At 47.6% G+C, this 112,608-nt stretch overlaps 7 protein-coding genes and 1 non-coding gene across 14 annotated transcripts; 6 read left to right on the forward strand and 2 right to left on the reverse strand.

Annotated features, from left to right (window-relative positions):
* The first annotated feature begins 10,028 nt into the window (after positions 1-10,028).
* On the forward strand, positions 10,029-31,578 carry GRIPAP1 (GRIP1 associated protein 1). 2 transcript variants are annotated; one of them, XM_053917291.2, is made up of 26 exons: positions 10,029-10,136; positions 12,627-12,693; positions 12,834-12,895; positions 13,814-13,840; positions 14,687-14,794; positions 17,520-17,670; positions 18,490-18,674; positions 18,871-18,918; positions 19,806-19,837; positions 19,940-19,987; positions 20,127-20,226; positions 21,703-21,780; positions 21,972-22,064; positions 22,798-22,932; positions 23,698-23,793; positions 24,061-24,273; positions 24,406-24,519; positions 25,329-25,406; positions 25,505-25,600; positions 25,726-25,782; positions 25,890-25,989; positions 27,542-27,672; positions 28,773-28,895; positions 29,019-29,112; positions 29,993-30,147; positions 31,030-31,578. In XM_053917291.2, exons 1-26 carry the CDS (start codon positions 10,068-10,070, stop codon positions 31,120-31,122), a joined length of 2,553 nt encoding a protein of 850 aa, XP_053773266.1. In that variant the 5' UTR covers positions 10,029-10,067; the 3' UTR covers positions 31,123-31,578. The 2 variants fall into 2 exon arrangements, with proteins under 2 accessions (XP_053773266.1, XP_053773267.1); XM_053917292.2 differs by lacking the exon at positions 10,029-10,136 and adding an exon at positions 10,309-10,393.
* Positions 31,579-33,282: 1,704 nt separating this feature from the next.
* On the forward strand, positions 33,283-41,875 carry KCND1 (potassium voltage-gated channel subfamily D member 1). Its single transcript, XM_071220305.1, has 7 exons — positions 33,283-33,306; positions 34,618-35,894; positions 37,626-37,788; positions 37,891-37,974; positions 38,062-38,160; positions 38,432-38,682; positions 40,461-41,875. The coding sequence occupies exons 2-7, from the start codon at positions 34,774-34,776 to the stop codon at positions 40,690-40,692; spliced, it is 1,950 nt and encodes a 649-aa protein (XP_071076406.1). The 5' UTR covers positions 33,283-33,306; positions 34,618-34,773; the 3' UTR covers positions 40,693-41,875.
* A 2,585-nt stretch (positions 41,876-44,460) lies between these two features.
* OTUD5 (OTU deubiquitinase 5) lies at positions 44,461-71,538 on the forward strand. Its single transcript, XM_053917123.1, has 9 exons — positions 44,461-45,803; positions 55,683-55,776; positions 63,751-63,815; positions 63,906-64,062; positions 64,160-64,308; positions 68,111-68,314; positions 69,781-69,970; positions 70,059-70,172; positions 70,473-71,538. The coding sequence occupies exons 1-9, from the start codon at positions 45,216-45,218 to the stop codon at positions 70,592-70,594; spliced, it is 1,683 nt and encodes a 560-aa protein (XP_053773098.1). The 5' UTR covers positions 44,461-45,215; the 3' UTR covers positions 70,595-71,538.
* Positions 71,539-74,397: 2,859 nt separating this feature from the next.
* PIM2 (Pim-2 proto-oncogene, serine/threonine kinase) lies at positions 74,398-79,183 on the forward strand. Its single transcript, XM_053917614.1, has 6 exons — positions 74,398-74,657; positions 74,789-74,898; positions 75,597-75,647; positions 77,113-77,485; positions 77,827-78,003; positions 78,102-79,183. Exons 1-6 carry the CDS (start codon positions 74,597-74,599, stop codon positions 78,263-78,265), a joined length of 936 nt encoding a protein of 311 aa, XP_053773589.1. The 5' UTR covers positions 74,398-74,596; the 3' UTR covers positions 78,266-79,183.
* A 1,198-nt stretch (positions 79,184-80,381) lies between these two features.
* On the forward strand, positions 80,382-89,131 carry SLC35A2 (solute carrier family 35 member A2). 4 transcript variants are annotated; one of them, XM_024580038.3, is made up of 5 exons: positions 80,382-80,509; positions 82,057-82,239; positions 85,778-85,929; positions 87,432-87,578; positions 88,885-89,131. In XM_024580038.3, exons 1-5 carry the CDS (start codon positions 80,419-80,421, stop codon positions 88,993-88,995), a joined length of 684 nt encoding a protein of 227 aa, XP_024435806.1. In that variant the 5' UTR covers positions 80,382-80,418; the 3' UTR covers positions 88,996-89,131. The 4 variants fall into 4 exon arrangements, with proteins under 4 accessions (XP_024435806.1, XP_024435805.1, XP_024435803.1 ...); XM_024580037.2 differs by lacking the exon at positions 88,885-89,131 and adding an exon at positions 88,657-88,732 and having other exon boundaries at positions 86,842-87,578; XM_024580035.3 differs by lacking the exon at positions 88,885-89,131 and having other exon boundaries at positions 86,842-88,716.
* Positions 89,132-89,221: 90 nt separating this feature from the next.
* Positions 89,222-93,170, reverse strand: PQBP1 (polyglutamine binding protein 1). Of its 3 annotated transcripts, none has more exons than XM_053917187.1 (7): positions 93,021-93,170; positions 92,513-92,597; positions 90,691-90,802; positions 90,355-90,467; positions 89,877-90,161; positions 89,588-89,651; positions 89,222-89,433 (listed from the first exon to the last, which is right to left on the reverse strand). In XM_053917187.1, the coding sequence occupies exons 2-7, from the start codon at positions 92,577-92,579 to the stop codon at positions 89,277-89,279; spliced, it is 798 nt and encodes a 265-aa protein (XP_053773162.1). In that variant the 5' UTR covers positions 92,580-92,597; positions 93,021-93,170; the 3' UTR covers positions 89,222-89,276. The 3 variants fall into 3 exon arrangements, with proteins under 3 accessions (XP_053773162.1, XP_053773163.1, XP_053773164.1); XM_053917188.2 differs by lacking the exon at positions 93,021-93,170 and adding an exon at positions 92,802-92,943; XM_053917189.2 differs by lacking the exon at positions 93,021-93,170 and adding an exon at positions 92,798-92,942.
* A 71-nt stretch (positions 93,171-93,241) lies between these two features.
* TIMM17B (translocase of inner mitochondrial membrane 17B) lies at positions 93,242-97,888 on the forward strand. The gene is made up of 6 exons (XM_024580025.3): positions 93,242-93,382; positions 94,243-94,342; positions 96,014-96,077; positions 97,096-97,224; positions 97,311-97,421; positions 97,512-97,888. The coding sequence occupies exons 1-6, from the start codon at positions 93,357-93,359 to the stop codon at positions 97,598-97,600; spliced, it is 519 nt and encodes a 172-aa protein (XP_024435793.1). The 5' UTR covers positions 93,242-93,356; the 3' UTR covers positions 97,601-97,888.
* On the reverse strand, positions 95,042-95,162 carry LOC112322542 (small nucleolar RNA SNORA26). Its single transcript, XR_002976654.1, has one exon. It is a non-coding gene; the product is annotated as a small nucleolar RNA SNORA26 (small nucleolar RNA).
* Positions 97,889-112,608: the final 14,720 nt, after the last annotated feature.

The following is a 112,608-nucleotide window of genomic DNA, read 5'->3' on the forward strand; positions in this document are numbered from 1 at the left end:
ACAGCATTACTCACAATAGCTAAAAGGTGGAAACAACCCAAGTGTCCATCAACAGATTAATATACAAACAAAATGTGGTATACAAAGGGGAACTCCCAAAAACCCTGGAATTATCATCTGGAGGGCGGGCCCCTTGTAGTACAGGCTTCCCTCGCTGGGTGCATCTTCTGGGAACCCATCTGTATCAGTGTACTGGCTGGTGTTGTTGTGAGAGGCTGCATTTAGCTTCAGTGAATTTTTTTTAAGACAACACATTTGCCCATTTCATGATGGGTGATTAATGGGCACACCTGCCCACACCATGCTGAGCCTTCAGCAGTGTTTGACCCAAAACGTCCTGACGCCTGTGCCCCACCCTCCATATTCACCCAATCTTGCCCCAAGCAACATTTTTTGGTTGTTTCCACAGATGAAAAAATTCCTCAAAGTGAAAATTTTGCCGATGTGAAAGAGGTGAAACAAAAAAAAAAAATGGCAGAAGCAGTAAAAGGCATCAAAATTGGTGACTTCAAAACTGTGTTAAGCAGTGAAAAAAATATCTCAATAGGTATATTGCATCAAATGGAGAGTACTTTGAAGGTGACTGGAAGTTTATACATGTAAGAATGAATGCACAATTTTTAATAAATAAATTCCAGTTTGGGGGGGGGTCTCCTCTTGTATACATATAATGGAATACTATTCAGCCACAAAAAGGAATGAAATTGTGACACATGCTACAACATAAATAAACCTTGAGGACGTTATACAAAATAAAAATGCCAAACACAAAAGGATAAATATTGTATGATTCCACTTTTACAAGCTATCTATCTATAATAAGCAAATTCTCAGAGGCAGAAAGCTCAATAGAAGTTACCAGGGGTTGGGGGCTAGGGAGAATGGGGAGGAACAGAGTTTCTGTTTGTTTTGATGAAAAAGTTCTGGAAATACACACTACTGATGGTTACACAATGTTTAGTGCTAGTGAATTGTACACTTAAAAATGGTTAGAGCTTATTTTGTGATATTTTGCCACAATTTAGAAAAAGAATAATAGGGGAATATTATGAACATTTTTATGACAATAATTCTGGCAACAATATCCTTGAAAGACACAAAATACCAATCAACACCCACTTAGAAAGAAATAACTTGAATAATCCTGTATCTATTAAACAATTTGAATTTGTAATAAAACATCTTCCCACAAAGCAAATTCCAGACCCAGATGGCTTCCTTGGGGAATTTAATTAAATATTTAAGGAAGAAATACTAACAGTTCTATAGAAAACCTTTCAAAAGATTCAAAAGGAGTAATACTTCCCAACTCATTCTGTGAGACCAACATTACTCCGATACTAAACCAGAGAATGTCATTATAAGAAAACTATACGCAACTATCCTTCATGAACAAAGATGAAAAAGTTCTTAACAATATTTTATTAAATCAAATCCAATTATATATACAAAAAACAATACATTAAGATATAGATTAATTTACTCCAGGAATACAAGAAAAAACATATGATCATCTCAACAGATGCAGAAAAATCACTTGACAAAGTCTACCATGCAATCCTGATTTTTTTAAAAACCCACGGAAAACTAGAAATACAAGGTGGTATCCCTTCAACATGATAAAGAGCAATTACAAAAAAAAAAAAACCCTATAGAAACATCAAACTTAATGTTGAAAGACTTGAATGCCTTTCCCCCTAAGATCAGGAAAGCAAGAATGTCCATTCTTATCACTTCAATTCGACATTGTGCAGGAGGTTATAGCCAGTGCAAAAAAGCAAGAAAGAAATAAAAGACCTACAGATTGGGAAGGAAGAAAAGAAGTCTTTTTTAAAAATGTTTGTATTGTTTTTCATTTATATTTGTCCCCATTTCCCCCCATTACTCTCCTCTGCCCTACCCACCCCCCAAAGAATTTGTCTTTATTGATTGGGAGATATGATCACCTATGTGTAAAACATACAGAATCTACCAAAAAGCTACTAGAACTAATGAGTGACATTAGCAAGATTGCAGGATATAATATCAAAATACTACACTTAGTTGCATTTCTATATACTAATAATAACCCATAGAAAATTGAAATTTTAGTTTGCAAGCCAGGGCTCAATCCACTGACCTACACCAGAAAATTGAAATTTTAAAATACCATTAATAATTGCATCAAAAATATGAAAGTACATCTCCAAGACCCGTGCACTGAGTATAAAACTTTGCTGAGAGAAATTAAAGATCTAAACAAATGGAGAAATACACCATGTTCATGCATCAGAAGCCTCATTAAGATGCCAATTCTCCCAAGATTGATCTATAGATTCGACAATCCCAGCAGGTTTGTGTGCTTTGTTTGTTTGTTTGTTTAAGATTTTGTTTATTTTATTTTTAGAGAGAAGGGAAGGGAGGTAGAAAGAGAGGGAGAGAAACTTCAGTGTGTGGTTGCCTCTCCCGTGCCCCCTACTGGGAACCTGGCCTGCAACCCAGGCATGTGCCCTGATTGGGAAAGTTGGTTTTGTTTTTGTTTTTGTAGAATTCACAAGCAGATTCTAAAATTCATATTGAAACGCAAATGATCAAAACAGCTTTGAAAAGCAAGAATAAATTTGGAGGGCTTGCACTTTCTGACTTTAAGACTTATTGTAAAGCTGTAATAATACGACATTGTGATATTGATGCCAAGACAGCCAAATAACGGGGTGGAAGAATTGGATGAAGGTGGCCAAAAGGTACAAACTCTCACTTTAAGTAAGTTTTAGTGATTTAATGCATGGCACGATGACTATAGTTAACACTGCTGTATGGTATATTTGAAAGTTCTTAGGAGAGTAGATCCTAAGTTCTCATCATAAGGAAAAAAACATCTCTCTCTCTCTCTCTCTCTCTCTCTCTCTCTCTCTCTCTCTCTCTCTTTAGTATCTATGTGAGATGATGGATGTTAACTAAACCTTGGTAATCATTTCACAATATATGTAAGTCAAGTCATTATACTGTACACCTTATACAGTGGTGTGTGTCAATCTTATATAAGTAAACTGGGAAAAAATAGGACAGACAAATCCATCAATGAAAGAAAACAGAAACTCCCTAAGTGCCCATCAGCAAATGAGTGGATCCAAAAACTATGGTACATTTACACAATGGAATTCTACACAGCAGAGAGAAAGAAGGAGCTTATACCCTTTGCAACAGCATGGATGGAACTGAAAAGCATTATGCTCAGTGAAATAAGCCAGGCGGTGAGGGACAAATACCATATGATCTCACCTTTAACTGGAACATAATCAACAAAAGAAAAAAAACAAACAAAATATAATCAGAGACATTGAAATTAAGAACAATGTAACAATAGCCAGAGGGGAGTGGGGAGGGGATAGTGGGGAGAGGGGTCTATAGGAGCTACTATAAAGGACACAAGGACAAAATCAAGGGGGAGGATAGAGGTGGGGGAGGGAGGTGGGACTGGCTGGGGTGGGGTGGAGGGATGGGGAGAAAATGCAGACAATTGTAACTGAATAAAAATAAATACATTAAATAAATAAATAAATAAATAAATAAATAAATTTTTAAAGAAAAGGGAAAAAAAAAAACTCCAGAACTGGACCCCCACAAAAATGGTCGATTGATTATTTTTTAATATTTTATTTTTTTTGCCCTGGCTGGTGTGGCTCAATGGATTGAGTGGCCGGCCTGAAGACCAAAGGGTCCTGAGTTCGATTCCCAGTCAAGGCACATGTCTGGGTTGCCGGCCTGGTCAGGTGCCCAGTCGGGGGTTGGGGGGTGCGGGGAGGGGGAGGGATGGGGAGCGCCAGAGGCAACCACACATTGGTGTTTCTTTCCCTCTCTCCCTCCCTTCCCCTCTGTCTAAAATACATACATACATACATACAAAGTGTTTTATTTATTTTCTTTTTAGAGGGGAAGGGAGGAAGAAAGAGAGGGAGAAACGGTAAGTTGCCTCTCATATGCCCCTAACCGGGGACCTGGCCCGCAACCCAGGGAGGTGCTCTGATTGGAAATCAACCGGGAACCTTTTGGTTTGCGGCAGCAGTCCCAACTTTTTCGGCACCACGGAGGGCATTCGGGGAAGACAAGGGGGGGGGGCGGGCAGGGCAGAAGGCGGAGCTCAGGCGAGCTTTGCCGCGGTCCGCTTTGTAAGAGGCCCTGGACCTATTACCAGTTGGGGATCCCTGGTTTGCAAGACGACTCCCAACCCCCTGAAGGATGCCAGTCAGGGCGGTCAGTTGATATTTTGACAAAGGTGCAAATGCGGTGCAGAATGGATAATATTTTCATCAAACAATTATTAAAACAGATATCCACATGCCTTAAAAAATCAGAACAGTGATTGCCCCATGGGGGAGGGGATTGACTGGGAATGAGGAAGAGTGACGCTTCTTGGGATTGATGTAAATACTCTACTTCTTGACAGGGAAATGGGCTACTTGAGTATATTCATAATTTATCAGAATACTATGAATTTTGTGAATTTTATTCTGTGTAAATTTTGCCTTTAAAATGCCTGTAAACAAATACTGAACTCTAGTAAATAGATTTGCTTTTGCAGAGGCATAGGTTAACAATTCTGAAATTCCCTAATCTAGGCTTGAGGAAACAAGTAAATGTATTAGGAATTACTGAAGCCATTTACTTACTAAAGGGGTTATAAATACAAGAAGGAAGTTACAAATATGAGTGGAGGAACACAAGAATGTACCCCTGCAGTCTTGAATCAAAATTGGAGGTATCAGGATGATCTCATGATTTTAGATAAGACATAGAAAGAGAACAATGGCCCTGGCTGGTGTGATTCAGTGGATTGAGTGCTGGCCTGTGAACTGAAAGGTCACTGGTTTGATTCCTGGTCAGGGCACATGCCTGGGTTGTGGGCCAGGTCCCCAGTTGGGGGCATGTGAGAGGCAATGGATCTGTGTATCTCTTGCACAGATGTTTCTCTCCCTCTCTTTCTCCTTTCCTTCCCTTCTCTCTAAAATAAATAAATCAAATCTTAAAAAAAAAAAAAGAAAGAGAACTCTGTGTGTGAATGTGTGCATGTATTTCCCATGTCTGTTCATTGACAAGGTCCCTCTCTCTCTCTCTCTCTCAGCATGCCTGGGTTTGGCGATTCAGTAGTAGGACTCACAACATTCAGCATATAGTTGTATTCAGCTAAAATTTCTCAGCGAAAGGATATATACATGATAGGATCAACAAGGGGGAAAAAGGACACAGGTGGAATCTGGAGAAATCCATGCACATACTCCTTATTCTGTCCATCTCCCTTGAGCAAAGGGAACAGGCACAAGGGACATAATCTGGAGGGAAGCAGACACAAGCTTCCAAGAGTCTTCTCCCAGTGGAGTCACACAAGATGCATTTAATTCCTCCAGCAAAGAGTTGTGACAACACATGTGATGTGCTGTCGGTCAGGGAAGCTCATTAGAGACTCAGTGCCCGATGTTTTCACTGGGACCTGGTCATGAGTCACCTTCTATCTAGCGTATACCAAAATTCCAGACTCTCTGAAGGAATGCAGGTGCTCAGCATAAGTTACATTGTTTGTACAAACAGGTTAGCCCCAGTGAACCATTCTTATAATTTAGAAAAGGTTTTATATCAATGTAGGGAATTGTTTACCAGCCAAGTTTCCAAATGCTAGTCAAGGGCCAACCTTACAATCAAGCCTCTCTAAGGCAAGGCAATCTCAGGCCTAATATGTAAACTCTTTTCTGTACAAAAACCTACAAGAGAAAGGCATTCTCCTATATAATGACAGTATCATTATCAAAATCAGGAAATTAATACTAATACAATACTATTATCCCTTTTACACACATTATTCAAAGTTTAATTGTCCCACCGACATCCTTTATAATAAAATAAAAAAACTTTTTCTCTGGTACAGGATTAAATCCAGAAAAACATGTTGCATTTAGCTGTCATGTTCCTTCAATGTTTTTGAAACTGGATCACTTCCATACTTTTTCTTTCATTGTTGTTGTTGTCATTGTTGACCTTTAAGTTTCTGAAGAGCACAAACCTTTTTTATTTTGTAAACTGTCCCTCACCTTGGATTTGGCTGATATTTTCTGATAATTAGACTCAGGTTATGAATTTTTGGAAGAAACACCACAGAAGTGATGTGTCTTTGTCAGTACATCACATCAAGAAGCTGGAAATACTGGTTTGTTCCCATATTGTTGATGTTAATGCTGTCCACTTGGTTAAGGTGGTGTCCACTGGGTTTTTGTTGGGGACCACTTTGTGTGGCTTCAGAGACTGTAGCCCCACCCGACCAAGACCTTGAAAGAGGCCCGTAAGTCTTGTCCGGAATGCCGGGAATGCAGGAAGCAGGCATGACTTGATACTAGCACTAAGGGTTCCCATCGGAAATCAGGCCTGAAGAATGCATTGTACCCTTTGAAGCTTGCTTTGCCTTGTATAACCCTGTTGATACAAACCAGATGTTTAAGTTCAAAGCATAAGGAATGAACTCCTTATCTCATGAAACTCAACCATCTGGCGTCAGCATGTCTAACAGATCCTGACCTGAGGCAGATTTCTGTGTTTCTTCAACTGTTATCTATAGATAATAACTGGTTTTGTATGACTATAGCCTTTTGACATTGATTGATAAGCTATGCATGCATGCTGCATACCCTCATACATACCTATCCCAACAAAAGCCATTTCGGAGAAGGGCTCTGGGCATTTTCCACTAGAGGGAATTGTCACCTCCTTTCCCCCCAGATGGATTGTGTCTGGGCCAACTCATTTCATCTGTGACCGGGAGAACTCTGAGGGATGGGGTTCCCCTCAGGTTTTTCCAGTGTAGTCACACTTGTCCCATTATAACTAAGAGGTAATTTGCGAGGTGACCCTTTGATACTCTGTAAATGTAGTGTTCTTCATCACACTTTTACCCACTAGTATTAGCACCCATTGATGATTCTTCTTTGAAATAATTATTGTAGAGGTGGTTGCTAAACAGTGATTTTCTAATTCCATCATTCCTTCTATATTTATTAGTTGGTGTTCTTCTGTAAGGAATAGCTTCCTTTCATCCTCCATTTATTTATTTTGATCAGGTTAGACCTCTGGATTTTTTAAAAATTCAAATTCATTCAATGGATGGTAAAACAAGATGCCTCAAGCTCATCTTGTACGTTCCCTACCCCAGCCCTGGAATCAGATTTCAGCAAGAAGCCCTAGTTTCTGTTAGTGAAAAGTGGTAACTAGACAGGAGAAATCATTAGAGGCACATGAATTAGAAAAGAATAAAGATATCTTTATTTTCAAATGATATGATTTTGTACCTGGCAAACCCTAGAGAATCAATGATAAAACTAACTCTAATAAGGAAAGTATTCAGAAAAGTGGAAACATAAAATTAACATAGAGAAATCAACAGCCTTCATATATACAAGTAAAAACCAGTTATAGGATATAATAGAGAAACTCCCATTTACAATAGCAACGAAGAAGAGAGTATACTTTAATAAGAAACCTAACAGAAAATGTGAAAAAAAGTCTACGTGAGGAAAAAATTTTTAAAGATTTTACTTATTTATTTTTAGAAAGAGGGGAAGGGAGAGAGAAAGAGAGGGAGAGAAACATCAATGTGTGGTTGCCTCTCATGTGGCCCCCAACTGGGCACCTGGCCCACAACCCAGGCATGTGCCCTGACTCAGAATTGAACCGGCGACCCTTTGGTTTGCAGGTCAGCACTCCATTCACTGAGTCACACCAGCCAGGGCTATGTGAGGAAAAAAATTTAAAAGATTTTATTTATCTATCCTTAGAGAGAAAGAAGGCAGGGAGAAAGAAAGGGACAGAAAACCAATGTGCATGAGAAACATAGATATGCTGCCTCCCACACCCCCCTAACTGGGACTGGCCCCACAACCGAGGCATCAACGCCTCGGTTGTGGGGCAACCCCAACCCACTGAATCACACCAGCCAAGGCTGGAGCATCTTATAGTGACAGAAAAAAAAATAATAGGAGCAAGTCAAAGGGACACAAAACTCAATTTGAAGGAGCTCCCACTGGCCAAATCTGGGACAATTTGAGCATCAAAGGAAATGATGTTGATTGATTATAATTCATTGAGTAAAATAAGAATATTAGTGCACAGATATAAATACTTACATAAATGAGGGAGAAAACTCTTCCTTACAGTAGAGTAGCAGCTAATAAATATCAAAGGAATATTGGTGTTAGGAAATCATCAACGGATGCTGAAGTCGATGTTTGAAAAAATTTTTTTAATTGAAAAAATAATTTTTTTTTATTTTTTAAAAAATTTTTATTGTTATTCAATTACAGTTGTATGTCTTTTCTCCCCATCCCTCCACCCCACCCCAGGTGAACCCACCTCTCTCCCCCACCTCCACCCTCCCCCTTGGTTTTGTCCATGTGTCCTTTATAGTAGTTCCTGTAATCCCCTCTTCCCACTGTCCCCGCCCCCACCCCCCCCTCCCCCCGCCCTGGCTATTGGAAAAATTTTATATATATGGAGAGAATGGCAGCAAAGTTGGCAAAATGTAAACAATGGACAAATCTGGGTAAAGGGTACATAGAATTTCCTTGTATTGTTCTTGCTTTTCTGTACTTTTAAAATTATACCAAAATTAAGTCTCCTCCACAAAAAATAAAAGAAAATAGGAAGTGTTCTAGTACTGATATGTTGTCATTAACCATGCTAATTTTTTAAATTATTTATTTATTTATTTTTAGAGAGGGGAAAGGAGGGAAGAGAGGGAAACATCAATGCATGGTTGCCTCTCATGCACCCCCTACTGGGGACCTGGGACCGCAACTCCAGGCATGTGCCCCGACTAGAAACCAAACCCGCGACCCTTTGGTTAGCAGGCTGGCGCTCAATCCAATGAGCCACACCAACAATGGCTAATTGTTTTATCTCCCAAATAAAAACTATTGTTTGGCTAGCAGGGGTTTGCAAAGAGGGGCCGGAAAGCACAAGAAGCTAATAATGCACCTTAATACTTAAAGTGGAATGTTCCTGGTGTTTTGCCACCCTGTTTTTGTTTTGTTTTGTAAGTCCATGAAATATCTATTTTATTATGGTTTTATATAACACTAGTTGAAATGTTTTTTAAAAGATTTTACTTATTGGGAGGGAGGTGGGTTCAGCTGGGGTGGGTGGAGGGATGGGGAGAAAAGGCATACAACTGTAATTGAATAACAATAATTTTTTTTTAATTTTACTTATTTATTTTTAGAGAAGGGAAGGGAGGGAAAGGGAAACATCAGTGTGGTTGCCTCTCGCGCGCCCTCTACTGGGGACCAGGCCCGCAGCTGAGGCTTGTGCTCGGACTGGAAATCAAACTGGCGACCCTTTGATTCGCAGGCAGGCGCTCAATCCACTGAGGCACACCAGCCAGGGCGAAATGCTTTTTTTTTTTTTTTTAATGAAGATTTTTCATTATATTTACTGTCACTCTTTCTTCTCAGGTATTTTATTTTATTTTATTAAATCATCACCCGATGATATTGTTATTGATTTTTGAGAGAGAGAGAGAGAGAGAGAGAGGAAGGGAGGAGGGAGGGAGAGAGAACCTTCAATCGGTTGCCTTCCGAATGTGCCCCGAGGACCCCGCAACTTGTTGATGTATAGGACGACGCTCCAACCAAACGAGCCACCCGGCCAGGGCTCCTCGCAGGTATTTAAATTTATTGGTGGCGAGGTCCTTTACCTAACATGATGTATGTCATCATATTAAGAAAATCAACATCAAATCTTAAAAAAGAAGAGGAAGAAGGAGAAGGGAAAAGAAAAGTGAGAGAAGAAAGAGAAGGGGAGGGAAGGGAAGGGAAGGGAAGGGAAGGGAAGGGAAGGGAAGGGAAGGGAAGGGAAGAAGAGAAGAGAAGGGAAGAGAAGGCCAAAGGCTTCATAGGAGGTGGGATTCCCATTTGGAGTTACACGAGGGAAGGCGAGAACAAGACCAACACAGAGCTTCCGCTTTCATTTCTATGGTTATTAAGTCAACCATTCTCTTTAAAGGAGAACCATGGAAGGATGATTTTCTGTCGGCAAACACTTCCTTCCCGATGAGTCCACCTCCGACACAGGGATGCTATAGTGTGACATCACAATGGATACTCTATAAGAGCTCAAAGGTCAGACCAGATGACCTACATTCTTGTAAAATATTAAATTCAAATTCATCTGACCTGTCAGTTTCATTCTTTTCTCTCTGTCTCCGAAACGTTGAACTTCCGGAATAGATTCCTCCCCCTGTATTCCTGGCCAGTGGTTTGGTCCGACCCTCACAATGACAGAAGAACTCGCTGCGTCTGCGCAGAAAACTGTCGGGGGGTGGGGGGGGAGGAACATGGCGCAAGCTCTGTCTCAGGAGGAGTTTCAGCGGATGCAGGTGCAGCTCGTCGGGGAAAAGACCACCGGGATGGACTACTAGGGGCGGGTTAGAGAGAGATCATGCCACCGGCACTGAGACGGGGTTGGTTGGGATGGACCTTGAGTCTAGGGGGTTGATCCGGAGAAGGGAAACTGAGGTTCTGAGTGTTGAGACTATTGAATTGCAAGATACTATTGGACTCTAAGGGGCTGAGTTCTTTGAGCCTTGTGGGCAGAGGAGAGAGTCCTAGAGTGAGGGATAACTTATTCAGACCTGAAGGGGTTGAGACTTGGGCCTGTGCCGGGGACACCATGGGTAGATGATGATAACGTTAGGCTTTGAAGGAAGGAGATCTAGAGAGGGAGAATCCATTTTGTTTGCAGAGGAAGGAAGTGGGCGTTGGGTCATTTACGTCATGGGGGGGGGCTCGAGAAGGCAATACCATAACTCGTTGGGAGGTGGAAATTTTTGTGGGAGATACCATTGTGCCAGGGAATGGGACAAGTCCCTACATGTTGTCATTGTTCCTGGGAGAGGGAGATCCTATGGGAGTGGTGGCAGTGGATTCCAAGAGGGGACAGTACCATTGGATGGTTAGGGGTGATTAAGCCTGGTGAAAGGAGTCCCTGAATAAGAGAGGACCAGAGGACTGATACCTTGGACCTCATGGAGTGGAGACCACTGGGCTTTGGGGAAGTACCTTAACTGGGTACTCTGACCACTTGATTTTTTTTTTTTGAGGGGGGACTCTGAGATGGGATGAAAGGTCAGAAATGGGCCCTTGTTGACAGAATTCCCTACTGGGAAAGACCATTGGATTTTGTGTATGGGGAGACTCTGAAAAGGGAAAGCCCTGAGTAGGGTCCTATGGGAAGAGAGGAGGAACTCTGAGTGAGGACAGGTAATCCATTGGTCTTTGAATGAGAGAAACTAGTTGTCTGTGTGTGAGGGACCCTGAGGGTGGAAGGTTGAGATCATGAAAGGGGAGGACTCCTGTAACTTGTGCAGGGGGTTCTGCGTGAGTAAGAGTAATTCAACTGGCCCACCGAAAGCCTTGTGGAAGAAAGACTCTGAAGGATGTAGGGTCATCCCATTCGATCATGACTGGGGAGATCTTGAGGGGGGTGGGGACCTCTGAGTGAAGAAGATTGATTTCATTGGGCCATGAATGGGGGAAAACATTAGACTTTGATGGATGGGAACTCTAGGTGGGTGCCAAGGGTGTACCAATTGGATTAGGACTGTGGGAGACAGACCAATGGGTCCAGGAGAGGAAAGATGCAGGAAAGATTCTGTAGAGGCCAGACCTCTGACCTTTAGCACAGCACCAGTGGGATGGTGGCTGGTGCCATGCGAGGGAAAGGTCCTGGTGGTGTAAGGGACAGTGGTTCCAGGAAGAACTGGCATCAGTGCTCTCTACAAGGCTGGTAGGTAGGTGTATGCTGTTTGACAAGGTCCATACTTCACTTTCCCTCAATTCTCGAAAGGGAACTGGACATATTTTGAAGCCTTGAGGGTGGGGACCCTAGGCAGCCCCCTTTTACTCAGTGAAATTGGCCAGAAGACTACCAGACCCTCTTCCATTGGGAAAGAAGGAAGGCAAGCCCTTACACCCTGCTCTGGCCAAGAGGATAGATAACACCCCTGACAGAAAGATAATCAGAACAGTGTTTAGTTTGTGACAAGGTCAGCCAGGATGAGGAGGAGGAACTTTTTAGAGAGAGGGAAGGGAGGGAGAAAGGGAGAGAAACATCAATGTGATAGAGAAACATTGTTCCATTACCTCTCATACTCGCCCTCACCGGGAACCAAATCCACAACCTAGGCATATGCCCTAACCGGGAATCCAATCAGTGACCTTTCACTTTGCTGGACAATGCCCAACCAACTGAGCCACACCAGTCAGGGAAGGAGGAGGAACTTTACCCTGTGGGCATGGAGAGCCATAGAACACACATAAGCAAGAGCCTGACTAGGTCAGTGCATAGTGGATTGGAAGAGGAGCAATGGGGGCAGCAGGGAGATGAAGAGGTTTGGCTGGCTGTGATTATAAGTAGCACTGCAGAAGGTGGGGTTGGGGCTGAGAGTCTGGAAGCTCATTCAGGATGCACTATGTACAGTTCTTAAGGAGTGACTAAAGAGGCACATGGAGGGCAGCAGGGTCTGTGGGACTCAGGGGATTGGTACCTTCATGGTAAGGATAAGGGCACATTCCTGACCAAATTATTTTCTTTCCCTGTTTCCCCCAAAGGCTCAGCTCCTGGAACTGCGGACAAACAATTACCAGCTTTCAGATGAATTACGCAAGAATGGTGTTGGTGAGCCAAGAGGGTCTCATTAAATGGGGATGGCTTTGGGGGGCAAAGGCCAAGGGAAAACACCTCAGAGGCCTGGTTGGAAGACCAATCACCTCCTAGCCACCGACTGAGGCTGAGACTGTATGCTTTCCCCACACCAGAACTCACCAGTCTTCGACAGAAGGTCGCTTACCTGGATAAGGAGTTCAACAAAGCTCAGAAGGTAGTTCCCTCCACCACTCACTCACCCATGCTTCCCTGTAGTCATTTGACTCATTCATTGGTCCAATGAGTACCTACTGTGAACCAGACCTAATGTTACATTCTGTCGTTCAAGAAATTTTCATGGAAGTCTCTTTAGTTTCCTAATTTTATCTAATTCTGCTTAACTTATGAATTAATTTTAACTTACTCAATTCATTTTTAATTTCAATAACTTATACTCATTCATTAACATCTAACTAAAGAATCAGATCTAGTGGTAAATCTGCCTTGACTCTGCCTCCTCTTCACTCACTCTCCTGCCTTGTGCTCCTGTTTCCCATCCCTGTCCTGGTCCTGTTGGTAAAGTGAGACTGAACCTACCTCTCCAGTCCTCTGAAGATGAGAAACGAGCTATTGTGGCCCCTCAAGACATTCAAGGCCCTCCTTTGTCTCTTTCTTTACTCCTCTGGCCCTGTGTATAGCACAATTTTATATATAATGTATGCTCCGTAAATATTTGTTAGATGAAGGAATACAGAATGCAGAAAGTCTGGCGGTCGGGAAACTGGACTTCTCTTTGGTAAGGTGCTGATTTTCCCACCTGACAATGCCCTCAGCTGCTCAGCAGAGGAACAGCAGTTTCTGTGATGTGTGGCAGAGATCCATGTAAATGTGTTTGGACAGATGTAGCAGTACAACCAAATGCCTGAGCCTGGGTTAAATACTAAGACCCATGAATAGCCTCAAGAGGTTAGAGGAAAGAATGTAAGCAGGATGCCACTCACTCATTGCATCATTCCTGTGGGCTACAAATTGTCATGCAAGTTCTGTGGTTAAAGATGTTCCCATCCCCCACCCCCTGTTATCATTGCCCCCCCCCCCCCCGACACTTGTTCCTCTCTGTTCACCTTTTCTCTTTCTCCCCTCTCACCTTTAGGCACTGAGCAAGAGCAAGAAAGCTCAGGTAAGGGAACCTGTGGTGGGCGAATGTGTCTCGGAGATTGTCTTAGTGGGGATATTTCTGTATGCTGGGATCTCCTAGTACTGGCCTTTCTCTGCGTGTGCACTTGCAACCGTGACTGTCTACTCACTGCCATGTTTCTGTGTCTGTCCTTGTTTTTCTGTGGTCATTTATCTCTCACTCTGTGCCTCTCTTTGTGTGTCTTTCCTTCTCCCTTTCTCTTCATCCTTCCGACTCCCTGTCTCTATCTTCCTGTTCTTCTCTCTGAATCTTGTTTCACTCCCCAGCCTTCTCTTTGTCTCTCCCCAACCTGTATTTAACTCTGCCATCATTTCTTTTTTTATCTTTCTGACTCCATGTTTCTCTCTCCCTCTATCTCTCCCTCACTCATTTCTTTCCCTAACCCCCTCTCTCCTCTCTCCATTCTTTCTCCATCTATTGGTCTCTCTGATCCAATCTCTCTGTCTTCCTACCTTTCCTTTTTTCCTCTCTTCCTCTTCATCCTTTTCTTCTTCTCTGCCTATCCCTTTTCCCCATTTCTCTCTACCTCCAATCTTCTCTATTTCTATCTACCCCTCTCTTTCCTCCCATTCTTTCCCCCTCATGTCCTTCTCTCCCTCCCCATCTTACCTTCTCTGTAACCCCTCATGTCTGTCTCTCTCCCTCCCTGTCATCTCTTTTATCCCTCCTGGTATCTCTCTCTCCTTGTATCTCCTGGTTTTACTTGTCTCATTCTCTGTACTCTATTTTCTCCCCACCCATGTCATTTTCTCCCTCTCTCTGTTCATTTGCCCTATCTCACATCCTTTCTGCTCCCGTTGGAGACCTGGCCCATGTCTTCCACTGCAGGAAGTCGAGGGGCTGCTGAGTGAAAATGAGATGCTGCAGGCAAAGCTGCACAGCCAGGAGGAGGACTTCCGCTTGCAGAATAGCACTCTTATGGCTGAGTTCAGCAAGGTGCTGGTGCCTGGGATAGCCAAGGGGCAATTTAGGGGTAGAGGGTTACTGGGGCTGAAGATGGAGGGCAGCTGAGGGTGGTTGAACAGAGGCTGGCCCTGGATCACTGTCCATGGTGCTGAAAAGGGTCCTGGATGTCTGCTGGGGGGCAGTGGTTTGACAGATGGGGCTACCCTACTGTGCTGGGATTAGAAGGCTCCAAGCCCTGAGGTCCTCTGGTTCCTGACCAAGTCATTCCTTTTCTCTGAGCTTTAATCTCCTTGTACATATTTTGGGGCTGATGTTATGGAGCCCCAGGATATTGGTGGGTTTTAGGTAAAGTTCTTATGTTTAACATGGGATGGACAAATGTTCGAGCTGCTTCCCTTTTCTCTTTCTTCCTGAGATGAGCTTGGGGTTCTAGTTCTACATAATTCATCCTGGGTTGGATAATTCTATCTCCTCACTGCTTTAAGTGTCCTGGCTATATCTGAATCTACTGGGCAGTTGGAGACATTGTCTTCTGTTCCCGGCTTCTATTCTGTATTCATGCTCAATGATTTCCTAAGTTTTTAGTATGTCTTAAGGAAAAAAGTCTCATGGCAACAAAATGGTGTTTCCAAGTCTCCACATGGAAATGTAGTGGTTAAGACCTAAAAAAACAAAACAAAACAAAACAACCTTTAAGCAGGTACAATACCAGGAGAGGTTATTTAGCAAGTAATAGTTAAGAGCCGGGAGGACTAGATTAAACTCTTGGCTCTTTTACTAACTGCAACCTTGAGCATGTCACTTGACCTGCCTGTTTCTTGGTTCCCAAGATGTTTAAAATGGAAATGGTGATAATGACAGTACATACCTTGCAGGGCTTTTGTGAGGATTGAATGGGTAAATGTCTGTAAACCACTAAGAACACAGTCTTGCACATAGTGTCAGCTATGTAGATGCTAGCTACTACTAGTATCCTTTCATTATTTTCCCTCTAAAATGTTTCTTGACTATTTAAAAGTTTTATATCCATCCTGTGGCCCTGCTCTACCTTTTCCACCTCTAACCTGCTCTATTCCTACAGCTTCCTCACCAGTCTCCTCACTTTTAGCTGCTTCTACTAGACCAAGCCCTAAAGGGTGTCCTGACCAGCAGCTCTTACCACATCACTCCTTTAAACAACACCTCCCTGTGGGTCCTTGTCCCCTATAGTTTGGAGTCCCTGATGCTCACATACAGCCGACATCATCACCTCCCTTCTCACCACTTCCTGCCTTTAGGCTCAGTGGTATCATGGTTCTTACAGGGTGAGGCAGGGGCAGGTGTTCTCCCATAAATCTAGTTCATATTCCCCAGCACCTGCCCTAGGCTAGGCCCTGGGCCAGGTATAGAACCTCCTTTACACTTTCCTCCTCCTCCTTCTGGGAACTGGAAGTGCTCACAGAGAGACCTGAGTTCAAGGCTTGCCTCCCTTCACCACTTATTTGCTAAGATATTTCAGCTCACTCGTTCCTTCAACAACTAGTTATTGAGCACCTGCTGTGTGCTCTGTGTTATGGAAATACTTGGGAGAAGCACAAAACGGTCCTCACTCTTGGAGAGCTTACGTAGTAAACTAATTGTAGTACTGATAGCTGACAGTTACATAGTGTTAACTGTGTGTCAGGTCCTGTTTGATATGCTTTACATTATACAATCATTTCATTCTTGCAAGTTGATGAAATATTGTTAGTGTCCCTGTTTAACAGATAACAAAAACTGAACCCCCGAGAGATAAAGTAGTCTGTCCCAAGGTCACACAGCTAATAAATCGCAGAGTAGAAATTCACATCCAAGCAGTCTGATTTCAGATTCTGTGCTTCAGACCCCTATGTTACAAAATAAAATGTAATTGTCCATCAGAATTTATGATCCAGAATGTTTTTAGAGCTTTAAGAAGTCAAAAACACACTAGTTAAATTTAATTGTGATTAGTGCTAGGTAAGAAAGAAATGAACAGAGTACTATGCTAGAGAGTATTAGAATTTCTGTGTTGGGGAATACTACTTGAAAGATGACATTTGAGCAAAGCACTGAAGGGTGCAACCAGTCATGTGAAGAACTGGATTAAAGCAATAATGTTCTGGGTAGAAAATAACCCAGGCAATAAAATAAAAATTCTCTGTGGGTCTTAGTCTCATCTGAAAATGGAGCACAGGACCTTGTCAGGTATGCTGTGAGAACTGTATTTTTGTGTAGAGTTGATAAAGGGGAGGACTTAGTTTTACTTGCATTGTACACCTCTCCACAGCCAAGGGTTGACAATATGGGGCTGTGGGCAGTACTGGCCCTGGAAATGCCCTGAAAGCTGTCTGTGGTGCCTAGGCTCCCAGACACAGAGCTCTCCACAGAAGAGGGATGGAGGTGGGGCTCTCTGTGATGCTGACATCTTGGACCAGCAACTTCCAGTGGAACCTGAGGTCTTGGATTGCAACAGTGAGGTTGGAGTGGGCAAGCAGAAAATTGTTCTCAGTATGCTCAAACTTCTGTGATTGCCACTTAACAGATGTGTGAATTTGAAGTCACATTTGAATTTAACATCTGTGCCTCAGTGTTCTTATCTGTGAAGTGGGGATAATGAGTATGAGGGCATCTACGTCACAGGAGTGTTATGGGAATTAAGTGAATTGTGAAGTGCATGGGCCAAGTGCTTTATACATTTCAGCAAGTTTTGCTCTGATTCTCTGCCATTCTGCTACCTTGTTCTTCCCCTGCTCAGCTCTGCAGCCAGATGGAACAGCTGGAACTGGAGAACCAGCAATTGAAGGATGGGGCTTCCAGGGCAGGGGCTGCCCAAGCCGGGAGCGTTGTGGATGGAGAGCTGCTGAGACTGCAGGCGGAAAACACAGCCTTGCAGAAGAATGTGGCAGGTACGTGGAGGCCCTCCTGGGAATGTGTGGGGCCTCGTGGCTTGAGTAGGGTGTTTTCCTTCTGGGGAAAGGTGGAAAGGCTTCAGAATCCAGTTTGGTCCTGCCATGAACCCTAGTGTGTGACTTTGGACAAGCCATTTCACCTCTCTGCGCCTAAGCTTCCTCAATTACAAAGTGCATGTAGTGATGCCCACCACCTGGAAGGCTAGTAGAGATAAGAAGTGGTATCTTTGTGAGTTTAGTTCATTGCTTGGTACCTAGCAGATTTTACAGATTAGCAGATTGAACGTCAGAAAGATGTTTCCTAAATGGAGAAGGGAAATGAAGGAGTGTTGGGAAGATTCTGAGCCTAGATTGTCAGTGGGGTCTGAAATGAAAGCTGAGAGAAAACATGGAAGAACATGGGAAGATCCTGATGTGTGGACTTTTGGAGAACAACTGGGGCTTGTGAGGAAGTGGGTGGTAGTTCGGTGTAAAGAGGGAGAGTATAGAATGTGGCTGGGGAACAGGATGTTATAGGAAGAATTCTGCTGTAAGTAGGCAGTGGAGAATGGTGGACATGACCTTGGAGAGTTGTTGGCAGAGCTTGGGAAACCAGTTTGGTCTAATTTTGATGGTAGATAGGATTTCAGTGGTTGGTGGAGCCCAAAAGATTTGTGATTTGTGTTGATGGGGCTGAACCTTTGCTTTATAGGCTTGTGGTCATTTGTGGCAGGGTCTCTGCTGAGGAGTTGAAGATCAATTCTCTCTCTATTTGACACATAGCAAGGGTCTTCAGCGATCACCTTATCCATCACATATCTCTGTTCTACCCACTAGCCCTGCAGGAACGCTATGAAAAAGAAGCCAGGAAGTCTCCAACTGCCAGTGAAGGCCACGGGGACCATGTGGAGGGCCAAGCGCTCACTGCCTTGTCCCCTATGCCATTGGCAGAGGTGGAGCTGAAGTGGGAAATGGAGAAGGAGGAAAAGAAATTGCTCTGGGAGCAACTACAAGGCTTGGAGGTGAATCTGGGTTTCTTGGAGCTGGGGTGCTAGGTGGCAGGCAGATGTCCTACCTCTGCCTTTGATCCCATGGAGTTGTTTGTGACATCACCATCTCGTGGGGTGATAGATTAAGGAGGCAGGAGAGTAGGGGAAGGCACAGGCCTTAACCTCTCTCCTTGCTTATGATAACCCCCTTCCTTTTCCTTCCCTGCAGAGCTTGAAGCAAGCTGAAACATCCAGGCTACAGGAAGAACTTGCTAAGGTGGGACTGCCAAGCTTTTTCTGGCCTTTGCCTTACCCACCTGCTATGCTTCCCCTAGCAAGGCCAAAGCTGGCTGAGCACCCTCTCATAGCCTCAGTTTCGTCATTCGTGAAATGGAGATACTGACACTTGTTTCTCAGAGTTGCTTTCCTTTTTAAAAAAAAATTTTAAAATTTATCGATTGATTTTAGAGAGAGGGGGAGGCATTGATTTGTTGTTCTACTTATTTATGCATTCATTGGTTGATTCTTGTGTGCGCCATGACTGGGGATCAAACATGCAACCTTGGTGTATGGGGACGATGCTCTAACCAACTGAGCTACCCTGTCAGGGCTCAGAGTTGCTTTCATTATGGAATTGGCTAATGTGGTTTCACTATGTCTTGTAACCTGGTAGGCTCCATTCCTTTCTTCTTTGTCCTCCAAGCTCTACTTGTTATCCATTTATCTATCCATCCATCCATCCATCCATCCATCCATCCAAGAATTTATAGACTGCAGGCTCATATCTTAGGAACTGGAGACCCAGTGTTGTGGATGGCAGTTGTGATCCTGCTTTCCAGGCCTCTCAGCCTCACCATTCTGTCATGTAGTCATTGATTGATATGTTGGGGACATAAGTGCTGGGCTTTGAAGCCTGAGGGAACTGGATGGAGATCATGTTGTTGCTGCTGATCAGCTGGGCAGCCAAAGACCCTTTTGAGACTCAGTTTCCCCATTTGTCAGACCAGTAATACTTCTCAGGATTGTTTTGAGGATTACACAAGACCACATAAGTACATTCAGTTTCCAAAAAAGACTTAATAAGAATGTCTATAAATATTAAGTTTATTTTTGTCTTTACTAATATGATCATTATCATTTGTTTGTACCCCCCCCCCCCCGCAGCTCTCTGAGAAACTGAAAAAGAAACAAGAAAGGTAAATTTGTTTTTTCCAGAAGTAGGGGAAGGGATCTGGTGGAACTAGGGAGAGAATTGACTTATGGAATTGACTCATCCATGTCTGTCTTTCTTTGGCCAGTTTTTGCCGTCTGCAGACAGAAAAGGAGACACTATTCAATGACAGCCGGTAACTACCAGGGTTGGGAGTATTAGTGGACTCCAGGGACAATGTCCAACAGAATTAACTGAAGACCTCAGGAGCAGGGCTGGGAGATTGTGCCTTAGGCCATGGTCAATGTACCCCTGCTGCCCCACATCACCCTTAGGAACAAGATTGAGGAGTTACAACAGCGGAAGGAAGCTGATCTCAAAGCCCAGTTGGCTAGAACTCAGAAGCTGCAGCAGGAACTTGAGGCTGCCAATCAGGTGAGAGGCTGAATTCTGAGATCATTGGGCTAGGGACCAGGGCTGGGAATTCAAATCACTCTGAGGACAATGGAGACTAGTCTTAGATTTCTTGTGTTGGAAATACAGTGACTGGATGGGTCCTGGGGCTCCCAAGAGCTAAGAAAATGGGAACTGGGGAGCCCCAAGAGCCCTTGGAGTTGGGTTAGGAATCTACATGAATCAGAGATCCCAAGGGACTGAGGACTTGAGGGCTGTGTGCCACAAGTTTTGATGAATCTGCAACTCTGGGGGATTGTAGACAGGAGTCTGGAGAAATCTGTGGTCACTAGAGGCTGAGACCAGGAAATGGAGTGAGTCTGAAACTCCCTGGAGGTTGGGTGACTTTTGAAAATTTTTATTTATTTTTTAGAGAGGGGGAAGGGAGGGAGAAGGAAAGAGAGAGAAACATCTGTGTGCAAGAGGAACATTGATCAGCTGCCTCTCGAATGTGCCCAACCAGGGTGCTCAACCCATTGAACCACACCAGCCAGGGCGGTTGGGTGACATTGAGACCTATGGGGGTTGGGCAGATGCAAGTCTTCCACAGATGAGACAGTTGGGCCTGGAGGCTGAGTGCATTTGAGACCCTCAGGGTATTGGTCTGAGACACCTAGGAAGCTAGATCACATGTGCTGGGTGGTCATGAGACCCCTGGGGCCTATGAATACAAAACTGGTGAGTGTGAGATGTCCAGAGACTGGAGCAAAAGTCTAGTTGGGTCTGAGACTCCTGAGGGTTGGGGATTGGGTGACTTTAGAGCCTCCAGGCTTCCCCCTAAAGTAGGTGAGTCTGAAGTCCTGTGGATTGGGGAATATGGTGGCTTGCGGGTCTAAGGCTCCTAGGAGCTATGGAGAGAAGTCTGGGCAAAGCTGGATCTTCATTTAGCTAGGTCTAAAGATCTCAGAGACTGGGGACAGGAATGGAAGATGTTGGAGGGATTGTTAATCTTGAGACCTCGCCTTAAGCTGGAAATTAGGAGACTGTATGAGTTAGAGACTTCTAGAGTCTGGGGCTATGAGTTTGGATGGGTCTGAGACTCTTGGCAGCTAGGAATATGGGGACTGAGTATGTCTGAAACCCCATGAGGTTGGGGTCTGGAGTCTGGGTGAAGCTGAAGTCCCTGGGAACTAACTGTGCTTGAGAATCCTAGGGCCTCTAAACTGGAGTCTGGGTGAGCATGAGGTCTGTTATGGATGGGGGCTAAGTGAGTTTGAAGTCACCAGGAACATGGGTGTTTTCTGAGATGCTTGGGACTGGGATATAGGGGTGCCTGAGGCCCCTGGGGGAAACGACTAGAGTCTGGGTGAACCTGAGATCTCTGCTGGCTGGGTATCTCAAGACCCCCAAGTGCTAGGCACATGCTGTCAGGTAGTCAAAAGATGGAGTTTGTATAGTTCTATGTACCCTAGGGGAAGCTGAGATCTTGAATGGCTTCCCCTGACCTTGTCCCCACAGAGCTTGGCAGAACTGAGGGATCAGCGACAGGGGGAGCGCCTGGAACACGCAGCAGCTCTGCGAGCCCTGCAAGATCAGGTACATCATACTGGTGGGCTCAGGAATATGGGGGTCGAGGGTGGGGGCAGTTCCAGTGGGTATTGTATAGGCAGGCCAGGCCCCAGGGGTCCTGCTTTCCCTTGTTGTGGTTTCTGTGTATGAGTGTGTGTCCTCTCTTGGCTGTCCCCCTGTTCTGGACCCACTCTCACCTGTTATGGGTGTGGGGCCAGGTGTCCATCCAGAGTGCGGATGCACAGGAACAAGTAGAAGGACTTTTGGCTGAGAACAATGCCTTGAGGACTAGCCTGGCTGCCCTGGAGCAGGTACAGGACACTTTGGGAGCCCTAGGTGATCCCTCCCCAGGTCCCCATCTCTCTCTGCTTCTGATCCATATTGAGACAGTGTATTCTTGACCTCATGCTGTTCTCCCACCTCTGTTTCTGTTTTATTCTCAGCTGCTTTCTGTTGGCTTCCACCCTTCTTCTCTTGGCCATCCATCTCTGCTTCTCTTGCATTCATCCCTGCTTCTCCTGTAAAGTGCAAGAAGTAGACTAGTCTTAAGTGTACACTCAGTGAAGCATGTCTGTCTGTCTGTCTGTCTCTCTCCATGTAGCCACCACCCAGATCAAGACACAGTGTTTTCTGTACCCCAGAGGTCCCTTCTACCTCTTCCCAATTCATACTTCCCCCAAAATAACCACCCCTCTGACCTCTAGCAACAGATTAATTTTGTTTGTCCTTTACCTTCATGTAAATGGAATCTGGCTTCCTTTTTGTGTCTGGCTTCCTTCCTGTAGCATTATATCTATGATGTTTATTTATATGTAGCACTGGTTTGTTCTTTTATCTCTGTGTAGTATCCCTATGTGAATATACCATGTTTATCCATTCCCCTGTTGATCTTTCTCCCACTGTTCTCTTTGAAATGCTTCCTCTGTCTTCCTGGCTCTCTTTCTACTTCTGTCCCTGTCTCCCTGGAACTGGGAGGCTCACACCTTGTGACTGGCCCCCAGGGGCCTCTCTCACTCCACCTCCCATCACCACTACTTTCTCTAGATCCAAACAGCCAAGACCCAAGAGCTGAATATGCTCCGGGAACAGACTGCTGAGCTGACAGCTGAGTTGCAGCAGCGGCAGACTGAGTATGAGGACCTCATGGGACAGAAAGATGACCTCAACTCCCAGCTTCAGGTGACACTTATGGTTGTGACCTGTCTTCTAATTCCTAGTGCTGGCGCAGTGGAGTTTTCGATGAGGTGCAGTGGGAAGACTGTGCAGTCAGGAAGACCTGGTGTCCAGTGTGGCTCCCTAATGTATTAACACGTGTGTGTCCTAGTCCAAGTTATTTCACTTCTAAGACTAAGCATCTTCAGTTAGTGGGGAGAGCCATTTTGAGTCCATAACAGACAGTAGAATAATAGTGGTTTCTACTGAATAAAAGCTTAGTTCTCTCTCATGTAAGAGTTGAGCTAGGTAGCCCAGGTATGGGACGCTGGTTTCTGATCCATTGACAGGGACCCAGGTTCTTTCTACATTGCTATTCTGTCACCTTTGATACAAGACTATCTTGGCATCCAAGATGCTTGGTCAAGCTCCCCTACCATCATGTTTTTATTTCATTGGAAAGGAAGGAGGAAAGGCCCAGCATGTCCTTTTCCTTTACAGTGTATACTATGCTCACCACTTTTAATTCCATGGCTACACCTAACTGTGAGGGAGGCAGGGAAACATCAGCTGGACCACTATGTGCCCAACCACAAAGTTTATTGCTAGGGAATGAAGGGAGAATGAATACTGAAAAGCAGCTAGTGGTCTCCGCCATGGTTCTCATGTAGAAATGGAGAGGGCAATACCCACTTTACAGAGTTTAGGGAGATGGTCTACCAGAAGTGTCCTGGGTGGCCAGCATCTCTTGGGGGCTTTTTATCAAACTCACCCCCTTTGTCCCCACATTAGGAGTCATTACGAGCCAATAGTCGGCTGCTGGAACAACTTCAAGAAATCGGGCAAGAGAAGGAACAATTGACCCAGGAACTACAGGAGGCTCGGAAGGTGGGCAGCACTGGGAAGGTTGCAAGGGGAAGGATTGGCCTGGTTCACAGGGATGGGGCAAGTGATGTGGCCCAACCCACGGGAAAGGGAAGGGACACAAAGTGACCAGTTCCATGAGGATGGGTGACTAACAGCCAGTTCTGTGGGGATGGAGAGAAGGTGGATTTTGGCTCATTCCTTGGACCTGGGGAGAGGGTTGTAGGCCTTCTTTGGCATTCAGGGAGGACATTGACTGACATCCTTCTGCTCCACCTTCCTGGCCCCCAGAGTGCTGAGAAGCGGAAGGCCATGCTGGATGAGCTAGCAATGGAGACGTTGCAGGAGAAGTCCCAGCACAAGGAGGAGCTAGGAGCTATCCGACTTCGGCATGAAAAAGAGGTGCTGGGGGTGCGTGCCCGCTATGAGCGGGAACTCCGTGAGCTGCATGAAGACAAGAAGCGACAGGAGGAGGAGCTCCGTGCCCAGATCCGCGAGGAGAAGGTGGGTGGGTAGATGATGATGCACCTCAACCTCTAAAACAAGAGGACAGCACTGCTGATGGGCTAGGGCCTGGCATGGGTGAGGTGCCTGCTTCTCCACCTCTCTGGTCCATGACAGTCTGTCCTCTCTCAGGCCCGAACACGGGAACTGGAGAATCTGCAGCAGACAGTGGAAGAACTTCAAGCTCAGGTACACTCTATGGATGGAGCCAAGGGCTGGTTTGAACGGCGCTTGAAGGAGGCTGAGGTGAGTTGGTGCCTGGTGAGTCTCAGAGGCTGATCGGGGGGCATGCCAAACCAGGAAACAAGGAGTGGTTAGGCCCTGGAACTTTCTGAGATGCCCTGGACTTGGGTATCCCCACAGCCTCCCTGGCTCAATAGCAGCCCTGTGGAAGGAACTAGGGGATGGCCATCAATAAGGCAGAATGTCAGATCTGCAAATTTGAAAAGGCACCTCTTCTTTCTAAAATTATACTTCTGTCAGGAAATTATTGTAATACCCTAATTTTGTTTGAACAAAAACTTTTATTGCCGCTCTCTGGAAAACTCATGATATAGTTTATGTACTCATGCAGTACATGAGAGGTGGTGTCACAGAGCCATGAGGAGCACAGATGCTAGATCCAGTCATGTTCCTGGGTGTGAGTCCTGGCTGGGCCACTTTCTAGCTGTGTGACCTTAGCCAAGTTTCCTGACCTCTATGCAGCCTGTTGTCATCATCGGTAAAAAAAGGAATAACAATAATACCTATTGTCTAGGTATTGTGGAGGGGTATGTAAAAGGAGTTAATATATTTAAAAGCCTTACAACATTCCTCACCTGCAATAAACACTCTATTATGTTTATTAAATAAAATGTAAATGCAAATGTCAGTCTTGGATGTGACAACACAGCCCCAGATGTGACACTTCTGTGTACTGCCTAAAGACATGCAATGTTCCCTACAGGAGTGTCTTTTCTACATACCTGGGGACCCTGTGCTTCAGTCCCTCACACATCTCACTGGGTGTGATGTCCTCTGGGGGGCTGTGGTGAGACCCGGGACTTGTCTTGTAGGAATCTTTGCAGCAACAACAGCAGGAACAAGAGGAAGCCCTGAAGCAGTGTCGGGAGCAGCACACTAACGAGCTGAAGGTGCCTGTTGCATGGTGTCATCCATCTCCGGGGAGGGAGAGGCTCTGGTTGAAGGACTGTCTCTGGAGTTGAGGCCTGAGATGCCTTCTGCTTTGCAGAGCAAGGAGGAGGAGCTACAGTGTGTTTTGGATCAGCTCCAGCAGGCCCGGGAGGAGCGTGACTGCCACCTGAAGACCATCAGCAGCCTGAAGCAGGTTACTGCTTGCCCCATGGTCCTCAGACACACCCCAGGCCTCGGCTTGCAGTAATGGGTCAGGGAGGGAGCACAGTGCATGCAGCCGTTCTAGCACCCACTAGCGATGCTTTCTCTTTCACACAGGAAGTGAAGGACACAGTGGATGGGCAGCGCATCCTGGAGAAAAAAGGCAGTGCCGCGGTACGAGGGGGAGGTGATGTCCCAGCACAGCCCTGTCCTGCCCTGCATCCTCCCACTTGTGGCTCCACTGGGCCTCAGCCCCTACCTTTCCCTCTGTGCCCCCAAAGCTCAAGGATCTCAAGCGGCAGCTGCACCTTGAGAGGAAACGGGCGGATAAGCTGCAGGAGCGGCTGCAGGACATCCTAACCAACAGCAAGAGCCGCTCCGGTGAGGGACCCAGACCTCAAGGGAGGCTGAGACCCAGGGAGGCAGGGCTTGCGCCTGAAGGCCAGAGCTGCTTCCTGTTCCTCACTCCACCAGCTCTCCTGTGTCTTCTGTCCCTCTTGAACTTGATCTGTCTTTTCCCTTTTCTCTGCATCTGTCTCTCTCCTCTGTTTTTATCTTTCTCTGCATTATCTCTTACTGTGTCTCTTTCTCCTTTTTGCTATGTCTCTTCTGTTTCTGTCTCTCTGCCTGCTCATGTCATCTCTCTTTGTATCTGCCTTTCTCTCCATGCTTTTTTTTCTAGTTCCCTCCTCTTTTCCTCCCACCTTTCTTTTTCTTTTCTCTCTTCCTTTATCTTTCTCTATCTCTGTCTCTCTTCTGTCTTTTTCTGTCTATGCTTCTGGCCGTTACCCCACAACCACCACATGCACACTCCTGCACCTCACCTAGTGTCTCTAAATGTCTTCTATCCATTCTCTCATCTATAAATACGGACTGAGGCCCCCGGCTCCAGGGTCCCTGATGGGAAAGCCTCCATGTCTTGGTCCTCTAAGAAGTCCAAGGTAAGCTAGAGAGGCAGACTTACAATCAGGCAGCAACACTGTGGTATGATCATTATGCAGCTAAAGTCCATGTTATTTCTGCCATTTATGCCAGGCGATGCAACAACAACAACAAAAGTTGAGGTGCTTTGGACTTTTTTTTTGTCAAGAAAGAAATGGCCTATCAATATGTTTAAATAAATGAAGGTGACGCAGTAATGACTCTGGTGCATATCCTATATCGCAGGCTCAGAGAAAACTTGTTCCCTGTGTCTCTGCAACTAATCTGCTCTTGCAGGAGATCCTGAGGATATGGCATCAGCCCCCCAGTCCTGATACCCCAAAGCACCTGCAGGAGCAGAGGCCTAAGCACAGTGGCCATGTTTTAAGTGACGTGGCAAAAATGAATATATGTCTCACTAAATCAATGTCTCTCCAAGGCAGTCTGTCTCTGAAGTAACCCATTTTTATAAAAGAAGAGTTTGATTTCTGTTTTGCTACAGGTTAAAGTATGAATCAACAAACATATTCAAATTGTATGCTGTATATTCTCTTTGTTAGATGAAATTCAGATTTAGGTGCCTGACTACGAGAGTGAGCTTCATCTTTTCCTCTGTCTCTGCCCTGACTCGTGTCCTTATCCAGGGTCTCTTCCTCTCTCATCTGCTCCAGCTTGCTGTCTCTGGGATTTTATCTCTGCATGCGCATATTCCCCTGTGCCCTCTCCAGCCGTTTGTACTCTGATGAGTGTGTATGCCACTTTCATGTCTGTGTGTGTCCACTTCATGGAATTTCCCCCATTTCTTCACCTTTGTTTCTTTTCTGGTGTGTGTGGGTTTGCCTAGAGAGGCAGCTTCTTTTTCTGATTCTGCCTCTCCCTATCCTCCTGTGTGCCCAAGTGCCTTTTTTGCCTCTTTCCATCTCTGTCAAATCTATTTCTGCCTCTTCCTGCCAGTCACTGCCCTGGGACCCTGGGGAATTGGAGCTCAGGTTTCTCTTCTCTCTCTGCCCAGGCCTTGAGGAGCTGGTTCTCTCAGAGATGAACTCACCAAGCCGGACCCAGACTGGGGACAGTAGTAGTGTCTCCTCCTTCAGCTATCGGGAAATATTGCGGGAGAAGGAGAGCTCAACCATTCCAGCCAGGGTAAGGGGCAAGGAAAAGCCGACAGCTCCAGTCTCTCCTACTCAAATTCTGGTGCCTTCATTTTTCCTTCTGGACCCAGCACACACATTTCCTTGCCAACTTTTCCCCAAGCTCACCAGCTTAGTTTTAGATTGCTAAATAGGGGATGGACAAATTATTCCCTTTAACCCTGCTTTTCATTATCTGTGGGTTAATTCTGCTTTTCCTGGTGCCATAAAATAAGTGGTTCTTAGTAGGTGCATCATCCCTGTAGGAAGTCCTTTTTTCTAGCTCATGACTATCACTTGCTATTGTTGTCTATTATATCAGCTTCCTTGCCGGCTACGTTTGTTTGGATATTTTTTTATTACTCCATGTGTGTGCATCAGAAAAATTTTAAAAACACACGATTTTTAAAAAAAGAATCTGAAGCATTCACATTTTCACCTGAAGATTACCACTATATATTCTTAGTTCATACCCTTCCAGGCCTGTTTCTCTTTTTGTAATCCTAAATGAGATTATAAGTAACCTGTTTTTGTTCAGCTGATCGCTACCCTCCCAATTTGTTAATTTTCATCTCATCTAATACTTTGACCTTAATCAGATTTCTCCAGTTAGCCCCAAAATGTCATTTATTGCTAGTTTTCTATGAATCAGCATTCAGTTTCAGAACACATGTTGAGTCTGGTTGCTTTACGTCCCTTAAGTCTCTGGAATCTAGTGTGGTCCCTTTTTTTCACAACACCAACCTGTAGAAGAGACCAGCCCAGTTGACCTGCAGAAAGTGTTCTGCCTTTTGAATATTCCTGCTGGCTTTCTAGTGGTATCATTTAGCTGGTTCCTCTCTCCCATAATTTTCCTGTCAACTGGAATTTAGGTCACGGGTGCTATGGCTTCTCCATCCTCTCCATAAGGCTATACGTGGTTGTTCCTGTCTCCCCCTTTAGGCAAAGGGGGATCAAGCCTGAGGGTGCCAAGATTTGACTACAGCCCTAGGTGCAGAGCCCACCCTCCCCCCAACACCCTGAAAGAGAAAGTCATTGTCTTTCTTAACCCTGACCGTGTCTGGGTCGGAGGCACTGAGTCAGTGGTGGCCTCTCCCTTCCTCTTCCCTGCAGTCCTTATCTAGCAGCCCTCAGGCACAGCCTCCGAGGCCGGCAGAGCTGTCAGATGAAGAAGTGGCTGAGCTCTTTCAGCGCCTGGCAGAGACACAGCAGGAGAAATGGATGCTGGAGGAGAAGGTGCTGTTTGCCTGCTCATCCCTACATGGCCAGGAGGCCGGGGTGGGGTGGTTGTTTGGCTGGCCCCTCCTCATGTAAACATATGCAGTCATGGGGTCTGAGGTGGGCTCGGCCACCCCACAGGTGAAGCACCTGGAAGTGAGCAGCGCCTCCATGGCAGAGGATCTCTGCCGAAAGAGCGCCATCATTGAGACCTACGTCATGGACAGCCGGATCGGTCAGTGCCCTGTCCCCGGCCCTCACTACTCATCCAACCTCTCCCCTGCTCCCTCCTTCCCCACTGTCCAGTGCCAAGGCTTTTCTCCTCTCTCTTGGAACTCAGCAAAGCTACTGACAAGACCACAGCTGACGGAAGGGATACCAGGGCAGGCCCACACTTGTGTGTCTTTCTATTCTGTCTCTTATCTCGGCTCCTCCCTCTTCTCTGGATCTCTGTCATCGTTCCACTCTGTTTTCTCTAGTGTGTCTCTCTGCCTTCTTCCTCCTTTCTTCTCCCTTTGTTACTTCCTTGTCTTTCTCCCCCTTATCTCTTCTCCTTATCTCTTTTTGTGTCCCATTTTCCCTTCATATTGTCACAGTGTTCCTGTCTGTAATGTTCTATCTCAAGAAATCTTCTTTTTTAAAAAATTTTTTTCAGAAATTTTCTTTCTCTGTATGTGTATACTTTTGGGGTCCTTATCTTTTCCTCACTTTTCTCCTTCCTCTCCCCTCTTACTCTCCTCTCTCCTCTTTCTTCTCCCCTCCCCATCTTTGTTTCTTTTTCTCCTTTCTTTCAAACCTTCTTCTCTCCCTTTTTTTCCCCTATAAATCAGAATAATACCAACTGACATGTGCTGAGACCTAACTGTGCTCTGTTCTTCACATGCTGTCATACACATTTCCCAGCTCCATGACTTACTTATTATCCCCATTTCTCAGGGCTGCACAGCTACCAAGTGACAACCGGGGTTCACATGGCTAAGCCTCTACCCCTTACATGAAATGGCCCATCCCCCACTTTTCTCCTCCACTCTCTGTTTCCTTCTTTTCTGCTCTGTCTCTGGCTATTTCTCCTCTGGCTCTGCTGAGGGGGTAGCTCTCAGCCTGGGCCCTTGCAGATGTGTCCGTGGCAGCAGGCCACACAGACCGCAGTGGGCTGGGCAGTGTCCTGAGAGACCTAGTGAAGCCAGGAGATGAGAACCTTCGGGAGATGAACAAGAAGCTACAAAACATGCTGGAGGAGCAGCTCACCAAGAATATGCACCTGCATAAGGCGAGTAGCCTACCAGTGTGCCCATCTGTCCAAGCACCCACCCAACTCCCCAGTTGCCACACAGGCCCTAGGTCATCTGCCAGTCTCCCCCATCTACCCACCCCATTCTCCAGCCATTCCTTCATCCTTATCTTCCCATCCTCCAGTCAAGTTACTATTGTCACTTTGGTTCACTTTTCCCTCTTTCCTTGCATCCATCCACTCATCCATTCATACACACAGTCACCCAGCTCTTACATTGACCCACTGTACTATTTGTCCATCTGCCCCGTACCCATAATCATCTGCCCCCTGTCCTTCCACCCATTTCCTGACCTACTGCTCTCTTTCTTAAAACCTACTCATCAATCACACTCCTTGTCCTAGCTTTTACCTACCCACCCAGCAACCTGCCTGCCTACCTGTTGCCCTTCATCTGTCCTCTGAACAGTTCATTTGTCCACCTTTTTGCCTACTATGGATCCCCCATGTGTCTACCCACATGTCCACTTGTCCATCCTGGCACTGAACTATTTCCCCCATTTCTGGAGGAGTCAGAAGGAATGCATACCCGGCACCTGCTTCTGAGAAGCAAACTCACCATTTACTAAAGAGAAGGTGGCCAGGGTGGTAGGGGGTCATATCCTCCAGTGTACCACACATAGCAGGCGATCCACTCCCATATCCATATCCCTAGCTCCAGAGGCTCCCACACCCTCATACATACACCTTTGCTGAGCCCAGCCCACTGCTGGGGGCTCTGTGAACTTCTCCAAACACCTTCCTGTCCCAGGCTACACTTAGTTGAGTATTGATTAATATAGTAAGAAGGACACCGCAGGCTTGGTGAGGGAGCTTCCCCTGCTGCCTTCCCTGGCTCCTGATGGTTTATTTGTTTCTTAGGACATGGAAGTTCTGTCCCAGGAAATTGTGCGGCTCAGCAAGGAGTGCGTGGGGTCCTCTGACCCAGACCCACAACCAGAAGAAGCCAGCTAAAGACCTGCAGGCTGCCCCCCACTTCCTCCTTAACCCACCCCTAGAACACCATTCCCTTGGGCTGAAGTGGGGAAATGGGGGCCAGCACCAAAATCAAATAAGTTGGGAGACTGGACATTAAAGGGGTTGGAAGCCTGATGGCTGGTTGTTAGTGACCCTATCTTAGGGCAGTGGTCCCTGGGGAGTGAGGACCCTGAGGGGAAGCGGGGATTTCTGGTCCTGCTTGGCCCTGATTCCCAGGGGCAGTTGCCTCCATCTCTGCATGAGCTCTCCTTCCCAGAGACCAACTCTTTTTTATTTTATTTTATTTTTAATTTATGTCTGGAAGCCTGGCTACTCTGCATTTGGGGTTGGGGATATTGGGTGGGGTGCGGTCCACGTTCAGCATTCTAGCAATGTGTGTGTGTGTAAAGGCTGTGCAGCCAAAATATCATCTGGCCAGGTGGGCCCACCCACTGACTGTCTGCCCTCATTCTTTCCAACCAGTAGGGATGTACTGGGCGTGGTGAGGTCACACCATTGGAATGGGAAGGGAGGCCTGTGGCCGCAGCTTTACTCTCCTTCACCCAGCCTCACCCAGCCTGTCTTCAGTGGCTGTTGACTAGCCCCTCCAACTGAGTGGAGCAGAAATATCTGCAGATATATGTGTGGGTCAATGTGTATGGGGTGTGGGTATGGATGAGTGGACAGATGGAAGGATGGGTAAGTGTTTGGATGGACTAATGGATAAATAAATAGAAGGTTGCATGGATCAATGATGGATAGATTAGGAAATAAATGGACAGATGGATGGATAGGTGATGGGATGAATAAATGGATAGATGGATTGGTAGGTGGATAGGTAGAGAGGATTGACAGGTGGGAATGTAAGTGGATAGATGGATGGCTAGGGGAATTTGGATGGATGAGTGGGCAGATGGATGAGCTAATGAATGAGAAGAAGAGGAGTAGGTGAATAAATGATGGGCAGGGCTGTGGATGGATGGACAAGGGGAGTTACATATGGATCGGCTGGTGAATAGTTTGGTGGATGGGGTAAATATACAAATGGATGAATGAGTGGGTGGGTAAAGGGATGGAGAAATGGACAAATCAGGAGTGTGATGAGTTTGCAAATGGAGGGTTTCATGGAGATAAATTGATTGAAAGGCTATAATCGCTCCTGCGTTCTTGCTCTCCAGCGCCACACAGCTTTAATTACCAAAAGTGAGTCCTCTGCGCCATGCCCTGTGCATCCCCTTTCACATCACTCCATGTAATGCTCCCAGTGACACCATCAAGTTGGGGTAACTCTTCATCTGACAAATGAGGAAACAATGCAAGTCACTTGCTCAAGGACACAGCAAGTCAGCAAAGCTGGGGTTTGAACCCATCCATGCCAGAGGCACTTGGTACCTAGTGCTCTTGCCACAGGAGCAGAGCCCTCTAGGGGAGGAAATGATCTGAGGCTCCAGGATGTGAACATATGAAGGAGACTGCCCCTCAGAGTGGGGCTTGCCTGGGAAAGAACCCAGTATGGGGGTAGGATCTCGCTTGTCCCTGTCTGCCCTCTCACCCCCTCATTTCACATTTGAAAACAGGAATAACATACTTCAGTCCTAGCAGTCTTGGTTAGAGCTGGGCTTTAATCTGTGCCCCCCAGTAGCTTTGGGGGCCTGGCCATCTATAGAAATGCTCCCACCAGTACCCCTTCTCCAGCCTTGGGGGGCAGGGAGGGGACACAGCGCTGCATCATTCCCTGTGGCACTCCGCTCTAGGGCCATTAAATAGACGCCTCCCCATCGATCGCATCTGCTAAGTGCTGCTGATTCAGAGGGTGGGGGTGGGGGACCCAAGGGGCATGGGGGTAGGAGCTGGGCAGGAAGAGGGGTGAGTCCAGGAAGGAGGTGGGAAGAACTGGCAAAGCTCCCCACCACCCCCATTTTCCAGATGACGCGACTGAGGCCCAACCAGGTTTGTAGGAGGCGGAGTCTCCCCAGGGTCCCTCTCAGGCAGTCCTAGGGGAAGGGGCTCTGGGAGCCAAGAGGCCCCTCCCTGCCTCTCCATCTTCCGGCAAGCTCAGAGGGGCGGGGAGAGAGCCAGAGGAGGAGGAGAGATTGGGCAGCTCTGCAGATGGGGGCAGGAGCTCCGGTGTTTGGTACCCCCAGCCCCTCCGCTGTTGCCGCTACTGCAGTGGGGACACAGGTGAGGTTGGCCCTGTGGGGAGTGGGAGGGGGCCACCAACAGCGCTGTCCTTGCCCTTCCCTGGTCCAGTCCCCACGCCCTAGCCCATCCTGGGACAGTCACCCAGGGTCCTGCTGGACCTTGTCCTTCCAGAACCTCCTTCCAGGGACCCAGCCCCCTCCCCTGTCTGTGCTGCCTTCACTCCCAGGCCTGGCTGTGGCTGCTTCTCCTCTTGTTCCACCAACTGCTGCTGCTACTGCTGCTGCCCAGCGAACACCGTCAGCCCCTCGGGGTGTGGTTTCCCAGACCAGCCCCCAAGAGTGGGATGCAGTCTTATCTTGGCCTCCCTCCTGAGCCTCCTGCAAGGCCCAGCAGCCCCACTTCCTGGAGACACACCCAACTCCCTTTCAACATCCCACTCCGATCTCCGACCCATTTTTGGGAGCACCCCCTCTTCCTCTTAGTCTTTTTCAATCCTCTGGGTGCTCTGGGTCTGTGTCTAACTTCCTTCCAATTGAGCTCCAGTCCCACAGGATTCCCCGAGCCCCTTTTCTGTCCCTGGAACTCTTACGAGGATAGACCAGGCTTTCTCACACCCCTAGATACTCCTCTCCCCCTGACACCTCTTAGCCTCTAAAAAAGTAAGCTAGCCCCTTATCTACCCTATCAGATACCTTACTCTGTTCTCCAGACCCAGTAGCGACCCCACCTCTCCTTCATTCCCCAGAACTACTTTAAAATGTAGACACCGCACAGGCTATCCTTGGCAGCTCTAGGCACTCCCAAGACACCTCTCAGCCTCTTTACAACCTCTTGGCTCTGTAGACATTCCTTAGATGCGTCAACCCTTTTCCTAGGTCCAAGAAGGGACTCCAACTTGCTTATCATTCCCCAGAGGTCTTCAGAGTGTGGACCACCTTCCTCACCTTTTTCATCACCCCTAAACCGCTGTCCAGACACTTTCAGCCTCTTTCAAATACCTCTACGCTTCTGGTCCCATTTCTACCCTTCTGGATGCCCCAATTCTCTCTCCAAGCCTGCTAAGTAGTTCTAGTCCCTTCTTCCTTTCCTCAGAACTCCTGACAATGTGGATAGTTCCCTAGTGTTTCTTGCCCTCACTAGATACCCCCAGACATCTCTCAGGTACAAGCTGACCTTTGTAGGTCCATATCAGTCTCTGTAAACGCTCCCTCAGATCCTTCTCTGTCCCCTCTGGACACCCCTTCTCCGCTCCTTTCCATGTCCCCTACCCCCTTGTTAATCCCTCAAGGCATCCCCCAGGTCCCTCCCAGACCCTGTAAATGCCTCCCAAGCTCCTGCCCCTGTCTCTAGTTCCTCCTCCAGGTTCCTCTTGGCATCTCTAGACATCCCCAGTTTCCTTGTGCGAGTATCCCCGGTCCCCTCCAAGCCCCTAGCATCCTGGAGACAGCCACATTGTCGTAAAGGCCACCGTCCCCAAGTCTCCGAGGGCCTGGGGTGAGCGGCAGGATGGCGGCAGGCGTGGCCACGTGGCTGCCTTTTGCGCGGGCTGCCGCAGTGGGCTGGCTGCCCCTGGCCCAGCAGCCCCTGCCCCCAGCGCCAGGTGTGAAGGCATCTCGAGGAGATGAGGTTCTGGTGGTGAACGTGAGCGGAAGGCGCTTTGAGACCTGGAAGAACACACTGGACCGCTACCCAGACACCCTGCTGGGCAGTTCAGAGAAGGAATTCTTCTACAATGCTGACTCAGGCGAGTACTTCTTTGATCGCGACCCAGACATGTTCCGACATGTGCTGAACTTCTACCGCACCGGCCGTCTGCACTGCCCGAGGCAGGAGTGCATCCAGGCCTTTGACGAAGAACTGGCCTTTTATGGCCTGGTACCTGAGCTTGTTGGCGACTGCTGTCTGGAAGAGTACCGGGACCGCAAGAAGGAGAACGCAGAGCGTCTGGCGGAGGATGAGGAAGCCGAGCAGGCCGCGGACGGGCCAGCCTTGAGGGCTGGCAGCTCCCTTCGCCAGAGGCTTTGGCGGGCCTTCGAGAACCCACACACGAGCACTGCGGCCCTCGTCTTCTACTACGTGACCGGCTTTTTCATCGCTGTGTCAGTCATCGCCAACGTGGTCGAGACCATCCCGTGCCGCAGCCCCACGCGGCGGCCTTCGAGGGACCAGCCCTGTGGTGAACGCTTCCCGCTAGCTTTTTTCTGCATGGACACGGCCTGTGTGCTCATATTCACTGGTGAATATCTCCTGCGGCTGTTTGCTGCCCCCAGCCGCTGCCGCTTCCTGCGGAGTGTAATGAGCCTCATTGATGTGGTGGCCATCCTGCCATACTACATTGGGCTTTTTGTGCCCAAGAACGAGGACGTCTCTGGCGCCTTTGTCACCCTTCGTGTGTTCCGGGTGTTCCGCATCTTCAAGTTCTCCCGACACTCACAGGGCTTGCGAATTCTGGGCTACACACTCAAGAGCTGTGCCTCTGAGCTGGGCTTTCTCCTCTTTTCTCTTACCATGGCCATCATCATCTTTGCCACTGTCATGTTTTATGCTGAGAAGGGCACAAACAAGACCAACTTTACTAGCATCCCCGCGGCCTTCTGGTATACCATTGTCACCATGACCACACTTGGGTGAGTGCAGACCCTGTGTTAGGAACTGCCCGATCAGGCAATTTCACTCACCGTTTTTGTAAAAGAAGGTTAGATAGATAATCTCTCTCTGTTTCAGCTTCAGTTTGCTCATCTGTAAAAACTGAAGAACTTGGACAACTCTTCGAATTCCATCCAGCTTTGACAATGCCTTGATTTTCCAGATCAAGAGACTTGGGTTCAAGCATTGTCTTAGCTGTACTCTTCCTGTTGACTTTGTGTTCTTTGGGCCTGTTTTCTCCTCTGTAGAATGAGAAATGATTATCCCTTTTTAGGAGCTTCAGTGACAGTTCTAACAGTTGTGAAAGTTCTCTGGAAGTTTCTCATGCAACATAAATAGGTATTGGTTTTCTATCACCCCCTTTTCCATCTTGAGTACCCACTACTCTCAACCCCCTAGAATCATCTGTTCTGTGGGGCACTACCTCTGTGGCTCCCCAAAGCAAGATATTTTCAGCATGATTTTTTTTTTTACTGCTAGTCCTGGAGAGGAAATGGTTGGGATAAAAACATCAAATGGAACCACCAAACTCTTGTTGCTCTTAAAGACACTATCTAGGACAGAGAGTGGGAGCTTCTTCTAATTTCCATCGCCGGATTTAGGTATACAGTTGCTGCTCAGTATCTGTTGAATGGATGAATTGGGCTCACTCAGTGCCTTAATAGAGGTACAGAAAAATTAATTTGAGGTTTCTAAGGAGTAGAAATTAATTCTGGTTGGAAGTTCAGGATTAAATTGACAAGCAAACACTGACCCTTGAGAATGGATTGGAATGGGATAATTTGATGCCTTTTACCCTATTCAGTCTTCAGAATAACCTTTGGAGGCTGGGCAGCTGCTCATGTCTTCTAGTTGAGAATACAGTCTGAGATGACACATTACAGAGCCAGAAATGGCCAAGTTGGAGAAACTTTTAAATAAGTCATAAAAAGAAAAAGAAAGAAATGAACAAAATAAAGAAATACAGAAGAGCCATGGGGCTGGGTGGGCACAGTTTGAACGAACACCTAGAGGTATAAGGCTGCAGAGGCTGCACTTTTGTGGAGGGGATCTGATTGGTCCTGTGGTTAGGATGAAAGTATGCTGTGTGATCTTGAGCAAGTCAGTTATGGAACCTCCCTCACTTTGGCTTTTACCCCCTCTGTGAAACAAGGTCGCAAGATTGGCTCTGCTCCATCTCCATAGGAGGAGGGGTGGCATGGAGAAAGGGAGGGGGCAATTTTAAGGCTCCCCCCTAGTTTTTCATATGAGGACAGTGTCAAGGTTTCCTCTGGCGGAGTAGGAAGGGGTCCTACCTAGAGAAGGTAAGACAGATGCAAACAAAACCAACAGAGCACTGCTGCCAGGACTCAGAGCCCCTCAGCTGGTTTGTGATGGTGGAACTCACTTCCCGGAAGGCTATGTTCACTGCCTGTAATTTCTTCCTTCTCCCCTATGCTAGGTATTAATAGATTTCCAGCTGGGTCAGATGCCCAGCACACAGCTTGGATGGGGACAGCAGATAGTAGGGACTGAGGGCCCATTTCTCATTTGACCCCCACTGGTGGCCCAAAAGGTCATCCCTCACATTTTGCAGAGCAAGAAACTGAGGCTCAGAGAGTTCAAGTGCCTGGCCATGGTCTCGGAGTGAGTTGGGTTGGATGGGATGAAGCGGGGATCTGAGGAGTGGGTAGACACTTTTCTTGACCTTGGCTCACCTCCTTTGGCCCCAGATATGGAGACATGGTGCCCAGCACCATTGCTGGCAAGATTTTCGGATCCATCTGCTCACTCAGTGGTGTCTTGGTCATTGCCCTGCCTGTGCCAGTCATTGTTTCCAACTTCAGCCGCATCTACCACCAGAACCAGCGTGCTGACAAGCGCCGAGCACAGCAGGTAGCTGTGCCTTCCATCTGAGTATCTCTTATTCCCCTTGACCCCAAGCCAGTCAGTCACTTGTTGTGTTTACCCACCTGACTCTTTCTCTCCTCTCTGTAGAAGGTGCGCTCAGCAAGGATCCGGTTAGCAAAGAGTGGTACCACCAATGCCTTCCTGCAGTACAAGCAGAACGGGGGCCTTGAGGTGGGTAGGTCCCATACTGGGGTTGGGTGTGAGGATTGATGGGAGGAGGAAGGTGCTGACCTCATTTCTCTGCTCCATTCACTCCAGGACAGTGGCAGTGGGGAGGAACAGGCAGTGTGTGTCAGGAACCGTTCTGCTTTTGAACAACAACATCACCACTTGCTGCATTGTCTAGAGAAGACAACGGTGAGGCCTAAAGAGAAGTGGCGTAGCAGAATGAAGGGGATCTCTCTGCCACTAAGCCAGCTCTCCCCCTGAGATTGGAGGTTCACTACTAATTGTGGAAATCATGCAGGGCTTCCTGGAAGAGGCCTGATAGAACTGAGCCTTGAAGGATGGGCAAGGGAAGGGAACAGAGAGTGACTTGCAGAAAGGAAGGAATGGACTAAGCAAAGGCCTGGCAGTGGGGAAAACCCCTGTATGGTGCCTTCTGACCGTGCCTCCCTTCTTCCCACAGTGCCACGAGTTCACAGACGAGCTAACCTTCAATGAGGCCCTGGGTGCTGTCTCACTGGGTGGCCGCACCAGCCGCAGCACCTCTGTATCCTCCCAGCCTGTAGGTCCTGGAAGCCTACTATCCTCTTGCTGCCCCCGCAGGGCCAAGCGCCGTGCCATTCGCCTTGCCAACTCTACTGCCTCGGTAAGCCGTGGCAGCATGCAGGAGTTGGACACTCTGGCAGGGCTGCGGAGGAGCCCTGCCTCTCAGAGGTAAGTAATCCCCACCAGTTGGCCACACCTGAGGAAGCTCAGAGCTTGGACCAGAGGGTCTGAGATTTCATGACCCCAGGCCTAGCAAGTCAAGCTCAAACCTAAACTCCTCCTTACTGGGATCTTGGGCTTATCATGTCTGGAACTTCTTGTTCTTCATTTGTTCGTTCAACAACCATTTATTGAGCACCTACTAGATGCTAGGCACAGTTTTAGCCACTTCGGAGTTCACTTTAGGAGTTTAGGAATTTACTTTAGGCAGTGAATAGAATAGACAGAAATCCCTAACTTTCTGGAACTTATATTCTGTCAGGATGTGACTGTTAACAAACAAACAAATACACAGATGATGTAGAGTGTTAAGTGCCAAGGAGAAAAATAAATCAGGGATGGGGATAGAGAGTGTAGAATAGGGTGTGGTGTAGTTTTAACCATGCGGTCAGGGAAGGCTTTGCTGAGGCGACATCTGAGCCAAGACCTGAAGGACGTGAGGGAGTGAGCCAGGTAGATACCTAGAGGAAGAGATTTCCAGGCAGAGTAAACAGCCTTTGCAAAGACCCTGAGGCAGGAATGGGTCTGTCTGTCTCTAACAAGAGACACTGCAGGGAAACTACGGTTGAGTAGAGTGGTGTACGTGAGGGGGAGAGTGGTAGGAGGTAAAATCAAAAAGGAACAAGGACCAGATTATGTAGCTCTTACTGTAGACTATTATGAGGACTTAGGCATTGTAAGGAGCAACCATAACAGGTAACGTCTTGGGTGTGTGCATGCGTGCTCATTATGTTTCAGGCACTATTCTGAGCACTTTGTATCATTTATTATCTCATTTAATCTCCACATGAACCCTGTGAGGTAGGAAATACAGCAGGTCCTTCAATAACATCATTTTCTTCAATGTTGTTTTGGGTTTTTGTTTTTATTCTTTTAAACTAAAATTTACATTCAATATTATTTTGTCGTAGTTTCAGGTGTACAGCATAGTGATTAGACAGTCATATACTTTACAAAGTGTTCCCCTGATATTTCCAGTACCTGCCTGTCACCATACATAGTTATTACAATATTATTGAGTATACTTCCTGTGCTGTACTTTACATCCCCATGACTATTGTGTAACTACCAATCTGTACTTCTCAATCCCTTCACCTTTTCACCCAGTCCTTCCCCTCTGGCAACCAACAGTCTGGTCTCTGTATCTATGAGTCTGTTTCTGTTTTGTTTGTTCATTTACATTGTTCTTTAGATTCCACATATAAGTGAAAGTCATATGGTATTTGTCTTTCTCTGACTGACTGATTTCACTCAGCATAATACCCTCTAGGTCCATCTATGCTGTTGCAAATGGTAAGAATTCTTTTTTTTTTTTACAGCCAAGTAATATTCCCAACTTCGTTTTATTATAACATTGGTGAGGTGCATAGGAACTTAACCCTTGTTTTTATCAATTAGCCTGTGGTAAAATTTCTTTTGTTGCACATCATTTCACTTAAAGTCACAGAACCTATTGATGATGTTAAGTTAGGACTTAATTTGTTGTTATTCCCATGCTTCCAATGAGAGAAAAGAGAGGTTTTGAGTGGTAAAAGTGGGAACAGGATTCGAACCCAGGACTGCCTGACTCCAGAGCCCTCGCTCTGCACCACTATAATTGGGGGTGCAGGGGAACCATTTACCACAGTGCCAGGGATCCAGTAGCTGCTCAATAAATGTCATGATTGCTGTGGCCAGTATTAAGATGACTTTTAAAGAACCTTCCATCTTCCCATCCTTATCCACAGCCGCTCAAGCCTCAATGCCAAGCCCCATGACAGCCTTGACCTGAACTGCGACAGCCGGGACTTCGTGGCTGCCATCATCAGTATCCCTACCCCTCCTGCCAACACCCCAGATGAGAGCCAACCTTCTTCTCCTGGTGGCGGTGGTGGCGGCGGGGCCAGCAGCAACCTTAGGAACTCCAGCCTGGGTACCCCTTGCCTCCTCCCTGAGACTGTCAAGATCTCTTCCTTGTGAGGGGGGGGGCCCACCCATCCAGAGGGCCCTGTTGATTCTTGGGGACTCCTTTCCAAAGCCATATTTTGGGGAGACAGACAGGGGCAGGCTTGGGGACCCCTTCTTTCCGCAACTGAGAACTATGCAATGGAGTTTCATGGAATGGCCCACTTTGTGGGGATGTAGTCAGGGAATGGGACACTCCCCACACCCATTTTTCTGGTGGGAGCTGAATTGTTGGGCTTCCTCAGGCCCTGGCCTCCTTGCCCCAGCACACTGGGACCAGACCCTCTCCCTGAGTTGGCCTCCTGCATGCTCCTCCCCTCGGGCCCTCAGGCTCCCAGGCTCCCACCTGACATCTGAGCTCTGGCCTGAGAAGAAGAGGTGAGACTTCCACTTCTCTCTATCTGGACTGTGGAGGTTTGGGGGTTCAGGGATGAGAACCATTACCTCTGATCTGGCCCCTAAGCAAGGTCCCTACCCTTCACCAGGCCCAACAACGCCCAAATTCCAAGCTTGGAATGCTGCCACAGGCTTCAAGGGCTGTGGCCTCAGCAGTGACCTTCCACCCCCAGGCTGTGGCTCAAGAGTGAGGCTGCCTCTCCCACCACACACAGATAGCACAAACATTACCCTTCTTCCCTGGCTGCTGGGAATGGGTCCTCGCAACCCCATCCTCTGCTGGGCCCCCAGCAAACTCTAGCAATAGCAGCTGCTGCCATGACATTATGCAAAGCCTCTGCCCAGTTTGCTGCAGCATTTACATCTGCCCTAATCACAGGGGCCACCTCTAATACTCCTCCTCTCTCCTTCTCTGGTTTGCTTCCTTTCTGGGTTGGGCCGGAGTCTGGACTGGCTGAGATAAGCACCTGGCAACCAGCAAGGGCTGGGCTGGGTTTGGAGATCTTGAGCTGATTCCATGTTCTTGGGCAGGAGTCCAGAAGCCTCAGGGGCTGAGGCCTGGGTTGTTATTGAACTCTGGGAGTTGTAGGAGGCAGGTAGAACTTCTTTATCTTCTCCTCCCCCACAACATCTTTTCACATATTCCTCTCTCTTCTCCTTCTTGGGTCACCTTCTGGAACTCTGTTCTTGCACTCAGGCTGATATCTGGCATCATCTCAGGTTCCCTATCCCCAGCACTGTCCCTGTGGAACTGGTGGCTGACGAAGATGTAGTTTCCATCAGTCAATAAAACCTGAGAGGAGAGATGAGGATGAGCACCTCCTGGCTCTGTGGATTTGGGGGCTGGGTTGGGCTGGGGAGTTGAAAGTAGTACTCTGATTTCAATTATTTTCAACTAGTAGAAGAACTGGTGTGGGTAAAGGTATGGGAGGTAGATGGTTGGTGACATGTTCTGGAATGTGGGGATCTAGGAGAAATTTAAAAAGGGGGTGGTTGAAGAGTTGACTCTCCAGCCAGTGTGAGGCAGGCTAGGAGGTCCTGAGACATGCCCCCCTTGGACATCACCTGCTCCAGCTCCCCAACTCACATATGGGAAAACTGAGACCCAAAGAAGCACATGCTTGGTTAGGGGGAGACTTAAAGCCAGGTTTCCTGACAGCAAACGGCTGTGAATTGAACCCTGACGGAAAGCATCTTCCAGTGTGGCAAACTCCCTTCCTTGTGGATGTTCCCTACCTTTTCTCTTCTGGGCTCCTGGGCAGTGTGTGACTAAGCTCTGTGGAGCACTGAGATGACAGACCTTGGATTCTTGTTGACCTGGGTTCTAATCCTGGAGGGAGAGAATTACTTACCTTCTCTTGCCCCAGGCTACTAATCTGTGAAACAGAGACAATTGTTCTTTTATTCACCAAATATTTATTAACTTGATATCATGTGCTAGCCCTGGGGATACAGAAATGAGCAAAGTAGACATCATCTCCATTCTACAGAGGTGAGAATGGAAGGCAACTAAAGAGTTACAATATAGTGCAGGAGAACTAAGATCAATAGATTACAGAAGAATGTAGATGGCAGGAGAAACTAACCTGGCTGATGCACAAAGAATGAAATGCAGTTAGCCAAGCAAAAGACAAAAGGGTAAGAATGTTTCAGGTAGAGGGAACAGCATGTGCAAAGTCCTGGAGGTTAGAGATGGAGCCTTGGGACTTTGGGGAACTGAAATTAGTCCAGTAGAGCTGGGGAGGAGGATGTGAAGCTACGATGAGGGAGAGGATATAGCGATAAGCCGGGTCACAAAAGGCCTTTGAAGCTAGGATACAGAGTTTGGACTTCACCTTAAAGATAATGGGGACCTCTAAAGGCTTATTAAGCAGGAAAGTCATCATGAGGTTTGTGTTTAAGAATGATCATTCTGGTTGTGCATAGTGGATTCTAGAGAAAACAGTCCTGGGGAAGAGCAGTGAGGAAGCCTTCGCAGTGGTCTAACTGGTAGGTGATGGTGGCTTGGACCAAGTAGTGACAGTAAGAGTTTGGAGAGTCAAAATATTTGAGAGGTAGAATTGGCAGGGCTTGGGATTGATGGGCGTCTGGGAATTGAGGAAGAGGCAAGGCTGACTCCTAGGTTTCTGGTTTGGGCAAAGGCTGGGGGGTGCCATCTACTGTGAAAGAGAACATCAAAGCTGTTAGCACACAGTGCCAGGCACATAGTAAGTACTTGGTGATGATTAGCTACAATTATTATCATAAGTTCAGTTTTAGATTTGTGGTGCTGGACAAATATCCAGTAGGGAGTAGGATATATGGGTCAAGTGAGATGGTCATGAGAAGATTCAATGTGATAACATGCACAGGCATTGGGTACAGTGCTCTGAACACAATAGGCCCAGTAAACACGAGTCTTCTCATGAAGACTCATCGACAAAAAACACAATAGTATATTTATTACTGACACCCTTCAGAGAAGACTTCAATTAGGGTTGCCATCTGAAGGGAGAAGGTTAGGTGGCACTAAGAAGAGCTTTTTGATGGTCTTTCAGTCAACCTGTTGTATGGCTTGGCTCCTAAGACATAGGGAGTAAGCCCTTACCTCCTATAACAGGTTCTTGGTTCATGAACTCATAGGAACCCTCTAACTATTCCTTGAGGTAGTCTGAGCAGGCATTATCATTACCGTTTCACACATGGGTAACCCCAAATTTGAGACACAATGATTTGCTCAAAGTCCTGCAATTGGTAACTGAGGTCTTCCTGACTCCAAAGCCTGGGATCCTTCTGGTGCACTGTCATGCCAATTTATGGAGCACTTACTATGTGCCAGGAACACTACCAGGCCCTTTACAAGCATGAATCTCTGATCCTTAAATTGGAATTATCATTGCCATGTTACAGAGAAGTAGAAATTGAGGATGGGATGGATTGGTTGTTAAATGACTTGCCAGAGATCATTCAGACAGAAGGAGCAGAACTAGGATTAGCTTGTAACTATCCAGCCACTCAGTAGCAGAGAGTTTTACCAACCCCACTGTGAGACGCTGGCTGGTGACAGAGATGAATATACATAAAATTTTGTTCCATCCAGGTAAACTCAGGTTCACACACCAAAAAAAAAAGGGCAGCTGTGCCGCGCCTGGGCACCAGCCACAGGGGCGGGGAGGTCAACACAGGGTCAAAAGTGTGGTGGTGCTAAAGAGGGCGTGTCTGCTTCCCAAACACCCACTGTTCCCTTGGTGTATGCCTGTCACAAGGTTGGCCTGTCTGACGCAAGTGACTGCATCCCTTAACCAATCACTGCAGCACTCAACCTGTTGTCAAAGTGAAGCAGCGCCTGCCTCTCCATTGGTGTGGATTTGCAGGTGGGTGGGACCGGAACTGACGCTTCAGGGGATTGCTGTGCTTTAGGAGTGTTTATATTTTCCTGTCAGTCTGACGGAGAGCGGTCAAGTTGGAAGCTTGGAAGGGAGGTGCTTTTAAACCTGTCGTGTGCAGGACAGGACAGGCTGTCCTGTTGCAGTACCTCTGCCTGCGAGTCAAGGCCTCAGGGAGAGAAGTAAGAGCAGGACGTCGCGGAGAAAAAAGGCCAGCAACAAGGGTGCCAACTTTGACATCTGAGACGGAGATTCACAGAAGGGCGATCGCTCGCCTCCGATTGGCCCTTGGGCATCAGCGAGGACCCACGCAATCGCTTCAATTGGTTGGTGCCCGCAATTGTTGTGGCAGCAGCGAAGATTTTGCCCACGTACTTCCGAGCAAGAGGCGGGGGCTGTGCTCTGACGCGCGTGCGCGGCGACCGGGGGGCCCCACCCGGTAGTTCAAGAACTTGCAAGGGGGCGGGGCGAAGAGGTGGTTGTTTTGGTTCTGTTTCCTTTGAAACGGAAGGCCGGAACGAGCGTGACAGTCTACTTGCCGAACTCGGAGAGTAGGCGACGACACTCGCCGCGCTGCGCTGGTCTTGGGCTTCACATCCGGGTTCTTCTGTCGCGTGACCTGCGCACCGCCTACGGTTCTCCAGCCGGTGCCTCAATCTCTTTATCCGGATCCATTTGATTCCCGTCGTCCTTCGCGCACCGCATTATTCCCTCATCCGGGTTCTCTCCCAGCGTGCCGTGCGCCGGGTTTGCTGGGGGCTACCGTGGTGTCCCGCCATGACTATTCTCCCCAAAAAGAAGCCGCCGCCTCCCGACGCCGACCCTGCCAACGAGCCGCCGCCGCCCGGGCAACTGCCCCCGGCGCCTCGCCGCGGCGGGGGTGTGGGCGTGGGCGGCGGCGGCACGGGTGTAGGCAGCGGCGACCGTGAGTCGGGCGTTGTGGGGGCCCGTCAGCGGGCCTCACCGCCACCTCAGGGACCGCTGCCGGGGCCACCGGGTGCACTTCACCGCTGGGCACTGGCTGTGCAGCCTGGCGCAGTGCCGGGCCCCCGGCCTCAGCAGGGCTCTCCACCTCCTTGTGGGGGCCCTGGCGGTCCTGGCAGTGGCCCGGGCGACGCGCTGGGCGCATCTGCAGCAGGTGTGGGCGCGGCGGGCGTAGTGGTGGGCGTGGGCGGCACGGTGGGCGTTGGCAGCTGCTGCTCCGGGCCTGGCCACAGCAAGCGGCGGCGTCAAGCCCCCGGGGTGGGTTCAGTTGGAGGGGGCAGTCCGGAACGTGAGGAGGTCGGCGCTGGTTACAACAGTGAGGATGAGTATGAAGCGGCTGCAGCACGCATTGAGGCCATGGACCCTGCCACTGTTGAGCAGGTATGGGCTGGGGATGACAGGTGAGTGGGGATGGTGGATGGGATCCCCAAGGACTTAAACGTGTTCTCTCGGAGCCTAATACTTTTTCCTCTGGTGGTAGGGGAGTAAGACACCCTCTTTCTCCTCCCTTTTCTCCCCGAAAGACTTGCGGTTAGAAGCCCCAGATAAGACAGAGGACTTAAAGATTCTGTCTGTGGCATCTTCTGTGTCCTGGGGTCAATAGGTGGGAATGCCCGCAGAGACACAGGCAGGGTGGAATGTGTCCTGAGAGGGGAGTCTCATGACTCTCCAAGAGACCTTGATCTGTGTTCAGTGGCTTGAGATTTTTTGTCTCTGAGATAAGAGTCTTGAGAATTCCCCTCCAGGGGACACAAGTAAGGTGGAGACCTCAGATGTTTGAGTGTCATCAAGATACTGAAGCCCTTTCAGGGGACTGAGACACTGTATAGGGTAATCCCTCTCCTTCCTTCTCAGGGAGACACAGGACAGGACCATCAGCAGTGGGGTCTGAGATTTCCTCAGGGGTCCTAAGCCTGCTTCCAAGGGCCTAACACACATATACATCCCCTTTAGAGAGAGGGATCTTCTGAGCTTTCCTCCAGGGATATGGCTTCTCTTGGGGAGGTAAGATCCTTTCCCCTCGGGGACAAGAGCCAAAACCAATACCCAGAGATCAGAAACTATACTGGAGTACATGAGATTCATTCTCTAAGTAACAAGGGTCTATGCTTCCTCTCAGACTACCTTTAGGACAAGAGTCTGAATCTCCAGGAGCTTAAGCTTCTTTTAAGTGATAGACCTTTGGCTCCTCTCCCCCACCCCCATAAGGCCTGAGCCTTTCTTGGAGAAAATGAGACTCACTGTTTTGGATACTGGAGCCTAACCCCTTTGCTTAAGGACTTGGCCTTTTAGACACTGGGCCTGAATCCTCTTTAGGAAACTGATATCCGCCCACAGAGGTCCTAGGCAAGGTGAAATATTTAGGGGACCCTTCTCAGGGCCTTTTGTCTAAGTGGTTCTCCTTAGGGGCCTAAGAGCCCCCACACACATACACACACACAGGGATATGAGCTCCTTCTACCTGATTATGAAGGACTGAAACACATCTTAGGAACATAATAGCACTCTTTCTCTCTATAACAGGGATCTAAGCATCCCCCACAAGTGCCTGAGCTTCTTGTCGGTGATGTAAGATGTCTGCCTTGGGAACTATAGCCTGATATCTAGGCAGCATGCAGTCCCAGAGATGGAGTCTGAGGCCTCTCCATGGATCTGAGCCTGCCTTCAATGGCTTGAGTCCCACTGTACCAAGGACACTTGAGTTTTCTCTCAAGGACAAGAGGCCCTTATGTACTCCAAATAACTGCTGTGTCTCTAGATGAGGTCTGAGCCTCCCCCTCAAGGAAATTAAGGTACCCCTCAGAAATAGGACGCCTCACCACTAGAATTGGTTCCTGAGACCCTTCCTTTGGGGGTATGGATACAGAGTTCCTGGGGAATAGGGTCCTGAGTCTTCCCCTCCCCACAAAGAGTTTGAACTTGCTCTCATGTGCACGAGACACTCAGGTCCCCGCCTTAGGACCTGAGTGTATACTTGGGTGTATGTCCAAGTCGTAGGGGCCTTTTAGGGACCTAAGATTTCTCGCCCTGGGGACTTGAGCTTAAGACCACCCTCTGCTTGTGAGCTAAGTCCTGAGAACTGCTCTTTTCCCTTGGGAACATAGGTAGGGTGGAATGCTGAGGAAAAGAGTCTGAGCCTCTTCCCAGGGGCCTAAGCTTTCCCCCCAGGGACAAAAGATCCTTCACCTCAGGGAGGGGCCTGAGCCCCATGGGTATGAAGCACCCCCCAACCAGGCAATCCTTTATCACTGAGGCACCACCCAGTGTGGCCTAAGGCTTCCCCCATTGGACAGAAGGACCCGGGTGCCCTTCACAGTCATGAGAAACCCTTACCCTCAGGCCAGAAAGGTTCTCTTTCTGTGAGAAGTTTGTCAGTTACTGGAGACATGGGGACTCAGGCCTCCTCTGAAGAGCTAGGAGATATCCTGAGAATCACCCTGACCCAGCTCTGCTTGCTTCTTATTTCCAGGATCAGGGAAATACTCTGAGCTTCCTGAATTGCTTTTAACAAGTTTTTTTTTTTTTTTTCTTACCAGAGACAGGAAATGGGTTTGGGACATTCCCACCCCAGGGAAATTCTCCACCCATATCACTGTCCCCCTTGGCTCAAATAAGTTTTTCTGTACTTCACAGGGGCCTGGGCCTTGTCTTGAGCCTCCCTCCTTGTTGCCTTTCCACCCATTACTACTCCAGGCAGGCTAAAACATCTGGACCCACAGAGTCAGGACCAGGAGTTGTTTCTTCTCTCCCTGGTTGGGGTAAAGTGTGCCTTTCCTCCTTCACAGAGCTACATCCCTGGTCCCAGGGACAGAGAGGAAGAAAGTCATGTGCTGCCGTGGTGACTAGAATGACACCTTATACCCCCTTTGCATCTCCTAGGTTGGGAGTTCCTCCCTGACACTTGTCCCCATAAGAACATGGAAGTAAAGCTCTGTGGTTGCATGATATCTTCCCTTCTTAACTACAGAGGAGAGGCTTCCTGTCCTCCCACTTCTTGGGACAAAAGGAAGAATATGCTTCTTCCTAGCTTACCTGGTCCAACTTGGGAACTTTGGGGGATGATAAGAGGAGGAGATTCTTCCTGCTGCCCCAGTCTTGGTCCTGAACTGTCACCAGGGCATCTGTAGTCTGGAGGCCAGTTAGATCCCTTGGGAAAGAGGGGAGTTGTTGAGAGGGAGCCCACGTGGTGAATCGAGTCCTAGTTCTAAGTGTTCAGATTTCCTGTTTGTCCTGATACTGTGATGGTACCTCTACTACCTTTAGGAACCCTTTTGGAAGCTTAGAGTCGGAGGTTTCCTTTCCCAGGCATGGCTGCCTTACTGAGAGTCTGCTGTATGAAAAGAATAGCTTGAAAACACCCTCAGCTTGAGGATCTTATAGAACATTTTGAGAACAGGGCATGCTTGCTGAGGTGGTAGAAGCATTATAGTCAGGATGCTAGGGTTTCCACTCAGGCTTTGCTGGGGCTTTGCTGGATGAACCAGAATAGTTCTGCCTCTGTTCTCTGGGCCTGTTTTCTCATTGGTCAGGTAAGGTAGGGTGTCATTTAGCTTTGGGATTTCCGAGAGCCCTCTAGACCTGGAGGTGACAGAGAATGGTGGGTGTCTTGAGAAAGAACTGGATTTCTCCCCCTCTCTCCCCTGCCCCTGTTTTCTCCCAGCCATCCAAGATTGGTGGGCAGAACAAGCAGCCTGTTTGGTGGACAGTCACAGTTGGTGGACAGTGATTTTTTTTTGGCTCCCTGTGCTATGGTGAATAAGCTCAGGGGCTGCCTGTCAGGGAGCCTATTGAATGGTATAGAGGTAAGGTTGTGTGTGGAAAGAGTTTGGGCTTTGGAACTGGGTGGGCCTTAGTTCAAACCCCAGGGTCTCTTGCTTAGCTACTTTACAGCTTTGGGTAAACTCTCAGATGCCTTTTGTTTTTCTTCAAAAGTTCACTCATGCCCAGGTGATTGAGTATGTGTGTACCTGACCTTACCCACATCAGACCTTGGCCAGGTCCTCTCGCAGTTTCCCCAGGATCGTCTGGGCTCTTCCTAGAAACCTTTGTAACAACCAATCTTTGTTAGCAAAGACCTTTCATTTGGCTTCTAGGAGCCTGCCAATTCCTCTAAAGGGGAGGCAGAATGGTATGGCATGAAGTAGTCCCTGCCTGAGTGGTCTGGGTTTGAGTCCTGTTATCTTTGAGCAGTTCCCTTTACTGGGTCTCAGTTTCTCCATCCATAATGGGTGGTGGTGAGAAGGGAGATTGGACTCAGTGTTCTGAAGCTAATTGTAACCTCTTCTTTATCCCTGTTCCCCACTCCCCCAACCCATCGCAAATATTTTGAGCGGGGCCTCTTGACTTTTGGGGGTATGCTATGAAGTTTCAAGCAATGTTCCACTTCCTTCTCCCTGGCCAGTGCTTTAGGTTCTTTGGTGGTGGTTGTTTTTAAATTGGTACAGCTTTATTGAGACATAATTCACACACCATGCAGTTCACCAATTTAAAGTGTAAAATTTAGTGGCTTTTGGTGTACTCACAGAGTTGTGCATCCATCACCACGATCAGTCAAGTTTAGAACAGTATCATTATCCCTGAGTCCCTTCATCCATTCCCAGCCCCTGGCAACCACTAATATACTTTTTGTCTTGATCAGTTTTTCTCTTCTGGATGGGTGATAGAAATGAGAATCATACAATATGCAGTCCTTTGTGACTTGCTTCTTTAACTCAGCATAATGTTTTCAAGGCTTATCCATGTTGTTGCATGGATCAGTACTTCATTTCTTTTTGTTGCATAATAGTAGAATCTTTGTTTTTTAAATCCTGCCCCCTAGTGGCCTGGCATTAGATTTTAAAGCTTGCTCTTTTCCCATCCCTCTGCCCTGGAGAGCTTGTGTTAGAGAGCAGTGCATCTGTCTGTGTTTCTCATTGGATGGGTTGCCTGTATTTTGTGCATGGAGCTGAGCCATGTACTGGTTCCTGGGTGTTTGGGGGGAGAGAGGGGTGATCTTGGCACCAGGCTTGCTGGGACAGAGCTGTGAAGCCAAGAATACTAAATATGTCTTTGCCATGGGCTCTGGGAAGACATTTGTCCATGAGTTACCATTGCTGCTACCATCTTCTCCAGCTTCTTCCCCCTTCAGTGGCAGCTCATTTATTGATGGGTGGGGTCAGTAGCTTCCCAGGCTGTGAGGGAGTATAGACCTCTGCTGCCTTAATTCTAACCCTCTCCCTGCGGGGCAGGGGGCGGGGGGGTGGTGATGCTGGAGAGATGAATCCTGTGGGGTGATAGCCATATGACATTGCCTCACAGCTCACACCAGGAATACTCCCAGTGGGTTGTATTATTTTTCAGTGGCTGCTGTGACAAATTATCGCAAACTAGGTGGTTAAAAACAATAGGCATATCTTCTTTCACAGTTCTGGGGGCAGCAGTCCAAAATCTGTTTCACTGGTCCAAAATCAAGGTGTTGGCAGGACTACATTGTCTTCCAGAGGCCTGAGAGGAGAACCCAGTCCTCTTCCAGCTTCTGGGGGCTGCCAGCATTCCTTGGTTTGTGAGCCTATCATTCTAACCTCCATTTGTCTTCACATCTTGTCTGTGTATGTGTGGTTTCCTCTTCTGTCTGTATCAGGTCTTTCTAAGACTGTTCTAAGGCCACTTGTGATTGCATTTAGGTCCCATCCAGATACTCTGAGATAATCTCTGCATCTAAACATCCTTAGCTTAATCACACCTGCAAAGACCCCTTTTCCTTATAAAGTAACATTTACAGGTACCAGGGATAAGGGCCTGGTATGCTTGGGTGGTCATTGTTCAGCCTACTCTACAGGGGTGTTCTTGTTTCCCTTCCAGGAAGGGGAAGGGAGCTCATTAAGTGCTCTCGTACTGGGCAGAGTCCTGTAATATTTGAGTCTGCCCATTATCCCTATTACTGGGAGGCTTGTTACAACATTTCACAGATTAGAAAACTAGGGCTCACAGCAGGTCATCACATGGCTAATAATTGGAGCTGGGTTGGAATATAAGTCAGTTGGGTCCCCTAATCTGTTTCAACATTTCTTGGGCTTTTGGACCAGTATGTTGCAGAGTCTTGCACCTGGGATCCCCTGGTGACAGAGGGTTTTGTCCAACCCCTTTGTGGAGGCTCAGAGGTGTGGATGGACATGCCCACAGGGCTTGCAAGATTGAGGATCTGTACTTGACTTCCTCAGGCCAGAGCATTAATGTAGCTTAAACTTCTGTATGGCTGGGCCACCCTCCACCTGTCACTCCCACCAGCCTGTGCTTCCTGGGCCATTTTCCTAAAGAACTTCTAAGTTGGCACCTTTCTTGGAGGCTCCTGTCCAGCTGGGGGGAGGAAGAGAGTGTGCTAGGAGCTCCTGGGATTGTATAAACTTTCTGGAACCCAGGACCAGGATCTCCCTGTTTTCTCTCCCTACAGGGAGAGAAAAGGGGTTTCAACCAGAGCCTGGAATCTTAAGCCTGCTGGTGCCAAAGTCAGTGGGCGGGTAGTGGCCTGACCTCCAGATCCAGGCCCACATGCCCCTCTGGCTGCCCCAGATCCAAAGCCCTGCTTGTGCAAAGTCCTGCTCAGGCGTTCTTCATTTTTAGGGACAATCTAGGCTTTCCCCAGGATGGCCCACCAAGTATGTCTCCATGCTGTGGCTCATGAGGCCTCCCCTGTTGCCTCTATAGTATGTCTTGCTAATGCCCACACTCCAGGTTTTTTGCCTTCATGAAATAAGGATAATGCTTCCTGCCATCCGAGCTGTGGTAAGGACAATTAAGAGGTCACCGTTTGCATCTGGCACCTGACATGGGGCAGGCATTCGGTTAATATGATTTCATCTTTCTTCCTGGTCCTGCCCTGCTTCATAGGGCAGGACCAGGAAGAAAGGACTTACCTTCATAGTCCTACCCAGGACTTTAACTCTGCTGAACTCATTGCTGTCCTCTGGCATCCCTGGTACTGCATGGCAGAAGTGATTTCTTATCCAATTCACAAGTTTTTCTGGAGGTCTTGGTGTTTTAATCCTTTGCTCAGGTAGTACCCCCCTCTCAGGTTCCAGCCTTAATGACTGGCTAGGTCCCTTCTTTATTTCCCAGCCCCTCTGTGTTCATCTCTTTCACAGCCCTGTTCACTCTTGTTGGTAGTCATTGCCTCTTTCCCCGCCCCTCTAGGAGTTGGCGAGTTTATGGAGGGCAGAGCGCAAGTCTGATTCATTTCTCTGGCCTTGTTGCCAGCCCAAGGTCTGGCTTAGTAGCTGCCTGCTAACCCTTTGTTGGATACATAAGTAGGAGCCCCTCTCATCCCCTTTGATCTTCTTTCCCCCAACACTTGAGGGCAGGGGGTTGTTGTGTGCCCTTATTTTTTTAACTTCTCTTTCTGTCTACTCTGAGGCTGTAGCCATAGTTGCAGCTTTTCTGCTAGAAACCCTTGGCTAGGGCAGGTGCCGCAGTGCTGGGAGATAGCTGACCCTGCGGGGCAGGGATGAATTTGGGGGAACTGGCTGGAGCGTACTAGTCCATAGCCTCTGAGGTAGGAGGGACGTTTGGACTGCTGGAATGTTGTGCACAAACAAGAGTCTTTGTGTTGTCCATGGAAGCCCATTAAGGGCTTCCCAGTGCCTTTGTCATCTTTAGAATGCCAGCCAGCCATACCTTCCCAGGGTTGGGCCCTGATGTTGGGGCTGCTGGGTATTCCTTTGTCACCCCCTCTTCATCCCCTCCTACCCAGCCACTCACCTGGGACCTTCTGAGGGCCTCTCAGTGGTACATTATCTCTGTGCTGGTCTCACCCCTTCCTCTCTGGCTGGTGACCACCTAACCAGTGTATAGTACATTATTTACAAAGCCTTTTCTGGTCCTGAAGCTCCTCTGATCCTCCTGACAGCTCTTTCAGGTATATCAAATGTCCCCCATTTGATAGGAAACTAAGGCTTGTAGAGCTCAGGAGCTTATCCAAAATCATGCAGCGAGTGAGTGACAAGAGTTGGGGTTGGAGCCAGGGCTTTTGGCCTCCAAACTTTGTGCTTCCTACTTTGCCAGTAATTTGTCTCACCTGAGCTGGGGGGAAATGGCCTACAGAGAGGTGATCCCCTGTGGTTGGCAACTGCCTGGATCCTATAAATCTCTAGGCGGTGTGGTGTCCCCAAGGAGTAGCCTTGGGATTTTTGGTTCCTAGCCCTGATACTGGATCAGGCTGGCTTCTTCTGATGACCAGCAGAGGGCGTAGGGGGACTAGGAAAGGTCTACTACTGCTTTGGGTTTGTTTGGTTTTGAAGTGGAAAATATGTTTTAAGTGACACATAGACAGTAAATTTTTTTAATAGACTTTATATTTTAGAGCAGTTTTAGGTTCACAGCAAAATTGAGCAGAAGGTGTAGGGATTCCCATATACTCCCTGTCCCCACACATACATAGCCTGTCCCATTATCAACATCCCCTACCAAAGTGATCATTTATTACAATTAACCTACATTGACATATCACAATCACTCAAAATCCATAGTTTACAATGGGATTCGCTCTTTTTTAAAATTTTATGTCATTTCTTTTTTTAAGTATAAAATCTTTATTATATTTTTCCACTACCATTTACTCCCCTTATACCTCCCGCCCCCCAGCAGTCACCACACTGTTGTCCATGTCCATGAGTCCTTTTTCCCTTTTGTTCCATCTCTCCACCCTCTAACCCCCCACCCCCACCAACTAGCTGTCATCTGTTCATCTGAGTCTGTCTCTGTTTTGCTTGTTAGTTCAGTTTTTTCGTTAAGATTCCACATATGAGTGAGATCATATGGTATTTGTCTTTCTCTGACTGGCTTATTTCACTTTGCATAATGTTCTCCAGGGCCATCCATACTGTTGCAAAGGGTAAAACTTTCTTCTTTTTTATGGCCAAGTAGAATTCCATTGTGTAAATGGCCCATAGTTGTTTTATTGAGATTCACTCTCAGTGTACATTCTAGGGGTTTGGACAAATGTATGATGGCATGTATCCACCATAATAGTATCATATACAGTGGTTTCACTGCCCTAAAAATCCTCTGTATTCTCTCTTGTCATCTCTGCATTATTTTTAAAAACACGTTTGAAAATGCACATTTGTACAGGTTCACTTAATCCAAACCTTTGAGGCCAGATATGCTTTGGAATTTAGAGAAATTTCAGAAAATTTTAGAAAAGTCATCTGGTATATATACTGTGTTCCTGTAACACCTCCAGTGGGGACTGTGGCAGCACCTCATAATCAAACACCCAAATGTTTCTTCATGGAAATGTTTGAATATTCACCTCCAAGTGGGTTAAATGGGTTCTCATCAGCCCAGGTCACACAGTGATGCCTAAGGAGTTATATAAAGACTTTTGGTTTTCAAAACTTTTTGAGTTTCGGAATTTTGGACAAGGGACTGTATACCTCTTATAAAGAAGGAGGTAAGGTATTATTACCTGCAATCACCTGTATCCAACACTTAGGGGTAATATTTTGTTACATAGCCTCCCCAACTTTGTGTGCATGCGTGTTTGTATACACACACATATGTGTATATGTGTATATATATATATATATATTTTAAATGTGTTCAATCACAAGTAAAATAATGCTCTGCATACATTTTACCTTATACAAGATGTTGGACTTTCTAGCTATATGTAGGGCTCAAGATTTTACCAATAGCCCTGGCTGGGTGGCTCAGTTGGCTAGAGTGGCATCCCAGTACACCAAGATTGCGGGTCCAATCCTGGTCAGGGCACATACAAGAAGCAACCAATGAATGCATAAGTGGAACAACAAATCTCTCTCTTCTTCCCTTCCTCTCTCTAAAATCAATCAATAAAAATTTTTTTTAAAAGAAAGATTTTACCAATAGCTCCCTTCTCAACATCTCTCCTACCCTAAGTGTCTAGAGGTTTCCCAGGTGGAACTCCTTGAGGTAGAGCCAGGTTACCCCCCTCCCCATACTTGCCAGCCCTGGGCCTCTGGCTGCCTAGGGGAAGGTCCAGCATTGGATTCCCCGCATGGTCAGCAGGAGGCAGAATGTAGCTGGGGCCCCTCTGGGAGCAAGTCTTCTGCTCACACATACTGCTTCCTTAAAAGAAAGGGTCTTCTGCTCCACGTGCATGGAATGGTCAAACAGGGCTGAGAACTTGACCTTGCCCAGTGTCCTCTCAGCCGATCAGCTGGGCCTCTCAGGAGCTCAAAGGCAGAGCTCTGGGGAGGGGGTACAGGCCTTTCCTGTTGCTGACCCCCTACCTCTTCCCTGCAGCAGGAGCACTGGTTTGAAAAAGCCCTGCGAGACAAGAAGGGCTTCATCATCAAGCAAATGAAGGAGGACGGCGCCTGTCTCTTCCGGGCTGTAGGTGAGTCTCTGCCTCAGCCTTCAATTGCCTAGGGCTGCCCCTGAGTGTCCCAGCTGTCAGGAGTAACCCCTGAAGCAGGTTTGAGGACAGTGTTAACTAGTCTTTTAGGGACTCCAGGCCCCAGCCTCAAGTTAGTATCTGGCCTCTAGCCCTTGGTCATGAGGCAGTGTGGTGATGTGAGAGTAATAATAACAGCACAATGGTGATAAGGAAAATAACATTACTTAGGGACCGATTGCCCTGAAAGGCACTACAGGAAACGCTTTTAATTCTTCCCCAAGCTGGGTAAGTGTCAGGACTGTTGCTTCCATCTGTCAGATGAGAAAAGCAGCTCAGAGATGGGGAATGATTGCCCAGGGTCAGATAATACCTGGTAGAGCTAGGAGTTGGAGTCTGGGTTAGGTTAGTCTGAGGGCTCTTAACCACAGCACACTACTTTCACCTTGGGATCATAGACCTTTTGTTTAAAAAAACCCACAATTTAAAAGTAGAGACAATAGTGAACCCTCATGTACTCATCATTCATCTTCCAAATAGTCATAAACACACGGCCAGCCCTGTTTCATCACTGCCCTGCCCGCTCTTTCTCACTCTTATGAAATGAGTATTTTTAAAACAAAACCCAACATTGGGTCATTTCATTTGTAAACATTTCTGTTATCTTTCTCTGACAAATAGGGTCCTAGGGTTGGTCAGTCTGTTTGTGTGTCTGTCTCTCTGTCTTTCAACATGACCAAAATGCCATTATTGTACCTAACAAAATTAATAATTCCTTAATACCATTTACTCTCCAGTCTAAACCCAACAAGCAGTCATGAGGTCCTGTGCTAGCATCCAGGGGAAGCTGGGAGTGTGATCTGACTCTTTTGGGGCTGTGATATCTTCCATAGAATGTGTCCTCTGATAGGAGCTCTGAGCTGGAAGTCAGAAGCCCTCTCTCTTCTTGTTCTGGCCCTCACTCATGACTTTTATTGTCCCATCTGTGAAGTGGTATTGATTCTGAAGGGCTCCTTAAATCCCTTCTGGGTCCATTATTCTCAATCTGTGGGTACGCCCCTCTCTCCCTTGTGCCTGCTTGTAGGCTGGACTGACCCAGGCTCCACTCCAGGCTGTGCTCCTGATTCTCCGTGTGACCTTGGGCAAGCAGCTTTTCTTTATCCTGAGGCTGTTTTTTGTCTGTAACCTGAGCCTAAAAGACCCAGTGTTGTAACAGTTAAATGTGATGACTTGAGTAAATCCCTTTAGTGCCTGAAGGCATAGTAGCCCCTCATGGAACAGTAGCATTGGTAAAGCCTGAAGGCTACTTGCTGCCTCAGAGTCACAAATGTTTGTTGAATGGGTGAAAGAAAGGTGGGATGAGTGGTTGACTCCTCCTTTTCTACTAAACAGAGGTTTGTGCAATGGTCTCTGCCGGCTAGGAAATTCCCAATCCTCCTACTCCTGTGGTTCAAGTCTGTGTTCTCCTTGAGATGTTTCCTAGAGAAAGACGTTGGGAGGCATTTTGGACCAAAGGAAAGTGAAGAAAGACTAGGTGCGAGCCCGTTCAGTGCTAGGTCCTGTTCTGAGATCTCAGGCTGGTTGTGGGGTAAGCAGGGGTGCTGGTGGAATGAGGTTTGGAGAATGCAGCTGGGCATCTGGGTCTTGAGCAGTCTTTGGGGCAGACCTTGAGGCTAGTGAAGACCTGCCTTGTGCAGTAACCCACATGGAGAACAATATTTGCCCATGTGTTCATTTAGCTATTTTCCCCAAACATCCTCTGGCCCTTCCCCCCGTTGGGGCCTTCCAGTAAGAGGCCTGAGCTTACAGGAAGAGCTGACCATGGCAGGTTGAAGGCCTTTCCTTATCAGCACTATGGCTATACATTTCCCCTGACTGAGCTGCCCTTGGCTTTTCTCCATAAAACCTCAGAAGCCCCACAGTCTCTCCCCAGAAGTACATGGCCCCTGAGTCTGTAGGCCTCATCTGGAATTTTCCCCGGGGCAGAGTGCATACAGCATGTGCCTGTGAAGGGGACTTTGTCCTCAGACTTTCTACTGCTTCTCTGCTTCCAGCCTAGCTCGGACAGGGACAGGTGGTACTTGCCCTAGGCTCTGGTGAGAAGGCTACATGTTCTAACTTCCTGCCATGCATTGAACAGTGAAGGGAGCACATAACTGGGGGTGAGAGTTGGAGTGGGGATTACAGACATAGGGGACACTCTGTTGTTCCTTGAGCTTGACTCTTTGCCTTCAGCATTGTGCATTCAGCTGGATACTTCAGGTTCACCTGCAAAATTGGGATCATTATCCCATGAGACAGGTGAGAATAATGAGGCTCAAGAAAGGGAAATGACGTGCTCAGGTCATTAGTGGCAGAGCTGACATGGGAACCCAGAGGTGCCAAAGGATACATTCTTTCCATTGCTCTAGGAAAGCCCTAGCTTCTTAATTTAGCTCTCAATGGGCTGGGTGACCTGAGCTGTATTCCTTGACCTCTCTGGGCCTTACTTCATCCAACTAGGAGCCCGTGGCCCTCTCCTGTTGTGAGTCCTGAGGCAGGTGGCTTTCTACTTTCTGTTTTGCCTCTGGGGTCTCGGTGTCCCCAGTGTGAACCACTATCCACTCCTTGTGCCCAGTTCTTTCCCACCACCCTGTACTGGGGGACTAAGCATCAGCGAAGGCTTGGGTCTAATGGAAGTGGGAGCCTGAGTCCCAGAGGTATCCTGCAGTCCACTCTGTCTCTGCTCTGCTCAGATAATCTCCTGGAAACGTGAGTCTGTATCTCTCGTCCTTCCTTCTCCCCATATGGTTTGACTCAGCAAAATCTTCTGGCCCTGGCCTCTGTGGGTAAAGTGAAGGCCACATGTGCATGGAGAAGCAGCTGGGGATGTGCATGTTACAGCGATAAGGCCCAGAAACATTAGCTAGGCCCACTCCTCTGGGCCTTTTGGTCTTGGAACATGGACCATCAGCATTAAAGGGATAGATCTTAGACCGGTTTTCACTTTTATAAATGGGGAAACTGGGACCTCAAGAGAAAGCCAAGACCCTATTATCTAGGCCACACAGGCCGGTGTCAGAACATTGGCGTTTGAGGTTGAAGCAGGCCAGGAGAAGATCCCCATGGGCCACCATGTATGTCAGCTTCCATTGGCTTTTGCCCTGCCACCATCAGTCTTCCCATCTTTGCCATGGGAGTCTGGGTAGAGGAGCAGGCATCGCAGAGACCAGGGTATTGAGAGGATTGAGTTCCGCTGTCTTCCCACTGAGTCTATGACAGTTGGGGTAGTTGGGGCCACTGTCACAAGTATGTACCACAGCTGCTTGACAGGCAGGTGAGGCTTTTTCCCCGGCTCATCGCTGTGGGGCCAGGAGGGAAGTGGGAACAAACTAGGCCCCTGTCTCCCCCTGCTGCTGTGTGTATACACTTGTGTGGTTTGTTTTTAGATTTCCTGCAGACACAGCTTCCTTTTCTGTCCTCAGCGGAACAGGCTGTGGCTCTTTTGGCAGGCAGGCAGGCAGGCAGGCAGGCAGGCAGTAACCTGGCAGGGAGGCAGTTCTCAGGTGCTTCTAAAACAAATGGTAGGGCCCTGTACTTAAACTCCTTTAGATAGTCCAGGCTTTCCTGTCTTACTTCTCCACATAACTCCTCTGCAAATAGTGTCATTTCAGGGAACCTAAGGAGGTTTAGAGACCTTCCCCCCAGGCAGCAGCAGAGGGAGGTTGAGGCAAGTCTGTTAGTGCTATTGGCTCTTCCCCCTCCCACCAACCCCTGGCCAAGGCTAGGAAGGAGGGGTCAGGGTCCTCAGTTTGCAAAGCTTCATATCTTGTGCAGCCTTCAGTCTTTCCTGATTGGCGGCAAGGCATCTACTTGTTGAATGTGATAGTTGTCTTTAGTAGTGAGGGTTGTCCTATGGGAATTTGGCCTCAGGGAACATCTTTGGCAGGATCTGCTGGCTGCGTGTACGTGTGCATGTGCATTTCTGTGCTGGTGTGTCTGCTCAGAGAAAGGACAGAAGTGGGATCTGGGGAGGTAAGATTCATGTTGACCTCTGTGTTCCTAGTGAGGGGGTATGTCGCCTGATGCTTATAATCTCTGCCCACTCCCAGGCCTTTCCAGCTGATTCCTGCTTGTGGGGAAACAGGTAGACAAGATCAGGCCTGGCCCCAGGGTGTCAGGTGGTTACGGTAATAGCTGGATTGGAGTGGTGGCAGTGTCATCTTGGGCATCTTGGGCTTAAAGTCAGTCCTTGAGAGCCTGGCTGCCCCTTCACCCTCCCAAGTGTGTGTGAACTTGGGCCAGCTGTGCCACATTTCTGTACCTCGATATCCCTCCTATGTAAAGTTGAGTTTTGGGAGGGTAAGGATAGAATGAGTTGGAATGTAAAAAGGCTTTGGGGGAACCAATATCGAGGATTTCTGAGCCCTTTTTGGTCTGGGACATAGGTGAGGTAGTGGGGGACCCTCTTCCAGCTGGACGCTGGAAGGGGAGAGCAGGTGCAGATTGCCCACAAATGCAGCGTCAGCAAGAGGACGAGTTTCAGTTTCTATCAAAACAAGTTCTCTGAATTCCCCTACCTCTGCAAGTCCATTGGGCCCTTTCCCCTACCACGGCCCCCACAGGGAAATCCAGTCTGGCCCTTAGCCCCTGTGCCAGCCTTCTAGGAGGAGGAAGGCTTTCAAGAGGACAGATGTGGGACTAGCAAAGTCAGTCAAGAGCCTCCTCAATGAGGACTTCCTGTGTTATTAGCCCGTGCCGGATATTTATTTTTTTTCCACCTTGTATCATTGAAAAGATCCTTCTACTCTCCCTCTTTGGGGAGGAACTATTGCTCTGTGTTCTTGGTTCTGAGGAACTTGTTTTCTTCCACATTAATGATACCTAAACTAGGGTGTATCTTATCAGTGAGGTTGGTCATCTCCCTACCAGCGTGATTAAATACATGCATCATACCACCTGTCAGTGTATCTTAAAATTGAGGAGAGGTTATATTTTTCATTTTATTGATAAATAGAGAAGGTCATACCTCTCCCACACTTAAAGGACCCTCTTATGTGAAACCTGTATTAATAATTTGACATTAATTTGGTTGCTAAAGATTTGCAGTACAATTACAGAGGGTGGGTCTGTGCGGGGGTGGGGGTGGGGGTGGGGGAAGACATTGGCATTCGGGGTGGGCTGCCTGTCACGTACTAAATCCAATAAGCAGAGACAGGGATTTAATCTTTTTGGGCGCTTTATTCAGATGGCTAGCAATCTGAGAAGACGGGCAGGGCGGGTTCCCACCCTGACAAACCGTTTTACATTTTCTTTCCAAGGCAGCGTTCTTGTAACAGGGAATAAACAAGGTGCGGTGAGGGCTTTTGAAATTCAGGGAGAATTAGGTAAAAGAAAACTGCAGCATTCTCGCCCTGGGCAGTTAGCTGTTCCCAGGGGTGGGTGGTCTGTCTCTTCCGGGAACACAATGGCCCGGATGCCTCTACTTGTTCCCCAGGCGGTAATCTTTAGCAGTACCCCAGGAGGTCGGCTGTGTCTCCGTGGAGCCAGGATGGGCCTTATCTGTAGTTCCTGAAACAATAGCTTTAACATATGCATTACTTATTAGGCTTATAACTATTTACCTTAAACTAAAATTTTCTAACTCTTGAGTCCCCTATCAAAGGTAGAGAGCCACTCCTGTGTATACAAGCGACAGCCTAGACTCCAGGTTTGGGGCTTGCTTCTGACTGAGGAAGTACAACAGAAATGAGGAAGGGCTTAATAAGTGGTTCCGGTGACATTCTGGCTGATTTGTGGGTGGCTAGCTACCTGAAGGAGTCATCGTCTTCCCCACGACATGGAGCCCTGTTTCTTGAACATCTAGTATGCCTCAGATGTTTGGCAAACTGCCCCCTGTTGTCTTCACCGTGTCCTATTGTGAGAGGAAGAGGAGTTACTCTCTTTGCTTTATGATGAGGACATTGCTTATGGATAAGGACATTGAAGCCCAGAGAGCTTAAGGGCCTTGTCCAGTGCCCCACAGCTAGGAGGCAGCAGAGCCTTTCTGCCAGGCAAAGGGGTCAGTGACAGGGAAATGCGGGGACCCTCATGGGGTTCTTCCCCAGTTCCCTTCCCTGTCCCACAGTCTCCCAATCTTTCTCTGTTTCCTTGCATCTGGCAGGCATCTAGTTCAGGTGGATCTATCTACTAGCAACTCTAGCCACTTCTAGGAGCCAGGCAGGCCAGTTGCTATTTAACTCCTTTGCTCCCATTTCAGTTCCTGTTTACTGCAGCTGCCCACAGCACTGCCTTCTCTGCGCCCAAGCCCATTCTACAGAAATAGCTTGTCAAGCAGCTCTGGCAGGCAGGCAGCCGCAGTGGGCTCTGTGGTACTGGCTTCTAAGAAAGGCAACAGCAGGGGGCCCCCAGCCTATGCACAGGGCATGTGACTTTCTGGAAGTGCCGCTGGGGGGCGGGGGAGAATGTAGCCACAGAACCCACATCCTTGTTTACATCAGTGATGGGGCTACCCCTTCCCGCCTTCACAACCCTCACCCTCAGGTCCCTGCATACCTCCAGGAGGACTTGAGAGCAGGCAAAGCAGCCTTTCTCTCCTTATTTCACAGAACCCTCCAGGGAGGGAAGGGAATTGCATTTTCTGGCAATTCTTCACGAGGTAGACTGGCCGTCATGGAAGAATTCTGCAGTGTTCCCTGCAGAACCTGACCCTGCCCCAGTGCGGGAGATCCCATCAGAGCAATGGTCTTCTAGGGAGACAGAGGGAGATTCCCTCTTCGTCTTAGGCAGTGGACGTCAGGCATGCCTCGTCTTTATGCCCACCTTAATTTCCCAGGGAGAAGAGTTCCTGACTCCCCCAGCTTGTCCATCCACTCAGCAAACTCTTCCCAATTTCCTGCACTGTATTGGACCCTCAGCTGGGGGTGGACTTGGATGTGAACTGCCCTGTGCCCTCAGTGGGAGCCTACTGTGATCAGGCAGATGGAAAGTCTGTACACACCTTTGATAAATCTGATGATAGAGGTGCCTGGGAGGGTGGGGGAACTATTAAAGAACACATTGGTGTTTGACAAGTAGGCAGTCAAGCAGGATGGAAGGAACATCCTGAAATGAGAGAAGGCATGTGTGAAAATCTTCGGGCAAGGCAGAGGGAGCCTGGTTCTTAATTTGACCAAAACCCCATGATGCCTGAACCATTTGGTCCACAGGCTGCCCTTTCTGAATTAAGCTTAGTTCAGTGCATGTGTATCTTATCTCTCTTACTAGACTATGTGCTTCTTGCGGACAGGGGCAGGATTTTACTCAGCTGTCACCTTCACAGTACCCCATATTTATGCCCCACTACATGGAAGAGGACTCTAATTTACTGAGTGACTGCTCTGTCTGAAGCCCTGTGCTGGTCACAGTACACTCATTAATCTCATAAGAAGGCCTGCCAGGGAGTCATCCATCTTGTTCCTATTTAGCTCACTGGTACCTGGCAGAATTGGGCTTAGAGTCCAGCTGTTTCCTTTTTCTTTTTCTTTTTCCAATATACAAAGGCCATGCTGACTCTGGGAAGTCAGGCAAACAATTCTAGAGTTGAATTTGTCACAGACTGACTTTCTGTGTGAACTTGGTCAAGCCACAAACTCTGTTTCCTCATGTGTAGAGTGAAGGTGGGGATATGGAATCAATAGTGCTTGAGGCCACTTATGGGACTTAAAATGTTTGTTGACTTGTTTAAGTGGCCAGGTGTGACCTAGACAAAGTCATCTGCACAAGAGGCCTGTGGTTGTATCTCTCTTACCTGTACTCTTGTTATTAAAGACTGTCCCTGGCTGCCTCTTTTTCCATAACCCCATTCTAGCCCACAAGGCCAAGAACTCTCCAGGCCTTGGGGTAGGAAAGGAAGTTTCCCTGGCACCTAGCCGTTCACCCCAAGGATGTTCTGTGACTTGGAACTCTTCTCAGGTGGCATCTCTGATCCCAGCCTTTCCTTTCCTTCTGCCTCCACAGCTGACCAGGTATATGGAGACCAGGACATGCATGAGGTCGTACGAAAGCACTGCATGGATTATCTGGTGAGACCTTTGCAGAGACCTTGGTGCAGGGGCAGAGTGGAAGGATCTCCTACCCACACAGACTTTAACCTTCTCTAATCTCTTCTGCAGATGAAGAATGCCGACTACTTCTCCAACTATGTCACAGAAGACTTCACCACCTACATCAACCGGAAACGAAAAAACAACTGCCATGGCAACCACATTGAGATGCAGGCCATGGCAGAGATGTACAACCGGCCTGTGGAGGTGTACCAGTACAGTACAGGTACCTCTGTGGTGGGTAGGTGAGCAACTGATTGTACCTGGTCTGAGCCTACCCGACCTGACCCACTGTGGATGCTACTTCCTTCTCGTTTCTGCAGAACCCATCAACACATTCCATGGGATCCATCAAAATGAGGATGAACCCATCCGTGTCAGCTACCATCGGAATATCCACTACAATTCAGTGGTGAATCCTAACAAGGCCACCATTGGTGTGGGGCTGGGCCTGCCATCATTCAAACCAGGGGTAAGCATGTTACCATTTATCATACCCAAGATGGCTGGTGGATTTAGAGGCCAGAAACCTCTGTTTGGGTCTCAATTCTACCCCTAGCCCACAAAAATGTCCTGCCCCCTCTCTGAGTTGCCCCTGAGGCCTCACCTCTGTGAAATCAGGGAGTTATCCAAGGTGATCTCTCAGGGTTCATTCTGTGGTCTCCGTTTGTCTGCCTGAGCTGGCTCACCTATCCTTTGTGCCTATGGAGGACTGGCAATTTGGGATCTGGAGTCATATTTGGGAGACTAGATCCAGGGCTCAGTCTGGGTGTCTTGGCACCTGTGTGGATCCTCCTCTGAAAGTCAGCAATTACAGACATCTGTAATTGCTGTGACCATAGACTTGGAGTTCAGGCCTGGCCTCAACACTTTAGTGGCTGTGGGACCAAGGCAGTATTCACAAGTAATCTGGGCTGGCAACTCAGCTGATACAGATAGTGCCTGGCACTGGGCCTGGTGCCTAGTAGGTGCTCAGAAGGTGGCAGTACATTTCCCTAGCACACATTGGCAGATTCTTGTTCTCTCTCATAATATTTGTCTGCGGGGGGTTTGATATCTTCTATTCAGGTTTCACTTCCTACAAACAGAAAGTGCTCCTGCCTCATTTTAGGAAACACACACCCTAACACCAACACGCCCTCCAATATTAGGGGGTTTTTGTTTTGTTTTTTTATTTTTTTAAAGATCTTATTTATTTATTTTAAGAGATGGAGAAGGGAAGGAGAGAGGGAGAGAAACATCGAGAGAAGCATTGGTTGCCTCTCACACTCTCCCAGCTGGGGACCTGGCCCGCAACCCAGGCGCGTACCCTGATCGGGGATCAAACTAGTGACCCTTCGGTTTGCAGGCCAGTGCTCATTCCACCGCACCACACCAGGACTATGTTGTTTTCTTTTAAATAAACTTTTAATTTTAGAGCAGTTTTATATTTTACAGAATTGTGCTTAGAGAATTCCCATATACCCCGCTATGATTGACACCTTATTAGCACAGAACGTGTCACAATTAATGAGCCAATATTGATATGTTAACTAAAGGCCATACTTTATTCATATTATCTACATTTTCTCCTAATGATCTTACCTGTTCCAGGATCCCGTTCAGAACCATGTTACACTCAGCTGTTGCCATGTCTCCTTTGGCTCATCTTGGCTGTGACAGTTTTCTCTGCTTGTTTTCATTTTTAACCTGTTTACAGATTCCATATTTGCCTTTTCTAGAATGTCATATGATTAGAATCATACTGTATGTAGTTTTTTCAGAGTGTCTTCTTTCACCTAACTCTATATACACTTAAGACTTTTTTGTGGTTTGATCACTCATTTCTTTTTCCTTTTTTTTTTAAAAAAAATGTGAATGCCTTGAGTGTACAGAAAAACTAAGAAGACAGTACAGAGTTCCCATGTATCCTTCCTCCCTCCTGCACATAGTTTCATTATTAACATGTCAGATGACAGTTATTCATTTGTTACAATATATGAACCAATATTAATACATTAAAGTTGTCATGTCTCTTCAGGCTCCTTTTCTGTGATGGTGTCCCACACTTTCATGCTTTTAATGACCTTGACAGTTTTGAGGAGTACTGGTTAGGTTTCCTTAAGGATGTTTCTCTTTTGGAATTTGATGTTTTTCTCATGCTTAGACTGGGGGCATGGGCTGTGGGGAGGAAGAACACAGTGGTAAAATGCCATTCTCATCCCGTCATATCAACAGCACCTCACTGTGAAAACGATTTATGATTGCTGTTGGTACCTTTGATCACCTGGCAGAAGCAGTGCTTGTTTTCTCCAATGTAAAACCATTGTTTTTCCCCCACCCTCTTTTCCAGACCGTATTGTTTGGAAGGACGTCACTGTATTCAGCTCTCACTTAAGTAGTTGGTGTTAAGCTCCATCTCCTTGAGGGCAGAATATCTACATACATTTTTTGGAATTCCTCCTGCAAGGGAAATTGGTCTCTTGTCCCCCATTTATTCAATCATTTGTTTATTCAGTATGGACTCACAGACATTTATTTCATACTTTGGGTTATAATCCAATGCTATTTTTATTTAGATGCTCAAATTGTTTCATTTTGGGCTATTGGAAGCTGTCTTAGTTGGTTCCGGCATCTCTTTGACATACCCCTATCATTGTGGTAGTGTGTTTTTTTTAAAGGCTTTTGTCTTTCTTTTTCGATGTTGTTGTTCTTTTTGGTTTTGAGCACTTCCTTACTTTCTAGCACTACAGGTTCTCCAGGCTCAGCGTGTGTATTTCCTTCCTTGGTCTTAGAACCAGACATTTCTTCCAGGGGCCCTGGTTCCATTTATTGGAATGCTACTAAAAATAACAATCCGGGTGCTGAGTGTGCTCCTTTTTTAAAAAGATTTTATTTATTTACTTTTAGAGATAGGGGAAGGTAGGGAGAAAGAGAAGGAGAGAAACATTGATGCAAGAGACAAACATCAATTGGTTGCCTCTTGCATGCCCCCAACCTGGGACCTGGCTGTCAACCCCGGCATGTGCCCTGACCTGGAATCGAACTGGTGACCTTTTGGTTTGTGGGACAATGCCCAACCCACTGAGCCACACCACTCAGGGCTGATTGTGCTTCTTGATACTGGGGTATCCTTGTTTCTATGCCCTTTTAGCTGATGGAGTAAGGAGATATATATGTGTATACACATATCCAGAAATATTTCTGTATATAACTATCCATAATTGTATGAACCTACCAGCTGATAGGTACTGCTTCATTTTAATTTTTGGTTTTCTAATGACAAATGGTGTTGAGCATCTTTGCATGTGCATATTTGCCATCTGTATAACTTCTTTGATGAAATTATGTGTTTAGATTTTCTTGCCCATTTTTAAATTTTCTTCTTCTAACACAGAGTTTTACATACTTTTTGGACTGTTATACATAGGTAAAAATTTACATTTTATATCATTACTTCATGCACACACATAAGTGTGCAGTGTGTATATGTGCATTAAAATAATGTTAGAATTTTATTGAACAGTACTTACATTTACTGCCTGGGGTATGCTCTGAAATTTGTTATTATTTTGTTTTTTAAAATGCAATCATATCTTACAGTCTAACAAAGAGCACTCTCCTGCATGCTGATACTACCCCCACGTCCCCTTAAATACCTGATTGCTCCCTCCACCATGTGCACAAACAGCTAACTTCTTAGGCAATCTTTTCTCCTTGAGCATAGATGAGGAAGGCCTCAGCATTATGAAACTTAAGTCATCACTGGGTAAGGCTTCTTTAAATTCCAGCCTACTCTGGGCAGTGTAGCTCAATGGATTGAGGGCAAGCTGTGAACCAAAGGGTCCCCAGTTCGATTCCCAGTCAGGGCACATGCCCCGGTTGCAGGCCAGGTCCCCAGTGGGGGCCACGTGAGAAACAACCACACACTGATATTTCTTTCTCCCTCCCTTCCCCTCTTTCTAAAAATAAATAAATTTAAAAAAAAATAAATAAATAAATTCCAGCCTAGGCTAGAGGGCAACTGGCTGCCCCAGACTTAGTACTTTAGTTGTCTTGGGGTTGGGAGCAGGGCATCTGGGTGTAGGAGTTTGGAACTAGTAGTTCTGCCACCCACGCCTACTTTCCCCCAGTCCTTGATGAACAGTCAGCCTGCCCAGGGGAGTGCTTAGTATGAGGACCTGCCTTCCTATCTCCACTCTTCGGTCCTGTGGGCCCACTTCCCTGAGCCAGTTCTGGCTCTTGGCCAGAGTTCAGAGTGTCTCCCCATATCTCTGTTCCTCCCACTTTCACAGTTTGCAGAGCAGTCCCTGATGAAGAGCGCCATAAAAACATCAGAGGAATCATGGATCGAGCAGCAGATGCTGGAAGACAAAAAGCGGGCCACAGACTGGGAAGCCACCAATGAGGCTATTGAAGAGCAGGTAGCTCGAGAATCCTACCTGCAATGGCTGCGGGATCAGGAAAAACAGGCCCGCCAGGTTCGCGGCCCCAGCCAGGTGGGTCCTAGGCTCTGTCACTGGCCTGGCTAAGAACCCATTATTTCCCATCTCTGCCCCAAACAGGCAGAAAAAATTAAACAGTTTTGACATCTGGGAGACAAGGAATCTCCCAAATCTGTCTGTACCTTATCTTGGCCTCAGTCTTGGCGCTGTGCCTTAGAACTCTCAACACCTGTGCAGAACAAGCACTTAAAGAGGGAGAGAGGGAGAGAAGTCACTGGTGGTGACATGCAGGATTGATGGATAGTTTCAGAGGGACAAGCTTTTGTTGAGTGTCCTTGTGTACCAGGCTCTGTGCTGAGAATGTAAAATCAAGTCTAGTCTGCTCCACCCTCAGTGGTCCCCTGTCTATTGAGGGAGACAGATGTTTCAGTGGGGCCCTTGCCCCTAGCTGAGAGACCAGTGGAGATGGGAGCTCTAGTTACTCTTCACATAGGAAGGTTGAAATTTTTAGGGCAGGGAGGGGGCAAGACATACAGACATTTGAGAAATCACAATGAGTTTAGAGTGATTGTAGATGTTGGCAAAAGCTGAGTAAATTGTTCAACAAATATTTATTGTAGGTCTGTGCCCCATACTTTTCTAGGTGTACAGAGGTACATTGGTGAGCCAGGCAGGCCCAGATGCGTGTCCTTGTGATGCTTACATTTTTTGCAGAACTGAACAAAATAAACAATAAAAATAATGAATAAGTTAGTTGAGTTGTGATGGTATGGATGGAAAAAAACATACAGAGCAGGGTAAAGGGAGTAAGTAGGGCTGAGTGGGGCTGGGAGTTCACAGTATTAAATAGTGTGGACCGGGGAGACCTCAGAACAGGTAAGATTTGAGCAAAAGCTTGCCAAAGATAAGGGGAGTTAGCTCTATGCATGTGTGGGGGCAGGCAGAGGACCAGCTAGAGCAGAGGCCCTAAGGTAGCACAGACCTGTTGAGATTCAGGAGCAGCCAGAGGCCAGTGTGGCTGGACAGAAGTCAGGCAGTGGGGTCAGATTGGGAAGGGACCTGTGGGCCGTGGTGAGGATTTTGGCTTTTATTCTGAGTGAGACAGAAGCCGTGGAGGGTTGTGAGCAGAGGAGGGATGAGATCTGACTTCGGATTTAATAGGATCTCCTTGACTGCTGAGTACAGAACAGAGTCTGGATGGCAAGGGCAGAACAGGGGACCTTGAGAAGGCTGCTACAGTAGTTCAGGTCACTGCTGATGGGACAGGCAAAGGAGGGGGGTGGCTCTGGATCTGTTTTGAATGTGGAGGTAGCAGGTTTCCTGTCAGACTGCCTGTGAGAGTGTGAGGAGGGCTAAGGAGCTTACCTTCGTTCTGTGGTCTGTTGTGTGACTGGGAGTGATGGTGGTCTGTGTATAAATTGTGTCACAGCCAGGATTCTGGGAAGGAGTGAGCCCTTGGGGATAGGGCAGTGGAGGGTAGAGACTTTTGTAGGTTCTTACTTCCTCTTTCCCCACTGCAGCCCCGGAAAGCCAGCGCCACCTGCACTTCTGCCACAGCTGCCGCCTCCAGTGGCCTGGAGGAGTGGACTAGCCGGTCCCCACGGCAGCGGTCACCCGAGCACCCTGAGCTGCATGCCGAGCTGGGCATCAAGCCCCCTTCCCCAGGCACTGTCTTAGCTCTTGCCAAACCTCCTTCGCCTTGTGCACCAGGTCAGTGACTTGCTGACAGGGAGCATGCAGGGCTTAGGAGGTACTGCCTAGGTCCTGGGCCCTGCCTCTTACTGTCCATCTGCCCCAGGTACAAGCAGCCAGTTCTCAGCAGGGGCTGACCCAGCAACTTCCCCCCTCGTGTCCCTCTACCCTGCTCTGGAGTGCCGGGCCCTCATTCAGCAGATGTCCCCCTCCGCCTTTGGTAAGCTTCCTCTATCTAGGGCCAGGGGCTAGCTGGGAGGTTGGGAGAGATGGAAGAAGCAGTAAGTCCTGAGAAGGGGTCTCTGGAGTCTCTGGCCATCTCCCTAAGAAAAGGGAGTCTTTTAGGCCTGAGGGATCTGTCCCAGAGGGGTTGAGTAGGGTTTCAGAGGCTCAGAGGAGACTTCTTAGAGGTAGGAGTGAGAGGGGCCTGGATGGGATCTTTCCAGAGTCAGGAATCTGCAAAGGGCGAAGAAAAAGCAGGCTGAGGGTGCTCCATTCTTTTTCCCTTTTTGCCTAACAGGTCTGAACGACTGGGATGATGATGAAATCCTAGCTTCGGTGCTGGCAGTGTCCCAACAAGAATACCTAGACAGTATGAAGAAAAACAAAGTGCACAGAGATCCACCCCCAGACAAGAGTTGATGGAGACCAGAGACTGGAGACCATCTCCCAACTCCCACCACTCCTGCCCTCCAGTGCCACCCCATCTTCTTTGGCTTTCTCCCTCTTGCCTTCTTCCCTTTCTCCCCTCCTTTTCCTCCTTCCCACTTCCCTCTTGCTGTCCCACTCCTCTGCCCCCTCTCATCGCTGCCACCACCATCATCACCTGTCTCTTCGCCAGCTGACGTGCCCTGTTGCCCTCTGCACAGCACCATCCCTGCATTCCACAGGGGACTCGGGCAAGGGTGCCGAAGGTAGGCAAGAGGCACACAGAGACAAACCAACTGGCAGCCAGGCAGTTCCCGAGGAGAGACATTTAGGCAGAGGGAAGCCTTCCTGACCCCCATTCCTCCCAAGTTCTGAAGACCTTTTCAACCCACCTCCACAACTATGCCAGGGAAGTGGGAGGAAGAAGTGGGGAATTCCCCTTCCCAGTACCCTAAGAATGTCTGAGCCTTCAATGTTGAATTTTTTCTTTATTAAAATGTACTTTTATCTTATAAAATTAACCAGTCAAAAATGACATAGACACAACATTGACTCTATGAAGTGGCATCTCTGGTTTGGGGGCAGACAGGTTGTGGCACACAGGGAGAGCACACAGATGTTGCTCTCTCTGGCCTCCAGCTCTGGAGGTGGGCAGGGTCTAGAGCACGAGCCAGGGCAGAGTACGGGTGGTTGGTGTCACATGGGCTTTGGACAATGCGACTCTGACCTCACTGCATTCCTGTTGCTTCCACCATCACCACTACCAGTGTCTTTGGAATCTTGGGGTGGGGGCACCTCTGAGGGTTATGGCCACCGCCCAGGATTTGAGTGTGGGGAGTGGGAGCAGCCTTGGCAAATGGGGCACCCGTGCCCTGCAGGTGTTGACAAGATCCACCATCTGTAATGTCCTTGGCACAATAAAACCAAATGTCAGTTTCCCTGAGCGCCTCTGTTCTGTGTGGGGCAGAATGTCGGGGGTGGAGGGGTAGGGGTGGTTCTGGGCAGAGGTGGAGAGGGTACAATACAAATTTTGCTTGATGTGTGAGGGCTGTGTGCTCTCCAGTAGGTTCTCTCTGGGGCCCAGAGTTCATTCATATTTGATTCACTGTTTTCTAAACCACCTTCTGGACCTGTTACCTCCAAGTAAGCTCCATCTTTGCCTGCTGTCCCTACTTCAGTACTGGCACAGGATGTAGCCTGCCCACCTTATTTCCTGGAGTGTGAGGGGAACAGAGGACTTATCCAACTTCTCTGCCTGCCTCTTTGGCCATAAATGTTTGTTCTTTCCTTGTTATCATTTGATGAAGAAATGCTTTGGAAAAGCACAACGGGTGCTTCATCACAATATTAGTTCAGTGGAAGTGACCAAATGGGCCTCCCTGACTGGATTTTAGAAGCTGAGGAATGGCCAAACCCTGTTTTGTTTTTCATGTCCCCCTGTTCTCTGACACTCATGTGCCCTGACCTAGGGGTGAAGCCAAAGCAGAGGTTGGCCGGCCCCCAGGTTTTGTCAAGTGTCTTTTTTGCTGTGCTTCAATAATGGGGCCCCTGAGGAAGGATGTGTGTCCAGCTCTACAGAGGAGGACACAGCTGGCTGAAAGGCTGACCGAGGGATGTCTAGAATCTACTGCTCAGGCATGTGTATGCCAGAGAGTTGATCTGAAACCTTCCTTGGCTTTTTCTTGCTGTGTGGCCTCGGTCAAATCATAGATTCTCTGAGCTTCAAGTGGCTCGTGCTCTATCTGACTGTGAGCAATGAGAGAGAATGAATATGGTCAACATAACAAAAACACAGGGCTGGCACATTCCAAGAGCTCAAATGTTAGTACATATTTATTCTACTGTTGAAATTTATGTACCATTTGCCCCTGCCTACCTCTTCTTGCCTCCAATTACCTTGGCCTCTGCCTAGAATTTGCCCTTCCTCTGTCCCAAACCCCTAACCATGTCTTTCAAGATGTGTAGAGCATTGCCTTCTGAAAAGCCCCTTGTGACTTCATCCACATTCTCCCATCTACTTACAAATGCCTTTACCCCTTCCCCAATAACTGTACTATCAACTTCCCAGGCAAGAGCTATGATGCCTAACTTATCTGTGTATTTCTAGTATCTGCAACCCCACCAGGACCTGGTAGGCTTACAGGAGACCCCTAATAAATGGATGAGTAAGGGAGAGTACATGTATGTATTTGCTTTTTGGGTGTTACCTACGTATATGTGACTGCTGAGTCCAAGTGTGTGTGCATCTCACACAGTGTTTCTAGTTTGTGATGAGGGCTTGTTTCCAGGTGTGTCAGATGGTGGGAATCTTTTTGACAGTTTGTGTCATTTCTGAGACGAGTGCGTGTTTGTGTAGGTCTGTCTGTGATAGTGCATTTGTGGTTTCTTTCTGATGGGGTGAATGTCCGTCTGTGTTCCTGTGATGGATTCTGAGTAGCTGTTTCTGAACATTGTCAGTGACGGTGCTGCGTGCCTGCTGGTGTATGTGTGTCTGACTGGGTCTGTCTCTGCTTGTTTTTGTGATACTGCCTATCTATATGGCTCTATCACATACATGTGTCTGCCTTTGCAGCAGTGCATGTGTCTCTCTCAAGCATCCATGTGGCTTCTGTGACACTCTGGGACTCACATTTCTGGGACAATACAAGTCTGTGATAGTGCACATCTGATGGGGCCACTGTCTTTGTGACAAGTTCTGGCAGTGTGTCTGACAGGGACATTTCTGTGTCATTGTCACATGGTAATGTAGGTCTATGTGAATCTCTCTGGAGTGCCTTTCTGTAACTGTGTGTGTCATTCTGGGACATGACTCTGGCAGCATGCCTGCCTGGCAGTGGATGTCACTCTCCATGACAGTGCGTGACGGCATGTGTGTCTAGGGCAAGTTTACACAATGATGGTATGTGTGTATATCTCACATGGTACTTCTGTGTGTGTGTGTGTCTTCTGAGTGCATGTCTATCTTTCTGTGGCACAAGGCCTATTTTTCCCAAATGTGTGACTAAGTGTATTTTACCGCCTCTTCCAGCTCTCAGCCCCTGTCTCTCATCTGGAGCCACCACCATGCTGGCTTACCCCCACTCAAGAACTCCCCCGCCCCTCTTCCAGATTCTAGACCTGCTGACTGAGCTCACAGCCAGGTCTAGCTAAGTCTGTCTAGTTTAAGGGCTACAAAAACACCCCACAGGCCTCCATCTCTAGGATGTTGCCTTTGACTAGCATGTACCCCCTGCGGTGGTGGTCAGGGGATTACCATCCCTGGCAGCTAAACAGGATCTTCCAGAATCCCTGGCTTCAGATTCAGAGCGGAAGCCATCGGTCCCCTGTAGGGCCTTTGTCCTTGGTGAGAAGCACTCTTCGGAGACAGGGGTCCTGGATAGCCACAGGCCCAGATTCTTAGAAGCTGGGCCTGGCGTTATCTCCATGCTAATCTTCAAACGGCAGCAAACCAACTTGCTAGGAAAGGAGGGGGTGCAGTTATTTTTTATAAATTTATATCTATATATACACGTACACACACATATATAAAAACAACCCCGCGCAACAACCAAAACAAATGCAGTTGCGCCAAAGGGATTCCCAGAACCGGTTTCCTCTTCGCGCGCGCCCCCTCATTTACATACAGGCCCCACCCCCACGGAAGAGCCTGGCGCGTATTTGCATAAGGGGGTACTTGAGACGTTGAGGGTGGTATGCAAATAAGGACTGGTTCCGATTGGCTGGGGTACAGCAGGTGCCGCGTCCGGATTGATCAAAGCCAAGTGGGCGGGGCTGTCGCCCGGGGTGACTCTCCCGGGAGGCGCGTGCCCCGGCTCAGTAGCGTTGGGGCTGGAGCGCGCGGAGAATCTTAGCATTGCGCCGTTTGTGGGCGCTTCTGGGCCACCAGTTTCCCTACCTTCCACCCTGGCGCCCCCAAGTCCTGGCTCCCCAGCCCCGCTGCCCCGGGCGTCTACACCTTGCGGGCTCAGTGGGCTTAATCTGCGCAGCGCCTCCTCCATGTTGAGCAAGCCTCTTCAGGGGCTCGCGGTGGCCCCCGTGACCCCCACGCAGCCGCCAGGTGAGGGAGGCTTCCCTACCGCTAATAGGCCGGGCGGGCTAGAACGGTGGAGGGCGGCGCGGGGGAGGGGGAGGGGTCGCGGCTGGGCTCAGCACGCGGCTACCCTGACTTCCTCGCCTCCGCCTGCGTAGGAGGCAAGGATCGGGAAGCGTTCGAGGCCGAGTACCGACTTGGCCCCCTGCTGGGTAAGGGGGGCTTTGGCACTGTCTTCGCAGGACATCGCATCACGGACCGACTCCAGGTATCCACCACGAGGGTCTGGGGAGGGTCAGGTGTGTGTGTGTGGCGGGGGCGGGAGGCCCGGGGCTGGGCTGCTGACTGACTGGGAATGAACCCACAATATCTGTGTGGTAAGGTCCTAAGAACCAGGACCCGGCTTGTTGAGGGCGTTCGACCGCGCGCGCCCCCCCTTGTGTATATGTGTGTGTGTGTGGCGGCTCAGGTGGGCGTGTGGGGGAGGGGCAGGGATTCGGAAAGGCCAGTGAGTGAGACCGGCGAGCGAGGGTAGGGGGTCTTGATGACTCTAGACCCTGGGATTCAGGGGATGTGTAAGTGTGTGTGAAGGTGGGAACCCAGAGCTGAGATTTGGGGGATTTTGGAGATAAGGTGTCCAGTATGGAGTCTTGAGGAACAAGACCCTGGGACAGAGTCGGAGCGTCTTGAGGCTGGATGGGAAGATGGAATGCTTGGGATGTGGAGAAATTCGGAACTCAGAACGTGGATTGCAGTTCCAAACCTGAGAAGGGAGAGCCCAGGGCTGAGGGCGATGGGAGAGGTGAAGTTGGTCCTGGGGACTTGCGGACTGGGAGAAGCCCCAGCTCGCTTGGGGGTCGTGGTGTGGTGTGGTTGGGGCCACAAAGAAAGACTAAGGTGAAGCTCAGGACTGGGAGTGCTCTGGGGGGTCATCTGCCGGCCCCCTCACCCAGCCTGCTTCTCCAGGTGGCCATCAAAGTGATCCCACGGAATCGCGTACTGGGCTGGTCCACACTGGTGAGTATCTTCTTCGGCGCCCTTTCTGACCTGATGGCGCCATGGCTGACGATGGGCTCACTCGCCCCCCGGCCTTTCTATGGATCGTGTGCCTCCCTGGGCCCTGTAACTGGCGAGGAGATCACTCCTCCCAGCCCGTGTTTACTCCCCTGCAGTGACATGCACACCTCCACACAGTTCTGACTCACCCTAGTTTCCCTAGAGCCCTTAGAATCTCCCCTCCAACCCCTCTTTCTCGTCCTCCCTGCTTCAGGGGCTGCCCGCAGGGCATGCTGGTGGGGAAGGGGGGGCAGAGGTCACTGGTTGCCATGGTGACGGTGGCTGCTTCTGTGCCGTTAGCGCGCTAACGGACGGCAGGGCGGGTCTGGGCCAGTTGTAAAGGCGGTGGCGCCCCCTGGTGGGAGCTGGGAAGACTGCGCCTGCGCAGTAGCGGAATTTTCATCGCCGTGAGAAAACCTGTTTGCAGCTGTGCAAGTCAGTGAAGTGGCCAGGAGAGGGCCCCACCTCAGGCAGTAATGCTGCTTCTGCAAGTCCCTGTGCGCACGTGGGACTTCTAGAGTGGGACAGCTTTTGCGGCCAGTAACATTTATGCTCTTTATTGAGTAGCAACAGGTATGCCTCTGGCTTTACTTCATAGAATGCTTATTCCAAGTTCCACTAACCATTTTTATTCAACGTGGTTCTAGGTGTTTGGTGAGAGTAACAAAATACGGTGATAACACTGAGTTACTTTGTGCTTGTTCCTTTATAATTACGTTCAGCTATTTAACAAAACTATTGAGCACCTACCTACTATGTGCCAGGCACAGTTCTAGGCACTTGGGAAAATATATTTATTGTGAGTTCGGTTTGTAGTAGGTCCTTTTCTACTAATTGCTTTCACCTATTTCACACATACGTATTGAGCCCTACCCTGTTACCAGGCACTGCTCTTAAGTTCTTTCGTCTATTTAACATTTACTGAGCATGTACTGCGTATAAGGTGCTGTTCTAAACTCTTGGGAAGATGTCAGTGAACAAAACAAAATATTCCATAGTAGTCTTATGTTAAGAACTGCCTGCAAACCAAAGGGCCCCTGGTTTGATTCCCAATCTAGGGCGCATGCCTGGGTTACGGGTCAGGTTCCCGGCAGGGGGCGCACAAGAGGCAACCAAACTGATGTTTCCTTCTCTCCCTTCCCCTCCCTAAAAAGAAAAAAATACCTTTTAAAAAAAGAACCTCTTTTATTTGTTGTCAAATATTTACTGAGCTTCTATTATATGCCAGATACGCATGGGCTTTTGACTTGAATCACCTTCACAATGGCTGTGTGATGAGGAAACTGAGGCCCAGGGAAGGAAGTGGTTTGCTCCAGGCCACACAGTCAGGAAGCCAAGGGGCTATGATTTTAGTTAGGTGAGAAGTCAGCCTCAGAGCTACTGGCCTAATGTCTGTTCCCTTCCCTCTCCCTGTTTCCCCCTACAGTCAGACTCCGTCACATGCCCACTGGAAGTAGCACTGCTGTGGAAGGTGGGTGCAGGCGGTGGACACCCTGGTGTGATCCGCCTGCTTGACTGGTTTGAGACACCAGAGGGCTTCATGCTGGTCCTTGAGCGGCCTTTGCCTGCCCAGGATCTCTTTGACTACATCACAGAACAGGGCCCGCTGGGTGAAGCCCGAAGCCGCTGCCTCTTTGCCCAGGTAGTGGCAGCTGTTCGGCACTGCCATGCCCGTGGAGTTGTCCACCGTGACATCAAAGATGAGAATATCCTGATAGACCTTCGCCGAGTCTGTGTCAAACTCATTGATTTTGGTTCTGGCGCCCTGCTTCATGATGAACCCTACACTGACTTTGATGGTAAGACTTACTTCAATCTCAGTGGGGAGGTGTTTTTTTTTTAATCTTCTGTCTTTATGGGCTCTTTACCTTTGCGGGGGTATCCTGTAATCCTTGATCTACATTGCACCTTTATAAGGTTCTTGATTTTGAGTATTGAAGTTCTCATGCCTTGCCCTCTGTTAAGTCCATGTTCTCACACTGCCCCGACCTTGTTCTGGGTTCTTACTCTGGTGAGGGGATCCTGTTTTCCTGAGAATTTTAGAGTTCCGATTGTGGTAACAGGACCATATAATTCCTGGGGAGGGTGGGGTGGTAGAAAAGGTATTATCAGAGTGGTCTAACTTCTTGCTTGTGTGCAGGAACAAGAGTGTACAGCCCCCCGGAGTGGATCTCTCGTAACCAGTACCATGCACTCCCGGCCACTGTCTGGTCACTGGGTATCCTTCTCTATGACATGGTGTGCGGGGACATTCCTTTTGAGAGGGACCAGGAAATTTTGGAGGCTGAGCTCCACTTCCCTGCCCATGTATCCCCAGGTGAGTCTCTCACTGGCCCTAGCGCAGTAGATTCCATACCTCCCTGGGCCTGGTACCCCCAACTAACTGTCAATTTCCTGTGTGTTTCTGACCTGCAGACTGTTGTGCCCTAATCCGCCGGTGCCTGGCCCCCAAACCTTCTGCCCGACCTTCACTGGAGGAGATCCTGGTGGATCCCTGGATGCAGACACCAGCTGAGGATGCACCCCCTAATACCCCTAAAGGGGGTCCTACCCCTTTGGCCTGGTCCCTGTTGCCCTAGTTGGGATAGCCATCCCATGGCCATGCCACAAAGATAGGACATCCGTTGACCTGGTTTTACAGGTTATTAAAAATCCAGTGTTACTAGGGTCAGAGATTGGAGATCTGGGATCAGAAAACATAAGCCAAGTTTGCCCAGCCCCCATCCCAATCCTGATGAGGAGGCTTCCTCTCAGAATTTATGGTTTTTATTCTGCAGGGAGGACTTCCTTGCTTCTCGTTTTGCTAAGGATGTTTATTTGGTTGAAGTTAATTCCATTCTGAGCCCCAGGACTCTTATTCTGATGTGTTAAACCCTTACACTGGCACCTCCTGCCTGCTACCACCACACAAACTTAGTTCAAATGCTCTAACTTGGGCAAGGGTGCTTTCCTTTTAAAACCCCTGTAGTTGTTATTTTAGGAAAGGGACTCTTTAGTCTAGGGTTCCATATTAAGTCACACTGCTTGCCTACCTCAGCCCAGGGTTGCTTATTCTGGGGGAGGTAATGCCCTATTGATATCCCAGGGCTTTTTTTTTTTTTTAACTTTTTGTTTCTTTGATTTTGGTGAAGGGACCCTACTCTGTTATTCCAAGTGCTCTTATTCTGGTGAGGAGAAACCCTACTTCCAAGATTTGGGAAGGCATGGGAGATGGACACCACCAGAGTCCACTAGGATGGGGTGGATGGGTTTTGGGGGGGGTGGGGGAAATAAGTCTTGCTGTTTTGTTATCCTGGGGCCTCCCCCTCCACCTTTTTTGGATTCTTGCTGCCTCCTTCTGAGCCAGGATTATCCAGTTGCTGAAATGTAAATACTTGTGTATTGGGAGGAAGGGAGCTCCAACTGTGTCATCCTCTCCCTTTTCCACCTGCCTGGATTATTTAAAAAGCCATGTGTGGGAACTCACTATTTAATAAACGTAATAGAATCACAAATGACTGACCAGTTGTAATGAAGCATCTGTGGGGCATCTACTGCATGCGGAGCCAAGAGGGAGATGGGCTAGATTTCACCTCTAGAGGTCTCAGTTTTGCGGCGCCATCATAAAGATCTTTTATGTGTTCATTTAAGCAGGACCACAAAGAAAAACTGTTGACAACATCCACTTCCTAGCTGTTACGTGTAATGACCAGTATCTGCAGGTGTCCAGTGGACATAGACATTGAAGATGTTTGGGACACATCTCCAATTAAATATGGCTAGCTTGGGCAGAAAAAGTGCTTTTTTTCCCCAAAATCCTAGGGAGGAAGTAAGTTTCTTCACCATGGAAGAAAAGCCCTTTCAGGGCACTGGTGAGGGTGGGGCTAGGTTTGAGTGCAGACAGGAATCTTTACAGCCATTCCTTGCTGTCTAATAACCGGGGTGTAAGTCACCTGTTTTGCCTTTAGCTTTTTGCCTTTCCTTTGTCTCAAGTGCTCATCTCTCTCATCTCTCCTTTCTTAATTCTTAACTGCCCTCTTCTATCTTTGGTTTCACCTGTCCCCACCTTAACTGCACCCTCTTACCTGCTTACAAAAGCTAATCTGTAAACCTCTCACCTGCTTTCTTGCCTGTTCACTTGTCAATTCTTTACCATCTCGCTGTTGGCTTATTGGTCCTCCTGTCTCAAACTTTCCTGTGCCTTTTCACGTGTATATCCTAAACTGCCCTGATTTCATCTGCTAGTTTACCTGCATGAGCCTCACCTGTGCCGCCGCCTCAGGCGTTGGATCCCAAAAGCCTACAAGCTCTCCGGGGGGGGGGGGGCCTCGACAGGGCAAAGGAACTTCTACCCAACCTGGAGACACCTAGTTTTGATGCGGCGGGGGGTGGGGGGTGCCGTCAGAAGACTCCCAATAAGCAGTTGAGGTAGAAGCAGGGCAACTGAACCAATGAGACGAAGAGACGGGATGGGCGGGTGATAGGAAAGCGGGATCAATAAAGGGGGTGGGTCTAGTAACAGGAATGGGCTGAAGAGGCCGTGCACTGATGGCTGAGCCGGTCTCCCTAACCCGATGGAATGTGGAAATCGCGAGGCCTCTCATAATTTCGCGTTCAGGAGCGCACAAGGAAAGCCTCTGCTCTGGTCTGATCGGTCCTACCTTCCCGCATCACCCCGGCGGCAGGGAAGCGGAAGTGACGGACGCGGAAGTGGCCTGCTGTTGCAGGAGGGACGGGCCAGACAGATGCCAACATGGCAGCGGTTGGATCTGGCGGTTCCACCGCGGCTGCCGGGCCAGGGGCGGTCTCCGCGGGGGCGTTGGAACCTGGGACCGTGAGTGCGGGTGAGACAGGCTGTATGCAAGCGATCGGCGGCAGCGCAGGGGTCAGGATCGCTGGGGGCCGTTAGGAAGGTTCCTCACTGAAACGAGAGGGAGCATCCCATATGGACCGACCTATGTGTGTGTATGGCAGGGGTGAGGGTGGGTGGGGGAGGAAAGACGGAACAGACTATAGTGAATGTGTGGGACAGGGTGGAGACCAATTTTGAGGATGATGGGGATTCCCTTCCGCACACGGAAAGTAGACAATATTTTGAATCTAGAGGGATGTTTCCTCCTGTGGGAGGGAGGCTAAGACCACTAAGACCATTCTGAGGGTGTGTGGAGTCCATCCTTATGGAAGTGAGAGACCATTCCGAGGGTGGAGAGTTTCTCCTTATAGAAGGAAGAGGCCATTCTGAGGGTGGAAGGGTTCTTCCTTATTGAAGGGAGAGGCTATTCCTGAGGGTGGTGGTGGTTTCTTCCTTATAAAGAGACAGGGACTATTGTGAGTAGGGTAGGGTGGGTCCTTCCTTATGTGACTTAGAGTCCATTTTGAGGATAGGGTTGTCCTTCATTATAGGTGGAGTACACCATGCTGGGGGAATCCCTAATGGACATAAAGTTTATTATATATTGGAGTCGGGGTGTCGTTCCTTATATGGCAGAGGAAGAATGTTCTGAGGGTGCTGGGCCCTTCCTTATAGTCAGGATTGTTCATTATGTGAATAAAGCAAGGAATAATTCTTGGATTGGAGGTACAGGGATGCGGCAGTTGGAGGACTGGACCATGTGGAGTATAGGGAAATATTTCCTTATATCATTGAAGGAACTGGACCATTCTTGGGGTTCAATCCTTGGGACAGTGTGAGGATCATTTCTTATTTGTTAGATCATTTTGGGTCAGAAGGAATCGGTCCTCATACAAGGGAGGGATTGGAGAGATCATTCTGAGTGTAAGGGAATGAAATACTTTCTTAGATGGCAGAAAGCCTGTTTATTATGGGGTGGCCATGCTCTATACAGTGGTCTCATTCCCTGTTTGGGAGTATCATTCTTTACATGGAACAACCCCTCTTTAAATAGAAGCAACATTTCATATAAATCTTCAATTTGCTCATCCACAAAATGGTAATCCATATAGTTCCTTTGGAGATCAGAGTGATATAGGGTTCCATTGAGGTGATCCATATAAATCCCTTAGCCCAGTCATAGGCTGTCAGTAAGCACTCAATAAATGTTGAGAATGTAGTTGGCACTTTATGAGGAAGAGTGGCTTCTCAGGGAAGGTGGGTGTTAAGGGCTGGCCGCAGCCATTTCTTGACACTTCAGGAAGTATTCCAGGTATGGGCCCTGCCCACTTGTACCTTTCTGGCTCTTTTTCCTGTGACTAAAGCAGTGGAAGCAGGAGAAGTCAGATCTTCATTGGGTCAAGATGGGCAGGCAGAGGGAGGAGGAAGTGCTGGCTAAGAGGATCCTGCTTGAGAAAGGAAAGGAGAGGGTAGTGGTTTGGCTATGCCCCAAGCAACTTCTGACCCCTTCTTCCCCCTTGCCCCTTCCATTCCCCACAGCTCACCGGCGCCTCAAATATATATCCCTGGCCGTGCTGGTGGTCCAGAATGCTTCCCTCATCCTCAGCATCCGCTACACCCGCACGCTGCCTGGGGACCGTTTCTTTGCCACTACTGCTGTGGTCATGGCCGAGGTGCTCAAAGGTCTCACCTGCCTGCTGCTGCTCTTCGCACAGAAGAGGGGTATGAGCCAGGGAGGGGGGCTGGAGTTGGTGGGTAGGAGTCTGCGTGCGTGCGTGTGTGTGTGTGTGTGTGTGTGTGTGTTGTACACCTGAACCCACATGGAGGGTTTGCTGGGGGAGTATTTCTGTGGAACTCCCTGGGAAATGTTTAAGTGCAGGTAAGCTGCCTTGTTCTTCCAGCTATGAGTAGCTGCATCCACACTTTTATACCCCAAACCCCCAGGAAGCTGGCCTGAGGAGACTTTACAAGTGAGACAATACGTGCCCATAAGTAGCAGGTGACCCTTACATGATGATTTATTTCTCTTTAACTTTTTATTGTGGAGAACTTCAAACCCTGAATCAGAGAGAATGATAAAATAGTAAAATCTCCATGTACCCATCACCCAGGGGCAACAGTTGTCAACTCATGGCCACTCTGCCATTAAACAGCATCGGTGATTATCCACTCACTGCCAATCGGTATGTCTGCCTACTTACCCCCGCCACCTTATTATATTGAAGTATGGTAAGTCCTCCCTGAATGTCAGTGGTTCGAGAACATGAAATGAAACAATGTATAATGAAACCACTTCTACTACAGCTGAGTTGATAAAAATGAGTTAAGTTCCTAGGCATCTCATCAACAGTTATTACATAGTGACAATGAGCAAAACAATGTTATTTGGGGAACTGCCCTATGTTCCACATGAAGTATTATTTTGAAGTAAATCCCCCTTATTATCTTGAATATATATTTAAAAGTTAATAAAATAATTGAATATCTAGTCCATGTCCAAATACTCTAGTGATTTCTCAAGTGTCATAAATATTTTTCAAATTTTGTTTGAATCAGCCCTGGCTAGTGTGGCTCAGTGAATTAAGCCCCGGCTTGCAAAGGGAAAGGTCACTGTTTCAATTCCCTGTCAGGGCACATGCCTGGGTTGCAGGCCAGGTCCCCTGTTGGGGGCATGAGAAAGGAAACCAATTGATGTTCCTCTCACAGGTTTCCCTCTCTTCCTTTCTCTAAAATTAAAAAAATAAAATATTCTGAAAAAAATTTAAAAAATAAAAAAATTTTGTTTGAATCAAGTTTTTTATTGAATTTCTTGGGGTGACATTGGTTAATAAAATTATATAGGTTTCAGGGGTACAATTCTCTATTACATCATCTGTATATTATATTGTGTGTTCACCACCCCAAGTCAAGTCTCCTTCCATCACCATTTAACACCCCCCCCTTTCCCCTCTACTAACTCCCCCACCCCCTTTCCCTGTGGTAATCACCACACAGTTGTCTCTCTAGGAGGGTTTGTTTGCTTGTTCATTTTTGCCTAATCATTTCACCTTTTTCACCAGCCCCTCTGCCCCTTCCCCTCTGACAACTGTCCGTCTGTTCTTTGTATCTATGAGTGTTTGGATCAAATTGATATCAAGATCAGTGTTTCATAATTGCTTAATGTCTTCTGGGTTTGTTAACCTCTGGGTTTCCTTCCAGTGTTTTTCTTTCCCTATAGTTAATTTGTTGAAGAAATCAGGTCGTTTGTCTTGTAGACTTTGGGTAACCTGGATTTTGCTGACTGCCTCCCTGTGGTATCATTTAACATGTTCTTCTGTCCTCTGTATTTTTCATAGTTGGGTTCATCTACTGGTTTAAACGCCTCCCTGAAGGCCTTCTTTAAAATGTTACCTATTCTTTTCTCTGTAAAGGCCTTGCATGTGGCTCTGCCCTCACCACTTACGTTGAACAAGACATTCTTACCCAATCATTAGCTCCAGGGCCCTGTGAGGCAGCAGTTTAGGGACTTACCTGCTCTGTTCCTGATTGATTCTGAGAGACTTCCTAGTGAACACTGCACAGCAGGCCCTGCTGTGGCTGTGGGGGTGGACGTGTTAGCAGTGCAGGCATGCATCTTGCCCTCATAGGGCTGATCAGTTTAGATGGGGAGAAACAAGTAGCTGCAGACTTAATCACAGGCTTTCAATGCTTATCTGCAATGCTCACCCGCCATATACACATCGTTTTTCTTTTTCCTGAATTTGTTTGATAGTAAAACTTCACCTGACCTGATGTGGGGCTATTTATATATGTGTTTTTTATTTTTCTCACTTTGTGGGAATATCAGTGTACTTGATTATGATGTGTAGCCCATATATATGGGATATGTTATATGAAATATATATATTTCATACAACATAACATGGTGTATATATACCATGTTACCTTCCTAACACGTGGAAAATTTTGAACACCCAAACCCCTGGGCCTAGGAAATTGGGTAATGGGTTAGATATTGATAATTACTCCTGGGATTAATGCCATGAAAGTCTTGTGCAGTGGTTGGGTTTTCCCTGAGGAGTGACACTGAACTGCAAAAAAAAGTAGGTTTTGCAAAGGCCTTATAGGAAAGTATTTTCATTCATTGATTGGAGCAGGTCCCAACCAGACTTCCTGCTTAACCCTGCAGAGGTCACATGTATCCGAGAGATACATTCATTACTAGTATGTGCTAAAATGTGAAAAAAAAAATTTAAACACTGCAAATTTGCATTTATTATATTTATATAACAATACATGGTTTTTTATTTTCAGTTACAATCTAGAAATTATTAAAGAAATATAAAGAATAAATTTTTTTCTTTTCAAATAATCGAAACATGGATGTTGCTAAAAAATACAACCAAAAATGTCTTCAACATTAATTAATCAGAATATTCAATAGTTGGCTTTGCAAAATGTTTGTAGCAGTCATCGCAAACAATATTGCTATACTCAAGGCATAAATGCTTTTCACAACACTTGCAACAATATTTTAATAAGCAACTTGTTTTGGATGCATAGAACCCAACACGTGTTATAACCAAACTGATGGCTTAAATGTTATGGCTTATACTATTAGTCACGTACAAATACGCAGCTAGTCATGAGCTTGAACCTATGTACCCAATATATGTAACAACATTTAAGAGTTTGTTTGTATATCTCATATCAGCTGAGACCTCCACAGGGTTAATAGTCAAGCCTGTGTATTTCCAAGTGGCAGGGGCAACTGCTCGGTGTGTATAGAACTGACAGAAAGATTCAGCCAAGTGGGAGATGGCCCCTGGGGCAGCCTGTAGGCCAGTAAGCAGCTACGTTAAGTCTACAAGCAGAGTCTAAAACTTCCCCTGTTGGGTATACAGCCTTCTACCCTACACTCTTTGGGCTTCTGCTTCACAAGAGTCTGTCTAGTTAATACTAATTGTGCAAATGTGTACTTGCCCCAAATGGGACTCCATGCCAGGAGGCTCTAAGATGAGTGAGATGTGATCTGTGACTCTCAGACACAGTAAGTCCAGTGTTAATGGACCTCTGTGCTTATTAGGCTGAGTATCCCAAAAGCCTACTGCCTACTGGAGATGTGCTTACACTGTAGGGAGATTAAGAATGCAGACTTCATCCTAGCCCTCAGGGAGTCTGAGTGTGGTGGGGAGACACAGGACCAGGCCCGGACCTAGCCCTCAGAGGATCCCTATCTTTGGTAGTCAGTGCTAAAAAGGGCTCTCCTCCACCCACCAAGGTAACGTGAAGCACCTGGTCCTTTTCCTCCACGAGGCTGTCCTGGTGCAATATGTGGACACATTCAAGCTTGCAGTGCCCTCTCTCATCTACACCTTGCAGAATAACCTCCAGTATGTTGCCATCTCCAACCTGCCAGCTGCCACTTTCCAGGTGAGCCCCAAGCCCAGCATGGCCCCAGAGGAACTGGCTGGGGTGGGAGGTGGGGGCTGCAGAGAGCAGGAGCTTTTTCACCTTTGGAATATCCTTGGAACTTCCCTGACCTCTGTTTCCTCATCTGTGAGAAATGGGAATAGAAATGGTAATACCTATTCCCTGGGATGCTGAGATGATTAAAAGATATAACACCGGGAAGACCCCTTGGTTGGCAGTAGATGAGCTTTAGGCTATTTGCAGGCAGCCTTATGAATTGGTTCAAGCCTGAATTCTGGGGCCAGGCTCTCTGGGTTCAAATCCCAGCTCTGCTATTTTCCAGCTGTGTGATATTGGGCAAGTCACTTAACCTCCCTGTTCCTTAGTTTTCTCATCTTTAAATTAGACATTAAAGTAGTACACGCTTTACCCATGAGGATTAAATGAAAGAACTCACATGACCTGCTTAGACCCACACCCAGCACATCGTTTGCTGATATTGTGTGGCTGACTCATTTGTGTCAACAGGCATTGATCAAGACCTCCCTCATCATGATGTTTACCATTCATTCATTACCTACCGTGCAAGGTGTTCGCCATACACCAGCCGTATTTTACAGCAGATGATGTCAGGGCTCAGACATGGCAAGTGCTTTCTCCCTCATCACACAGCCAGGAAATGGGGTTGGGATGTAGGCTTGAGTGTGGTCCAGGATTTCCTTGCACAGTCAACCTCCTGTGTGCCATCTAGGAGGTACCTCAAGAGTTGTTTAGCTACTTCTCAGTCAATGCTAGAGATTTTTGCTGTTTTTATTGTCATCTACCCTACCCTGTCCCCCCATTGTGCCTGGGGGCCCACAGTGGGTGCTGTGCCCCATGTGCACGTGTTGGGCGGCAGCCACAGCCCTTAGCACCTTCCATATCCACTTGCAGGTGACATACCAGCTGAAGATCCTGACCACAGCCCTGTTCTCCGTGCTCATGCTGAACCGCAGCCTTTCCCGGCTACAATGGGTCTCCCTGCTGCTCCTCTTCACGGGTGTCGCCCTTGTCCAGGCACAGCAAGCTGGTGGTGGGGACCCACGGCTGCTGGATCAGAACCCTGGGGTGGGCCTAGCAGCTGTCGTGGCCTCCTGTCTCTCCTCGGGCTTCGCAGGTGTCTACTTTGAGAAGATCCTCAAAGGCAGCTCAGGCTCCGTGTGGCTGCGCAACCTGCAACTGGGCCTCTTCGGGACAACACTGGGCCTAGTGGGGCTCTGGTGGGCTGAGGGCACCGCAGTGGCCCACCGTGGCTTCTTTTTTGGGTACACGCCTGCTGTCTGGGGCGTGGTGCTCAACCAGGCCTTTGGCGGCCTACTGGTGGCTGTTGTTGTCAAATACGCTGACAACATCCTTAAGGGCTTTGCCACCTCCCTGTCCATCGTGCTGTCTACTGTTGCCTCCATCCGCCTCTTTGGCTTCCACGTGGACCCACTGTTTGCCCTTGGCGCTGGGCTGGTCATTGGCGCCGTCTACCTCTACAGCCTTCCCCGAGGTGCAGCCAAAGCCATAGCTTCCACACCCACCTCTGCCTCCGGGCCCTGCACTCACCAGCAGCCTCCTGGGCAGCCACCGCCACCGCAGCTACCTTCCCACCGTGGAGACCTCAGCACGGAGCCCTTTCTGCCAAAGTCAGTGCTGGTGAAGTGAGGGCTGGCAGCAGCGTGGGGAGACAGGGAAGGGGACTGGGTGGAGGGTGTTGGGCATCTGCAGGACCCAGGTTGCCACTGGGGCCTGGCTCCTCTGGGGTTGGAAGTCTTTTTCTCCCAGGTCGTTGAGACGAACGCAGGGGAATGGGGCTGGGCAGGCGTTAGACGAAACCTTCCTTGTCCACTGACCCCCACCTCCCCTGGAGGGCTTTTTAGAACCACCTCCTCTGCCTCAGTCTAACCACCTTGAGGACCAGATTGGGGTAATGTCATTTAAGGCCTTTTGTCTGTCCTGCCCCCTTCCTCCCCCCTCAGCTGGAGGTGTCCTGTCTCATGCCTGGGAGAGTCCCTCCCAAGAATCCCTCCACCTTTGTAGGGACAAATTGGACAAAAATCCTACAGCTCTTTCGTAATGACTGATGCCTAACCTGTGGGGTTCAATTTCCCACAGCCCTAGGCCTCTCCCTCACCACCACACTGGATCATGTTAGCAGCTGTTTCTTCTGTGGCCTTCAAGCAGCTCCCCTGACACCGAGACCCCTGAAAATGGGCCTCTTGTGAGCACCCAGGGAGAGGAGGAGGCAAGGGCTGAAATTTTTGCCTGGTTCAAAATCAAGGGACTATTTGGTTTTTAGTGGTTTTGGGAATTGTGTAATCAGGTAATTGACGAGCCAGGGTGTGGGAAAAAAGCAGGGAGGGAGGTCCTTAAAGTAGCTGGATCTCACTGAATCAAACACTGTCAGTTGCCAGATGCAGGGTTATTTTCTGAGACATCCTGAGAGAAAAAAATAAAGCTGCCAACCACTCTTGCTACCCCACTGGCTGAATGAGGCACCCTTACTTCCTTACTTCATGGGGGGGGGGTCTTAATGTTGCTGAAATATGGAACCTGCCCCATGCACTCCTCAAAGCTTATTAACCCCTTAACTGTCTCCTGGGGAGGGGGGTGTGTGCGCGCGTGCATGGGAGACGCCTGGGCTGTGTTTGCTATGTGTAAATAGGGCCATTGGATCTTTATTTTTGATTAACTTGTTCCAATTTTTTTTGTTTGTTTTCTAAGGAACTGTAATGAACAAATGTCAGGATACCTAATGCCAAATAAAGATATTGTATTTATTTAGTCCATGTGTAGCTTTCTGATCCAGGGGACCTGCTCTCCACACATGGGCTCTTTTACTAACCCTAGGATTACCAGCCTCGCTACTGTTGCCTTCGCTTGCTCAGGATGCCTGCCTGCCAGCCCACCCCAGCTTTCTGTGTTTTTCTCTCTTCCCCATGTCCACCACAGGTTGCTCACCAAGGTGAAGGGTTCGTAGCTGCTGGGATTGAAGACGCTGGCCTGGCCTCATTCTCCCTTCTTGCCCTGGCCCAGCCAGGACCAAACTCTGATCAGTATTAGGGGTGGGGGGAGGCAGACACTGATGCCCCATCCCTACCACCCCCACCCCCCACAGGGCTGACATGAGTAAACTCTGGTAAGGAGGCCCAGACAGGACCCACCTCAGCCTCCAGCCTGCTGCTCTCATGTCCCTATATTTCTTAGATGAGTTTTTGCAAATAAAACTGTTTTGCATCTTGCTGCCTTGGGTTGGAAAGCCTCAAAAAATACAAAGGAAGAAAAGCACTCTGGCCTGGTGGGCATGACCCACTGAAAAGCTTTTATTAAAGACCCACTAGGGTTCAGTCCTGCTGCTTGGTTCGGGAGGCCTCGGCGTTGGCGCGTAGCACGGCCCCTGGAGATGGATAGGGGCGCTGCTGGAAGAGGGGCCCAGCGGCTGTTGTGTCTGCACCCGTCTTAGCCTCGTTCCGCTTGGGGAGTCCTGTTGACCACGTGCCCCTGGGGATGACAGAGGGTCAGGGGGTGGAATGTGGTAGGCCCCCCTCACAGACAAATAACTGATGAGTAAGTGAAGGAGATAGTGAGGCAGAAAGGACTGGTCAGTGCAGGGAGTCCAGGAAAGAGAAGGGCTCATGGGGGGCGTGTCACTTACCGGGGTGCGTCTGAGTATGAGCTGGGGTCCATAGGGTCTAATTCTTCATCCTTTCGGCTTGCAACTGTAGAAGGAGGTGGCAGAGCAAGGTCTACAATGGAGGCACATGAGGCCCCTGATCACTGAGCTTCCCCCGTCACAAGAAATGGAGCCCAGAGGTGCCATGGCTGCAGCACCTTCTCCCAGGACCCAGATTCACACAATTGCATGAAGGGAAGTGAGGGCGTCTGTACATTGTCACCCCCAGCGCCTTGTTGCCTCACCCCAGTCATGGCCCTGCTCAGCTTACCCTTCTTGCTCTTGGGGTAGGGAGCTAGCTCCTCCCGGCGATGGTGGCGCCGTTCTTTGCCTTCTTCTCTCTCCACCTTGTCATACCCACGGTCCCGGTCCCGATCCCTGTCCCGTTCTCTCTCTCTGTCCACCTTGTCATAACCACGCTCTCGGTCTCTGTCTGACTTCTCGTGGCTCCGGTCTGACTTCTCGTGGCTCCGGTCTGACTTCTCGTGGCTCCGGTCAGACTTCTCGTGGCTCCGGTCCGATTTCTCATGGCTCCGGTCCAACTTCTCCTCAGGATCTGGGGGCACGAAAGCTCTGAAGTGACCTTCCTCCTCCTACCTCAGGACACAACAGCCTTTGCCTCTGACAGCCTCTCTTGCCTGGGGCTGGATCTGCCTGTCTTACCTGCCCCTCCTGGATCCACTACCATTTACGTTCACCTTTCTGAGAACTGCAAGCCCTTGTGGCACCCTTGGACCTGCCTTCCTCACCTGCATTACTGCTCCTGGGCTTCTTGACAGATTTGGTAACAATGGAGTTGGAGTCATGTGGGGAGAGCCAGGACACGAGGTCTGTTTCCACATTCCAGTAGTAAGGGAGCCCGCTACGAGGCAGTGGGAGGGAGAGAAGCAGTATCAGCACAGATGTCCTCTCCTTGTAGCCTCAACTGCTCCCCAATCTCTGCCTATACCTACCCATATCAGGACCCCCTAAGGAGGACCCCATATTCCTTCCCTTGTGTCCCCCATTTCCCCAAGGCTAGGGACAGCACAGGAAGGGTAAAGGCAGAAGTCATCTTCCCCTGGCCCCATGGTCCCCAGGCTTACCAGGAAGGGTCAAACACCTTGTACCAGCTTGGTGGCAGGCCCTCCAACCGGGTGGCCTCATAGTCCACGGGATCATCATCGTAGTCCTCAGCAATGATCTCTTCCTCGGGCTCTACCAGGAGAGGCAGAGGACAGCAGTAAGGATAGGGGATTCTCATCCTACACTTTGGGCCTGGAGAGATGCTCACATTCACATGGACACATGAGTGTGCCAGGTCTCACCAGCCATGGCACATAATGCTCACATTTCAAGTCCTAGCATCTCAATAGTGAACTCACAAAAACATGTACCTAAATCCATTCTGTTCTGGATTCGGTTAAGATACACTATTACCCAAGTCTATCTGGTTTCTGGTTTAGATAGAGATTTATCCATATTCATTAAGTTCCTGAATTTAGGGAGTATGTAACAGCACACTACAAAACTCTATTTGGCTAAAATGAGTTTAAACAGAAAGAGGTCTATCTGAAAATATCCAAATCTATTCAGCTCCCAAGCTTGGCAAATACGGGGTTTCTGACTCTTGTATTTTGTGTAGCAAGAATCTGGAGAGCAAGGAATTTATCCAAACACTGCTCTGAATCCATTTAGTTCCTGAGGCCTGATGCATACAGTTGTCAGTTGATGTCAATATAATAAAAGTGTATATTGTCAGCTCAGTACCAGGTCCTCAGTAGGCCTGTCATGGATTTCAGCTGTGGATATAACTAACAATGAAATGTGTATGTCAACAACAGCATAGTGCCTGTCACATTTGTAGGCCCAAAAGAGATGTCAGCTATAATCATCACTACTGTTAAGACATATACCACCAGAAAAAAAATTATGTGCACAGGGCCTGGCACCTAAGAGGCTTAACATAAATATCAATAACCATTATCAGTATTATTAACCACATGATGAATGCCTGGCACACATTATTAGGCTTGTAATAAATGTCACTTATCAATAAGATGAAAATAAGATGCATTTTCTAGTACTTGGCACACTGTAGCCCAAAATAGATGCCTTTTGACAATAAAGTGTAAATATTAGCAGCAGCCAGCACGATGGGCCTAAATGATAGATCCTATCATTTTTTATATTGCTAACCATAATGTATATCCTGGTACTTAGTGCAACGAAAATACATGTCAGCAATTGATATGGTGAACATCACCAGCACGGTGCCTGGCACCACAAAAGGTCTGAAAAATGTTATCTATCAGTATGATAAAGAACACAGTATCAGCCCTAACCAGTGTGGCTCAGTTGATTGGGCATCGTCCTTCAAACCAAAAGATTGCCTGTTGGATTCCCAGTCAGGGCACAGGCCCAGGTTGCACGCTCTGTGCTCTGCTCCTGTCCTGGCACTTTCAGAAGGCAGAAGGTAAGCAATCAATGTTTCTCCCTCCTGTAGATGTTTTTCTCCCTCCCTTCCCTTTTCTCTAAAATAGAATACAAAGTTAAAAAAATATCGGTATCAGCATCCTGCCACTGTCCTAGGCCCACAGGAGACTGCCACAGATGACAGCTATCCTTACTCTTATTCTGCAATCACGTCTATGGATGGATGGACTGAATCCCTCATACAGCAGGCCCAAATAGGTATCAGCTGTCAATATCAAGGATGAAATGTCTGTCTCCCTGGGGGCCCCTCCCCCAACCCACACTTGGCACCCAGTAGGAACGGGTGTCAGAAATCCATATGGTTAATCATGAAATGCCTGCCACTCCACTGCTTGCTGCACAGTAGGCCCATGCTCCCTATCAAGTGGCAGTATCAACAAAGTGCCAGTCAAGCTTGGCACGTGGTAGGCCCATCTGCTCTAGCGCTCTCACCAGGCTCCAGGTGTTTGAGGATGCCTCTCTTGGCCAAGCGAGTCTGCAGCGCAACTGGCAGCGGCATAGCGAGTAGCAGACAGACCTAGGGACGGATGGACAGACTGAATACCAGCTCAGATGAAAATCTGACTCTGGGTCCTGTAACCAAGCGCCTCCCCACACCCCCCCCCCCAGCAGTGCTAATATGGACCCCCCCTCCCACACTTGCACCAGTAGCTGGGCAGACGAAAGCTAAGCTAAAAGGTGGGTAAAAATAGGTGGCAATATCATGAAAACTCTCACCAACCCTCCTTTCCAGGACAGGAGCTCCAGAACCCAGTTCCTCTCCAAGGCTTAGGCTCCACCCACCGCTGAAGGGTTAGAACGGGACTCCCCCACGCCCTACAAATGGGCTCACCCAGCGTTCTCCAAAGATGGCCAGGTGGGAGGAACCAAAGGGCTATGATGGGGATTCACAGTGTAACACCTCCAGTTCCAATAAATGGGCCCCTCCCCCCGACGTTACCAATAGTCGCGCGGATAGTAGAGGTTGTCAGACTGGTCGCCTCGCTGTCGTCACCGCTAGAATCACCAGGACGACACGTCAATTTTCCTCCACAGCACAGAAAGAATTCCCCTCACCCCAAGACTTGAAATAACTGGGCGACGCTCAGGCGGCGAAAACAGATGACGTATCCAGGGTAGCCAATGAGAGTACAGTGTGAGCCTGACGTAGGATGCAGCAACCTAATCGTGGCCGTGGGATAGGTGGCGGCTCGAGAGTCTCTGTGCGTTTACGGTGGGGGCGTGGCCCAGCCGGGGCTCTGAGGCAGACTCCGGGGCTTAGGCAGACGCCGGCGCCATGGAGGAGTACGCTCGGGAGCCCTGGTACGGCGATGGGCACAGGCCTCGGGACTGTCCCTGCGGCACCACGGCCGGCTGTGGGAGGCGGGCGGGAGAGGCAGTGGCTCCACAGCGCCATGGTCCCGACTCCGGAGACGCTTAGTGGTGTCTTTCCGCTCCCCTCGGTCCCTCCCACTTGGGCTCCGTTAAGAGGGGCCACAACCATGTGCCTGGAGAAGGAGGCAGTGTAGGACGAACCACTCCACGTTTCCCCTGACTACCTATCTCCCAGCCCGTCTTTGTTAAAAGAAAAGAGACGCTGGTCGAATCCATTTTCGCCAAGGGGTGGGGCGTTAAACGGAAATCCCCAGGGTTACCACGCTTGGTTTTTCCCAGGTTGCTTCAGTGAATGGGGGCGGGGCCCGAATGAGCCTATTGTGAGCGAGGAGGTGGTGCTGGAGCCCCCCCCCCACGGCCCGCTCTTGGTTTTTCCCAGTTGTGCGAGGTTAAAAGAGGAAAGAGGGTGGGGCTCGGTTGGACGTGCCCAGGGTCGGAGAAGGGGGTGCGGCCTTCCCTGCTTTAATAACAATACTAGCCAGTTAACACTGTGTAGTGATTATTTAAACGTGGCAACTCTTTATGAGTATCAGTTTATTTAATCTTGGATAGTAAAGCGGTTGGCTGATTCCGTGTTTAGCTGCAAAGGGGAGGGGCAGAGAGGGTAAAGAAGAATATTTTTCCCTCTTTGCACTCTTACTTGCTTAAATGAGGGGGAAAATAATCTCATTATCTGAAATGCTACTTCCCATTCGGGTGACTTGGTTTCTCCCGGTTGGAAAGAGTCCTTGTGACCCGGCACAGGGGGAGGGTTCACATTAACTCCATCCTCCCCTTTACACTTGCAGCCCATGGCGAATTGTGGATGATTGTGGTGGAGCCTTCACTATGGGTGTCATCGGTGGTGGAGTCTTCCAGGCCATCAAGGGCTTCCGCAATGCCCCTGTTGTGAGTCTTGGCCTTCCCTGGGTGTGGTGCTGGGGTCCTGTCCTGCCAGCTCGGGATACTGCTCTGAAAACTGCTTGGAGCTGCCAGTTACATGCACTTAATCATTCTGGTGCCAGCTTGCCTTCTATGTGCTAGGCCTGACACCAGGATATGGGGTTTTGGGAAGCTGAAAGCACAGCCTCTGTACCTCACCCCAAACCCAGCTGGAGCTCCTCTGCGGAAGTGCCGTGCTGTGGAAAATTTGTCGATGTAAAAACTTCCAAACTTGTAGAAAAATTTTATAAAAGTTCATTAGCATTTATTTGAGCCAAATAGAGGACCTGCCTGGAAGCAGTAGCTCAACAAACTGAGAAAAATGCTTCCCAGAATGAGTTTACAGTTTTATACATTTGGAATTAAGGAGTGAACATAAGGAGGATTATGTGAAGTGGGAGAAAGCAAAGCAGGGAACTCTCTCTGATTGGACTACAGGACAGTTAAGATTATGCTCTCCTATTATGCTCTCCTGAGAGTGATTACACTTCTGAAGGTTTCAAAGGTGTTTGACCTAGATGCACAAAAACAACGAACAGGGCTTGCTTAAGGCAAAGATAACCTTTTACTAGGGAAGTTGTAGGCCTGAGTAGTGACTGCTCACCATGACCTCCAGTTAGGAAGTGATGATCAGGTGTCACCAGTGTGGTTACTTTCAGTGAGATTTCTTTTTTCTCAGGTAGAATTCTAAGAGCAGTTTTATAATCTCTTCTCTGGGTTCAGTGGAGACTCACTTTACCCTTCTGTACTATCCTCTTGGGGCACTGTGTCAATCTTGAAAAGGCACAGGAAAGGGTGTCAGTTAGATTTTATTACAGACCCCCTTTTTTGTCCAGATCACCAAATTCTATATGTGTGTGCAGAGCCAGACAGATTTTACCTACTGGCAGATTCTGGGTCAGAAACCTGGATAAAGGGGAAGTGACAGGAGTTTAACTGGCAGAAGGAAGACACCCTTATAGTTAAGAAAATGTTTTTAATTTAACAATTCTGTCTCTTTCTCTGACACCTCCCCACCCTGGAGATCCCATCAAATGCCAAACTTTGAATACCATCCATTTGCCAAGGGGTCTGCAATTTATGTATCTCTCCTTATCCCTTCCCTCAACTCCTATAACGCTCTTTCCTGGATCTTTACCCAAGTTTCTCCCTTTCATCCTCAAGGTCTCAGCACTTCTGCCCCCTCCTTAAAGAGGTATTTTCTTACCTCTCCGCTGCTATCATGTCACTTTATTCTATTTCCTCTGGGGTGCATGTTGCTGTCTGAAGCTGTCTTAACTTATCTGTACCCTTCCTCGGTATCTCTCTGTCCCACTTTAATGTGAGCTATGAGAGCGCAGGGGCCAGGTCTACCTCTCCCACTGCTCTGTGCCTGCATGCAGCATGGTGCCTGGCTCACAGGTACTCAGTAATCATTGAATGAATGGAAGGATGGATAAATGGATGAGAACATCTCAACCCAGCTTTGCAAATACTTGTGTTGGGGTGCTCCCCAGCCCCTTCATTCTTGGCTGCTTCTTCACTTCTTTACGCCTGAATACCCTTAACAGGATTCCTACCCCCTTCCCTCTCTGAAGAGCTAAAAACCCTGTCTGACCTCAGCCCTCCTCTGACTCTCCTACTCCTCACTTTCCCCAGGGAATTCGGCACCGATTGAGAGGTAGTGTCAACGCGGTGAGGATCCGAGCCCCTCAGATTGGAGGTGAGAGGCTTGGGGAGACATAGGAGATGTGATGGCAAAGTTGGCGGTGGTTGTTGCTTTGGGTCTATTCTGCAAGTTGGAGGTCCACGTTTGAGCCCCAACTCTGCATGGGACTTCCTGGGACGGGTGACGTTTCCCAACAAGTTAATATGGATGAGTTCTGGAGTTTAAACCAGACCCTGGCTCTTCCCTGATGTGTGACCTTGGGACAATGGCTTAACCTCTCTGAACCTCATCTGTAACATGGGGATGACAAGGGCAGTAACCACCCCATTTTGTAATTTATGTAATTTACATAGTATTTAGTAAGTGCCAGTTGTTCTGCTATGAGCTTTAATGACATTAACTAATTTAAAATTTCAGAAGCCAAATAACCTGTAGTACCTAGATCAGGTCCCGGGACCCAATAAGGCCTCAGTAAACATTTTAACTATCATATTGTTAACTGGCTTTCCTAACCTTTTTCCTTCTCATTGAAACCAAGATCAGAATGCCAACTCTATGTGCTGGTTTATGAACGTAAAAGTTACTCGGTTAAAAGCCAATAGAGCCCTGGCCGATATGGTTCAGTTGGTCGGGGGTTGTCCTGCAAAGTGAAGAGTCGCAGGTTTGATTCCTGGTCAGGGCACATGCCTGGATTGTGGGTTTGGTCCTGGACAGGACATGTATGAGAGGCAACTGATTGATGTTTCTCTCCCTCTCTTTCTCCTTCCCTTCCTTTCTTCCTAAAATTTTTTTTTTTTAATTACAAAAAAGCCATATAGAAGATAAATGTGCTTGTAAACTCTTCACCTCCCTATGAAGAAGGTAGTGTTGATTGCAATTAGAGACATCTTGAAGAAGTAGCTACAGCAGGGGCAGATGGGAATATCCCCCAGAAGTTTGCTATCTGTTTTTGCACCTGAGTTTTTCTCCCCTTTCTTTGCCAGAGCATTCAGGCCTTGGAAGTCCACAGTCCTTGAGCTGTGGATTCTTGGGATTCCCCAGGAACACTAATTAGGGCTCTGTCCCTCTGCAGGTAGTTTTGCAGTGTGGGGGGGCCTGTTCTCCACCATTGACTGTGGCCTGGTGCGGCTGCGGGGCAAGGAAGATCCCTGGAACTCCATCACCAGCGGAGCGTTGACTGGGGCTGTGCTGGCTGCTCGCAGTGAGTGCCCCCAGCCCTGGCCTCAACCCCTTCCACCCTATTTTGCCAGCCCTCACCTCTCTCTCCCTGCCTCCTTGCTCCTCCAGGTGGCCCACTAGCCATGATGGGCTCAGCAATGATGGGGGGCATCCTGTTGGCCCTCATCGAGGGTGTTGGTATCCTCCTCACTCGCTATACTGCCCAGCAGTTCCGCAATGGTGAGTATCTGGTGAAGCTGGTCAGGAAGAGGTGGAAAATGCCCTGCCTAGCCTCCTCTGCTCACCTTTACTTGATTCTCCCCTCTCCAGCACCACCGTTCCTGGAGGACCCTAGCCAGCTACCTCCTAAGGAGGGTACCCCGGCCTCAGGCTATCCCAGCTATCAGCAGTACCACTGAGGAAGTGACCACCTGTCACCACCATCGTGGGAGCTCCTCCTCAGTTCCCTCCCCGATGATCTACCTCGAAGGGAGGGCTGGCTCCCAGTTGGCCCTGGGACCCTCCAGAGAGGGCCTCTACTCTCTTTGTTCCCTGTCCCAGGGTGGGGGTGGGGCACCCCAGCTGCCCCGATGGATGGGTCCCCTTCCTTCAGGGCACCCCAGCCCCACACTCACATGTAACAAGCTGTCACCCCAACCCCTTCCTGTGGCACCCTGATAAGTATTTAAAGCCGATTTTGAAATGCCTTTGTATGTACTCATTAAGCTACCTGTGGGATACCCTCCTTAAGACAAGAGGCAGGGCCCTCTCCAGGGACTCGGAAGCCCTAAGATTTGGAGGCCCACAGAGAGTGGGCCCTAGTGAATATAGGATGAATGACCAAGAGGGGGAATGAATCAAGATGTTAATAGATACATGAATAGGCATGTGTGGGGGCCAAGTGATGAATCACAAGTACATTGAGGAATAGGCTTGGGAAGAAGTGGGGGAACACGAGGATTGCTGGGGTTGAGGGGGTGGTTTTGCATATGGCACCCCTGACCCCTCCCTCCCAGGCCCCTATTGCCAAAGCTGGGAAATCTGAACCCAAAATGAACTCTGTGGTTCTGGATACCGTTGGTGTGAAGATAACCCCCTCCATATGGCCTCACCAAGGACCTGGGAAGAAGGAAAGCCAGGGAGACCTGGCTTCCTTAAAGAAGGGCCCTCTGTCAGTCTCCTCTTCTGCACCACAGAAATATTTCTGCTCTGCCATACTCCATGTTGTCAGTGTTTTTTAGGGGGAACCACAAAATAACCAGAAATGAGTTTTCCTTTTGGGGTGGGGGTTATGGGAAAATTTTTTCTGGATGGACTCACTCCCGGATGCTGTCTATTCTATGTAAATCCCCCCATGAGTGAGGCAAACATTGTCTCCACTGAGGTGCAAGTGCTCCAGCGCAAGAAAATAGCCTCACAGGAGACATCAAAGCTGTCCCTTTTGTGCAAGCTGTCACAAAGAGGTGGAAATTCCCTCATATGAAGTCGCTCCCTGCAAATACTAAGTCCCCGGGCCTCCCAAGGCTTCACCAGGGACCCAGTGGTTCTCAGTGGTAGCAGGACCGCAGCACTGTGCACTTGATTGACTCAATGCCAGGTAGAGCCCAGCCATCCCCATGAACACACTGGCTGGGGAGGGGAGGGTGTGGTCGCACAAGGCACTCTCGGGGCCTCAGCAGGGCCCCAGCCTCAAACTCATGGCTCCACACGCAGGTCTGTGTAGGGCTGAGGTCCCAGTCAGACCCAGGGTGTCTTGGGCTGTGGCCCTTGTATTTCTGGGCCACTTATTTTGGTCCCTCTTCTGTATACCTAGGCCCCATTCTCCAGACCCCACCCTGATCCTTTCAGATGCTGTCCCCTTAGCTCTTCTCAGACTCCCTTCCTGGAGTCCTCAAGTTTCTCCCCCCCCCCCAAGCTGCTGCCTTTCCAACAGACCCTTGTATCTTCAGGCTCCACTCCCTGTCTTTGCCTGGCCCTCTAAGGTTCCCACAGACCCTACTCCTTCATAAACCAACCCAGGCTCCTTCCTCTGAGGCCCAGTCCCTACCTTATCTGTTTGGTGTACTCCAAATGGACTCCTCCCCCCACATCCCTCAGAGCTGCAGCTCTCTGGCCCTCAGCTTCTAGACCTCTGCAACTTCAGTCCCCACCCTCTCCACTCTCCCACCCCTTCAGGCAATCCCAAACCCTAGGTGCTCCGGGTCAACGGCTCCTAGTTGGTGCTGGGGTCCTCAGGCCCTGCCCTGTGACCAAATGGTTGGCCCGCTTCACTTCCCAAAACAAGGGATGCGGGCTCAGACCCCTGGTGGTTTTCACGGGCAGGGCCTGCAGAGAATGGGAGAAGGTGGGAGTGAGGCAGAAACAGATGAAGAAAGAGAACTAGGAACTGGAGAGACACGTAGGGAGATACACTAATGGGCACGTGCAAAGACATGCAGGCAGAAACATACAAGAGATAAATGAAAAGGGAGACAAGAAAGGACACAGGCTAAGAGAAACAGGAAGACTGTGTGGAGGTCAAAAATGCAGGTATGGTCCTGGCTGGGTAGCTCAGTCGGTTAGAGTGTCGTATCCAATACGCCAAGGTTGCAGGTGCCATCCTGGTCAGGGCACATATGAGAATTAACCAAAGAATGCATCAGTAAGGGGAACAACAAGTTAGTGTGTCTCTCTCACTGTGCCCCCGCTCTTTCTAAAAATCAGTCAATCAATCAATAAAAAAGAAACGCAGTTATGGCCAGGGGAGAACTTCGGGGTGAGATGGAGGCAAACATGGGAGTGAAGGCGAGGTGGCATTGTAGAGTTGTGAGCTGGACTGGGGCTGGACTGCTAGAAGGCTTCCAGGCCAGTCCTCCTCAGACCATCTGCCCACTTCTAGCTGAGGGGCCTCAGAGGCAGATGCCAACCTCTCTCTCTCTCTCTCTCTCTCTCTCTCTCTCTCTCTCTCTCTCTCTCATCTCTAATCACATCTGCTTTTAATAAGGATTTCAGCTGCTCTCATCCAGGTTCTTCCTTCCTGTCCTCTTCCTCCCGGCCTTATACCTTTGTCTTGATCTCAGTCTTTCTTCCCCATTTTTTTCCCTTTGATCTCCCTGGATTGTGGCTGTGTTTCCCTGGACAGAATCAGGGAAGAACAGGGAGTCCAACCTGAACAGTGAGGTGGGGGAATCACCCTATCCACTGCTTCAGGCAGAGGCCCTGCGAGGATGGGAAATCAAAGACAGGCAGACAAGGAGACAAAGATACCAACAGAAAGAGCAGTCAGAGTTTACAGAAACATCAAGGGAGAGACAGAGATGCAGCGAAAAAGAAATACCAAACAAAAAAGAGAAAAAGAACAAGTAAGTGAGAAGAGAGAATGGAAGTGAGGAGACGGAGATTGAAATTGGGAGACTCAGAGAGACAGAAAAATGGAGGGGCAGAGAGTGTCGGAGACGTGGAAGAGTCGAACGGAGGAAAGGAGAGAAGAAGTGAGAGACGAGAGAGCAGGCGCGCTCCTTACCCTGAGTCCGGGAGCTGCTGGTCTGAGTGGCATTATTTCCTCTGTAGTCTCAGTGCTAGTTGGAGAGTAGGGCCTGACTGAGCGGGACAGCTCTGATGTCCCCACCTCAACCCCCTGGGTCATGGAGGTGCACAGGAAGGCCGCCTCCCCTGGGGATATGCCTTTAGCTATCTGTGCCCTGGTGTTGGGACTGGGAACCATCTTCAAGAAGCCCATTTAGGGCCAACCTCTGGAGCTGACCAGTGGGGGCCGATTCTGGAATGTACAGCATCATCAGACTGCCTACAGCCATGTGGAAGAGGAAGGATGTGTGATGATCACTTCTTTCTCATTGAATTTATTAGGGTGACATTGCTTCATAAAATTATATAGGTTTCAGGACTACGATTCTATAACATCATCTGTATATTGTACTGTGTGTTCACCACCCCAAGTGCAATGATCACTTCTGAGGTGACACAAACCTTGCTCACAGTTATGCTGCCTGAAAGTGACAAAGCTATAAATATCCTTATTTATAGTGCTTAGAGTTTCAGAGATGTCATTTGCAACATAATTTCCAGGACGACACATTAGCAGTCATGATTACATGTGTCATCGGAAGGTTTTTCAGGCCATAGCTGCAATTTCTGAGCCCCCGTTGTTAAAATAGCAATTGTAAGGACAGACTTATCTTAATGGAGATGAAATCAGTAACAAGTCCAGCATTCACATAGGGCTCAGTGTTTACACAGGATCTCAAGACAAAGCTGCTCACCTGAAGACCACCAAAAGAGATGGTGTGAACTATATGATACAGAATGTAGGTTCTTCCACCACAGCACGCAGAGGAGGGCGTTTCTTTTCCTCCTCAGATTCCTCTAGTTACTTAGGAAGACAATTATAAGACTGGGCTCTGAAATTTTATTTAGTGAGCATTAGAGAAACATTAGGCCTAGGGATCTAAATTTTTATTGCAAAATATGAAGGATAGGGCCAAAGAAGATTTTTTTTTTATTTCAGTGAAATAATATAGTGAAAAACATGTAGTGTTTTTCTCCTACAAAAGAAAGTCTCAGTTCCTTTAGGATCTGCTCCACTGAACCCTATTTCCTTAATAATTTCAGTTCAGCCCTGGCTGGTGTGGCTCAGTGGACTGATTGCCGACCTGTGAACTGAAAGGTCACTGGTTCCATTCCTGGTCAGGGCACATGCCTGGGTTGCAGGCCAGATCCCCATCTGGGGGCGTGTGAGAGGCAACCAATTGATGTATCTGTCACCCACAGATGTTTCTCTGCCTCTCTTTCCTCTCTCCCTAATAGTAAATAAATTAAATCTTTAAAAAAATAATTTCAGTTCAAACAGGCTTTCTACATACCCCTCATATTCGCCAGGCTAGAGTCTAACTTCTGGGGACTTAGGGAGGACAGGGTGAGGATGGGCTGTCCTTGGAGGTCATTTTCTCACACAGGAATCTGGGATGTGCCAGGTCCTGTGTGGTCCTCAGGTGTTGATCCATGCCCCATGCTCCTGAGTAATTGCTCAAACTGGCTACAGGACGCCTCCAGGTCTAATTCTCTCGGTTAATTCTGTGTCCCCTAAGGGCAATGGGAAGTATTGCTCACTCACCCTGGCCATAATGGGAGCTTGACGGTTTTATGAGCCCTATCTGCCTAGACCATCATACAAACTTGTCTACCCCAAAAGACATAATCAGCTTCAAAACACATAAAATTGATAAAGGATGAATAACCACAACATATACAGAGCTCCTACAAAACAATAAGAAAACACAAGAAATAGAAAAGCGAGCAAAGGATGAGGTAATTTTTTTTTTTTTTACAAAAGAGGAAACCCAAATACCCAATAACATGAAAATATGTTAAGTCAGGGGGCTCTGTATTAAGACAACAAAATACTATTTCATATCAATCAGATGGACAAAAAAATTTAAATCTGATAACACCAAGTGTTGCTAAGGAATTCTACAAACAAGGTGTCTCATTCACAGCTTATGGAAGTGTCATGGGAACGACAATCATTTTGGAAAACTGGCAGTATCTGCTAGAGCTGCATAGATGTACACCAACCACCCAGTGATACCATCTCTAGGTATATACCTAACAGAAATGTGTACCAATATTAACCAAAGACATGTACAAGAATGTTTATAGCAGCTTTATTCAATATAGCCCAAAGTAGGAAACCACCAAAATGCATAGTAACCGAAGAATGGATGAATAAGTTGTGGTGTATTCACAATACTATAGAGCCATGTGTTGGAGACAGGTGTCTGTGGATACCTCCTGTTCCTGTGTGGTCTGGATCTTCTGAGCAAAAGGACGTGTTTCAAAAGCAGTTTTGAAAATTAGAGCTAGTGTATCCCTCTGGAGAGATTTAGAGACAATTTAGGGTACTAAACCTAGAAGTACCTCCCCCTCCTCCAACCAGGAGATTGTTTATATTCCAGAGTAACAAGTAATCTCCATCTATGGAGAGGAGGACAGCCCGATGTGCCAGCAGCTTCATAAAAGCTCAGTCTCCTAATTTCAAGTTCCTCTCCTGTAGTGCCACCCACTGCATAGGAGGGAAACATCTGGCCTCATGCAAATTGGACCATGAGAAACCAATTGCTCTGGCTACTGCTTTTTGCTGTGAATAATAAATGATCAATTTTTATGAGACACAGGTCTTTTGTGTGTGTGTGTGTGTGTGTAAAACTGCAGCAGGCTAACTTGTTAGCTTGCACATGGGGTAAAACTTCAGGTTCTAACCATGAAAACGAACAGTTGTCCTGACTGGTGTGTCTCAGTGGGTTGGGCATTGTCCCACAAACTGAAGGGCCACAGGTTCGGTTCCCAGTCAGGGCACATGCCTGTGTTGCGGGCCAGGTCCCCAGCTGGGCACATGTGAGGGGCAACAGATTGATGTTTCTCTCCCTGTCTTTCTACTTCCCCTCTCCTCTCCCTAAAAATAAATAAATAAAATATTTTTTGAAATATAAAAAGAAAATGAACAATTATAATTCTATATGTGTAACATGGACAAATCTCCCAATGTTGAGCAAAAGAAGCTGCTAGACATAAAAGAACGCATACCACATGATTGTCTTTATACGAAGTTTACATATCAGGCTACATGAAACCGTGCTATCATAAGTCAGGATCATGGGTACCCTGTGGGGGACAGTGACTGGAAGTGGGCACAAGGGAGGCACGTGAGGTGAGGTGCTGGTCATGTTCTGTTTCTTGATCTGGTTGCTGGTTACATGTGTATTCAGTTTGAGGAATTTTATAAGCCTGTGCCCTTCTGACGCACACTTTTCTGCATGTGCAACATATCTCACTAAAGAGTTGAATATGTACTAGAGCCAAGTGTATCAACGTGGATTATTCTCAAACCTACAACGTTAAGACAGAAGAAAGAAAATTGGAGGCTGTTATGCATAGTATGATACTTGTTTTCAGCAAGTTTTTTAAAACATGCAAATATGCTGTTTACGGATCCCTAATTATATAATAAAATAATAAAAACATGCAAGGGAATGATAGATAATAAATTCAAATGCAGTTACCTCAGAGAAAGGAGGGAGAGGTATAGAATTGGGTAGGGGAACCCATTGGGTACATTTCAGCTGGAGCTGCAATACTTTGTTTCTTAAAGAAAAAGACTTGAGGCAAATTACAAAATGCGGAGATCTGTTGGGAGAAGAGTTCCCAGGGGTTCATTTATTGCTCTATCCCACAGATTATTGTGCATTTGAAATATCTTTAGAAGATTAAAAAGAATCCTGCTGGTGTTAAATTGATTTCATACATTAATTTGAGGACACATTAGTCCAATGTTGATTCTTCATGTCCGGAACATTATATGTCCCCCCATTTATTCAGGTCAGTTTTTCTTTTCTGTAAAAATGTATAGAGCTTGTATTTTTTTTTGCCCAATGTATTCACAGCAAGTTGATGGATTTTGTTATCATGATGAACAATATCCTTTTATTATGTTTTCTAATTTTGTGTATAAAAGGAAAGCTATTCAATTTCTTTTTCAAGCTTATTTCTGGTCACCTTACTCACTTGCTTCTCTTATTATTAGGTCTAGTAGTTTTTCCTTTTTAAAAGATTTTATTAATAGTTTTTCAGATAATTTTTTAAGCAGATGATATCAATGGGCTTCAGCCAAAGGCCAACTGGTGAACGAAGTAGGGTTTATGAGCTCATGACAACAGGGGAGAAAGCACATCATGGAGAATTCTGGGGCACGTCAGTAAGAGTGGGTTCAGAAAAGACATGATAGGGTGTGGGTGTGTGTTAGATGATCTCAGGGAGGGTTAAAGAAGCAGGACTTTGCTCTGGATTTGGCTGCTATCAGGAAGTAGGGATAATTCTGCCCTGACTGATGTGGCTCAGTTGATTGAGCATCATTCGAATAAAGCTTAAGGTTACCGGTTCAATTTCTGGTCAAGGAACATGCTTGGATTGTGGCCTGGTCCCTGCTTGTAGTGCATGTGGGACGCAGCCCGTCTATGTTTCTCTCACACATTGATGTTTCTCTCTCTCTAAAAATAAATGAATAAAATCTTTAAAAAAAACAAAGTAGGGGTAATTCCATGATGGAGTATCTCAGTAATCCATACCCAGAAGACGAAAGGAATGAAGCAATAACTAGTAAGGAAACAGCAGTCACCCATATTAGACAGAGGGATGTTCAGTCATTTTGTGTCTTGGACAATGTGCATGTTCTTGTCTGTGCCCAGGTTTGATTACAGAGTGGTCTATTTTTTGTCTTGATCCATCACAGTCACAGAGTGAGCCTGTCTGATGTTGATATTTTGTGGACTTGTTCATGTTCAACAGGAGAACGCCAAGGCCTAGCTATGAGTGCCCAGCCAGCCCCTCCTAACACCAAGACCTAGGTGATAGCATCAGGCCAGCACCTGTATGTCAGGGGCTGCATTTATCTTTCTCAGTGTGCCTTTTGTCCGTTATGTTTAGAGAGGGGAAGGGAGGGAGAAAGAGAGGGAGAGAAACATCAATGCATGGTTGCCTCTTTTGTGCCCCACACCGGGGACCCAGCGTTCAAAACAGGCATGTGCCCTGGACTGGGAATCGAACTGGCGACCCCTTAATTCATAGGCAGGCACTCAACCACTCAGCCACACCAGCCAGGGCCCAAGTTAGTGTCGTGATCACGCTGCAGAGGCAGGATGGGCACCCCCACACACCCCAAATTTACTTTGGATGTTAAGCCTGATGATGCCACACAGGCACCAAGAAGATATGAAAGGTTTATTACTCACATAATGAGACTCTGGAGAGAGCAGAGAAAGGAGACTAGTTTGGGATTTTATTGTAGTTAGTGCGTGGGGCCAGCGTGAGGGGTTCCACACACAGCTGGAGCTTTGGATGGTTTGAACTTCCTGCCAGTGCCGAAGGAAGGAGAACCCAGAGTTTCTTTTAAAAAAGAAAAGTTTTAATTCTCACCCAAAGATATTTTTATTGATAAAGAGAGAGAGGAAGGGAAAGAGAGAGAGAGAGAAACATCAATCAGTTGCCTCTTCTATACACCTCGACTGGGGACCAAAGCCACAACCTACATATGTGCCCTGACCAAGAATCGAATCTGAAACCTTTTGGTTTATGGGACAATGCTCCAACCAAGTGAGCCACACTGATCAGAGCTCTTTAAAAAATATATTTTATTTATTTAGTTCTGGCCAGGTGGCTCAGTTGGTTGGAACTTCATCCCGTACTTACACCAAAAGGTTGGGGAATTTGATTCCTGGTCAGCGCACATGCCTGAGTTGCAGGTTCAATCCCCAGTTGAAGAGCATGAGGGAGGCGGTTGATCGATGTTTCTCTCTCACATGAATGTTTCTCTCTCTCTCCCTTCCTCTCTCTCTAAAATCAATAAACAGATTTTTAAAAATATTTTTAAAATTTATTCTTAGAGGAAGGGGAAGGGAGGGATAGAAACATGTATGTATGAGAAAAACATCAATCAGCTGCCTCTCACACATACCCAAACGGGGACCTGGCCTGAAACCCAGGAGTGTGCCCTGACTGGGTATTGAACCAGTGACCTTTTGGTTTGTGGGATGATGCCCAACCCACTGAGCCACACCAGTCAGGGGAAGAGGGGCATATTTCTTGAGTGAAGTTAAACAGTAGCAGCAAAACAAGTTGGAGTGTCTCTGAACAGAACGAACTTCCCCAATGTTAGCTCCCATTTCTGAAAGGCTAGGTCATGCTGATTCTGATTCTGTACTGATCTTAGCAGAAACAGTCTGCGAGGCCAATGGCCAATTTTTATAAGATCAAAGTTTGAGATTAATTTTTGAGGGAAATGTTAAGTACCAGAAGGGACCTATAGAAAGAAAGCTCCCTTCTGAGGTATTTAAAAGAACAGTTACAACCGTGGCTGGGTGGCTCACTTGATTGGAGCATTGTCCCCATACACCAAAAAGTTGCGGACTCAATTCCCTGGTCAGGGCACATACCTAGGCTGCAGGTTCGACCCCTGGCTTGGGGTGCATACAAGAGGCAGCCTGATCGATGTATGTTTCTCTGTCTCTTTCTCCCTTCCTCTCTTTCTAAAATCAATGAAAAAATCCTCGGGTGAGGATTTTAAAATAATAATAAATAAAAGAACAGCTATATTAAACTTTTTGTCAGTTTTAGGTAGGGGTGTGTGTGTGTGTGTGTGTAACAGAGAGAGAGAAGGAGAGAGCGAGAGAGAGGGAGATATTGATTTAGTAATAAAATTCAGAGTTGTAGCTAGTCTGAGAAAACACACAGAAGAGTTTGGTTTTTTTCTTAGATGACAGAGGAGACCATAAGAGATCAAAGGTAACAGGATGAGAATAAGGGAGATCATAGTGAGAGATACTTTATTTGGTTACTAGAGAGTGTCAAGGAACAATAATAGTTAAAATTAATAGTGTAAATAACAAAGAAAAAAGTGCTGAAGAATCAGAAAATTAATTTTTTAAATTTATGTTTCAATTACAGTTGACATATAATTTCAGGTGTACAACACAGTGATTGGACATTTATGTACCTTATAAAGGGACCACCCAGATAACTCTAGTTACCTATCTGACAATATACACAGTTATTACAATACTATTGACTATGTCAGAAAATTAACCCTGTTCAGTGGTCTTGGGCAAAAGCTGTCCACCTCTGCAGTCATCAGCTTCTGGAGAATTCCTAACAATCCTCAGTTTGAAACCTATTAGTAAGGTGTTTTCCATTGCTGCTCCAGGGTGGTTTTCCCTTTGACCGAGCAGGCAGGCTTTGTTTAGATGGATGCATCAGAAACGCAGACAACTGGAGGCGTCATCTGAGTCTCAAGTAGAATTAAATCACATTGTCCTCTAACAAGGTAGACTCTGTGGTACCAAGTGAAATTACCACTGTGAGGGGTCTGTTATTAACTCAGAAGTAACTGACTAGAGGCAGTCTCCAGAGGGATTAAGTCTGATTGCCATCAAGGCTAATGTAAACACTTTAGTCCCTGTAAATTTGAGAGATTATGGATGATAATGGCTATAGAATTTCTGATGTTTAAAACTATATAGAGTTTTTAGCTTTTACCAGGTGGCTCAGCTGATTAGAGCACCGCCCCATCCACCAAAGTGTTGCAGTTTCAATCCCCGGTCCAGGTTCGTATGGGAAGCAACCGATTGCTGTTTTTCTCTCACATCAACATTGCGCTCTCGCTCTCTCTCTCTCTCTCTCTCTCAAAACATCAGTAAACATATTCTAATGGAGGAAAGAAGCAGCCAAGTAATAAATACATAAATACAGGCTGCAGTAAATACAATCAAGGGAATGAACAGGGTGTAATGGTAGAGAGTAATGTCTGCAGGCCTGGGCTACTATTTACATAAAGTGCTCAAGGGAGAAGCTGATTCTAAGTAAGGATAGCATTGCAAATGCACTAAGGAAGGAAGGATGCATGTTGAATTTTCAACATCAATCTTTCATGGCTCTTAATTTTCCTCTTCTACTGTCTATCTCTTGGTCTTTTGGTATCCTTATATTTGAGATGCTTCTTCAAAATTATTTTCCAGATTACTAATTCTGTCTTCAGTTGTGTCCATTCTATGTATTCAACCCCGTGTCTATTGATTGCTATTTTCATAACAGCCTCTTACTAAACAAGATCAGGTGCGTTCAGGGTGGTATGGCCATAGAGAGTAACAGCCTCTTTTTAAATAGACTTTACTTATTTAGAGCAGTTTTAGGTTCACAGAAAAGCTGAGAGAAATGAGAACATATACCTGCTGTGCTTCAAACTCACAGGCCCCACTTCACTTCCTTGAATATGCCACGCTGCTTCACCTTAGATCCTGTTCTTGCGCATTCCCCTCTGTCTGAGATGCTGTCCCCTTATATCCATCTCCCTCAGTAACTGCTTCCCATCCTTTAGTTCTCAGCACTGATACCCTTTCTCAGAGGACATTTTCCCAGACCCCGTTCACTATGGGTGGTAGATTCTTCCTTTCTTCCTTCCTTCCTTCCTTCCTTCCTTCCTTCCTTCCTTCCTTCCTTCCTTCCTTCCTTCCTTCCTTCCTTTCTTTCTTTCTCCCTTCCTTCCTCCCTCCCTCCCTCCCTCCCTTCCTTCCTTCCTCCCTCTCTCTCTCTCTCTCTCTCTCTCTCTCTTCTTTCTCTTCTCTCTCTCCCTTTCTCTCTCCCTCCCTCCCTCCCTTCCTTCCTTTCTTCTTAGAGAGATAGGAGGGGAGGGACAAAGAGAGGGAGAGAAACATCAATGTGCAAGAGAAAGAACTGTCCACTGGCTGCCTTTTGCACACCACCCAACTGGGGACCTGGCTCACAATCCAGGCATGTGCCCTGACTGGGAATCGAACCAGTAACCTTTAGGTTCGCAAGCCAGTGCTCAATCCACTAGCCACACCACCCATGGCTGGACCTTCTTATTTTCTTTCTTTCTTTTTTTAAAGATTTTATTTATTTATTTTAGAGAGAGGGGGAGAGTGGGAGAAAGAAAGGGAGAGAAACATCAATGTGTGACAGAAACATCAATCATCTGCCTCTGATACTCACCCCAACCAGGGATTGGACCCACAACCCAGGCATGTGCCCTGACCCAGAATCAAACTGGTGACGCTTTGCTTCGTGGGACAACACCCAACCAACTGAGCCACACCAGTCAGTGCTGGGTGGTAGATCTTCTTAACCACTGTGTACTTGAGAACTCTGTTGCAAGGTTTGCTGGTTAAGGGCTGCTAGATAACGGTCCAGAATAGCTGTTCAAGCCCAGAACCTCACCCACAGTACATGAGGGTTTCTGTATCTCCACATGCCCACCAACACTTGGTGTGATTCAGTTTTCTAATTATCACCAGTATGATGGGTGTAAGGTAATATTTCACTGTTTAATTTTTTTTTCACTTTTCTAAGCCAGATGGTGAGGGACAAATACCATATGATCTCACCTTTAACTGGAACATAATAAATAGAAAAAAAAAAAAAAAGGAAACAAAATATAACCAGAGACATTGAAGTTAAGAACAATCTAACAATGGACAGGGGGGAGTGGGGAGGAGACAGGGAGGAGAGGGGATTACAGGAACTACTATAAAGGACACATGGAAAAAATCAAGGGGGAGGGTGGAGGTGGGGGAGGGAGGGGGGTTTGGCTGGGGTGGGGTGGAGGGATGGGGAGAAAAGGCACACAACTGTAATTGAATAACAATAAAAAATTAAAATTAAAAAAATTTTTTTTCACTTTTTCTAATCATTAGTAAAATTGAGCATGTCTTCATATGTCTGATAACCTCATGGATTTCCTTTTGTGTGACCTGTCTGTTTCTATCCTTTGTCCACTGGAGGGGAGGTCCTGCCTTTTTCTTGCTGATTTCCCAAAGTCCCCTTTATATTCTGGATGTTCCACCTCTTGTCATTTCAGGCATGGCAAATATTTCCCAGTTGTCACCTCTATTAACTTTGTGGATGTGGTCTTTCATTACATAGAAATTGTTGTTTTGATGTGTATATTGTCATCAACATTCTCCCCTGTGGCTTGTGCTTTTGAAGTTTTATCCAAGAAGTCTTTCTGCATCCTTAAGTCACATAGTATGTTTTATAGTAAATTTACATGATTTCCATTTAACCTGCCTGGAGTTATTATCATTTATATGTGATGAAAGGTAGGGCTGCAGCTTATTTGCTCCCTGTTTTGCTAACACCATTTACCTTTTGGGCCTCATAACACCATCTAATATCTGGCAGGTAAAGTCCATCTTCTCTACTCTACTTTTACAGAATTTTTTTTTAGCTGTTTATATTCTTTTTAATTTTATTTTTCAATTATAGTTGCCATTCCATGTTATATTTTACATAGTTTCAAGTTTGTAACATAATGATTAGACATTTATATAACTTATGAAGTGATCCCTCTAATAAGGCTAGTACTCACCTGGCATCATACAGAGTTATTACAATATCATTGGCTACATTCCCTATGCTGTACTTTACATCCCTGTGAATGTTTTGTAACTGCTTGTTTGTACTTCTTAATCCCTTCACCCCCTTCACCCAGCCTCCCAAACTCCCTCTCATGTAGCAACCATCATTTTTCTCTCTGTATCTGTGAGTCTGTTTCTATTTTGTTTGTTCATTTATTTTGTTTTGTAGATTTCACAAATATATGGTATTTGTCTTTCTCTGTCTGACTTATATCACTTGGCATAATACCCTCTACGTCCATCCATGTTGTCTCAAATGGTAAGATTTCACTCTTTTTATGTCTGAGGAATAGACCACTGTGCATATGTACCACATCTTTATCCGGTCTATTGATGAACATTTGGGCTGCTTCCATATCTTGGTTATTGTAAATAATGCTGCAATAAACATAGGGATGCATATATCTTTTCAAATTAGTGTTTTGGATTTCTTCAGATAAATACCCAGAAGTAGAATTACTAGGTCTTAAGGTAGCTCTACTTTTAATTTTTTTTCAAGAATCTCCATACTGTTTTCCACAGTGGCCGCACCAGTCTGCATTCCCACAAACAATGCACGAGGGTTCCTTTTTCTCCACAACCTCTCCAACATTTGTTATTTGTTGACTTACCGATGAGTTATTCTGACAGGTGTGACATGATATTTTCCCCTTTGCAGAATTGATTTAGATACTCACAGAGCTTTATTCTTTTATGTAGATATTTATTTGTAGAGATATAATTGACATACTATAAAACTTACCATTTTTGAAAAAGATTTTATTTCTTTTAGAGAGAGCGATAGGGAGAGAGAAAGAGAGGGTGAGAAACATTGACTTGAGAAACATAGATTGGTTGCCTCTTGCATGCCCCCAACCAGGTACCAGGCCCTCAACCCAGGCGTGTGCCCTGACCAGGAATCAAAAGGGCAGTCCGCCTGCCCTTTCGAATCACAGGCGGGTGCTCAACCAACTGAGCTACGCTGGTCAGAGCTAAAGCTCAGCATTTGAAGGTGAACAGTTCAGTGGTGTTTAGTATGCTTGCCACCTTGTGCAACCATCACCGCTATCTAATACCAGAGCATTTTCGTTGCCTCAAAGAGAAACCCTGTACCTGTTAGCAGTCACTCCCCTTCTCCCCCATGTCTCTGACAACCACTAATCAGCTTTCTATCACTATGGATTTGCCTATTCTGGACATTTCCCATATAGTATGTGGCTTTTTGTGTCTGGCTTTTTGCAGTTAGCATATTTTCAAGGTTCATTCCTACTGCAGCATGCATCAGTACTACATTTCTTTTTGTGGGTGAGTAACATTCCGCTGAATGGATATAGACCTCATTCTGTCTATCCATCCATCAGTTGATGGACATTTGGGTTGTTTCTACTTAATGGTTACTATGAAAAATGTTGCTTTTAACATTCGTGTACAAGTTTTTGTGTAAACTCTGTATATATGTTTTTAAAAAATAC

This window comes from Desmodus rotundus, chromosome X, assembly GCF_022682495.2.
Source record: "Desmodus rotundus isolate HL8 chromosome X, HLdesRot8A.1, whole genome shotgun sequence".
NCBI lineage: Eukaryota > Metazoa > Chordata > Mammalia > Chiroptera > Phyllostomidae > Desmodus > Desmodus rotundus.

Coding starts and splice junctions, on each gene's coding strand:
- GRIPAP1 (XM_053917291.2), top strand. CDS start 10,068: ATGAGTCCACCTCCGACACAGGGATGCTATAGTGTGACATCACAATGG. Junction 20,227..21,702: donor AACTTGAGGCTGCCAATCAG/GTGAGAGGCTGA, acceptor TTGTCCCCACAG/AGCTTGGCAGAACTGAGGGA. Junction 27,673..28,772: donor GCTCAACCATTCCAGCCAGG/GTAAGGGGCAAG, acceptor TCTTCCCTGCAG/TCCTTATCTAGCAGCCCTCA.
- KCND1 (XM_071220305.1), top strand. CDS start 34,774: ATGGCGGCAGGCGTGGCCACGTGGCTGCCTTTTGCGCGGGCTGCCGCA. Junction 37,975..38,061: donor AGCAGAACGGGGGCCTTGAG/GTGGGTAGGTCC, acceptor CATTCACTCCAG/GACAGTGGCAGTGGGGAGGA. Junction 38,683..40,460: donor AGGAGCCCTGCCTCTCAGAG/GTAAGTAATCCC, acceptor CCTTATCCACAG/CCGCTCAAGCCTCAATGCCA.
- OTUD5 (XM_053917123.1), top strand. CDS start 45,216: ATGACTATTCTCCCCAAAAAGAAGCCGCCGCCTCCCGACGCCGACCCT. Junction 64,309..68,110: donor TGCCATCATTCAAACCAGGG/GTAAGCATGTTA, acceptor CCACTTTCACAG/TTTGCAGAGCAGTCCCTGAT. Junction 68,315..69,780: donor AGGTTCGCGGCCCCAGCCAG/GTGGGTCCTAGG, acceptor TCCCCACTGCAG/CCCCGGAAAGCCAGCGCCAC.
- PIM2 (XM_053917614.1), top strand. CDS start 74,597: ATGTTGAGCAAGCCTCTTCAGGGGCTCGCGGTGGCCCCCGTGACCCCC. Junction 74,658..74,788: donor GACCCCCACGCAGCCGCCAG/GTGAGGGAGGCT, acceptor CCGCCTGCGTAG/GAGGCAAGGATCGGGAAGCG. Junction 75,648..77,112: donor TACTGGGCTGGTCCACACTG/GTGAGTATCTTC, acceptor TTCCCCCTACAG/TCAGACTCCGTCACATGCCC.
- SLC35A2 (XM_024580037.2), top strand. CDS start 80,419: ATGGCAGCGGTTGGATCTGGCGGTTCCACCGCGGCTGCCGGGCCAGGG. Junction 80,510..82,056: donor ACCTGGGACCGTGAGTGCGG/GTGAGACAGGCT, acceptor CATTCCCCACAG/CTCACCGGCGCCTCAAATAT. Junction 87,579..88,656: donor ACGGAGCCCTTTCTGCCAAA/GTCAGTGCTGGT, acceptor TTGTTTTCTAAG/GAACTGTAATGAACAAATGT.
- PQBP1 (XM_053917187.1), bottom strand. CDS start 92,579: ATGCCGCTGCCAGTTGCGCTGCAGACTCGCTTGGCCAAGAGAGGCATC. Junction 90,803..92,512: donor CCTCAAACACCTGGAGCCTG/GTGAGAGCGCTA, acceptor CTCTCCTGGTAG/AGCCCGAGGAAGAGATCATT. Junction 89,652..89,876: donor CTACCCCAAGAGCAAGAAGG/GTAAGCTGAGCA, acceptor CTCCTTCTACAG/TTGCAAGCCGAAAGGATGAA.
- TIMM17B (XM_024580025.3), top strand. CDS start 93,357: ATGGAGGAGTACGCTCGGGAGCCCTG. Junction 96,078..97,095: donor CCGAGCCCCTCAGATTGGAG/GTGAGAGGCTTG, acceptor GTCCCTCTGCAG/GTAGTTTTGCAGTGTGGGGG. Junction 97,225..97,310: donor GGCTGTGCTGGCTGCTCGCA/GTGAGTGCCCCC, acceptor TTGCTCCTCCAG/GTGGCCCACTAGCCATGATG.